This window comes from Astatotilapia calliptera, chromosome 7, assembly GCF_900246225.1.
Source record: "Astatotilapia calliptera chromosome 7, fAstCal1.2, whole genome shotgun sequence".
NCBI lineage: Eukaryota > Metazoa > Chordata > Actinopteri > Cichliformes > Cichlidae > Astatotilapia > Astatotilapia calliptera.
This window is the reverse complement of record NC_039308.1, coordinates 8,007,924-8,149,579: the sequence shown is the minus strand read 5'-3', so window position 1 is coordinate 8,149,579 and position 141,656 is coordinate 8,007,924. Positions and strand designations below refer to the sequence as shown.

At 41.0% G+C, this 141,656-nt stretch overlaps 2 protein-coding genes and 1 pseudogene across 6 annotated transcripts; 2 read left to right on the top strand and 1 right to left on the bottom strand.

Annotated features, from left to right (window-relative positions):
* Positions 1-25,498: 25,498 nt before the first annotated feature.
* Positions 25,499-127,187, top strand: sez6l (seizure related 6 homolog (mouse)-like). Of its 5 annotated transcripts, none has more exons than XM_026172826.1 (17): positions 25,499-25,814; positions 72,362-72,808; positions 76,165-76,304; positions 83,639-83,834; positions 96,215-96,400; positions 96,527-96,698; positions 97,042-97,208; positions 97,710-97,904; positions 98,501-98,639; positions 103,935-104,131; positions 114,619-114,813; positions 118,960-119,151; positions 119,774-119,968; positions 122,949-122,984; positions 123,309-123,417; positions 123,783-123,888; positions 124,047-127,187. In XM_026172826.1, exons 1-17 carry the CDS (start codon positions 25,718-25,720, stop codon positions 124,077-124,079), a joined length of 2,802 nt encoding a protein of 933 aa, XP_026028611.1. In that variant the 5' UTR covers positions 25,499-25,717; the 3' UTR covers positions 124,080-127,187. The 5 variants fall into 5 exon arrangements, with proteins under 5 accessions (XP_026028611.1, XP_026028612.1, XP_026028610.1 ...); XM_026172827.1 differs by having other exon boundaries at positions 123,303-123,417; positions 124,170-127,187; XM_026172825.1 differs by having other exon boundaries at positions 123,303-123,417.
* Positions 61,921-64,935, bottom strand: LOC113025267 (uncharacterized). The gene is made up of 2 exons (XM_026172830.1): positions 62,577-64,935; positions 61,921-62,414 (listed from the first exon to the last, which is right to left on the bottom strand). The coding sequence occupies exons 1-2, from the start codon at positions 62,988-62,990 to the stop codon at positions 62,142-62,144; spliced, it is 687 nt and encodes a 228-aa protein (XP_026028615.1). The 5' UTR covers positions 62,991-64,935; the 3' UTR covers positions 61,921-62,141.
* On the top strand, positions 73,087-73,205 carry LOC113027519 (uncharacterized; annotated as a pseudogene).
* Positions 127,188-141,656: the final 14,469 nt, after the last annotated feature.

Here is a 141,656-nt window from a genome sequence, read left to right as displayed (position 1 = left end):
TCCCCACCATCATCAAGCAATTAATCCCTCATCTCCAGTGGCACTATAGACATTCAGATTCAAGCATTCACACTGCAGTTTCTTCAGAAAATGCACTTTCTAGTATTTTATTATTTTTCCGTACGTTTTTTGAAAGCCTACTCCTTCAAAACCGTTCAACTTAGAAAAACCATTCAAACACCGTTAGATTCCTATTCTTTTGGACAACACTGCTTCTATTTTTCATATTTTTAACATTTATATTTTTAATTTTATTCAACTTTATTCAACAAAAATTTATAATGTATTTCAATGGGGAGACCCTTCAAATCCTCATTCAACTTACTCATTTTTAAACTCTTACTACTTCCACATACATTGACATAGAGCCACCATTCAAACTTTAAAACGAAGACAAGACATTCAACTATTCAACTTGTATTTATCTTTTCAATATCTATTATACTTTTTCTTCAGTTCCAGTTTAAGTTTCATGATGTTTTTTCACCCGTTTCAAAGTTTATAATGGGTGTGTATGGGACGGAATGTTGGGGCTAGAGTGAGGCAGCTCAACTGCTAGAGTGAGAGGAGCAAAAAAATTAATCTTAAAATCTTTTTTAAAACTGCTGCTGTGTCCGCAGCGTTTGCTCTACAGGTATGATTTTACCCTCAAAACGTAGCCATGGCTGTCCTCTTTCATCCAATGTGTTTACTATTGTCCTAGGTGTTATGGTTCTTTCATAAATGCCACCAATGCACAGCCTCCTCCCTCCAACTCTTCCATAGACTCTAATGTTAAAATGGCTCAGAAGGTTCGTTTGAAAATCAGAAGAGCATGTTGCCTTTCCACTGTCACCACGTCCATATAATAAGCTCCACAGGCATGAAAACTGAGAATTAGGTAGACTAGACATTGCTGTCGCTCACGGTGAAAGAATTTCGTCAATACGACTTTTACTTTTCATTTGGGAACGATTTGTTTCGGCCTGACTTTTCTGTTCATTTTAAGCAGCAAAAGTGAGGCGCATGTCTGTGTACGTGTGTATGGAGCCATTGGGTGCGGTCACTATAGCAACCAGGCTCACACCTGCCTGCTTAACGAGCTCTGCCTGCCACTGTGCCAAGATTCATCTTAAACACTTCTCTTTCAACTGCTGCTGTGTCCACAGTGTTACAGCCATCATTTTACCCTCAAATTGTCGCCATTATTGTTCTCTTTCCAACACCGTATCTTTCAAAGCTCAGGCATTTAAACTTTTTAAACTGTGTGGATCAAAGTGGAGGGATCACATTTGAGTCATTCAGTGATTCAAAGAATATGACCTTTTAATATTCATTCAGATGTTTTCTGACTCTAAATGTTCTTTTCTCATTTCTTAGGGTTTTCTAATTTACATTTAAAACATTTTCAGTTTTTTTCCAACTCCTTCTTCTGTGTAACCTTCAGCTTTTAGCAGTTCAGCACCTTTGTTTTCAGGTTAAATTAGTTTTTTTTTTGTTGTTTTTTAATCTCATTCAACATTTTTAACTTAAAATTCAGCAATTAATTAATTTCAGTGCATACATTCAGATTCAAGCATTCACACTGCAGTTTCTTCAGAAAATGCACTTTCTAGTTTATTATTATTATCTATTCCGTACGTTTTTTGAAAGCCAACTCCTTCAAAACCGTTCAACTTAGAAAAACCATTCAAACACCATTAGATTCCTATTCTTTTGGACAACATTGCTTGTATTTTTCTCATTTTTAACATTTATATTTTTAATTTTATTCAACTTTATTCAACAAAAATTTCCCATGTATTTCAATGGGGAGACCCTTCAAATTCTCATTCAACTTACTCATTTTTAAACTCTTACTACTTCAACATACGTTCACATAGAGCCACCATTCAAACTTTAAAACGAAGACAAGACATTCAACTATTCAACTTGTATTTATCTTTTCAATATCTATTATACTTTTTCTTCAGTTCCAGTTTAAGTTTCATGATGTTTTTTCACCCGTTTCAGAGTTTATAATGGGTGTGTATGGGACGGAATGTTGGGGCTAGAGTGAGGCAGCTCAACTGCTAGAGTGAGAGGAGCAAAAAAAATAATCTTAAAATCTTTTTTAAAACTGCTGCTGTGTCCGCAGCGTTTGCTCTACAGGTATGATTTTACCCTCAAAACGTAGCCATGGCTGTCCTCTTTCATCCAATGTGTTTACTATTGTACTAGGTGTTATGGTTCTTTCATAAATGTCACCAATGCACAGCCTCCTCCCTCAAACTCTTCCATAGACTCTAATGTTAAAATGGCTCAGAAGGTTCGTTTGAAAATCAGAAGAGCATGGTGTCTTTCCACTGTCACCACGTGCATATAATAAACTCCACAGACATGAAAACTGAGAATTTGGTAGACTAGACATTGCTGTCGCTCACAGTGAAAGAATTTTGTCAATACGACTTTTACTTTTCATTTGGGAACGATTTGTTTCGGCCTGACTTTTCTGTTCATTTTAAGCAGCAAAAGTGAGGTGCATGTCTGTGTGCGTGTGTATGGAGCCATTGGGTGCGGTCACTATAGCAACCAGGCTCACACCTGCCTGCTTAACGAGCTCTCTCTCTCACTCTGCCAAAATTAATCTTAAACACTTCTCTTTCAACTGCTGCTGTGTCCACAGTGTTAAAGCCATCATTTTACCCTCAAAACGTCGCCATCGTTGTTCTTTTTCCAACATCTTGTCTTTCAAAGCTCAGAGATGTAAACTTTTTAAACTGTGTGGGTCCAAGTGGAGGGATCACATTTGAGTCATTCAGTGATTCAAAGAATATGACCTTTTAATATTCTTTCAGATGTTTTCTGACTCTAAATGTTCTTTTCTCGTTTCTTAGGTTTTTCTAATTTACAATTAAAACATTTTCAGCTTTTTTCCAACTTCTTCTTCTGTGTAACCTTCAGCTTTTAGCAGTTCAGCACTTTTGTTTTCAGGTTAAATTCGGGTTGTTTTTTTTTTATCTCATTCAAAATTTTTAACTTAAATTCAGTAATTATTTCATTTCAATGCATACATTCAGATTCAAGCATTCACACTGCAGTTTCTTCAGAAAATGCACTTTCTAGTTCTATTTTATTATTATCTATTCCGTACGTTTTTTGAAAGCCTACTCCTTCAAAACCGTTCAACTTAGAAAAACCATTCAAACACCGTTAGATTCCTATTCTTTTGGACAACATTGCTTCTATTTTTCTCATTTTTAACATTTATATTTTTAATTTTATTCAACTTTTTTCAACAAAAATTTATAATGTATTTCAATGGGGAGACCCTTCAAATTCTCATTCAACTTCCTCCTCTTTAAACTGTATCTACTTCCACATACATTGACATAGAGCCACCATTCAAACTTTAAAACGAAGACAAGACATTCAACTATTCAACTTGTATTTATCTTTTCAATATCTATTATACTTTTTCTTCAGTTCCAGTTTAAGTTTCATGATGTTTTTTCACCCGTTTCAGAGTTTATAATGGGTGTGTATGGGACGGAATGTTGGGGCTAGAGTGAGGCAGCTCAACTGCTAGAGTGAGAGGAGCAAAAAAATTAATCTTAAAATCTTTTTTAAAACTGCTGCTGTGTCCGCAGCGTTTGCTCTACAGGTATGATTTTACCCTCAAAACGTAGCCATCGCTGTCCTCTTTCATCCAATGTGTTTACTATTGTCCTAGGTGTTATGGTTCTTTCGTAAATGTCACCAATGCACAGCCTCCTCCCTCCAACTCTTCCATAGACTCTAATGTTAAAATGGCTCAGAAGGTTCGTTTGAAAATCAGAAGAGCATTGGGTCTTTCCACTGTCACCACGTCCATATAATAAACTCCACAGACATGAAAACTGAGAATTAGGTAGACTAGAAGCTGCTGTCGCTCACGGTGAAAGAATTTTGTCAATACGACTTTTACTTTTCATTTGGGAACGATTTGTTTCGGCCTGACTTTTCTGTTCATTTTAAGCAGCAAAAGTGAGGCGCATGTCTGTGTACGTGTGTATGGAGCCATTGGGTGCGGTCACTATAGCAACCAGGCTCACACCTGCCTGCTTAACGAGCTCTCTCTCTCACTCTGCCAAGATTCATCTTAAGCACTTCTCTTTCAACTGCTGCTGTGTCCACAGTGTTACAGCCATCATTTTACCCTCAAATTGTCGCCATTATTGTTCTCTTTCCAACACCGTATCTTTCAAAGCTCAGGCATTTAAACTTTTTAAACTGTGTGGATCAAAGTGGAGGGATCACATTTGAGTCATTCAGTGATTCAAAGAATATGACCTTTTAATATTCATTCAGATGTTTTCTGACTCTAAATGTTCTTTTCTCATTTCTTAGGGTTTTCTAATTTACATTTAAAACATTTTCAGTTTTTTTCCAACTCCTTCTTCTGTGTAACCTTCAGCTTTTAGCAGTTCAGCACTTTTGTTTTCAGGTTAAATTCATTTTTTTTTTTTTTGTTTTTTTTTTAATCTCATTCAATATTTTTAACTCAAAATTCAGCAATTAATTCATTTCAGTGCATACATTCAGATTCAAGCATTCACACTGCAGTTTCTTCAGAAAATGCACTTTCTAGTTATATTTACATGTTTCCAGCTCCCGTTTTTCCTCGACGACAACTCGTACCTTTCCACTCGCCTTTTTCTCCCTCCTCGCGCTCACAGACACATAACGTGTATGGCAGTCCATTCTCCCTGCAACACGAACTATACTGCCCATGATGCTACATTCTTTAGAGCTATGCTTGTAGCATTCTGCCTGTTAGCTTAGCACAACAACAACAACGAAAAGGCGCTCTCTCACCCAGGAAACACACAGTCGCAGACAGAGAGAGAGAGCGTCGCCCTGTAACCATGGCAACCGTAACGCTGCCACCTGGAACAAAAGTACCGCAGTGTAATCCATTTATTTCAACAAAGTAACTGTATTCTGAATACCACCTTTTTAAACGGTAACTGTAACGGAATACAGTTACTCATATTTTGTATTCTAAATACGTAACGCCGGTACATGTATTCCGTTACTCCCCAACACTGTATATATATGTATATATATGTATATATATGTATACACATCTAAAAAAACACCCAGCACGCCCCTGCGGGCGGTTTATCCTTCAAGCTCGGGTCCTCTACCAGAGGCCTGGGAGCTTGAGGGTCCTGCGCAGTATCTTAGCTGTTCCCAGGACTGCGCTCTTCTGGACAGAGATCTCCGATGTTATTCCCGGGATATGCTGGAGCCACTCGCCTAGCTTGGGAGTCACCGCACCTAGTGCTCTGATTACCACGGGGACCACCATTACCTTCACCCTCCACATCCTCTCGAGCTCTTCTCTGAGCCCTTGGTATTTCTCCAGCTTCTCGTGTTCCTTCTTCCTGATATTGCTGTCATTCGGAACCGCTACATCGATCACTACGGCTGTCTTCTTCTGTTTGTCTACCACCACTATGTCCGGTTGGTTAGCCACCACCATTTTGTCCGTCTGTATCTGGAAGTCCCACAGGATCTTAGCTCGGTCATTCTCCACCACCCTTGGGGGCATCTCCCATTTTGACCTCGGGACTTCCAGGTTATACTCGGCACAGATGTTCCTGTACACTATGCCGGCCACTTGGTTATGGCGTTCCATGTATGCCTTGCCTGCTAGCATCTTGCACCCTGCTGTTATGTGCTGGATTGTCTCTGGGGCATCTTTACACAGCCTGCACCTGGGGTCTTGCCTGGTGTGATAGACCCCAGCCTCTATGGATCTTGTACTCAGAGCTTGTTCTTGTGCTGCCATGATTAGTGCCTCTGTGCTGTCTTTCAGTCCAGCTTTGTCCAGCCACTGGTAGGATTTCTGGATATCAGCCACCTCCTCTATCTGCCGGTGGTACATACCGTGCAGGGGCCTGTCCTTCCATGATGGTTCCTCGTCTCCCTCCTCTTTCTTGGGTTTCTGCTGCCTGAGGTATTCACTGAGCACTCGGTCAGTTGGGGCCATCTTCCCAATGTATTCTTGGATGTTCGTTGTCTCATCCTGGACTGTGGTGCTGACACTCACCAGTCCCCGGCCCCCTTCCTTCCGCTTAGCGTACAGCCTCAGGGTGCTGGACTTGGGGTGAAACCCTCCATGCATGGTAAGGAGCTTTGTTGTCTTTATGTCAGTGGCTTCTATCTCCTCCTTTGGCCAGCCTATTACCCCAGCAGGGTACCTGATCACGGGCAGGGCGTACGTGTTGATGGCCCGGATCTTGTTCTTACCATTCAGCTGACTCCTCAGGACTTGCCTGACCCTCTGCAGGTACTTGGTGGTTGCAGCCTTTCTAGCGGCCTCTTCATGGTTCCCATTTGCCTGCGGGATCCCCAGGTACTTGTAACTGTCCTCTATGTCTGCAATGTTGCCTTCTGGTAGTTCAATCCCCTCAGTTCTGACTACCTTCCCTCTCTTTGTTACCATCCGACTACACTTCTCCAGTCCGAACGACATTCCAATGTCATTGCTGTATAGCCAGGTAGTGTGGATCAGTGAATCGATGTCTCGTTCACTCTTGGCATACAGCTTGATGTCATCCATGTACAGGAGGTGGCTGACAACTGCTCCGTTCCGTAGTCGGTATCCGTAGCCAGCCTTGTTAATGATCTCACTGAGGGGGTTCAGGCCTATGCAGAACAGCAGTGGGGACAGAGCATCTCCTTGGTAGATCCCGCACTTGATGGTGACTTGTGCTATGGGCTTGGAGTTGGCCTCTAGTGTTGTACGCCACATCCCCATTGAGTTCCTGATGAAGGCTCTTAGGGTCCCATTGATCTTGTACAATTCTAGGCATTCCAGTATCCAGCTGTGGGGCATTGAGTCATAGGCCTTCTTGTAATCAATCCAGGCAGTGCACAGGTTGGTCAGTCTGGTCTTGCAGTCTCGGCTGACTGTTCTGTCTACCAGTAGCTGGTGTTTTGCGCCTCTGGTATTCTTGCCAATTCCTTTCTGTGTCCCACTCATGTATTGACCCATGTGCCTGTTCATCTTAGCCGATATGATGCCTGACAGGAGCTTCCATGTAGTACTGAGGCAGGTTATTGGTCGGTAGTTGGAGGGGACCGGTCCCTTCTTGGGGTCCTTGGGGATCAGGACCGTCCGACCTTCGGTTAGCCATTCCGGGTGTCTCTCGTTAACTAGCAGCTGATTCATTTGTGCTGCCAGACGCTCGTGGAGTGCAGTCAGCTTCTTTAGCCAGTAGGCGTGAACCATGTCGGGCCCTGGTGCTGTCCAACTCTTCATACTGGAGACCCTTTCTTGGATATCTGCCACTGTGATGGTTACTGGACCCTGTTCAGGGAGGTCGCTGTGGTCTGCCCTCAGATCCACTAGCCACTGAGCATTGCCGTTATGGGTTGCGTCCTTCTCCCATATGCTCTTCCAGTATTGCTCCGTCTCCAGCCTTGGTGGTGCTGTTCTCTTATTATTGTTCCCTTGCCACTGAGAGTACACCTTTGCTGGTTCTGTGGAGAACAGCTGGTTTATTCTCCTGCCTTCTTTCTCTCTGGTGTACCTCCTCAAGCGGCTGGCCAAGGCTGTGAGTCTTTGCTTGGCAGTTTCCAAGGCCTCAGGTATGGACAGCTTGCTGTATTTCTTATGCACCTTCTTTGTCGCACCTTTCTGCAACTCCGTTAGTTGGCTAACCTCCCTCCGTGCTACTTTGATCTTGCCCTCTAGCCTCCTTCTCCATGGAGGGTACTGCCCCTTGTGGCTGTTCAACTTGTAGCCAAGCATCTCACTGATCACTGCTGTGGTGTTTCCGCCCCCATCTATATATATATATATATATATATATATATATATATATATATATATATATATATATATAGATATATAGATATATAGATATATAGATATATCTATATATATATGGTAAGGGAATGTTTTGGGTGTTGTGGAGCAAATATGAGGGCTCATTATGTTTGCTGCAAAGCCTTGGAGTGGAAGCGCAGTGCTCAGTGTGTAACTTGTCCTGCTCAGTGACCTAAAAGATTGATTTTGTGGACAGCACATACTGTAGTCTGAGTGATGTATGAAGTATGAGCTCCACAAATAATGGGAGCATGAGGTTGTTTATCTTTTCCTTTTGTTGTTGGGTCTTGTTGTGTTTTTGTGCTTCTCAGCAGTTATTCTGCTTGTGCTTGTCAGATATGCACTGCTTCTTCAGGACCAAAGTCACCCAAGAAATTAGGGTTATACAGCAAAGATATTGGAATCAGTTATGTGTTGGTAGAGCTTGTACCTCTCTGTTGATACCCATATGGGCTCACAAGTGCTCAGAAATAATTTCAACTTTAAAATTCACTAGTAATTTTGGCGAACAGCTCCAGTGTAGGGTTCATTAAACATTATTCAAACAGGAGCTTTCAGGAGTAAGTCGGAGTTAAAGAGCTTAACAAAAAGCAAACAAACAAAAATCATTTATGTGAACATGATTAGGTACAAGAACTGGACTGACAATGAGTGAACAAGCAGCCAAATAAAAAAAATTAAAAGACCTTCAGAAAGCTTTTCAGAAAGAACTATTGTTGAATTACTTTAAAAGTCTGGCTTGGAAACAAAATATGAAGAAATAATAGGTGGCTCAAGACCTTTGCGCTGTACTAACTGAAATGTTAGAAAGCATTTCTTTACTGTCCTTTTGTTTTTTTCTTACATAGTTAGCAATTTCTAGCTACCAAGCCACCAATACATACTGACTAATTGGATTAAGGAGTTGCAACAGGACACCGACTCTTAATGGCAACCATTTAAAGACAGTAACTAGAGGCATCTTGAAAGATCCAGTTACATCACATCAGAAACCTCTATGTATAAGAAGCAGATGCTTGTGATGGATGAACGTGATGCTATCTGGAGATTTCTGCTAGAAATTGCATCTGTGTTGCAGTTATTTCATGTCTTGAATCAAACTGGCAGACACATAAGAGGACTCATGCACATAAAAGGTATTTTGCTACAGGATAATTGAAACCTGTAAAAACTAAATCTAACAATATTTTTCCTTCTTCAAAATGGGCGTCTAACATGTAGCTTAAATAATGAATCCAAGGCCCCTTACAAAACAGAAGTCTTTGCATTCTTTGTTCCTCCTGGTAACGTGATGAATAAGAATGTAAATTAAACATTAAACAAAAAGTTTAATAATCTTTGACAGTGATCTTCATGATTGTTCTTTGGTTGATGGCAAATATGCTGAATTGTGTCACATTCCTCTTTGTAGTATTTTCAGAATTTCAGACAAGTTTGCTTCCAAACAAAAAACATATTGGTCTTTTCTTCGTCATTAATGGTTATTTCCCATTGTTGATCATTGCCTGCAAATCCTGTCTCCTCCTACTTTGGAAGCACAGAGCAGATTGTCACTGCAGAGGCTTACCCCCCAGCACACCAACCCTTCAACCCAATCCCTTCAAATTTATCTGTGAAGAAAACACATAACAGCAGCATGAGAAGCAGAAGGGATCTCAGGAACGAAGAGAGATAAAAGAGATGAGATTGGGGCTAAAATGGAAAAGGAAGCAGGGATTATAGACAGAGAGAGATGGGATGAGAACGGATGACACAGCAAGCAGGCTGTCGGGGGGGGGGGGGGGGGGGGACTAGCTTTCACAGAAATAATGTTATCTCTTCTTCTTTAGAGTTTGTTGTCTAATCATTTATTGTTTGCTTATCAGAGATGGAGCAGACAGTGCTCTACCATGCTTGCACACAGCCCTACCTGCTTCAGCACACAAAAGCAAAAGATCCAGGAGTTTAATATTGTGGACACTTGTCCTATTGAGAGACTTGGGATAATAAACATGACAGAACATTATCCAAGGGTTAACACTACATACTGACATTATGGTGATGGTTTTCTGAGCACATTCTGTGGAGAGGAACTTCAAGCAACATTACAGTAAAAGTTGGATTTACTGTAACAATAAAAACATCAAGACGTTAAGTCAGATACAACAGGAATGGAGGTACTGGTGGATGAGGATTGAAAACAGGTTTGCAAATGCACAGGAACTTTGGGCTGGCTACAGCAGCTTAAATAGCATAGCCTACACAAGAAAGACAATTACATGTGTAGGAGGGTAAAAGGAATTAACCTGATGTGCCAGACCGTAACTGAGCCTGACTCTGTGGCCTGCTAGTACACCCTGTTGTAAAAGATTTGGACCTACCACATCTGATCCACTGCATGCAGAGAAAAGGGACCCTGAGCAAACTGCTATCCAACATGGACAATGACCAACACCCACTGCAACCCAGTTCAGTGGCAGACTCTTGTCACTGACATGCTCTTTGGACAGGCTAAGGAAGTCATTTGTTCTGCAACACTTAGACGCAGGGTAAGGAGAACTGATGTGTATAACTATGAACCTTCACAACTTTGCCCATACACACTCCAAGGACTGTTTTTTGATGGTCTTAAAGGTGTGGTGGTTAGATTGTCACTGAACTACATTTACTTACTTCACTGCTCCACAGCTATTTATTGTATTGTGGTTAGGGGGCTAAACTAATACTTGCACAGCTATTGCAACATATATTCCTATATCTTTTTTGTAGCTTGGTGTAGCCATTTAGATAGATAGATAGATAGATAGATAGATAGATAGATAGATAGATAGATAGATAGATAGATAGATAGATAGATAGATAGATAGATAGATAGATTGATTTCTGTTTTTTCTGTTTTCCTCAATCAGTGGTGACTAGTGACTGAAGAAGTCACTTGGATGAGAGACGAAATGTTTGTCCCACTGAAAACGCTACGTCCCGATGAACATAATCAACTTTTGGAGATTTACTTACCTGGATGATTGAGCATGCATCAAGATGTTTTAACCCACTTTGGAAAGAACTGCCTAAAGCACGTACATCAGTATGAGCAAACAGCACGTAAGATGGCGGATTACAGGAACCACCTGAGATTCGGCCTCAGATGCCGACAAAACAGGATTACTCCTAAAAGTCTGCAAATGAGCTCTTCAGTTAAAGGCTTCCAGGCAACAAAAATCCTCCAGAAGGCACAGCACCAGCTACTTAATGAATGAGTGAGGGAAACAAATTTCAACATCGACATGCTAAAATCTCAAGAGGAGCGGATCCAACAGAGACTTACGATGCTTCTAGATGAGAATTCTCTTAAAAAGGTGTTTGACTTCACTGAGAAGGCACATCTAGCACGGCACAAGAAGTCTTAGACAAGACAACAAAAGACGTTTGACTTACTTGTTGTACGTTGGAAACCACAGCAAAATACGGAGAGTGTCCTAAGTGGCCAGAAGAGAGAAGGATGCGACACCGAGGATGTGGACAAGTGGTTGAAGAATTTGTCTGACAGACAGCTCAGCCAAACAGAGAAAAACATCCTTGCTAAAGGGTTGGATATTGCTGTCACACCGAGACAAACCCCACTAGTGGAACTGATCACAGCCACAGAAACAGCAATTTGAAATACAACAATATTGCAGAAGTGGAAGCAGAGCAACTATAGACGAAAGTTTCGGCCTGTCTCAGCAATGCAAAGCCCCTAGCCCCCACTTGCTCTATGTATGAATATATGAGTATGAGTGTATGTTAGTTAAAATCACTGACAAGGCATACAGTGCTTGTGTGAATGTGTATGGGTGAATGCAGTATAGAGCGCTTTGAGTACTCCAGGAGATTAGAAAAGCTATAGATATAAGATAGATATAGATATAAGAATCAGTCCATTTACCATCTACAGGAAGAGGATAGATAGATTGTCTGAAGCAGTTAGAACAAGACAAGGCTATTGACCAGAACCGTAGGCTATACCCAGGTGATTCTACACCAAGTCTGTATGGTTTACTGAAGATACATAAACAGGGTGCATCTTTAAGACCGATTGTCTGTATGATCAACTCAGTCACCTATAACATCTCAAAGTTCTGGCTTCGATCCTCAACCCGCTGGTAGGCAGCTCTGAACACCACATCCAGAACATGTTGGATTTTGTTGAGAAGGTGAGAGATGTCATTTTCAGTTCATGTTCACTGTTTATCCTCTGTACGTTCCACTTCCTGTTTTGTGTTACGTTACTCTGTGTGCATTATGTTCTCGTTCTTATTCCATGCATCATTAGTTCAATTGTGTTCAGCTGCTCACTCACCTGTCACCTATCAGTCATTGTTCAGCCAGTGTATTTAAGTCCTCAGTTCTCTCCTGGTCAGCGTCGCGTCATTAATGTTGTCACTGCTGTCTATGCCCCATGTTTGCCTCCCAAGTTCAGATCAGTCAGCTGTTCATTCAGTTATTCAGTCAGTCAGCCAGCCATCTCCTGTTTTCGTCATTCGTCCCTCACCCTGCATCTTCACCGTGAGTCCTGCGTTTGAGTCCTTTTCTCCACATCCACTCAGCAACCCCTGACACCCATACGTGTCAGGAGTATTGGAACAGTTGAGACGCATTTTTTTCACCGTGTCTCTGTGGCTTTCAAACCTCAAAACACGCTGCACCAAAAATTGGTCCACCCCAAGAATCGGGTCCCCCAACACAAACAGAGTAACATAGTGTACGCTGTTAAGTGCCAGGAGGATTGCCAGGATTTATACATCGGGGAAACCAAACAACCTCTGGCTAAGCAGATGGCACAACACAGAAGAGCTGCCTTGCCAGGCCAGGACTCCGCAGTCTATTTACACCTACGGGCCTGTGGACACTTGTTCAATGATGAGGATGTACACATCCTGGACAGGGAGGAACGGTGGTTTGAGCGCGGAGTCAAGGAGGCCATTTACGTGAAAAGGGAAAGACCATCTCTGAATCGAGGAGGGGGCCTAAGGGTCCATCTTTCACCATCTTACAATACTGTGATTGCAGACATTCCCCAACTCTCTGTGAATGGTACTCATGGCCATTGATCTGTGGGCCTTGATCAGTGGTTGTTGATCAATGGTCATGAGAATTTGCATAATTATGATTAAGGAACTGACCTCACAGCCCTTTCTTCCTTCAGTGGGCTGGTTTCAGTCATTATGCAAATGTACTGTTTATAAGATCGGGGAAACCTGCAGTCAGCTAAGACTGAAAAAGTCACTTGGATGAGTGATGAAACGTTTCTCCCACTGAAAACGCTACGTCCAGATGAACAGAATCAACTTTTGGATATGACTAGCTCTCATTTTTGCAATGCCATTTTGCAACGCTTACAGCTTATCGACTTCAAGGCATGCAATTGTAAGTTAAAGGCTAAAGATCCAGCTATAGCACGCTAACCGAAGCCTGTAGAGTCTCAGATGTAGCTGTTGGTTTTTTTCTGTGTTGTACAACATGACTTAGGGGTTACTTTGCTGGAATATTCATCCCCTGGAAGATTGTGGCATTATGCTAACACACACCTGATTGTTTCGGTCCTCCAAACTGCAAAAACTTCAGCTTTTATAGAGGTTTTCATGTTTGCTGATGGCCAGTTAACCAAGTGCATTTGATTAACAGCAGGTATATAACAGCACGTATGTAACAATCATTCCAATTTCAAGCAGTACATCGTTTTACCAGACATTGTGGACACTGTTTTCATCTTAAACCTGCCCCTGAAGACCTGATGCAGAATTGTTGTGACAACTCAGAACTGTGACACATAATAATCAGGTGGGGAGTTTCATGAAGCTTGCTTTTATTGAAAAGCAAGTATGTGCAAGTACTCTCACAAGTATTGCTCAAGTAATCATCTCACTGGAGCTGGGTTGTACAAATAGTTCACTATCAATAACACATGAACTATCATGGAGATATCTTCTCAGCAACACAGTTGTGAGATGCGTAATGAAATAATTACCATGTAAGACCTGCAAGGTGTAAGTACCCCATAATTACAAGTCAGGTTTTTACAGGAAACAATGAAATAATTAGACTGTAAGACTTGCGACTAAGGTGTAAGTACCCTGTAATTCAGTGTAATTTTGGACATGTTGCAGAAACATAATATTAACATCAATCGAAACAGTTTAGGGTGGCCTTAGGTCTGATCTCATGTTTCTTCTTCTGCAACTTTCTGGGCATCTCCTTGGAGATGACTCAGTCCGAGAGGTTTTATACCAGTTTATAATGTTTATTATTTTGTTACCATGTGGGCTGCACGTCATCTACCTCTGTGGCATTTTATGAATTAGACATGTGCAATTACCCTCCTTTGGCACATAGACAGGTGGTATGGTCATGTTCGACACCGAAACGCGATGGTTATAATACCTCTCTTTTGCACACACGGTGGAATAGACCCTTCTTCTCTTGTCTTCAGCACGCTACCACTTATTTTAAATTTACCGGAGGTTGTGTGGTTTCTTTAGACAAACAGAACAAAGATCAACGATTAACAAAAGACATACATTTATCCCACTTTGCTGCTTTATAAAAAGTATGATATCCTAAACAACATTAAAACACATGTGGTACCACAGAATTGTCACTATGTTGTTTTGTACAGTCTTCTTTGATTAAGACAGTTTCATTACAATGAGTACTTATTATTCTTACGTCCTCAAAATTTCCCGCATGATTTCAAATACAAGGTACAGTTCATCAGATCCTGTTCCTTTTAAACACTCACAGGGCTCTTAACCCAGCATTTCAACCATTTTCTCTAAAAAATACTTTGAATTTTCAAATATTTCCCAATATTATTTAGAGATGACCCTTTTGCAGGCAACACTCCTGTTGCCGTGACAACCACCTCTTGTCCTTCAGTCAAATAAAAGTTACTTTTTTTGAGCTGAGTACTAAATCAGATAAAAAGTCTGAGAGATTAGATAGAAAGTCTAAGTAAGGCCCAAGTAGACAACAGATAACAACAAATAAAACTAGGTTTTGAATTTCCAAGTTCTCCTGCTAGGGAAAACAAGCTAAGCATCAAGCTTTCAAATGAATTAAAACTCTGTCTGGGTCTTTGGTTGGAGCTGGAATGGGATATTGCTGTCGCTCCCCCTTCTCGGCCTGTGCTTCGAGAATTCTGAGAATTAGTGTGACTGGGGCTTTTGATTAATTTAAACTAACATATTTATCCTGATGTAACTAGGTTTCTGTAAAGCAAAGTAAATCAGTTTATTGATCAATTATGAATCAATTATTATTCAATAGGTGGGAATGTGAGTGCAAGGAAGCACGGTATCTTGCACTTTCCCTAGCACTTGAATGCAGGCTACATTTGTGGATCTGCACTGAAAAAAAGGGACTGGCCATCTCTTGGATTTATGTAAGCATCTTGCATGCATTTAACACAATTGCCTCATGTTTTAAAGTTAAATGTAACTATATAGTGTAAAAACTACATGATATGCAGAAAGGGTGTATTAAATTGTTCATATCATGTTCAGGTGACGTAAGTCAATAAGATAGCAACGTTAAATCTCGTGAAACCACGCGTGATTTCATCTCGCGGGCTTTGGATCGTGGTTTAAAAAAGGCATCCATCTCAGTCAAGTCGAGCAGCCAACTCTACGTTTTTGGTATGTCTTGATTTTTTTGAATTCATTTTTACCATAATTCAGCCAAATGTAGTTAAACGTCTAGAGTGTCGCCATGTAACATGCTAAAAAAGAGCCGTTAGCTTATTTGCTGTTTTATCTGTTGTCAAAGAATTGGCGCTTTTTCATTTGAATTTGTCTTTGGCACAAGAGCCGTAATATCACATTAAACCTAATTACGAGGCACTCATAACATAATTTGGTTTTCTGTGTGAATAGATTTGTCAACTGACTCTTCAGTTACATTGTGTATTTACTGCACCGTGGTGTTAGTGAGATTTTGGACATTGAACAGCTTGAGCTAATATCATCAGCGGCATTATGCTAGCTTACATCCCTACCCCTCCTGCCCTCACCTGCTGTCCTTTTGTTTTTGTTTTTTTTGCTGCACATTGAGAGATGACCTCTATTCTGCATTTCACCAGGAGTCAGCTGATGGATTGTGGGTTCAAGGTGTTATGGTAAGAAAGTATATTCTATTTTCGTTTCTGTAACTTAATTATAATAGGTTTTTTATAATTATTAGGTGCATGCATACTCACCCTATTAATACAACTGAGAGATCCAAAATCTGCCATAGGTTTAACTTATACCTGTATGTATTGCCAGAAAGATGATTACTGGACTCACATTAATGCACACTTGAACTGAAATGAGGTTGTAACTTGTGGGTTGTTGGGTTGCAAATCAGAAACAAACATCTTTGGATTTTTTTTAATCCCATAAGATCTGGAAACACAGTTTTTATTCAACAAAACATTACTGATTAACCAAGCACAGTGCCTGCTGTTATTTCAAAATAATTTTATGTCATTTCAGATAAAATGCAGCATTCCAGTGCATCCCAACCATGCCTTTACAGTCAAGGTTTCTGACGGAGCTGAGTTTTTCTCTGACAGTCTGCTGAAAGTGTTTGCAAAGTGATCGGGGGAACAGGGCACAAAGCTAAAGGATGTAGCTGCCATAATGACAGTAAGAACTTTAAAATTCTTTAACTACAAAGTGTATATGTATTGCATTAGGTCAGTAAAAGATTTTTATGCTACATCCATTGAAACAGTCAACTATTACCTGTGAGTAATGATTCCACTAAAAGGATGCCATAATTTTCGTCATGAATTTACTGGCCCACTGAGAAAAAATTATCTTTTTTTAAAAATAAATGTTCTGGAAACTATATATCCATAAAGTTGATGTCAAACAGGAACTTTTGATATTGCTTTGTAGATGCTGGTGTTGCATGTTGACTGGTTTAAAAAGTCAAGAGTTTTTGTCTGGGATCATTTTCTTCTGTGCTACTGAAAAGTTCACAAATCTCTGTTTTCTTTGTTATAATAGTCAAGGATGACATTAATGCTCGGAGTCCCTCATCAAAGTGCTCCGCATCTGTGTGAAAGACAATTGCAACATCTTGGTGCAGGAGTTCATGGTGAGTGTTTTATGAGTAGATTGTGGCTTTGCAACATTTAAAAATGCATTTAGTTATCCACTTGATCCTCATTGGACTGGTTAGGACCAGTAGTCCTCTTTAATAATTTGAAGTTCACATGAGGCCTAGTAGTGAACTCGGCCGCCGGCCCTTGAGGCCCCATCCCCACCCCTGTATTAGGGGTCACATCAGTGTGAAAAAACTTTAAATTTGTCATTCTAATGAACAAAGGAAAATCCCACCAATATTTATATTAGCTTTTGTTTGAAAAAATGACCAACTGACCAACAGCTAACCAAATTGTGGGGCTGAAAGTCTAAATTCTAACATCTTCTGAGTGACATAACCTGGATTTCTGATGGGCCGGTGTCTTTCTAACAAAAACTAATGTAAAGCATTTGAAATTATTATGTTTTTCACCCTCTCTTAGAAACTCTGTTAGACCATGAATGGCAGCATGGCAGGCCACTCTTTGGCTATAGCTATTTACTATGTTGCTTGCATTGGTTTAAATTACTCTAACATTAGAACTGGTAGATTCAAAAGAGATGAGTTTAAAAAGGAATCTTAAAGAAATGTTTTGTGTTTAACCAGGACTTGACTGAGGCCACTGCACAGATTGAGAAAACCACAATGAACATCTGTCTCCAGAGGATGCGGCAGGCAATGACTTTTCTGATGTTGTTCTTCAAGATCTGGATAACGTGACCTTTGCAGTAGCCATGCTGTTTGGACCTTTTTTATTCCTTCAACATGAGTTACCCATCACAACTCTGCTACACTTTTGAGGTGATTCAATGGGTGGTAATGGAGTTGGATGCAACTCAGCTCTCAAGAAAAGCTCACAACTAAGACAAAACTGCTCCTGCAACGAAGCTCACTGTTATGCATGTGAGGTGACCAGCTCTAGGTGAGAGGACATTTAAATCTCACACTTGTTCTGCTGCATTTTTGAAGCTCAATTCCAGGAACGGATCGCAGGGTTCATTTTTATATACTCTGCAACTGCCATGAGGACGAGCCGTTTTTTGTTGTTTGTTTTTCCTTTTGCTCTGTACAAGTTCTGTTTGTCTGTTTGGCAGCATTTTTAAATTTCTCTTTGTATTTTTTCTTTCTTTTACTAGTGAAGAGATGTAGCGTGAACAGTTATACAGTCTAAATATCCCATATGGGTCGTGTGAAATTGTATTTTCAGTTTCATTCAGTTGAAGTAAAGAACGTTGAATATTTTTAAGTGTGCTGTTTTGAACCAAGATGTCACAGTATGATCAGTGCTGTAATTTTTGACAGTCACTGTATCAATGTTATTTTTGCGTCTCTTGAATAAAGGTTTTGACCTGCAAGTGCTAATTTCTTTAGTTATTGGGGTAAAATGGGTAGTGTTAATAGGAAGGTGTTTGCCAATTCAGTAACCTAATTTAATGTTAATGGAAACTAACATTACCTCAAATTGTTTAGTCATAATTGTTGTTTAACTGAATCTTGACGTTAGAGGCCTTAAATAGAATGTTTTGTATTGTTCTTTCCCAACATTTTTCAAAAGAAACAGTCCAATTTCTTTGCTGTGATTGATTCCAGAGAACACGGAAGAACTGACATTATTTAACTGTTGATTTATATAGATTCAGTAGAGGAGTAATGTCAGTTTAATTCTTTACCTACTGTCAATGCAGTGAAATTAGACATTTTGTTTTGAAAGGTTACTGGTGGATGCCAGCAACCATCTTGGAAGAGAACAATACAATCTGTTATAAGGCCTCCATTTGAAAATTGTGTATTTGATACTAGAATATAATAGCAAAATGTAATTTGAAGATAACATGTAGTATTTAAGTGACCAAGTAGTATTGGGTAAAAGTTATTGAATCGTGTTGGGATAACGTGAGAAAATTGTGAAGGATTAAAATATTCCAAGAGCTCAAATTACTTCATCAAAACATGTTTAAGTCACATTTTATCAACACAAATTGCACAAGTTTATTGAACATGAATAAATTGTGTTAATTTAACTCAATTGTTTAAGTTGCTGCCAAAGCAAAACATCTGTGTGCAACAAATGTCCACCATTGAATTAAGTAAATCCAACAACATATTTTTTTCAGTGTGTGCAAAGCTGACAGCATGAGGACGTTTCAAGAGCCCAAGTACTGTAGACTGCTGCAAAAGTGCAGGTTTGTTTCTTCCTGTTCACAGGAAGGAGGCACCACAGAAAACATCAATTAACTTTTGACTTTGTGGTAACTGCATCTTGAAGTGTCAGAAGCTCAAAGTAACAAGCAAAAAATCATTAGGTGCTTCTGTTAAATCTTCCATGATACTAGAAACCAACCCTGAAACTCAGATGGACACACCTGTCTGTTTGAAGGGATCATTTTAAAAGTTTTTATCACCAAATTATTACTCACATTTTCTCATGCATGACAATGTGAAAGAGGGACTGAGAGAAGATTTTGGCCTCAGTCTGTAATTATCTATAGTTAGTTATTGTGTCCCCCCCCCAGCAGACTGTCTGTCCAGCTGTGTAGCAGGCAAGGGAGGCCCAGCTCCAGGACTTTGAAACAAGAGCAAAAAAAAGAGGCAGCTTTGTTGCTGTAACTTAGAAAACTAAAAGAAAAGCTATGAACTAGGGAACTGCAAATCTTGGAAACTAGAAAACTAAAGGAAAGACTAGGAACACACGAAAGACAGGACTCACAAGAAATGCAGGAACACGGCGTGAGTGAACAACACATCCTTAAACAAAGGGACATGCAGACAATATATACACACCAGGTATTTAGGAAGCTGGGAAACACCAGGGAATGCAGCTGAATGAAATAAGACTAACAAGACAGGGAGAAGCAAAACTAGACAATACACCGATGTTGACCAAGCCTATGAGCTAAACTTGAGGGCTGAAGCTGAAAATTGAGGATGGAACTGCTCAGGAGGCAGGCAACAGGTGGAGCCCGAGGGTCCTGCTCTGCCTGCTCCTGAGTGATACTCTTCCATAATAGTGGGTCACCTAGAAGACTGCCTGAGGAGTCCGGTCTCCTTTATTGACGCATGTTGCCTGCCTTTTAAGCTGGGATATTTGCCTGAGCATTATTTAAACCAAATTAGTGATTCCTGCTCCAATGTGGAAATCTGCTTCCTGTTATGCCATGAAAGATTAGTAACTCATCTTCTCCTTGGTTCAGATGTTCTGGCTTTTCCATGCAAGACAGTCACTTGTGGTCTAAAGCTCTGGAGACATTGTTGGACTTACCTTTCCTTGGATTTTACAGAGACTTTGTATCAAGCTCTGCTTGAAGACTCTTTAAAATAGTACTACTTTTACCTGCATTGTAAATGAAACCACAGAATTAGCCCTCCAAGGCTTGCATTTGAGTCCGGCCAGACTGATTGGTCCTGACAATTGATACATTTTGTTTTTCCATAAAGATGCAAGTAGAGATGGTGAAGATGGACAAGTTTAAATACTTTGGGATAACCACCCACAGACAATGCACAAGAAAGGTGAAGAAGAGAATGCAGGCCAGGTGCAGTGGATGGAGAAGAGTGTATTTGTGACAGAAGGGTAGCAGCAAGGGCGAAAAAGGTTTACAAGATGGTAGTGAGATCTGCTATGATGCAAGTGTGACCAAGTGGTCGGTGGGGTTAGATAAAAACAACAATGTCAACTAGTGGAAATATACATTTAAGAAAAATAGATAAAAACAAATAAAAGGCCACACAGATTCAAGGATGCACACCGAGGCAGGTTGGCTCCAATATTAATACAGTTTTATTTATGCTGATAAAAATAAAACATTAAGAAAATACTGAATGTAGCGTCGTAGTTGACAGTGTCCTAAAAGTACAATAAAACAACCATGGAACCGGGACTTGACAGCAGCCGTGGACCCAAACAAAAACCGCACGAAAAGAAAATCACTACAGCCGGCACCCAGTGCTGTACAAAGTGTGAAACCACCACCTAAGGTCCCAGGGCCACTGGCATGTCCTAAAACTAAAACTTCAATCTTTAATAGCCTAATATAAACGCGCGCGCGCACACACACACCCCAACTGGTAGGCTTACACCCCACGAGTCAAGCCACAGCGTGTGCTGGTTGTAATTGTCCAAGCCTCGATCACAGGCCGGTCTGGCTCCCCACAGACTGGAATCGGCAACTGAGGTGGATTAAAGTTCTCAGCACGACACTCGGGCAGAGGATCGCTCTAGCCCGATCACAGAGGGGTGGGTGCAAGCAGCAGGTCAGAATAAAATTTAATAAAATCAGGCGAACCAAAAAAAGAAAAGAAAAAGTAAGCCCACTTAATAAAAACAGTTCCACGAAAATAAAAGACGACACCAGACAAGACAGCAGCTCCACCGAGGAGGAGCCCTCACAACAGCGGCTTCCAATTAAGGTCGGGCGGTTCGCCACGGAGAGGTCAAGGCAGCAATCAAACCCTAAAACAAAGGATAAATGTAACTTTAGCCTCCTGTAATTGTGAATGCTTATAGTTTGAGCAGCTTAACCCAGGACCGGAGGCGCTATCCTGCACTACCAGAGAACTCGGGCACCTCTCTCCGCAACGCTGGAGTGAAACAGAAACGGTGTTCTGGGAATCCATCCTACCTGACAAACCATACTACCCGTTGTTTCTGCGCATGCGCACAACACGAGATCAAGTGGCGAACCGTACTGCCTTTGTGAATATTAGCCAGAAAAATACTCTAACGGGTAAAATGAAGTGGCAAACCGTCCTGGCTTTATAATTATGAGCTACAAACATATTCTGATGGGCAAAGTTAAGTGGCAAATGGATACGCAGGTGGATTCACAGGTAGAATCACAGGTAGAGCGAGCGAGGGAGAGAGAAAAGGAGAAAGGCGAGTAGCCCATCCGGCTACATAAGGTTTAGAAACAGTGGCACTGATGAAAAGACAGGAGGCTGAGCTGGAGTGAAAGAGGCAGATGATTGGCTTGGAAAACATTGAGCGGTCTCCATAGCCAACATATGGAAAAATGAAGCTAAAAGGAGAAGTTTCCATGTATTTTCCATATTTTCCTCCTGTGTTTTCTCTGACTGCGTCTTACTATCTGTGCGAATCTGTTCAGTTCGTTCCTCTGTTAATTTGAAACTTTGGTCCTCATTGGCTGTCTTATTTTTTCTTTACTTTGTTCTTCTTCCTGTTAAGTGTTGATTGTCTTTAGTCTGCCTGTTCTCAGTGTTTTGGGGACTTGTTGTGTAAAGACTCTAAAAAGACTCTTTGAATTTAACCTATTCACTGGGAGCTTTTCTTCAACAAGCTGACTGCTGTCTGTCTGATTATCTGTTTAATTTCCCCATTCATACATTTGATAACAAAACACATACCAGAATGCTGTATACCTTGATATTGTAGAGTTATTATCAGTTTATAACAAAATGTACAGCTGAGCCTTTATAACAGTCCCCCTGTGGAAAGTAAGGGAGCTGCAAATTGTTAACTAGTTCATCTTCACTGAAATATTTATGGTACATTACAGTAGCAAAAACAGTTGAAATTAAATTAATCTGTACGTCACTTTAGACATAAAACACACTTATCAGTAAACAATCATTTATCAGTTGCACAGATCGACAAAAATGTATTTCATGTCGTGTTGAAGATGATCTAAATATCTAAAGGATGATGAGTGTTAAAAGGGAGGCAACATTTTGAAATGTGTAATACATGTTTAAAATGTAAATATTTAACCTTTACATCTTTTTCATTGCAAATCACCAAAATCAGTCTTTCTGGGTCTGACTAATATCACACGTTCCTAATTAAACCCTCTAATCACCATTAGTTTGATCCATATTATTTATCTTCAGCTGTCCGAGTTTCCTGTCTTTCAGGTCACAGCTAATTATCAGATGTTATATCATTCATTTTTTCCATTACCAGGCATTACTCTTATTACTCCAGGTCGATTGAACTAACTTTCCAATCTCAACTCAGAGTTTGTTAAATCTGTTTTCTGTACCACGTCCACTTTCCTGTTCTAGGTCTCACACGTTACTTTTTTCCCTGATGGCTCTTGGTATTGTGGATTTCTATGCTTTCTTGCTTTTACGACTTGAAACTTTCTGTATTTTATTTCAGAGCCAATGTGCTCAGAATATATTATAATATTTGATGCATATAATACCCTGAAGGACCCAACCTGGGAGTATATAAAATCAATATTATTTTCCAGCCTTCCTTCTGTCCTAGAGCTCCCTCTAAAGCGTTGGATTGCAGTGGCTACAACATTAGTGCCAACCTGAGGTGAAATGAATCCTCAGTGGGCCTTCCACCTCCATGACTCCTCCATTCACCCCACCAATTTTCCAATTCATCCAGAAAATTTGCGCTACCTGGAACAACGTTATTTTGCCTCTCTCTCTCTCTCTCTCTCTCTCCCTCCGTTATGTAAGTGTGCCCTTATCTTGCTGCAGCCTACTGTCAGCTTGACACAAATACAGACCGTCACTCTCTGAGCAAAAGTTTCATTATCATGCTGGTAGGCTTTTAGCTAAGCTTTAGCTTCAGGCAAGTGGAAGCTAAATTGGCTAGTCATTCATATGTAAATTGGGTTGTTACCTGGGAATTCTGGAGGGAGGGGAGTGGGGGTGTGTGGATGAGGGGGTGGGGGAGCTGCTAAAAGCGGTGAGCTTCCTTTTGTTTCATCTTGATGCATTCTCAATCATCCAGGGAAACAAATCTCCAAAAGTCACCAACTTGGAGTGTTTCAGTTTGCCATCTTAGGGAGAAATCAACACACATGGGTGTAGGTCCTTTGTTGCTGAGATTTATTGATAAAAACAGTACAAAAAATCAACCATTTGTACACATTTTTACAAATAATTATAAAAAGTGAGTGAGTACATTTCAACATTTTCAGCAATCACTCACAATCCTGGCACTGCCATGGTATCTGTAGTCTGCATTTACCACATGTGTATCTGTTGCAGTGAACACATCGCACAGTGGCATGATTGTTCTTGCAATTGTGTTTGACCTGACACATGGCTCTTTTTCCAGGGCTCGGTGTGGAGGGTTGTGTCAAAGGCAACTGTTCTTTTCTTGCCTTCTTCGCAGCTACATGAGAGTGAGCTAACTCCCTTGCAAGCTCCACCAGGAAGTCCACCCGTCTTTCCTTCGTCCCGGAGCATGCTTGATACAGCACATGTGCATTCAGTGCTGCCATGTCAATCATGTTATAAAACACGGCAACTGGCCAGCGCCGTGTTCCTCTGCGGACAGTGTACTCCCGAACCATCTGGTCCATCACATCCACGCCACACTTTGTTTTGTTGTAAAGGGTGACAGTGTTTGGCTTCCTTTTGGTAGTGTTATCAGTCTGAACCACGCCGTGCATGCTGCTAAGAATATAGACTGTCTTCTTCCGTTTGGCCGCATACGCCGTCAGCGTGGCAGCAGAGGTTGAAAACACCTAAGAAATAAGATAAATTGTTATTTCCATAGCACTTTTACACACAATGAAAGGGAGACAGGTCCCCACCTGTTCTTCACGCCACACTGTGCCATCTTTCGCTGTCTCAGTCCCCAAACAAGCTCTCTTTTTAGGTGGAGAAGCAGTCTCCTCATCTGCAGTGTGAACAAATTCAAATTGTGAGCAATGGGAAGGTCCAGTATCTCCTCCTTTTTCACATCGCTTTCACTTGCGCAAAAACTTCTTAGACGGAAAACCACCATCCTCGGCACAGTCAACAAGATTCGCAGGGAAATTCCTCAATCCACTAGACAGACAGATCGCAATGAATTCACCACTCAGGTATGTTGCAGGTCTTTTCTGGTTCTATGTTTATGTGTTTCATTGTGTGTAAAAGTGCTATGGAAATAACAATTTATCTTATTTCTTAGGTGTTTTCAACATCTGCTGCCACGCTGACGGCGTATGCGGCCAAACGGAAGAAGACAGTCTATATTCTTAGCAGCATGCACGGCGTGGTTCAGACTGATAACACTACCAAAAGGAAGCCAAACACTGTCACCCTTTACAACAAAACAAAGTGTGGCGTGGATGTGATGGACCAGATGGTTCGGGAGTACACTGTCCGCAGAGGAACACGGCGCTGGCCAGTTGCCGTGTTTTATAACATGATTGACATGGCAGCACTGAATGCACATGTGCTGTATCAAGCATGCTCCGGGACGAAGGAAAGACGGGTGGACTTCCTGGTGGAGCTTGCAAGGGAGTTAGCTCACTCTCATGTAGCTGCGAAGAAGGCAAGAAAAGAACAGTTGCCTTTGACACAACCCTCCACACCGAGCCCTGGAAAAAGAGCCATGTGTCAGGTCAAACACAATTGCAAGAACAATCATGCCACTGTGCGATGTGTTCACTGCAACAGATACACATGTGGTAAATGCAGACTACAGATACCATGGCAGTGCCAGGATTGTGAGTGATTGCTGAAAATGTTGAAATGTACTCACTCACTTTTTATAATTATTTGTAAAAATGTGTACAAATGGTTGATTTTTTGTACTGTTGGTCGGGCTGCGTGTGTGGAGGAGGTGGGCGGGTGAGAGGGAGAGAGAGAGGACTGAGGAGTCCGTGGAGAAGCGGCCGGGAGGGTGGAGAGGCAGATCTCAGGCAGAAAGCAGGAGGCGCTGCTTGCAGCCAGTCAGAAAGATGCTGCTCTGACATGCGGACCCCCAACGATCTTGACCGCGACACTACGCTTCTACGTGCCCGCCTGACCACAGATAAACCAGCTGACACTCTTTTCTTCTCTTGAGTCTCTCTTCTCTGCACTGGGTTTGTTGCCATGCCGCCGGCCGCCTGCTCGGTCGATTACCGACTCCGCTGCATGTTGCCCGCGGTGCTGTGGATCGGGCTGCTGTGGAGCAGCGTCTCAACAGCAGGTATGCGTTTGATTTCTCGTGCGAAACCAGAGTGATGTCTGATTCTGCGCGTTTCTGCGCTCTCTGTCCTTCTGCGTCTTGGTTCGCATCCAAGTGGAATGACAGAGGCGCCAGTTGAGTTTTTATGCACCGCAAAAACACCTCGTCTCCGGGCATCCCTCTGCTCCTCTCAGACACCTCCTCTCGCGCGACTCGCAGTAGGGCAGGGAGAGGAGCGAGTCTGAAGCAGCGTCTCGCTGTTTACTGCGCCAGCAGCTCCAACCACTTTGGCACAGCAGTACGGGCTGCACATGCAGCCTCAAATCCTCCGTGTGGACACGAGTCCATTCGTGTGCGTGGGAGCCACGATCAGGCACGAGTGGATGCAGAGACAAAGAAAAATAGAGAAATCACCAGTCAGCCAGCTCCGCAGTTAATTGGGAGAGGGGATTCCTCGAGTCTGAGCATCAGCATGCAAATTAGAAAGCAGGCTGACACTAAGTGAGGAACAAAGTTGATGTCTCAAACACTATCTATCTATCTATCTATCTATCTATCTATCTATCTATCTATCTATCTATCTATCTATCTATCTATCTATCTATCTATCTATCTATCTATCTATCTATCGAAAAGTTAGCGTTCTAATCCCTGATATTTTTTGGGACCCTTCTTTCACTTAGAAATAAGTCTTCTGTGTAGGCCACTTCTTATTTTTCACCATAGTGGTGACCTTATGAAGAAAAAAAAAATACTCAAAGAAAAGAAAATGGTGGTGAATGGATGGTTTGCCTTGGTTGAAACTAGCTGGCAGCTCATAGCTTCCCATTTTGACCTTTTAACTACCATCATTTCAGACCATTGAAATGGTGGCACCATCGGTGAAAGCCCCATGTTTAGCTAAACCTCTTATCCTGGCCTAAAGATGTTGTTGTTCCTAAAACCAACAGCATGGAAAATGCTCATGCCATGTTTCCTGCTTCTAATTTAGGTGACATTCAGTGAAATCTTTATGGACGAAGGTAACAATAGGTGGGTTGCAAGGAAAAAGAAAATTCTTAAATGAATAGGAATTACCTGAATCATTCCACTCCTTCAGTGAAATGATCCAGAACATTTGTCCCTTTGGGAAAGGGTCACTGTAAATCAAATTGTTGTGAATGATCATCTTCAGATGAGACTGTTTTCTACAGTGATGACAATAACCTGATCTGTAGAGAAGGAGAGCTTACTGAACATTTAGAGGACAAAAAAGTGAGAAACCTGTGCTATTTGCTTTACAGTCATTTCATCTTTACTTGCTGAACACCTAAAGGAGATTTTGTGTTAAACAGCATTTGTTGCAGCCTCATCAATTGCAAAGGGCACTGAAGCTGTTGTGACAGCATGTGGTTGTCTAACGTGTTTGAACATGTTTATGTTGCATTTTCCTTTCATTTTTCTGTGTATGTGGTCATTCGGGTTAAAACGGTAGCTTTTAAATGTATTCAGATTCAGCATTTATCTCTCTTTATTGTGCCCTCTGTTGCAAGTGGTGGAGTCTGTTATTCCTGCACTGGATTCAAATAAAATCAGAATGATAATCCTTTAACTGTCATTAAACATCAGACGTTCAACGAAATATAGAAGCAGCTACCTGGTAGCAGCATTTAGAATAAAAAAATAATAAAAACAAAGAAATAGCTAACAAAAACAAATCTAAAAATACCAGCTATAAAACTGTGCAAATGTACAAGGTATATACAAATGTGCAAGGTTGGTCTCAAGTATTGCACTTGTCTTGTGTGGTAGTGATGTGTATGTTTATGTGTGAGTGTGTGTTACTGTATGTGTGCATATGTGTGTGTGTGTTGTATGTGTGAGAGGTACTGATGTGTGACTTTAAGTGGGGCGTGTGTTCATGGTCCTGGTTTGGATTAACCTGTAGAATCTCCTAAAGGCCTACAGGTCGAACAGGTGGGATGCAAGATGTAGGATGGGTGGAGTCTCTCAGCTCTGTTCAGGCAGTGGGATGTGTAGATGTCTGCAACAGAGGGGAGGGCGTAGCCGATGATCTTCTGTGCAGTACTGACTACTCTCTGGAGCGTCTTCCGCTCAGCCTGGGTGCAATGTGTGAACCACACTGTGATACACTATAGCGAGTGGTAGAAGGTCAGCAGCTTCTCACAGATGTTGTTCCTTCTGAGCACTCTCGGGTAGTGCGCTTTGGGGTCTTTAGGGACTAGTAAAGCGCTATATAAATACAGGCCATTTACCATTTACCATAGTGCAGATGCTGCTGTGACTTCCTGATGATGGTGGAGGTGTTTGCATTCCAGGAGAGGTCAGCTTATGTAGCGTGGAGGCAGGTCTACTCTGTGCCTCCTACAGTCCAGGATCATCTCCTTTGGCCTTGTGTTGTTTACAGCCAGATTGTTTACTGAACACCACACAGACATATTCAGCACCTCATATCCTGTACTGTGATGGGGTTTCAGAGCCCATCACAGTCTCTGCTATGCAGATGACACACAACTTTATCTATCATGAAGCCAAATAACACACAGCAATTGGTTTAACTGCATCCAGGTCTTTATAAAGACATGAAGAACTGAATGACATCTAATTTTCTGCTTCTAAATTCAGATCAAACTGACGTTATTGTACTTGGCCCTGGAAATTTTAGAAATATACTCTGCCATCCTGATTGTTACTCTAGATTCCTACTCTGGATGGCATTACCTTGGCCTCCAGTAATACTGTGAGGAACCTTGGAGTAATTCTGATCAGGATATGTCCTTCAATGCTCATATTAAACAAATATGACTGCTTTCTTCCATTTGTGCAACATCTCTAAAGTTAGAAATATCCTGTCTCAGAGTGACGCTGAAAAACTAGTTCATACCTTTATTACTTCCAGGCTGGACTATTGTAATTCATTATTATCAGGATGTCTTAAAAACTCCCTGAAAAGCCTTCAGTTAAACCAAAATGCTGCAGCAAGAGTCCTGACAGGGACTAGAAAGAGAGAGCATATTTCTCTAATCTTGGCTTCCCTTCATCGGCTTCCTGTTAAATGCAGAATTGAATCAAAATCCTGCTCCTCACATGCAAGGTCTTGACTAATCAGGGCCCATCTTATCTTAATGACCTTGTAGTACCATATCACTCCATTAGAGCACTTTGCTCTCGAACTGCGGGCTTACTTGTTGTTCCAAGAGTATTTAAAAGTAGAATTGGAGGGAGAGCCTTCAGTTTTCAGGCCCCTCTTCTATGGAACCAGCTTCCAGTTTGGATTCGGGAGACAGACATCATCTCTACTTTTAAGATTAGGCTTAAAACTTTCCTTTTTGCTAAAGCATGTAGTTAGGGCTGGATCACGTGACCCTGAATGCCCCCTTAGTTATGCTCCAATAGGTGTAGGCTGCTGAGGGATTCCCATCCTATGATGCACTCAGTATTTTTTCTTCAGTCTCCTTTCTCACTCACTGTGTGTTAATAGACCTCTCTGCACTGAATCATACTTGTTATTAATCCCTTGCTCTCTTTCACAACATGTTTTTTATCCTGCTTCCTTCTCTCACCCCAACCAGTCGCAGCAGATGGCCGCCCCTCCCTGAGCCTGGTTCTGCCAAAGATTTCTTCCTGTTAAAAGGGAGTTTTTTCCTTCCCACTGTCGCCAAATGGCTTGCTCATAGGGGGTCATATGATTGTTGGGTTTTTCTCTGTATGTACTATTGTAGGGTCTACCTTACAATATAAAGTCCCTTGAGGCGACTGTTGTTGACATTTGGCGCTGTATACATAAAATCGAATTGAATTGAATCCCTGTATGCAGATTAGGGTTAGGGTAGTGTAGAACAGTGAGCTCAAAACACACACTTGTGGGGAGCCAGTTTTGAGTGTTCAAGTAAAGGAGAGGTGAGGAACGAGTTTGACAGTCTGTGGGCAGTTGGTGAGGAAGTTGAGGATCAAGGAGTAAGTGAGAGCCGGGACAGGTCAGACAGTTTCCTCACCAGGATGTTGGGGATGATTGTGTTAAAGGTTGAGCTGTAGCTATTTTGTCCTCACTTGACCTATTTGCTGTATAGGCAAACTGGTGGGGGTCTCCATAGGGAAGGTTATTCATGGTGGAATGGCTTTGAATGAAATGTTCCAGGTGCTTAGTGATGACAGGTGTGAGTGGAATTGAGTTCAAGTCGTTCAGGCTTAATAGCGGTGTTGATAGCTGACCAGACAGTAGAAGCTTCAGCTTTGCTAATTTGTGTCTCCCATATGGAGCGTTTGACTGTCGCTGCTTTTGGAGTATTTCAGTGATCTGAAAATCATATCACTGGCTGTGTGGTAGAGACCACCCAAGAGCTTTGTGCTTCAGCTTAAATGAGCGAAACGTTGCTATTTTATTAGTCTTAGTCTTGAGTTAGCTTATACATGTGTTTGGAGGTAGCTTGCCAACCTTTATTATTTGAACCGTTCAGTGTTCCACCCTGTGCTCTAAATAGATCACTTCTTTAGAGTCTAGATTGGGTCAGCCCTAGGGGTGGGCGATATAAACGATATACGATAGAAACTATATAAAATTGGCCAACGATAGAGATTTTGACTATACCGCTCCATCGCGATAGCGCATGTTGATGATGTCATCAAGCTGCGCCTGTTTTGGTCGAAAGCATCGCATTGGCTACAACAATTATCATCTGCAAATTATGCTGAGAGTCATAGCAAAGAGATGAAGCACTTTTGAAATATGGGGAAAGCCAAAAACTGCGGTTCCTCCACTTCCGTAACATTGATTCATTAATGTTGAATTCTCTCACAGCTGCTCTATGTTGCAGTATATTAATAACTAACCTTGTATTGTGGACGAATGATCTCAGTTGTTCTCCTGACTGAAGTTTGGCCCATGTATAGCATCCTGCTATGCGATTGCATTTGTCCCTGACCACCAGAAACCCTCACGTTAACTTTTATTGAGTGGGAAAAAAAGTTGTTGTTCATCCTCCAGCTTCACTGTGCTAATGTTATGCTAACATAGCTGTGTAGCTAGCAATCACGTAATACAACATTATATACCAGGTAGTCCAACTTCAGTGACCCTGCAAATGCCACTGCTGTTTAGTTTTCTGTCTTCATTATTTTGGAAGTGGTAGCAGAGCTGTACGTTTTAATTAGTTTCAAAAATCTCTCAGTCAGAACATGGTATGTGATGTTTAGGTGGAAACTAGCGAGCTAACTTCCTGTTAACTTCTAACTCCGTTAAATTTAATAACTTCTGTTTTCATGGATGCCTGGATGTTAAACTTAATTGTTACACCTGGTAAAGCAGCAACGCTGATGATTTTATTAAATATTAAAGAATTTAGACCGTCTTTAACTCTCAGTGTTCGTTTGACTTTGGGGATGGAGTTTTGGACCCAGATTACTCTGCGAAGCTCCTCACTACGGCAGCCGTAATGCTCTGACAATCCATCAAGCAGTGCAGCTTACCAAAGTTGTACTAAAACATTTTTTAACAGATTTCTGCACGCCAAAATCGGTTCGAGGTCAGTAAGGACAACCAAAATTCATACATAAGGCACACTCTCGATTTTTGAGAAAATTAAAGGATTTTAAGTGTGCCTTATAGTGTGGAAAATACGTTATACAGAAGAAAAGAATATATCGCAATATATATCGTTACCGCACATGCTTTAAATTATATCGTGATATGAATTTTACGCCATATCGCCCAGCCCTAGTCAGCCCCTAAGCTAATGTCGAATTCTCACACAAATAGCAACACCCATCTTTTATATACCATCTGTGGTGCAGTTCTTGAATTCACAAACATTAACATTAGAGTCTTTCTTCTTGCATGCAGAGGAGGATAGAAGCAATGTTGCTTTTAGCCCTAAACTCAGCAACCATCCATTGGAGTTGTAGAGACTGGATCCCTTATAAAAACCTGCAGGCAGATGGTTTTGACTTCTTCAGTGATTTCTCAGCACGCTTCAATCATCTTGCTAATCCTTGTCTGTCTTTTCTTCCCCTGTATTCTTGTACATTTGTTCAATTTGTGAGCGTGCCCCACCACCCCGACACACACACACACACACACACACACACACACACACACACACACACACACACACACACACACACACACACACACACACACACACACACACGTATCATGCACTGCATCATTGGTTTTTCTCACTGTTGGTGTATGTGTTTAATGAGCTTCCCCAGCAGAGATGTAGTGTTACAGAGCCGGCTCGTGATTGTGCGGTTATGTGTTAGTGTACGTACTAGTGTTTTTTAATGCGGATTGTGCCTGCAAATGAAGATAGACTGGATCATTGCGTGGTCTCATTTCTCAGGGTAAGAGTGATAATCTGCTAGAAAGAAAGCTTGACAACTGAGTAGAGATTCCAGAGCTCCAGCTGGGAAGCAAAACCAATTGCAGCTTGAATCCAGAGTGCAAAACAGAGATTTTTATTGACCCACACTGACAGTGTTTTTCTTGTAAAAATATCAATGAGGCATACCCGCTTCATTTAAAAAATATAGATCTTCTCTCCTCAAAAGAGCATCCATCTTGTAAGCCGCTTTTCTCCTCTACTCTCATCACAGCGCCTCTCCAACTTCCTTTCCCCAGTCTTCGTTCACTTGGCTTCTTTCTCTTCTTTTTTCTTTTCCCATTACTTGAGTGAAGAAGAAAAAAAATGGAACCAGGAGGCAGACAGAGGAAATTGTTTCTTCTGGTTGAATACACCCAGGCTTATTATGCAACAAGATCCTCAGGCACCAAACTTTAGAAAATATTGTGCCAAGTTAGCATCACAAAAAGAAACCAAATGAGAGGAAGTAAGGCTAAAGAGTAATGAACCAAGTTGAGAAATAAGAGCAGCAGAGAATATTAACTAGTAGAAAAGTAATATCTCGATTTCTGTATATGTCCACACCACATGTATACTTACAGACATTAAAATGGTTATTTTACACACTTACACACACCTGCGTAACCTAACATCACATTGATCCTATAAGCTGTACTTTAATTACAAATTTTTATACCACTAAACATGAGTGAAATTAGTTGGTGGGACAGAGGAGGGACAGGGACAGGGTGAGATAGAAGCAGGAGATCCACTGTGGTGACTCCTAAATGCGGCAGCTGAAAAAAGAAGAAAAGATCTCACATCAGTTTAGACCAAAAAACTGAAAACATTAATGTTATAAAACTGATTAGATTAGAATTAGGTTAGAATTCAGGATTTTGAGTAGTTTGGTTATGGTATGAGTGAAACAAAAATATTTTTCAATATTTTTTCATCTAAATACCTGAAAAAACCTGGACTAAAGAGTAAAATAATCAGCAGCTGGATTCAGAGTGGAGCAAATGCTATCAAACACTCTGAAGTGTAAAAACTGAAAAGGAGAACGTGCCAGTAAGGGGGATAATGACTTTGGAAACCTTTCATGTATAATATGAGGATTTTCAAGAGAAATGTTTTTTTTCTTTTTATCTTTAATCAAAAAATATAATAAAAGCTGTTTTTGAGACTCTGTTATCAAAGTGGCATGAAATTAAGATCATGTAACAATAATGTAACATAATATGTAACATAACAGTAATGTAATTCAGATTTGGTGACAGTGTTACGCCAGTAAAGCTTTTGTGATGATACCTGTGGAACATCAGTCACTGTTTATATTGTTGCAGTGTGAAACACTTTCATAGTTGCAGAGTTTGATGTTGGCTGTAAATATTGAGCTTTACTAATTTTAGCAGAGCTCATTTCAAGCGTTTTTGTGCTGTATTTGATTCAGAGAAGAATTACAGCATTAGTGGTGGGAAAAGCAGCTTTACAGAAAATGTTCACACTCTCAGTTTGTTTGTGTGTGTTTTTGTGTTTGTATACTTAAAAGATGGACTGTGTAGTTTATCTATAAATCTTGCAATCTTAACTTTATGTTGCAAAGAGAAACTACCAAGTCAATCATAATCAATAACAAGAAGTTATCAGGCTGTGGACTTGTCAAATTATAAGACATTGTAGAGCCTTTAGCACCACGTATTAATAGATTTAAATATATTATTTAAATATATTATTCAAAACTGTATTTTTGATTCAAAACTTGTGCACCCAATTCTTGTTTTTAAAGTCAATAAAACTGTATGCTGTACAATGTAATTTAATAATTAAAAGCCCCAAATTACCATGGCATTTTATGTATAGTTTACTTTGTGTAATATGCATTACTCAACTGTTAAAGCAGTCTTTTTCAAGGGTGCAATTTTGTCTGTCGCCAGTCTGTCGAAGGGCTAACACATGGAGACAGAAAACCATTCATGCTTACACTCACACCTATGGGCAATTTGGATTAATCAATTAACCTATCCCCACAAACTGCATGTCTTTGGACGGTGGGAGGAAGCCGGAGTACCCGGAGGGAACACACGCAAACACAGGGAGAAAATGCAAACTCCACACAGAAAGACACCAGCCTGATGGTGGAATTGAACCTTTTTAAGCCTTCTTGCTGTGCGGCAACAGTGCTAACCACCGTGCCGCAATTTTGCAATCAGTGTTTTCATAAAAGCCTTTTTTTCATGCATTTACTACTACTGGTAACAACACACACGAGGTTTAAGGCCTGGACAAGTTTAAAAGTTTTTGTCCTCCACAGTGGAAATTGCTGAAAATAAAAGTGGGTATCACTTTAGTGAGCTCCCAATTTTATAAATTCTGCACTCAGCTTTGTAGTCTCCAAAATAATTGAAATGCAGCCAGATGCTGCTCATTTCATATTTTCTCTTGTTTTTTTTACTTTTCCCTGACATCCTTGCATTTAAATCCATCTCCCGTCTCTGTGTGTACCTGGCGTGTACCACTACACTTGCTGTCTTTGAAACTTCTGTCCCCCTTCCTTTTTTCGCATAATGCTATGATCCTAGTCAGTCTTTGCATGTGTGTGCCCATCATAAAAAAGTCGCCATACACACAGCAGGTAAGAAAAAGGAGGTTCTTTTAAGACAGAGACAGGCAGGAAACAACTGCAGAACAGGCAGAGCACAGGTGGGCTTAAGGGGTTTGGCCTTTCATTTCTAGAAGAGCTCCTCAGAATATGAGTCTCTGATTCCCATGATTATACAGATCATTGTGCTGATGCTGTGTTTTCTTATGAACTACATAGCTGCAGAGGTCTGTGGTTGTCCACCCTTTTTGGGACAAAGCCAAAAAAGGTTAAGTTCTTTTAAAGTACAGTGGTCACTCGTTTATCGCGGGAGTTTCATTCTAAATAACCCACGATAGATGAAATCCGCGAAGTAGCCAGCTTTATTTTTTACAATTATTGTAGATGTTTTAAGTCTGTAAAAACCCCTCACTACATACTTTATACACATTTCTCAGACAGGCATGAACATTTTCACAATTCCCTCTCTTGTTTAAACACCCTCAAAGTTCAAACCTTTGTAGAAAAACAAGTCCAGTATTATAGAATGAAACCAAAGATCAAACCCTGTTTTCAGGTCCAGAACATGGTCACAGAGCAGCTGTGAGAGAATTCAACATTAATGAATCAATGGTACGGAAGTAGAGGAAGCAAGAAGAATGAGTTGAGTAAAGTTCGCTTAATGTGCCTAATAATTCAAAAAATACGGTAACTTCTACCTTCCTTTAGCATGTGCAGAAGTCCAACTTTTTGTGCAATGGTTAGCACCTTCCCCTGCCTCTGGGTGCTACCGCAGGAGCCTCTGACGATGCAAAACATTTCATCAACATTGTTGTGCTTGTTGGGGAGAAAACTTACAAACATACAGTAAAGCACTTTAGAGTCACACTGCCAGCGATCGAAGATTTATGTAAATTTTTCAAGCTGAACGTGTTCTGTTCTGTAAAAAAGGAAAAAAAAAATTGCAAAATTGCACAAAAAAGAAAATCAGCGAAACAGCGAGGCTGCGAAAGGTGAACCGCGTTATAGCAAGGGACCACTGTACAAATAAAATAGGTTAACACATTGATATTAGTATTAACTAACCAATCATTTTATAATAGTTTCATTTTATGGGAATTAACAGTACATATCCTGTGGCAACCCCTGTAGAGAAAATGTTGTATTTTAAGTATTATCTTTTCAGTTGGGAGTGTATCTATATCCCTGTTGGTGTTTGCTGCATCTGGAGTATAAATCCCTCACAAACTGTCTTTTCAGTGAGTCCATTTGCTCATTAGTCCCAAAGTCTCTAAAATATAGTCTGGGCTTCTGCGCAAACTTACAACATCTTATAACAACATCTTAGTGAATTATTAAGATTTGGGGGGACGTTATGTACCTCCTGTGCTGCCCTTCTGCTTCTAACCCAGGCAGTGTTCACATGTAAGGAAGATGCCCAAAGAAGTACCAGGTCTTAGCTGCAGTCATCTCTTCAGCTTGGCACATCTTCTAAGACCTTTATGACACAACTTTTATGAAGGGGTCTGAAAGTGTGTGTGTTTGCTGTTCAGTGTGATTTATTCTGTCTCAGCATCCATGATTATCCTCTCTAGGATGGCTTCAGGATTGCACAGATGCTGCTGACACATCCCTACAATAGAAGCAATTAAGCGAAGCTTAACTTTGTGTGCATCTGTTGTAATCCATGCTGTGTTTGCAGTTGAAACTGTTTTGGGTTGGTTCTGCTTGAGGCTTCTTCTTTTTAGAGCTTTCCTCTTTAAAACTGTTATGGGGTGGAAGTAGTTTTAATGTTGTATTCTGTGTGTTTTAATGGTTTGGTTTTAAGTTGTGGTTTTACGCATGTCTGTGTACAGTTTGCATGCTTTTATTTTGAAGTTTTTAATCTTAATCAAAGAAAATATCCACACCTGCTCACTCTGCATGAAAGATGGGAAATTAGGGCAGACAGGGAGCATTCACAGTACAAAAGTGGCACATGCATGAAGGCAGCAGCACTTCAGCTTGAGCAGCAGCAGGATGAATAGGCAGAATGATGCCAAGGAGATTGGCCTTGAAACTGTTTGTGGAACTGTGGTTGAATATGATGGAGGAGTTGGACCCAGTAGGAAGGCCTTTCCAAGCAAGACATAACCGGTGAAAAGAGTGATTTCTGTGATGGTTGGTGCTAGAGCATCTATTTCAAGACTGTTGCACCTGTACATATATGTATAGGATGGACTTCTAGCTTGGTTTTGTCTTAGTTTTTTTTAATGCCCTTGGTTTGTTTTATTGTAAATAAATTGTTAACTGCTACACTTGAGTTTTTTCTCCTTGGCTATCACTTCCTTTTATTTTTTTCGCTGCTCTCTACCCGATGGAAAAGGACCCCCCTCTTCCTTCTCTCCCTCTCCCTTCTCCTTTTCCCTCTTCTTTACAAAAATGTGTATTAAACTATTTATGAATGGTTGAAAGGCACACAAATGTAAACATAATGAAGTTATAGATTAGCATTTTTTAAGGAAATGTAACTGTGGTCAGGTTATTTCAGTTTGATAGTTTCCTCTCAAAGGTCAGTACTCTCAAGATGGCCAGTGTCACTTGTTCAAATGGGCACTTAAAAGTTCATAAACGTTGAATACTTTGTGGAAACACTAATCGTAGCAATAGAATTAACTGAAGTTCTGTCACAGTTATAAAAAGTAATATTTTTAAGCCTTTAATGTAGAGTCAGTTGCTGTTTGATACTTTAAGATCTAGGATAAGGCATAACTCTCGTTTATGCGTTCCTGCATTTTAATGTTGTTACTGTACCTTACACCGTGTTCTGCATTTCCCCTGTTTTCATTCATCATTAGCTGCAGAGCACTAAGAGGATAGCATGATTCATTGTTGCTTAACTCAACCCAAGCACAGAGAATACACTACGCACGCACACAGACAGGCAGGCAGAAAAAGCTCAGAATTTCTTTTTTCTTTCTGGTCAAATACAAATTGCTGTGTCCATTACTTGAATCAACAAGTTCTCCAATAAAGCACATCCACATTGGAAGGATGGTGTTGTCATAAATACACTTCCATTCAGGAGATTGGAGCGGGAATCTGACACCTTTCACATGAACCTGCAGTTAAAAGTGCTTCAGATGACAAAACAAAAAGTGTTAGTGTTAAGTAATGCTGTGAGAAAGGCACATTTAAGATTGTGGGCTCTGGATGCAAAAATGAATTACTGGCAAGAAGTAAGAACAGAATCAACAGCTTAAGGCTGCCAGGAACAAGAGCAAAAACTAAACTGAGGAAATTTGCCCAAGAGAGAAAACAACCCTGGAAAGTTAGGCTGGGGAAAACCAGAGGCCTACACTACAAAGCAGGATTTTGTATTAACCAGGTAAACAGGTAACTGTTTTTTGAACTACAAAGTTGGATCACATCTTACCAGGGTACATCACCACCACAATCCATGCGGTGAACCTAAAAATACACAAAAAACAATAAGTTATCATCCAATTTGTTTCTCATCTCTTGGTTACCTTGTTAGGCTTCCTTACACATGCAAATGTTGGTTTTAATACTTTTTGGTTAGTCGATTTCAACAAAAAAATAAAAAATAAATAAAAATAGTAAAATTAACCTCAAGAGAATCATGTTAATAAATAAAAGGTTTTTGTGTTACCTGACTATTATTGAGGGGTATGGGACACATCTCTTAAATAAATCTGTTTTATTGATTTTTTCATTTTAATATTAATAACTAAAATGACATCTATGGTGTTACAGGTCAATTTCGACAGGTAGATATTTACATCAAGAAAAGACAAAAAAAGTTTTTTTTTCAGCAGTAGACCTTTAATATATAGGACATATAGGGTACACTGACCATAGAAGCAGTGGAAGACTGAATGGCTATAACATAAAAAGAAAGGCAAGTGGTGCAAACCTGTCTCCTAAAACTCAAAAAAAGAAACCACGAAAGGAAGTAAGCCTGCTTCCCAAAAATGTCATGCTGTCCCTTTTAAGCAGAAGGCTACGCATACTCAGAGCTCCTGGTTGGATATGGTTGCTGAATTTGTTCAGAACCTTTGAGCTTCAAGATAGGAATAGAAAAGCCAATAAAGAAAAGGCAAATGACAGAATTCTTGGAAGGAAGAAAACTGTTTCCTCCCCTCACAAAATCTATATTTAACGCCTGCTACCCACAGTCGCAGTCAGAAAAGGCATTGAAAATGTTGTTCATTTTTGCTCCACAGCAAATGATGAATTGTGATCCAGAAAGAGATTTGATATGGTTGTCTGGGATTAAAGTGACATTTTGGAGTTTCAGTCTGAGTGAGTTACACCCACACAAACGCACCCTGACACTTTGCCCTGTCAAAGTCACTCCGAGCAGACTGGCAAAATCAAGTGTGTTTGCAACCAAGCCTTTAAAAAGTTAATATTCCCATTCCTATTTGCCTCAAAGCTAATAACCCATGTCACCGCTCTGCTCCCTTATCTATGTGCCTTTGATACGGGAATCCCACTGAAGAAGGTCTTTTGATGCAATCGGCAAACCTAGCCTATGTGTTATAATCCATTCTGCTGATAACTGCGCCTGTCATGCTGTCGAGTCGATGTGTTTGTCTCCACTCGAATAGCTTGGAAAGAGCTGGCTAAGTATTTTGTGATTGAGAGTATGTATGTTATTGCTGTTTGTTTTTTATTAATCCATGATATACTCCCATGTGGGCTGTAAGGTTCAATGCATCAGCTCTTCTCTGTTTTGTTGCCCCTCAAAGGACTGATTGATTGATTTATTCATGTCATGTGGTGCAGAGACTTACAGACCAGCAAACCCTTGTCTGAGCTTTTGAGAGATTTAGTCTCCAAAAAGTTAAGAATGTATTTAAAGGCTGAGAGAGACGCGCTAAGCCTTCAGCCTGGTCTAAGCAGAACTGAGCTTCCTGCAAGATGATGACTGCCCATGCAGGACAGTTGTTTTTGTTGAGCAGAAGCACAAAGAAGTCTTAACAAAAGTCTAAAAAAAATGAAAATGTGTGAAATGCTGCTGCTTGCTGCAGCGTTTTCATTCTAAAAACATTTCTGGGTGGTTCAACTTAGAAAGACAGAAAGTACAGTTTGAAAGGATTATTTTGGAAGCTTTATGGGTTTAAATTTTTTATTTAGCTTCATATATATTTAAATTAATTTCCCACCCTCGAGGCAATCATTGCTTTCCATTATTTTCTGTGTACAACACAAATCAGCTTCCAGAGCCTTGAGATTTAGTTGTAATAGCTAATCCAATCACTGTATTTTTCAAAATTTTTACAGTTACAATGACACATTGTAACTAGATGGTAATGCAGTTGAGGAGAGGGATGGTTTTAACAAAAGTCAATAGCCTCTTGTCTTAGATAAACGAATGTACTTACCAAAAATCAGGCAGAGCTAAACTCCTGTTGGCTGATTCCTTTGTTTTCAGTTTCGTGCCAGATGCAAACCCAAGGGCTGCGTTTTTCTTTTAAATTCATTGTAAATGCAGGTTGCCAAACAGTTTTTATTGGATTCAACTGATGGCTTTGTGACAATGTACATGTAATTTTGATGTCACTGGGTCATTTAGGTATAGTTCTCAAGACAGGCCTCGATGCAGCTCCACTTATAAAAACCAGCTGTTGATATTTTTAGAGCCACTGTTAATTTTCTTAATGTATACCCTGCAAAGTCTTACAGTACCTACTGTAGAAATGCACAAATACAACCTTATGGAGACACACTTAGCTTGACACAACTGTTGCTGTAAAATATAAAAGAAAATGAATTGAAAGGACCCAGAATTTTAGAGCCATGCCACTGGGGTTTATTTTAAAACCTGCTTGTGGTAAGACATCTGTGATTGGATACTGAATCGTCCTATCATGTTGCTGCTCAAAACCAATCTGCTGTTCTAAAATTTATACTCAATTTAGATGTTTTGATGTACAGCTCCTCACTAGAACCCCCTCATATAAAATAAGCTATACTAGACACTTGAGACAGAGATTCAGCTTTTTCTAATCCTCTCCAGTTAGTTCGCATTTACAGTTCTATACTGTCAAAGATCTTAGTGGTGCTCCTAGTTTGCAGTTTTTTTAGCAGCTTAGAAGTGCAATGAATGAAACGAATGAAGAAAAAAAAAATGAATTGCTGCTGTTGTTTTATATTTCTGAAAAACAACAGAGAAATAAAGAAGACATCACATGTATTGCTTTCTTTTCATTTCATTATTTATTACTAAATGCTCTCCATGTTGACATCTGGGTCATGGCCACTCAAAGTTCAAGCTTGAAGCATTTGTCTCTTCTTCTCTGGCTCTTCAGCTCTGCTCCCTGTCCCCCTCACGACTGATGTGCCTGGTGCAAACATACATGTACGTTTTCAGGGTGCGGGGTGATGTGGTGTGGTTTTTGTAATCAAGAGCAGGAAATACATTAGAACATGAATAAATATTAGAAAGAAGAAGCCTTGGTTCCCGGGTATGATAGGAGAACTCATAGTCCTGCAGATGTTCAGGGATTCTATGGATCCTGCTAGGACGGGGACTTAGTGCATCATCCCGATCTCTGGATGTAGCCATGTCATGTAGGTGCAGCACATCTGGTTCGAGGGACTACTTTGACCAGAATGGTGTACGTCAGTTCAGTGCTGGGTTGTGCTATGACAGTTATCTTGGTCAGAAGGAGAGGCTGACATCCAGGGAGTAGATTGTATGAGGTGGAGTTTATTTACATGCAGATGGATGGTACAAGGACGTATGGCATAGTGTAGGAGGATGTGTCATGTTGGCCATGTTGCATGGTTTCTGCGATCAAGAACATGAAATACATTAGAACTTGAATAAGGATTAAAGGGTAATACAGCTGCCCACGAATTCCACCACAACAAATATGCTAAGGAAATGGATCGATCTAATACCGCTCCTTAGGAGCGTTCACATTTAGTTAAGCACTATTCAAATAGGCCACAAGCTGTAACTTCAACACAAGGGATGAACTATTTATATTGAGGCAGGTGGTCAGGAGTCAACCCATCTAGTTAGCCACTACATAATACACCCATATTACGGCATTCAAAGTCACATGAATTGGTAAAAGGAACAAATAAAGCTGGAACAAGGCCAGAAACTATCAAATTACTGGGCCACACAGCTTTTGCTAATTAGCATATATGCCAAAGATAGTTAGAACCAATATGCACAAAAGTAGTAGGGTGAAGCATTGAACTCATGTTTATTCATAACAAACACAGAATGGGCTAGTTGCTTTGGTTCCCAGCAGCTCTATCCTACATCCTCAGCCCAGAAACTAAGTCAGGCTGTCCAGGTCAGGAGCTAATCCCATGACTGCACTAAGGCATCTGGGTAATGTAGTCCACCCTAACACAGACCTTTCTACAATTGGTTCAAATGACAAGGAGATGGTGTCTTTGCATCAAGTTCAACAGATTTATATAGCAAACGTTACTTACATAATTTCCTACTATGTTTATAATTTAACAGGAAACGGGACACAACCCTTTTCTCTTTTTCCTTGTCTTCATAACTTTGCTCATAACTGCTTTGATTCTTTGCTTATACCAAGGCTGCTGTGCGAATAGCGTTACCTTAAGCCAGTTTGCATTTGTTTCTTGTCCTTGTTCAGCTGGGTGTACGTGATTTAAGTGTCTGATCAGGTTTTTTCAACAAAGGCTTTGATGTTTTAGTTTGTGTCTTCGGTTACAGTTTCCGTACTATCCACATCTTAGTGAATGACTGTGAGTGTGCATGCAACTATTTGTGGTGCTGTGCATGCATGAAACAGACCAGGTTGTAATGGAACATGAGAGACTAATGGGGCATTTCTGGTCTCTGGACATTTTTTAACATAGCTGGTAACATGAAAACACAGATATGTATAGACTGGGCTAAAACATGCACGCACACTAGAGTGAACAGCATAACTTGCAAAAACAACTAAGAACATGGGAAGTCATTAATGGTCATGATTGTCTAAAGCAGTCAAAGTGTATCAAGATTTTTAGTCCGAGGAGAGTTGGAGCTGTCTCTTTTCTTTGGCATCACTCTCTTACATCCCTCTCTTTCCCTTCCTTTCCCCTCCAGCCCTCCCTACTGCTAAATGGAGGCAGGCAGGAGTGTGAGGAGAGTTTCAATGACTTGATGTCTGCAAGTGCACTCTCATTCCAATGTTTCTGCTTAGTTGAGTAGCTAACAAACATGTAGTCTTTAGCACGCACACACAGATTTGTATTGCTGTTGCATACTTGTTAGAAACTTCATTGACTGTATTCATTCCCATTCCCCCTGTGACATTTCCATTTAATCCTATCCTAATCTAAGCTTCTAAACCCAAATCTTACTCTGCAGCAGCCCTGAAAAGAAGTAAAAATTTTCTGACTGGAATATTTTCTTCTTCCTCCTTTCTTTTTGAGGACATTTAATCCTTGTGGGGATTAAATAGGAAGACGTGTAGAGTTCCAAAACTGTGGCAGCAAAGAACACACTACTTTAAAATGTTTTGACTTTTCAGCATGTTCATTTTACTGCAGCTACTTCATTTTTCACATACTGTAGCACTCCACCTCCACCTCACTGACTAGATTATTTATCAAGGGATTCTCGGCACTAGTGCTTCTAATGCCCATGCTATGAAAAACATATTTATAAAATGTAATCGCTGATGTGAAATGTGAGGCTCAGCCATCATAGAAGTCCTTGATAGTCTTCTCTTTCTCATTGATGTCCACCTGTGAGCTGTGACACAGTGCGCTATGTACAAACTGCCATGAACTTTTAAAAACGCCAAGACTGCATCATAGCAGAAACCACAAGAAGCAAAAATCTGGCTATCTGGGTTTTCAAGATTAAAGATTAATTTATGTTTCTTCTACAGCACACTGGTTTCTCTTTTTCTAGAAATTCTGGATGACTGTCACATGATGATCTGTCAGGTCCAGCATCACTTGTGACCTTGTCTGCCAAAAAAGGTCATCTCTGTAACACCAAAGAGGCACTTGTCTCTATTCAGTTTTAGTCCGTTCTTTTTAACTCTCTGTTAAAGTTTCTTCAGCCTTTCATCGTGTTGTTGTCTTGTATTTCCTCAGACGATGAGGTCATCTATGTAGACTCTGGTGCCTTCCAGCCCTTCTATTAAGGACTCCATTGCTCTGTGGAAGATCTCTGGTGCTGATTTAATGCCTAATGGGAGCCTTAAGAAACAGTAACACCGAAATGGTGTGTTGAAGGTAGTGTACCTGCTGCTTTCTGGGTCTTGCCTCAGCTGCCAAAATCCACGTGAAGCATCCAGTTTCCAAAAAAACGTAGCCCCTGTCATTTCACTCATTATTTCCTCTCTCTTAGGGATCTAATAATGCTCTCTTTTAATATTTTCATTTAGATCTTTGGGCTCAAGGCAGACTCTTAAAGTATATGTATTTTTTTTCTTGACACACGTGATAGAGTTCACCCAGTCTGTGGGCTCTTCCACTCGTTCAGTGACACCCATCTAAGTCATTCTTTCAAGCTCTTTTTTTCAAACTAGCCCTGGGTGGAGCAGGCACTCTCCTCAGGGCTGTTCGATATAACGATATATATCGGATGACGATATGAAAACGTCTATCGTTTCATATTACGCTATTGTTTGTTTGATGGTGCTGCAAAAGAAACTCTTTTTTTCATCTTTTTGATGGTCACTGTAGATTTTCTTAAAGTCCTCTCTTGCTCTTATATTTAATATAACCACACTACGGACGAACAAGTGACTGTTTTTATGCATTGTCGTTAGCAACAACGACGGTAAAACCATCCCGTGGCTCTGCCGGCCGCTGTTTGTTTTCCACATAAACCTTTCACAATAAAGCTGAAGATCCTGTTGAGATTTTTCAAAATAAACGGAATCACGTGAAAGAGTATGCAGAGTGTTTACGGACGAGAAGCAAAAAAAGAGCCGACAGGCGCTAAAAAATAAACCTTGGAACAGGCTTTTCCCCACAACACGCCCTGTAATAAATACTCGTTTCAACTTATGTAACTCTCAACTCCAGGTACACGACGCCCAGCTGAAAACAATTCACGCAAGTCGAGTTACCCGAGATTCACAGAATTTAGAGAAAATGTACAATTTTTGTGATTTATATTGTTGTCGGGATGATAAATGGCTTATATCAGGATATGAGATTTTGTTCATATCCAACAGCATGCAGCACAGGCACGGCATCATCCTTGAGCTGGATTTTGTAGGTGTAAGGCAATGTTCCATGTCCTTTGAAGACTGAAGGAAATTTATTGATAATGTCTGAACTTCTTTCATACTGTTGGTGTTCCAGTGTTTTGCCTTGTTTGACAACTTTCGTGTTGTCAGTATTACTCTGATAGATCCTCTTTACTAGTCCTAGGTCCTCAGATGTTTAATCTTCTAAAATTTACTTTGTCCATTAGGCACAATGGTGAACAAAACGTTATGCTGTTTGCCTTATGAAGCCAATTTAAGTCTGCATCCACCTTTTGTTTGTATTCGCTGGTTATTGTAAGCCCTCAGAGATGGGACTTTTTCGATAAATCTTTTAGGCTTCTCAGTCAGTGCCTTGAAATCCTTCTCACTGATCAAGTTAGCTTTGGCCCCTGTGTCAATTTTAAATGTTACAGTTGTCCCATTTACTAGCAGTGGAGCAGTCCATTTATCATCTGTGACTGAACTAACAATTTGACCAGTGTTAATTCTTGAAGACTGTGCACTGACATCTTTGCCATGTGACACCATCTTAATGAATAAAGGTTTCACTTAGTTTATTGCTGTCATCTGTATCTTCCTGCACAGTGTGTACTTCTTGTCCTTTCTTCTTGGAGAGACACATTTTTGCATAATGGTTTTGTCCTTACATTTTTTCCATATGTCTTGGTCTGTGTTTCTCACCACATCTTTTGCAAGTGAACATTTCTTTATCATACGTTTTGTTTTTGTTGTCATTGTTTTTGAATTTACTCCATGGCTTTCTTTTAATTAACACAGCATTCACTGTCTCATTTTCTTAATGCGCTGGTCGTTGAGCAGGCCCTGTAAAAGTCAGTACAGGTTGTCATGCTAGCTCACTGGCTTGACTTTCCAACGTCATTTCTGTTTCCCTAAACAGTTTCTCCCAGAGTTTTTTCTCATTAGTTCCAAACACTATTTGATCTCTTATCATGGAGTCTCTGAGATCACCAAAATTACAAGACTGAGCTTTAATCTTGAGGTCTGTGAGAAAAGTATCAAATGACTTGCCTTGGTGCTGTAAGTATGAGTGAAATACATATCTCTCGTATGTTTCATTTTTCTTTGGCAGACAGTGCTTGTCAAATTTCTTCATGACTTCATCAAACTTGTCTTTGCCCTCGAGGTGGGCAAACACAAAAGTATTGAAGACCTCTATTGCTTCTGCGCTGGCAGTGGTGAGCAGCATGGCTATTTTTCTTTTATCTGGTTGTCGATCCACTCCGACAGCCCCAATATACAGCTTGAACTGCTGTTTGAAAATCCTACGTTTCCAGTCAGTTTCAACTGACTTGGTGGTTTTATTGCATCCATCTTGTTGTGTTGTTTTTTACTCTTGACCCCACTCTTGGTGCCATGTAATGTTTTTATTCATCTAAGAATAAAACATCAAGAATTGTTCCTTGTGCTAGCTTCAGCTAGCTGTTTATTTCTAGACCTCCCTGTCTTTTTCTCTTGCCGTATCCATTCCTGGGTGCCCCCTGTGGGTAGCTTCTTTAAATGCAACTATCATTACACCCTCTTAGACTGCGAATTCCCATCAGTAATGGGGGACATTCAAAAATTGATGTGTACCATAAACCAATGCATACGAATCAATATTTAAGGCTTGACTCTCATCATCCTTTGTAACACAAACTTAGTGTCATCAGGACGCTGCAACACAGATTGAACTCTGTCCAGACAGACTCAGCGGCCAGGGAAGCAGAAGAACATCATATCAAGAAGGCCCCGAGTAAATGTGGTTATCCCAGCTGGACATTTGCCAAAGCTGGGAAGACACCTAAAGAATGCTCCAGGCGATCCAGGAGAGAAGGATAATTGCTGCGTGATGCCTTATGTATCACGAGCATCAAAATAGCTGACGCTTCTCTAAACAGCGTGTCACTGTGATTTTCAAACCCCAAAACATGCTGCACCAAAAAATTGTCCACCCCAAGAATCCAGTCCCCCCAGAACAAACAGAGTGACATAGTGTACGCTGTTAAGGGCCAGGAGGATTGCCATGATTTATACATCGGAGAAACCAAACAACCTCTGGCTAAGCGGATGGCACAACACAGAAGAGCTAACTCATCAGGGCAGGACCCCGCAGTCTATGGACACTTTCAGGCCAGTTGCCACTCCTTCAATAATGACAATGTAAACATCCTATACAGGGAGGATCACTGGTTTGTGCTTGGAGTCAAGGAGGCCATTTATGTGAAAAGGAAGAGACCATGTCTGAATCGGGGAGGAGGCCTAAGGGTACATCTTTCACCATCTTACAATGCTGTGCATGCAGGCATTCCCCAACTCTGTGAGTGGTACTCATGGCCATTGATCAGTTGTCATTGATCAATGGTCTTTGATCAGTGGCTGTTGATCAATGGTCATGACAGTTTGCATATTAACGATAAAGAAACTGACCTCACTGCCCAATGTTTATCGTCAATGGTGTTAGTGTCAGTCATTATGCAAATGTACTTGTAACACAGTATACTTAATCACTACAGAATGTGGAGAAAGTTAGGGTCTTTTCAGTTCAGGTGTGTGCAGTGTGTGTGTATAGTGTTATTATATATAATCTTCTGTGGGGTGAATCACCAGAGTCGGCGGGGCCTCATGAGAACCAGCCTCTCTAGCACCTGCGTTTGCTGCTCGGCCAGGTCCTGAAGCCTGTCCAGCTGGTCCCACTGGGCTGCCGCCTGCTTTCTGCGCATGATCGCCAAACAAACTTCTGGGCGAACTACTTTAGACTTGGCTTACTAGCTCAACTTTTTTTAATTATCCTGTCATTTTTTCAAGAACATGATCAAGAGTTCAAGGTGTTGATGTAGCCTCTCCAGATTCATATCTTATCAGGCACTCTCAGTGTGCAACTGAACCTTTTCCAAAGTTTGAGCTGAAAGCCCAAATGTCTCAAAAAGACTATAACTCAGTGTCACTCCAGAAGCTAAGCTAACAAGAAAACAAAGCCCATAATAGCTTGTGAGGTACTGTAATTTACTAACTAGTACCACATAATCTTACAAAGACATACAAAAGATGAACTTCAAGCAGTCGTTTTCACACACTCAGCTATATTAACAGACAATGTTTTTATTTTTAAGTGGTTGCACTTTAAAAATAAAAATATTTGTTAAATTTAATTTTGTATTTTTTCTTACAGGCTGTTGACATGGTCCTTGATGTCATTCAGCTGTTATTATGATGTTCTTGTAGCTTCAGTCACAGTGAAGCTATAAAAAGCACTAAATATGCCAGCACTCCTGGCATATTTAGTGTAAAAGACTTTGTCAGCATCAACTCTAATGATGTGTAAGTACTAGTTTTGGGGTTATTACTCAGGAAAAATAATGTATTTCACATTACTCATGAATTTCCTTAAAAGTAATTTTGAATGTAATTTAATTACTTGCTGGAGAAAGTAAGTTTTTCATGGTTTTACATAGGATGTGGCATATACTGGGCATACGCTAGCTGGAGTGACTAGCGCAAAATTTATGTTAGGTTGTCCATGGTGCTCTGCCTGTTCATAATTTCTTTGCACCTGCTCTACATATACTAGATTAACTGCTCCCTGCCGTTTCAAAACATGTATCTCTCATCCTTAAAGAAGAATTATTTGGCACTATACCTGTTAGTGAAGAATGTGTTGTTTTCACAACACTGCTTTCATAAAGTTGTCATAAAGTTTCGGATACAAACAGAATTAACTGTTTTTTTCCATGTTTTCGTCAACGGTGTTGTTTACCTTAGCACAGCTGTAGGTTTTGTTCCTATTGGTCATGCCGAAATATGTTACAGCACACCGCAGTCAAAGTTCCACCTGCAATATGCACGAGGACAGTATGCCAGTGCGCTTGCACTGCGCTTTTGACAGTACAATGAGAAACATTCTTTTCTACTGCAAGCAATAGAAAAAAATGGGTTTATAGTGCAGCGCAGCATCTGCCGCATTCTGTCTGAAATGGCCTTTACACTAGGCTACTCTTTACATTGCTTTCTCTGTACTCCCTAAAATGATCTGAAACACAATGCCCCAAACACTATGAAAAATGCCTATCCAAATGAAGACACACATATGATCTTACTTTTAGTTTTTATAAATGAACACAAAACTAACAGCACAAAGCAAAGATGAAAACCAGGTCAAAGAGACTTTAAAGCGATCATCACAGTGAGTCTACTGTAGAAACATGAACCAGTAGAAACACAGACTGTAGCCTGACTGTTGATCAGTTTGTTAGGTGTTGAAGACCAGGCTCTGGGCTGCTGGGCTAGGGTTGGCATGCACTCAGTTTTATCGTCATTCTCAAGTCTTCAATAGCTTTCTTTCTTTGCAGACTTTTTGCAAAGAGATGAAGTTCTGTTAGCAGTATAATGCTGCTGTTATTGTCCTAGAGGCATTTTCCACTTTACCATTGCACTCTTGACACTTTGTGCAATAAAAATAAAAGTTACGTCCATCTCTGTAGCGCTCCATCATTTAACCCCTTCTCCACACAAACTGAAATTGCACAGAAAAAAAAGTTTTTTTGAAATTGAAATTACATTTTTTTTTTTCATTATATTCACTTGATGTGTACATAACTGAAGAACCTTTGTAATGCACGTATCAGCATAATTTTATCTTATAACACTTTTATATTATAACACTACGGAAAATTGAATGTGATTACACCTCCAGGATTACCTGGAAATATCCTTAGTTTGATTTATGCAACTATCACTTGACACACACCGTGTACTTAGAAAACATATTTTTTGTCTGATATTATAACTCGACCTGCATTTTTTTTTTTTTTTTGTCCCGTTTGGATCTTTAGCCATCAGAATTGTTGTCATGAGGCCAAGAAAGATGCCAAGCGGATTTATTTTACCAAGTGGATCATCATGGCCTTGCCATATTGGTCCATTTGATTGACCTTTATTATAATTATGTATTTATTTTATTTTATTTTTGATTGCTACAAACGGGACAGACATTACTGGGGGATAGGACAGGAAGAAAGAATGAAAGAAAGAGAGGGAGAGAAAGAAAAACAGAGGGGAGAAGAGACGGTGAGAAAGGGGGGAAGAAAGAAAGAAAAACAAACAAAACACCTGGATCACCTGTATGGAGGAAAAAAACCAGAAGAGAAAACAAACAAAAAAGAGCAACATAATAAAAGCAGCACCATCACAATAAACTAGCTAGCAGTAGATAACAGTAGATACTAAATATTAAACGCTATTGTGCAGCACGCAAGATAGACAGCTCACAATGTGCTTTGAGGCAGCAGCCAAGAAAGGTGTAGTCCGCGTCTGTGAACACCCGTGTGTACACCTGTGTGCATACCTGTGTGGATCAGCATGCTTGTATTCCAAAGGTTTCTCCATGTAACGATCTGCTAGGGAGTGTGGGGAGCCATAGCCCCGTCCACCAGGGCATGACATATAGACACAGACGAACAGGCGCACGCGGACACAAACGTGCATTCCCACCCCCATATACACAACCAAATACTTGGCACTCACCCAACGTGTAGACAGACACAAATAGACACTGCACACACAGTCGCACTCCCCAAACATACTCTATATCCCAGGTCCAGGTACCCCCGCCCCCAGAGGGGCAAGCTGCACCTAGACCCTGGAGATGTAACCCTTCTCTCTGGGGTGGAGGCAAGCGGACCACCTCCTTATCTGCAGTAGCAGGGAGGCCCCGCATCCCAGACCCCAATCTGACGACCAGCACCTCCTCCCAGCCCCCCAGCCCTGACGGCTAACAGAACCGAGGTGAGTGAAGACCCCAAACATCCCTCCGCCCGCTCATATGTAGTGTTGCTGTGTGCTGTTCTAAAGTGCATTTAAAACTCAGGAGAGCATGGTTCCTGCTTCCTATCAGAGAGCGCATGGCTCCTCCCGAAAACCCCCAGTGTCTATATGCATTTAAAATTGAGGGTAGGGCACCAGCGCCAGAGGTGGGTTGGAATACACCGACCATCCTCTGGATGCTGTAAAACGTGCCCACCCCCAAGGCCCTATATGTATGTGTTATGTGAGAGTGTGAGTAATGTGGATGTCTAGGTTGCAGAATAAAATTGAGGCACAGGCGGCCAGAAGGGGACAGAGGGGGAGTGCCTCCTCTGCACCCTGGTGACATACCTGCACCCCAAGCCCTGCGTGTGTGGGTGGTTGTGGTAGAGTGGGAATAGGGAGGCAGCTGAGGATGGGGAGGGAAGAAAGGGAAGGGCAAGCGGCCCCTCCCTGGGGCCAGCTCCCCCGCTGACCCCCAGTAGGCACCCCCACACTCTGGAACCCACCAGGGCAAGGGGGCCCCGCAGCAGCAGCACTGCCCAGCCCCACAGAGTCCGGGGCAGCCCACCCGACTCCACCCCAGAGAAAACTGCACCCACCACATCATCCAATCATCTCCCAAACTACACAAGACAATAGACACCCAGGTTGAGTTCATTCTCTACCTCTCCTATATCTCTCCCCCACATGCAGAGTGAGCTCCTGTAGAGAGGAGACCACCTGCATACATATAGGATCTTGGGGGTGGGCACGCTACACGGACTCCAAAAGACCATCAGGGTGTACACCTCACCTCTGGCGTTGTTGCCCACCTCTCAATTTTAAATACACGTAGACACTGAGGGGTATCAGGAGGGGCTGTGCTGCTGCTGCTCTCTGGCAGGTAGCTCCACGCCCTCCTGGGTTTTAAATGCACCTTAGAACACACATGCATAAACACTACATATGAGTGGGCGGAGGGAGGTTTTGGAGTCTTCTCTCACCCCCATTCTCTGCGACCTGCTGGAGCGGGGGGCCGGGAGGAGGAGTTGGCCATCCGACTGGGGTCTGGAATGTGGGGCCTCCCTGCTGCTGCGGAGTCGGGGCGGTCTGCTTCTCCCCACCGCAGGGAAAAGGGTAACACCTTCGGTCACTCTGGCGCAGCTGGCTGCCGGCGGAGCTCTGGCTTCTGCTCCGCGGCTGCTGAGTGAGCCCTCATCTGGGACTCTCCTCAGCTCTTTCTGGGACAGTGGCGCAGCTGCCCCTCTGTTGGTCTTCCTTGGTCTCTTGTATTCTGGGGGCCTCTGGATGTCTGGAGTTTTGATCTCTTCCATACCTGCTTCATGCCCTGGTGGACGGGACTGTGGCTCCCCACACCCTCTAGCAGATCATTACATGAAGGAACCTTTTAAAAACAAGCGCGTCCATGCTCACAAGTGTACACACGGGTGCTCACACACACAAACTACACCCTTTTTGGCTCCTACCTCAAAGCACACTGCGCTGTCGATCTTACGTGCTGCACAATAATGTTTAATATTTATTATTTACTGTTATATTCCCATAGATCATTGTGATGTTGTGTATTGTATTGCTCTCGTTTTCTTCTGCTTGCTTTCTTTTTTCTTTCTCAACAGGTGATCCAGGTGATTGATATATGTATTTTTTTTTTGTCTGCTTATTTAGTTGGTTTTTGTTTTTTTGCCCTTTATCTCCATCCCTCTTCTTCGCTGTTTTTCCCCCTCTTCCTTTCTCCCTTTTCTTTTCCTCATTCAAGTCTGTCCCCGTATCTAGCAAGTGAAAAAAATAAATAAATAAATAAATAAACAATAAAAGGTGACTCAAATGGACCATTACGGCAAGGCTGGGATGGTCAATTTGGTAAAGTAAATCCGTTGGGCATCTTTCTTCGCCTTTAGACAACAATTCTGATGGCAAAAGAGCCAAACGGGACAGGCAAAAAAAAAAAAAAGAAGCTAAACAGAGAAAAATGACTGTGTCATATACATGATGAATAAACTTATATGAAGCTGAGACCTCTCTGCATTAAATCATACTTGTTATTAATCCGTGGCTCTCTTCCACAGCATGTCTTTTGTGTTGCCTTCATTCTCTCACCTCTGCTGGAGGTTTCTTCCTGTTAAAAGGGAGTTTTTCTTTCCCACTCTCACCAAAGTGCTGCTCATTAGGGGGTCATATGATTGTTGGGTTTTTCTCTGTATGTGTTATTGTAGGGTCTACCTTACAATATAAAGTGCCTTGAGGTAACTGTTGTTGTGATTTGGCACTGTGTAAATAAAACTGAATTGAATATGGTGAACATATTGATCAACATTGGCAACATTAACCAAAAAAACATTTTTATTTATTTACAGTGGCTTTGTGCCTACTAGATAAATCTAAAGAATAAATTGAAACTGTAAAGCTTGAGGCTGTAGAACAAAATATTACAGAGCTAGAGAGAGAGCCTGTTTCAGATAAAGGTCGATCTGAATCTAGTATTTTTCATGTAAATATATACTGATAAAGCCATAGAATACACCTAGGATGTGCATGACCTGTTCTAATATTGTTCTAAACATTTAAAAAAAATCCCGTACCCTGAGAGAACCCACCCAAACATGGGGAGAACATGCAAACTCCACAAAGAAAGATCCTGGCCTGCTGGTGGAATTGAACTCAGGACCTTCTTGCTGTGAGGCAACAGTGGGAACCGTGTTGCCTCTCAGTTAAAAATTAACAACATTACATTTAAAACAGAAAGTACTCACTGTAACACTGAGCTAAACACTCCCATCTTCAGTCTAGACAGGAAAGCACAAACATTTGTTGTTGTGATGGCCATAATGGATCAGGCTACTCAAAGACTCAAAATCAATAAAACTGTCTCTTGAAATAGATGCAGCTATCCTGATCACTCTGAGCTATAGTCAGTGTTCTCATTTTCAACTAAACTTTTGTCAAGGACCAGCAAGAGGTCCTTTTCATCTGATCATTGTGATCGAGAGGTCACCCAGGTATCACTGTACCCTGGCGAGCTCCCAAAACAACTTATGCTACAGCTATAGCCTTTGAAACATCAAAGCTTTCCCAGACAAAAGGCACACGCATGCTGCCTCATGACCTTTCATGCTATTGCACATGTGACCTTTCACAGCAGATACATTCGAGCCAGTTAATCAGTTGTAAGGAAAAATGATTGCTAACCACCAGGTTAAGAGTCAGTTTACCACTTTTGCTGCAAGTAACAACAGTATAGGTGGTGTTAGGTAGGGTTAGGTAGTTAATTATTAATATTAACAATAAAATTACTAATATCAATATCCATGAAACTTTAAGTTTACTAATATAACAGATCTGAGCTTTTATTTGATGGACATCCTAGCTCTTATCTCCTTCATAATAGTCAAAGGAGCTTGCAAAGAAAAGCTGAAGAAGAACTGAAGAAGCTTCTCGGATGAGAGGTGAAATGTCTTCAAGCAACTTAAAGAAGTCCAGACGCTTTTCTTTGCAAGCTCCTTTGACTACGATGACCTGCATGACTGAGAACCTTCACAGACTCCTTCATAATACATTGGACATAATGCTAATATGAAAAAACACATTTAACTCTAAGAGAATGACTAGGATACTGTTATTTATGAGTGTACTTGTCATGGTCCTTCAGTCCTCCTGTGCATCTCTGTCATTTCTCTTTTCCTTTCTTCATTTTGGTTTTCTCTCTCTCTCCCTCTCATCATGAATGTGTGGTGTGTTTGTGTCTAACCATGCCTTATTTTGCAGGGGAGGGATCCTTCTGGGATCTCTGCCGTCCTCCAGCGTACACCTAACGCAATCAAGCCCACTTGTTTGTCATCGGCTAATCAGCTGGCTTCTACTTATACTGACAGCAAACCTTCAGTTTTCGCCTGAGCGTAAAACAATCCTCAGATGAAGAGATGAATTGATGTTTTTCTGGTGCTGTAACACCAGCTGGAAAACAAGCTGATCGTCAAGGGTGAAAAATGTGAGTTTCACATTGACTCAGTTTCCTACCTAGGCTACATTGTAGAGAAGGGGTTGATCAGAGCTGACCCAGTGAAGATCAAGGTGGCAGAAAAGGCCCTTTCTCCTTTCGAGGATCTCATCATTTCTGCACCCATCCTCATCCAGCTCGTTACCACCCAACAGTTAATCATGGAAGTAGACGCTTCTGATTTCGCGGTTTGAAGACATCTTATTCCTCTGCAAAGAAGGCAAAATGCACCCTTGTGCCTTTTCTCTTATTACGTAATACAACTATGATGTGGTGAGCAGAAGTGCTGGCAGTCAAGATGGACTTAGAGGAGTGATGCTGCTGGCTTGAGCTGAGTGGATCCATTAATTAATTTGGACTGACCACAAAAACCTTGCATACCTGAAGCGGCCAAGTGACTGAATTCAAGACGAGCCAGGTGGGCCCTCTTCTTTGCTTGTTTGAATTTTGTAAACACTTACCAACCTGGCTCCTGGAATGTCAAACCAGATGCCTTATCCTGACAATTTTCAACTGCTGACACTACTGTGGAGGAGATTACCATTCTGCCACCGTCCTGCATCATTGGTTCTGTCCTGAGAAATCGAGTCATTGGTCCGAAATGCCCAGCGGGACGAAACCTACCCAGGTAACAGTCCTGAGTCATCCACTTGAGACATACGGTGGTTATGAACAAAATTATGCTCAGACTTCAGTTGCAAACATCCTAATAAGCCCAGTGAGCGCCAGGAGGCTCCTTCTTGGATCTGTCCTCCTCCAGCGCACACGTGAAACAATCAAGCCAACCTTTTCATGATCTGTTAATCATCTGACTTCTATTTATAGTGAGAGCAAACCTTCAGTCTTCAACTGAGCATTGAACAAACTGTGGTAGTGAAACTTCTTCTGATCTGTAAGTCTGCTTCCCTGTTGTTTCTCTGATTACTTGCCTGTCTTCTAGTCTGCACAGAAGCCCCAGCATGTATCTCTGGAGGAGAGGAAATTGTGTGCAAGAGATTTATGGAGAAGAGACTGTTCCTGCGCCAAGAGTGATCAGACACATTGGATTTTCACGATCAGACAAACTTGCTTTGTTGACCTTTGTGTAAATAGAGATTGTGGATCTTCCCTTGATCACTGTAAACATACTCACTGAATCTGATCTTCTAAGTCTTGCGTTCAAGTCTGGCCTGCACATTGGTTATGACAATACTAATCCCTCTTTTAATTTAAAAGAAAACTAGAAACCCTTCAGTGTTGGGTAAACTATTCTAATGATGTGATGAGCACACTCATGCCATTCATTTGATTATGTTTATATTATTTGCACAGAGAGCTAAAGAAATTGACTTGGATTCATCAACCATAAGAACATAAAAGGTGATGGCGGGTCAGTTGGTGTTTTGAATGCACAGTCATAGGTGCGGCCAGGTATAATATTGATTCCAAAGTATTTTAGCACAATTTACTTTATTTCTTGAGAGGACACCACCCACTCTGATTTCATTAGTGGTAAATATTGGTAAACTAGGAGATATTAGTAAAGCCAGAATCAAATACCAGCTATTGTCTTTAACTAACTTGTGAATGTGTGAAGAGCAGAGATTCTGGCAGGAACTTTGCCATCCCAGCCATGGCGGCAATCCCACCTTACTAGGTTTAAAGTGTTTAATCTGCTGAGTGGTTATTTTCTTGCCCCAGCAATGTCCTCTAACCTTTTCTGCTCAGTGTTCAGAGGGTAATGCACTGCTGCTCAGTTGCTGTTACTATTTGTTGTTGCTTTTCTAAAGATAGTATTGATACTGCAGTTCCAGCAGTTTTGGTGGAAAGCAAGCAGGGTAATTATTTCTTGCATTTTGACTGAAGGTGCTGATCACTGAAATGTGCTGCTCTAGTTGCTTGGAGTGGGATAAAAATTTGCAAACGCATTTGATAACGATTTAAATGAAATGTAAAGGTCTTAAAATAAGACCTTATTTCGATTAAATCAGTGAGTTTTAGTCTGTGCAGTGAGTAAGAAGTCTCTTGGCTGACAATCTCTTCAGACAGCTCAAGACAGCCCCATCAAATAATAGCTGTCAAATAGTAAATGTCACAGCACATTTCCCTCAAACAAACCTCAAAAAATGCTACAAGTCTGCCAGCCATCATCATGTTTACTGGGTAACAACAGTAACACAACCTGTGCTTTAATGGTCAGGTCTGGTTTTTGTTATTTGCCCAGTGACCGAATGAAATGAATTAAGTTGCAGAGTAGCTATGGAAGCTGTCGGCACATTACTTGAGAATATGACAGGAAATTAATTATATTATATCTTCAGCAGACTTTGAGTTTTAAACCAAACTCAAGGATACATGTTGAGCTTCTCATGATTCTGTTTAGGAGCGTTTCCATTTGCTCTGTCTGTAAAGGACAGTGTTGGGAAGGTTACTCTTAAAGTGTATCCCACTACAGATTACAGAATACATGCCCCAAAATGTATTTTGTAACGTATTTCGTTACGTTAGTCAATGAGAGTAACGTATTCTGAATACTTTGGATTACTTATATTATCATACTTTTTATAACTACATGAATGTACTATTGCTGTGTGATTTATTACTTTTACTGAAGGTTATTCGCCATACCAATACCAACTAGATTTTTTAATCTTAATATAAAATGAGTAACAGTAGGGTGGACATTAGGTAAGGCTGCACTTTTAGCAGCGATCTTGTATACAAAACTATTCCGCGGGTATATGAAACAGGTCTGCGGCTCAGAACCGTAAAGACATAACCGTAAAGTGACCTCTGGCTAAAACATCAGGTTCTGTGTCGGGCTTGTAGCAGAAAACTAGCTTTACTTTGTTCTCTGGGTCAACTTTGCTAGCTAGAGACAGAGAGAGGTGAGAGACAGAGAGAGGCATTGAAAGGCTGCTCCAACTGAACTTATTGTTTCGGAGGAAAACACAAACACAGTGTACAGTCGAGTCTTAATAGCTTACTTACAACTGGGCTTGTCAGGCACTCTTTTTGGTTGCAGAGGTTATTATTATATTTACATGCTTCCAGCTCCTGTTTCTTCTCGGTGACAACTCGTACTTTGTGACTCCCTCCTTTTTTCTCCCTCCCTCGCTTACAGACACATAACGGGAATGGCAGTCCATTCTCCCTGCAGCACGGACTACACTGCCCATGAGGCTACATTCTTTAGGGCTATGCCTGTAACACTCTGCCTATTGCCTTCATATCAATAAATTTTTTTGAATAATTTTTTAAAAATATTTCTTCACGTCATTAAGTAGAGGTGACATGGGCCGCGAGATTGAGACACATACATTAGAGCCTCTTAATGCGTGTTTTGTTTGGGTTTCCACCAAAAATAGAGAGAGCATAGCCTAATGGAACAGGAAAATACCACTGTGTAATCCATTCATTTCAACAAAGTAACTGTATTCTGAATACCACCTTTTTAAACGGTAACTGTAACGGAATACAGTTACTCATATTTTGTATTTTAAATACGTAACGGCGGTACATGTATTTCGTTATTCCCCAACACTGGTAAAGGAACATGTCTTTCTCATTAGAAATCATTGCTTACATAGTTCAAAGTCAGATGATGCCACTCTTCCCAGAAAGAGGGTAACTGGAATGAGTAGAACAACAAAATAAAGGTTTGAAGCATTCACTGGAGGACAGTTAAGGACAAAGCAACAGTCATCCATGGCCCAAACACTTCCTAGAAAAGTCTATCCACACTATAAAGCTAACTTAACAACACATGGTGTTCAGGTAACAAATTGCTTTACTGATATTTTACCACAATTCTGTTTTCTGCTTTTATTTTCTTTTAATCATATCATAAATGTGATTTAGAAACACACTCTCACAGACCATTATAGTGCATTTCCATTGTGATTGTATGGCAGCTCTTATTTTGCCATGCAGCCCAGTCACACCAAAAAGATCTGTTGTTAGGCTTGTTTCCTTTATTTGTCTCAGTGTGGTATTTAATCTGTTTTTCATCTCAAGCTGTGAAGACAAGTCAGACAGAAGGTACACAGTCTCTTCACTCAAAATATACATCCAGTAATTCTTACTTTCCCCACTTAGAGACTCATTTATTCTATGCTGTAACATTTCCCATTGATTCTAGTGTGTTGTTTCATATTTTGCAGGGTCAAGCGCATATCAAAGATGTTCTATGAATTCATGCCTTCTTTTTTAAGGTCTTTGTTTGAAGAACAAACCAAATGGAGTGTTCACGTTTGTTTAAGAAGGAAAGAAGGGCTGGACTTAACTTTTTTGAAGGTGTTTCTCCTTTCATTCAATAGGTTTCTGAAGAAGTATACTGTAAAATCTAATTAGTTCCCAGAACTCAAAAAAACGAAGGAAACTCATTGCCTCAAAAAAATTGAGTAAAGCTTAGCTAAAAATGACTAAATTAGGACAACTTATTTATTTTGAGTACTCTGTACAAGCCCATTTGCTCCCAGAACTCAAAAAAATTGGATCAAGTTTACTTAAGATGACCAAGTTAGGGCAACTTATTAATTTCGAGTACACCGTACAACCTCATTAGTTCCTAGAACTCAAAAAAACTAAGGAAACTCGTTGCCTCAAAAAAGCAAAGTAAGTAAGTAAAGCTTACTTAAGATGACTGTTAGGACAACTTGTTCATTGCAAGTCTGCAGTATTAAGAATAACTTGATATTTCTGACTGTACAATACTAATTGTTTACCTACTGACAAACATTTCAAGTTCAACTAAATGAAAAAACAATTTGTGGTACCATGAATGAAAGAAATCTCCATCCCGGGTTTCTCCGTGGATCGGGTTTCCTCCGAGGGGTGGGCACCTATAAGCAGAGTTTTGTCTTTACCCTATAAGATTCAAAATTATTCAAAGTAACACTCAGGTATGCCGTTCAGCAGGTTAGTTACAGCGCCGGGAGTAGCTTGGGAGAACAAGGAAACACAGACTGCTTCAGGTTGCTTTCCCAAAATCAACTCAAAGGTTTATTCATCATACAACAGTTTATATAGAGGAAAAAGGTTCGTGTGTCAGCAGATTCTCAGTTCAAACCGGTACAGACCAAATAAGGAAGCGTCTTCCTGCCCTCTGAGCAAAGAAGTATCCTTTGTGTAGTTTATCAGTTCAGCTACAATTTATGATTATCCCAGCAAAATACACTCCTAGACATAGAATACAGAGTTCTTTCATTAGTGAATTCTGAAACAAACCACCTGGCCTTTAACAAGCTCTTTTCTAGGAGATAAAGACGGGAGGATGGGAATAAGGAAGTGATCTCTGTGGTATTTTCGACCTTGGTACCAGCCTGTGATTCTTACACATTAATTCTTGGGTCACAGAGAAAGAGAAAAACAACTAGTAAATGGGCCTTATTGAGTAACAGTTTTCCTGTATAATATCACTATAAAACAATATCCTGTAAATGCTACCATGGTATCAAAATATCACAACAATGAATATGATAAAAAATAATTAACAACACTTTTTGTAATGATGTTAAAATCAGCCCAACTTTTATTTTCAAATGCAAAAAAGTATAACAGCCAACATACTGGACACTGTTCTCTTGAACAACAAACAAACTCGCGAGTTGAGAGCGAAGAGAGGTGAAACCATCTCATTTGTGCCTTCATATTGTATGAAGTATGAAGGATCAGACTGAACTGTTGTGTTGTTCAATCATTTGTCAGACTGTGTTGTTCAGTTCAGTCATCTTATGATTTTAATATATTACCACTAAATTTATTAACTGATCATTGGTTGGTATAGCACCACTCTATTAAAAAGCTAATTCTCCAGGCTGCAGGACAACAGGTTAACTGGTGTCTGTCAGCAGTGGATGAACTCAGAATTTTGTAGCCAGTGTCAAGTTTTCCAGTTTTAACAGTAATGAGAGATGTGGGCATGTTTGTGAGTGTAAGCTGGTCTTCATTGTGTGTGTGTGTGTGTGTGTGTGTTAGTAGGCGGGTAATGCATTCTGTTTTATTTTCATCTTTTTTCACTTTTGTTGCGATGCTTAGGTACCTTTCTCAACCTCCGCTTCAAGTCAGTCGGCCTCAGGTTTTCGTTTTTCCTTAACCCGATTTTCATGCGTCCCCACACTAAAAACAGTTTCATTGATCCTCCATGTTCTCTTCTCCCTCCTTGTTATATTGTTCCTCCTTCCCACCACTGCTGTCTGTCTCTCCCACATCCTGCAGCAGTTCATAGTTGTGTGCATTATCAGCAGTCATATGGGCAGTTTTTCTTCAACTTTGTCTTGTTTTTCTCAGTTCCTTCCATTGAAACTTTTACTCCATGTGTGGCAAATCTAAAATTCCAGCTCCATTCACACACAGTGATATTGCGGGTGAACCTTCCAATTCCCATCTTGTGATTGGGAGAGCATGTCACCATCCATGATGGTGTTTGTATATGCTGCTGGTCTCCCAACCCTTTATTGACTAAGTATCATACAGGCCGCCTGGACCTATTTGGTAATTTTGTCTGTAAAAGGGCCAGAAATTAAGTGAATGTTTTTGCCTGTTTTTTTCAGAATAACCTCAGCTTTCAATATCATTTTACATTATTGTATTGTTAATACAATGGAACAATAGTCTAAAGTAAAAAAAACAAACAAAAAATTGACTTGTAGTTAAGATTTATAGTTAAGTGGAAGCTGATATTCAACATGAACAAAATGTAACACAACATCAACTTGCTCTGGAACTGTATTTTGTCATTAGAGAGAGGTTAGTTGTCCTTGAAGCTTGTTTTTCAGGATAAGACGTACATGGAGGTGAAGCTGTGAAATATTCTGTCAGGGTAGGTGTGGAAAACAGCACGGCTCCTTTTGGAGAAGGCAGTGGATTTATTTACAGTGTGGTAAAGGTGCAACAGTTCAACATATATGTATATAAAGTGATGGGTGCCCAGGTGTGGTCTCCTCCTTCTCCTCTTAGCAGTGCTCGTGACCGTGAAGTGAAAACACACGTAGTGACTCCTTCCAAAACAGTAATCCCAAGTGGCTGTCCAGCTCCTGTGATCTCTCTCCGTTTCCCTGCTAGTGGCAAACACACGCAGAGTAATTAAACAATCCTCAGCTCAACGTAAACTGCCACAAAAAAACGTCTGCGCTGCTCTACCGTGCTTCACACAATGATCCAGTGCTGACTGAAGCTTGATCGCCCTGTTAAGAAGGCAGCGCTGGAGATTGCGGATAATTGGCTACAGCTGGCCGGCTCCGATCTGCAACAGGTGCGGCCAGCCTCAGTGTGGGAACACTCTCGGGAATGCTCGTCACCGCTCGGAGGTAAACAATCCCTTTACGAGAGAGAGAGTGGAAGAGAGGGGGAGGGAGCAACACGCACACAATAACACACGGGCAGGCAGCCTGGCGAGGGCTGTCGGACCATGACAGTACCCTCCCTTTAACGGGAGCCTCCCGGCGACTGACCAAACTTGTCTGGGTGCTTCCTGCGGAATTCTCTCACCATATTGTCATCAAGAATAGCGGATCGCGGCACCCAGCAACGCTCTTCCAGACCATACCCCTCCCAGTCCACCAAATATTGGAAGTCCCTACCGCGTCGCCTAGGGTCCATAATCAGTGTTATGGAATATGCAGGTGCGCCGTCAATAATCCGGGCAGGTGGTGGGGACCCAGCAGGTGGGCACAACGGGCTGGTCTGGACTGGTTTCACCTGAGAAACACGAAACACATTATGAATCCGCATATTGCGGGGCAGAGACAACTTCAACATCACTGGATTGAGGACCGAATGAACAGGGAAAGGCCCAATGAAGTGGGGGCCCAGCTTTTTGGACTCAGTCCGAAGGGGAATGTACCTGGTTGAGAGCCATACCTTCTGGCCAACCCGGTAAGCGGGCGCTGGGGTGCGGCGACGGTCTGCCAAGCTCTTGTTCCGTTCCGCCGTCCTAAGCAAGGCCGCCCTAGTTGCCTTCCAGGCGCGCCGACATCGACGAATATGATGTTGGACAGATGGTATGGCAAGCTCACCCTCCATGATGGACAGGAGCGGAGGTAGGTAACCTAGGGAGGCTTCAAAAGGTGACACACCCGTTGCAGTCGACGTACTGGCGTTGTGGGCATATTCAATCCAGGCCAACTGCTCGCTCCAAGTGGACTGGTTAGATGAGACGACACAGGCATGGCCTCCAGTTCTTGATTCGCCCTCTCTGCTTGGCCATTCGTCTGATGATGAAAGCCAGAAGACAAACTGACCCGGGCCCCCAGTACAGCACAAAACTCCTTCCATACCCAGGAAGTGAACTGGGGCCCTCGGTCCGACACAATGTCCTGGGGAATGCCATGTAAACGGAAAACATGCTGGGCGAGGAGTTTAGTAGTTTCCAAGGCAGATGGGAGTTTAGCCAGGGCCACAAAATGGGCTGCCTTGGAAAAGCAGTCAACAATGGTAAGTATAACAGTATTACCTGAAGATGGTGGAAACCCGGTGACAAAGTCCACCGGTAGAGACCATGGACGGCTGGCGACAGCAACTGGCCGTAACTGACCCGAGAGTGGAGAGCTATGAACTTTGTTCTGAGCGCAGATGGTACACGCAGTGACATACTCTTGGACGTCTTTCACCAGAGCAGGCCACCAGAACAAGCATCGTAAGAACTTGATGGTACGGTTCTTATCTGGGTGGCAGGAGAACTTAGCTGTGTGTACCCAATGAGTGACCTTGCCACGGACAGCTGTGGGAACATACTGTCGGCCCACTGGGCCCGAACTGGGACCAGGTTCCAGTTTCCTCCCTGATCAACTTCTCAATCTCCTACGTCACCGCACCCACCACACAGCTGGCCGGGATGATAGTCCTCACCTCCTCCTCCTCCCCCTCCCCAATGGGAGCAAACTGGCGCGAGAGGGCATCTGGCTTGGTGTTACGCGACCCTGGCCTGTAAGTGATGACAAGATCAAAACGAGTAAAAAACAAGGCCCACCTGGCTTGCTGGGCGTTGAGGCGTTTGGCTGTCTGCAGGTACGACAGATTCTTATTGTCCGTCCAGACCAGCACCGGATGCACACTCCCCTCCAGCCAGTGGCGCCATTCTTCCAAGGCCAACATGTAAAGGAATATGCAGGGAAACAAGCGGGACCCCCAATCTCCTGGCTAAAGTCTCATCCATAAAGCTTTGTTCCGCGCCTAAATCCACTAGTGCATTGCAGGAATGAGTTATGGACTGAAAGATAAGTTTGGCGGGGCAGCTGAGGTGGGGTAACACATCTCCCGTCGCACCCATCAGTAACCCCACCGCTACTGACGGGCCAAGTCATACAGTTTTATTAGTATTATTTATTCAGCCTGGCAGTTTCTTCTTTCTTTCCAGACATAGTAAACCTCTAAATATAAACGTGAACATTAACATGAACCCGAGAAAACCAAGACTTGAGAAAACATTGATTCCAGGAACATGATGCGAGGAAGACAGACGACCCGACAATGAATAAAGGGAGAAAGAGGACTTAAATATACAGAAGGGTAATGAGGGAAGTAGAAACACATGGGGAACACAGCTGACACAAATGAACATGATGCCGCTCAGGAAGCAAAACTAATCACACTGAACATTGAACACAAGACTGTCAAAATAAAACAGGAAACGTTGAGGGACGTAAGATGGGACACGCAAGCTTGACAGAAGGGTCGAGGGAAAGCAGATATGAGAGACAGAGAGAGGGAGCAAGGGAGAACGAGAGGGAGGAAGCACGAGAGAGAGAAAGAGGAGGAAGCATGAGAGAGAGATTTACAAAAAGACAATAAACTTAAAGCTGGTTCAAATGACACAGAACCATGGCACAATAAACAAAAGTGTTTCTTCCCATGTTTAAAAATTAATTATTAGCTACATTTTTGTGACAGATATAGTAGATAAATCTTTAATATATTTTTTTTATATTTATTGAATGGTAAACTAAAAAGTACCTTGAAACAATTCTTTCAGCCATTATTGTTCATGTGTGAGTGTGTGGCCCCTAAAGTTAATGATAGCTGAGAGAGAATTACTGAAGTTTTGTTTCATGAAATGCACTCTGTTTTATGAAATGCACTCTCTTCATAAACAACTCAGCAGATCAAGTTGATGCCAAAGAGCTCAATTTTGGTTTCGTCTGACCACAGCACAGAATCATTTAGATATTCACTGGCAAACTTGAGATGGGCCTGTACATAGGGATGGGTATCGTTTAGGTTTTATCCGATACCGGTGCCAAACCGGTACTTTTGAAACGGTGCCGGTGCTTAAACGGTGCTCAAACCGGTGCTTAAAGAATGGAGAACACAAAATTGGTCCAAAAACCTCTCATGTTCAGCTGTTTTTTTGTAAAAGGAAAACAATGTTAGCCTTTTCTGCAGCTATGGGGCATATATGGTATCACTCTTGGCTGGAAGCAGTGCTTAAACAATGGAAAAAACACAAACTTTGTCCAAAAACCTCTCATGTTTAACTGTTTTCCACTTTTTCTTTGGTCATTTTAGCCTTTTTGGCCAGGGTGAAGGGAGTATCTGCCATCAAACAAGAAGACAGCCGCATGTAGCTACGACGGTGTTTGCTAGTTCACCTTACATGCATTAATGTAATAACGTGGTTAGCCTACTCAACGTGAATTACACACGAACAACATTAAGCTACTCACGCAGAGAATAACGGCGGCTGCTGCCATCATCATCCGTCATCATTTCTGCTACACTGGCAGGGCTAGGGGCCAGGACTCTATTCTTTGGGTTTTTGGGGGATGTTGCTCCGGGTCCGATAATTGGCAACCCACCCGCAGTAGATGTGCACGGTGTGAGGTATCGCAGCAAGCTATCAAATACGGCGCATTTCTCGGCTTTAAAAAAAAAACCGCTATGCGTCGCCAGGTGTTTCATCGGATTTGAGGTGTTACCTCCTTTGACAATATCACAGTATCAGCTTAAAGCACTTGTTGCTGCTGAGTTTGCATCTTTTGCTGTGAAGTACAGCCAGACTTTTGACTGCTTCGCCTTGGGCATTTTTAATCTGTAGCTCTGCTCTAAAAGAACGTACGTACCTGGACCCGCCTACTATCCTCGGAAACGTAAAATGATTGGCTAGAATCTAAAGTGTATCACAGCTCAGGAAAAAAAAAGCACCGAAATAAAGCACTGAAATGTGCGCTGCTTTTCGGCCTGGTTACTACTGTTTATGTCAGAACCGGTGCCATCGTGGCACCGGATACCGGTACCCATCCCTACCTGTACATTTGTCTTCTTGAGCAGGGGACTTTATAGACAGTGTGTTACCAATTGTATTCCCTTATCGTAAGAGGACTGGTAGCTCCCCTTACGATAAGGGTTCAGATCGCGCGAACAGGTGTGAAATGTGTGTGTTTAGTTAGTTAGTTTGTTTGCTTGTTTTAATCAATTTTAAATCATGCTTTTTATTTGTTTTTGTTTCTAATGTCTCTGTAAAGCACTTTGAATCACCTTGTTGTTGAATTGTGCTATACAAATAAATTTGCCTTGCCTTGCCTTGTGGCTGTGGTCCCATCTGCCTTCAGGTCATTAACAGGTTCCTCCCATGTAGTTTTATTTTGATATACCGATGTCTTCATGACCAGTTACACCATATCACGAAAAATCTTGCATGGAGCTCTGGACCAAGAACAGTTGATGTTCATTTTACATTTCTTCTATTTCCAAATGATTCCGCCAACAGTTGTCACCTTTTCACCATGCTTATTACTGATGGTCTTATAACCCATTCTAGTCTTGTGCTGTCTCTTGTCTCCAATGTCCTTTGACATCTTTGACCTTTGATCTCCCCTTTGGTCTTATCCATGGTGATAGAAAACATGGAATGGAAAAATTATTCTATGGACAGGTGTCCTTTATGCACATAATCAGTTGAATTCAGGAGTATCTGAAATGTATTAATTGGCTATAATATGTGTGCCACATGGGCACACCGCCAATCTGTGGGAACCACAATTTTGGCTGTGTTGAAGTAGATCAAATATGTATCTTAATCTATCATTTTTTCTGTATCTTTGATCTCTCTCCATTAAAATAAAATTATCATAAAATTAGAGACTATTAATTTCTCTGTAATGAGCAAACTTACAAATGCAGTGGAAGATCAAATAATTACTTCCTGCACAGTAAACACACCCTGCAGACCATCCACTAAACTGGAGTAGAACCACCAGAAATCTAGTGCATGATAGACCCAGCAGGAAGGTCAAAATGAGCTGCCGAAATGGCAGTCATGTCCAAATGATAGAACCAAAAGAAAGTGTGTAGTGATGAACAATCAGGTGCAAGTAAAATATCAATCAGAGAATTCAGATCTGCTGCTGTAATCTAGTGAGATTCCAATTCCATTATTGATATAACTTACATATTCGATTCCTTATTGATTCCCTTATTGATTCTCAATGGCTCCACTTTGAGAGTCATCTCTAAACAGCATATCAAACATATTACATTCATGCAAAATAATTACATGCTTAGTGGTCAAATGTTTCTGCATGTTGGAGGTATTTCCCCTCTTTGTTATGATCAGTGGCATAACTCCAAAAAACTAAAGTAAAAAAGTTATTACACATATTACACAAAAAAATTCTTAAAATTAATGCAGTACATTACTTAATTACATCCAGGAGAAAGACAATTATTATACTACTCATTACGTTATTTGCATGTTACTGATTATCTGATACACACTGCCTCATAATTACCAATTAACAATATAAACCTACAGGCTACAGCCCTACACACCAACACAAATCCCTATCCTAGTGAGGACACAAGTGATCTTTCTCTTAGTATTTGGGTCTGAACACGAAGCTGAAAACACAAATCAAAGATGAAAACCAGCACAAAGAGACTTTAAAGTGATCACCAAAACGATTCTACTTTAGAAATATGAACAGGTAGAAACGGAGGCTGCAACCTGACTGTTCATCAGTTTGTTACCTGTTGAGCTGGAGCAGCGGGTGGCTTCACCACAAATGATGGCTTACTTTATTACAGTGCTGGACTACACACCACTATTTTCCTCCTCTGACACACAAACTGAAATCAGTTGATCATAGCGAGAGGGTAAGAACCAGTAAGTGAGATCGATAGGCAGGCAGACTAACGATTCCAAGGTATTGGACTACTGGGATTCTCATCCCTATTGAGGACATAGATCAACTGGTAAATCGAGAGCTTTGCTTTTACACTCAGCTCCCTTCACCAAAACGGGCTGGTGCAGGGTCCACATTACTCCAGCAACAACACCAATCTGTCTGCCTATCTCCCTCTCCCTTCACTCGTGAATGAGACCAAGAGATACTTAAATTCCTCCACTTGAGGCAGTAAATTCCTCCCACTTGGACGAAATGAGGAGGCTGAGGAGTGTGATCCCTCTATAGTTGGAGCACACCCTGCAGTCTCCACTCCAGTGTGCCAATCAATGAGGTATTGCCCCTGATCGCCACTCAACATTGCAGAGGCATGTCAACCAAGACAGTCCTAAAACATCCAGAGCCTTCAGAAACTCAGGGTGAACCTCATCCACCCCAGGGGCCCTGCCACCAAGGAATTGTTTCACTGCCTCACCCCCAGGTATAGACCCCAGTCCCCAGACTCTGCTTCCTCTATAGAACATGTGTCAGTGGGTGGGATTAAGGAGGTCCTCAAAGTATTTGTTCAGTTGAAGTCAGCAGCACTCCACTCACACTATACACAGTGCATGTAGAGCACCGCTTTCCCCTCCTGACTCACATGATGGTTTGCCAGAATCTCTTCGAGGCAGTCCTAAAGTCTTTTTCCACGGCCTCTCCGAACTCCTACCACACCTGAGTTTTTGCATTAGCCACTGCTCCAGCCGCATTCCCTTTGGCCTGTCATTACCTATCAGCTACCTCTGGAGTCCCGCAGGCTAATCAAGCCCAACAGGAGACCATCTTTAACCTAATGGTTCTAACTTAACCTTCACCTCTGGGATCTACCATCTAGTTCGGGGGTTACCACCACGACAGGCATCAACCATCTCTCTGCCCCAGTTCAGTGCAGCATGAAAACTGCAGCGGAAGTGCTGAACATGTTCCATTTGGACCTATAAGATGACAGAGTCCCCAGGTGGAGCCCCTTTAAGCACCCCGAGAAGACTAGGTACTCTGAACTGATGTTTGGCACTTAGGCGCAGACAACAGTCAGGACCTGTTCTCTGACCCAAAGGCACAGGGGAAAACCCTCTCGTCCACCGAGGAAAACCCCAATGCACAGACAGCAATCTGAGGGGATACTAAAATACCCACTTCAACCTGCCGTCTGTCACTGAGGGCAGTCACCAGACTTAGACAGAGCCCAGCCCCTCTCCAGGAAACTAGTTCCAGAACCCAAGCCGCCCAACTGTATCTAGCTGGTACCTCTTGACCTCATGCACTACCTCAGGCTCCTTCCCCACCAGAGAGGTGACGTTCCATGTCCCAGTCACTAGTAGTGATGGGTCGTTCGCGAACGAAATGGCTCTTAGAGCCGACTCTTTGACGTGAACGACGCGAGCCGGCTCCTTATCGCGAGCCGTCACGTGTTTTGGGTTTTTTTTGGGGTTTTTTTCTCTCACTCTCTCTCTCTCTCTCGCACTTTTTTTCCGCTTCACTTCGCACCTGAGCCTCGTGCTTTACGCTGGGCAGAGGAGGGAGGGGCGGTAGTTACACTCAGTAGCACAGGAACAGAGCCAGAGGGAGAGAAAGAGAGGCAGGGACAACAGCGTCACATTAGAAAGGTATAGTAATCATCCACAACTATTTTCGGTTGCAGATGATAAAGGATTCAGAAAGTTTATTCATGCGGGTCCATATGACAGAGAATGTGCATCTTCTTTTTGTTTTCATATTATAATTTATATTTAATTGTGTTGTGGTTTGCAGTGTTTTGTGTTGTTTTCACTTTAAATTTGTAAAAGGAAACAGATGAAAATTTAAATAGTTAAAAGTTGAAATGTGAATAGTTGATTTTTGTATTATATGATTTATTTATTACATTTTATGTGGAGTGAAAAAATAAAAGTATATTTACAGTGGCCCCTACAGACAAAGCACATACAAACTTCAAATCACGTACGAACTCTGAAGCATGTAAAACTCCAAAACACGTAAAAACACGTACAAACTCCAAAACACGTAAAAACTCCAAAACACGTACAAAAGACAACAGAAGTGCTCCAGGATGCTGGGCGCAGTGTTGAGCCTTTGTTATCTTGTGGCTACACAAGCCAGCAAGTACCAACAACCAGATTTGGTGTGTGGTAGTAACAGGTAAATGAACTTTTTTTTTAAATTATTTGAATATATATGAGTGCCTGTGTATAAATACACAAACAATACACACATGCTTTCAATTGTGTAATTTAAGTGATCTAGTAGCTCTGCTTTGGAAGTTCAGTTCATGCTAGAAATGTGTTTTGGAGTTTGTACGTGTTTTGTCTCTAGGGGCCACCGCATATATTTATATATAAACATATACAAATAAAACCACTTTTTTTACGTTAGTAATTCCTTTTGTGCATAATTTTACATTATTGTTAATAATAAATTAATTAAAGCAACAAAACAACCTAAAGCGCCGGTTCGGAGCCGAAAGAGCCGGCTCTTTTTAGTGAGTCGAACCGAAAGAGCCGGATCTCTAAAAAGAGCCGGAAATCCCATCACTAGTCACTAGTGTTGGTAGCGGGGATTGGGCCACCAGGCTCTCCACCCCTGGCAGCCGCCCAGCACACACTGCACCCGTCCCCAACGGCGCCTCCTCCTCCCCAATTAATAGGAAAAGATTGAACCTATTTCTATGGGTCTGTGGTGTTTAAAAACTGCTGGATGAAGCTTGTTATTTTTTGTCACTGCATCATTAAGTGAATTACAGCTTCTGATGGGACTTGACAGGTTGAGCTCCTGTGGTGGTTCAAAATTATATCTAATAAATATGTCTATATTCTTCCTACAGGGATCCTGCAGTTGGTGAAAAGATGCATCTCTGGACATAATGATGATATTGATTATAAATTCTGAGATTATAAAGTGACAATACTTTGTCACTAACTAACTATAAGATTGTGAAAGGATGCAGAAAACCTAAGAAGGGATAGGTTAAAATTTAGGGGGTAACAGGTAATTTCCACTAATTTTTGACAACCCAGGTGACCCAGATCCAGGTATATACAGCAGTCTAATATGACTTAATCCAGAACGAAGTGATACTATTTTTGTATATGTTTGGCTTCTGGATCAGTATAATAAGCATAATTTTGTCTAAAAATATCACTTAAAGAACTTGAAAAAAACAAAACAAAAGCACACTAATACAGCAGATCTGTATCAGGAGCAAAAGTTTTCAGCATCTTTAGAAAACTAATGTTGCCTGCAAAGAATTCAGCTAAATGTCTGTGTACATGTTTACACATCTTTGTGAGGACAGAAAATTGGCATGCTACTATACTTGTGGGGATTAACAGTCACCTATGGGTACAAAATGCCCGTCCCCGCAAATTTCAAGGCATTTTTGAGGCTAAAAATGTGGTTTTAGTGTCAGGGTTACAATTAGGTTATGGTGAGGTTTAGGATAAAGGCATTCATTTTTGATGACGGCTAGAGAAAGCATTAAATCAGTAAGATGTCCTCAGTAAGATATGAATACGAGGTTGTGTGTGTGTGTATGAGTGCTTGTATTGACAACTACTGCTGTGTAGCTGCCTAAGTAATCACAAGCTGTGAAAGTTTAAATGAATTTCTTGATGATGGTGTGACAAGTTGAGCATAATGCAGGTACATCTAGAAAAAAAATTTTCTCTTACAAAAAGACTATTTATTTTCTGTCTCAAGATGGAAAACGGCAAAATGAGAAGAAAGCTCTCAGAGTGTTGACAACACAGAGAGGATATTTTCACTGATTTATTTCCTTGTGATAAAAATGAGAGCAGCTGTGCTCTCTTAGTTCTTCTCCTGCTTGAGGAGTATGTAAATGACTATAAATTATTAAATCATGTTGAGGCTGCATCATGAGCACTTTTTAGGCCGGACTGTATGGCTGCTTATTGAGGGTGACTGCAGAGTGTTAGTGGCAGGAGCTGGAGGATGTAGGTGTAAATGCTGGTGTTTGCTGTTTTTGAACTAAGCTGCTGGAGATGGTATTTTAATCCTTCTCTCCTGTCATGCTTAACTGCCTTGTCTACTACAATGTATACATGTGTGTGTACTTGTTTAAACATCTTTGTGAGGACCCAAAATTGACATGCCTCTATACTACTCTAGGCTCAAAATATGGTTGTGGTTAGATTAGGGGTAAGGGTTAGGATGAGGCATTAATTTCTAATGGTTGGGATTAGGATAAGTGGCTAAGAAAAGCCTTATGTGAATTTGATGTCATCACTGAGATGTGAAAATGAGAGAGAGAGAGAGAGAGTGTACATGTGTGTATGTGTGCATGCTCATTATGTTGTGAATGCAACAGCTTAACTGGGACTAGCTGTGCCGACCAGATAACTCCACTCCTGATAAGACCAGCAGAACAGTGACAGAACCACCAAGAACCATACTCCCAACACTTTATAAAAAAATTTTCTCAACTGCTTTGCCAGTTCAAATGATTAATCCCCTATTTTCCATGCTTTTCAGATAAAGAAGTCTCCACAATAATGCCGTCTGCCAGGTCTCCAGTATTGCCATCAAGGAGCACAAAGCAAGGCAGCCCCAAAGAAAAAAACTCTAGTGCCGTGACTGGTGGTTTGCAACAATCAGTGCTGGCTCAAAAAGGACAACTGGTTTCCCAGAAAGGGGGCATCCTCCCTTCTGCTCTGCCACAGAACCTGCTCCCTCTTTTGGGCAGAGGACTTTCCATCAATCATACCCCGGAGCATCAAAGCAGAGGATTACCGAGGCGGGTAAAGTCCCCCGCATCAACTGCAGCATCAGGGCAAGGCAGCAGTCCAACTCAGCCAATTCCTACAGACGCACATTCTCGGATGCCTCATACAGAGAGGCACACCCCTGAGCAGGAGGCTGAGATCACCACTGTGAGCATGAGGCCAGACCTTGACGCAGAGATAGAATCAACTTCAGCAGGTATTTAAAAATAGTTACAACTTTGTTTAACTAAACGAAATATTTGTTAGGCTAGTTTTTTTTTTCAATAAAAAAAGACAGCGAGACACCAGATTTACTTTGCTGTAGTTATTCTTCCCGCTGTATCCTGGAAATTCCAAAAGCACCTCTAATGCATGAGCAAATCAGTTACAGGAAAGTACTTTTTGTCATGGTCCTGGGTCTGTAACCCAGTGTTTATTTGTACATTTTGATTCTGGTTTAAGTAATATTCTAAGATTTAGTGTTTATTAGACACAGCTTACGGCCATACCACCCTGAGCATGTCCGATCTCGTCTGATCTTGAAAGCTAAGCAAAATCGGGCATGGATAGTACTTGGATGGGAGATCGCCTGGGAATACCAGGTGCTGTAAGATTGGGGTGGCTGTGGCTCAGCTGGGAAAACAGGTCACAAAATAATTGGAAGGTTGGTTATTCAATCCCCTTCTGCTTCAGTCTGCATGCCAAGTACCCTTTGGACAAGATAATAACCCCATGTTGCGTGTGAATGTTAGAGAGAAAGAGCACAGAAATAAAGTGCTTGTGCAAATGGGTGAATTAGGCAAGTTGTCTAAAGCACTTAGAGTGCTCAGATAGAGTAGAAAAGCACTATATAATTCACTATTTGTTCTGGTTCTTTTCGTTGTTTTCTGCTTTGTGTTATATAATTTCTTGTCTTTCAGTTCTGTTTCCATGCCTCCCTTACTTTACTTTACTTTACTTGATTTATATAGCACTCTTCACATGATAAAAACCACAAAGTGCTTCACAATAACATAAAACAGATAAACATAAAACAGTACAATCAAACATACAGCACAAATCTAATTAAAAGCTAGTCTAAATAAATGAGTCTTAAGATGATGTTTAAATGAATAAATAAAATCCAGGCAATGTAGAGATGGAGGGAGAGAATCCCACTACCTGTGGGCCACCTCTCTAAAAGATCTATCACCTCTGGTTTTAAAACGTGTTCGGGGAGCTACCAACAGCCTTTGATTAGACGATCTCAGGCTGCAAGAGGGAGTGTGACGTTCTAAGAGATCAGAAATATAGGCAGGAGCGTCATGATTCAAAGCTTTAAAAGTCAGTACTAAGATCCCCTCCCCTATGTTCCACGTTCCATGTTTTTCAGCCTTGTCTTCATATTTGTTTAACTCTTGTCTCCGTGTTCAGTGTTCCCTTTTTGTCTCCCCAGTCAGTTATGTTCCCATGTCTGCTTCTTCCCAGTCTCAGTATCAAGCCCATGTGTCTTAGTCTTGGTCTCCTTGGTTTTCGTACTTCCTGTTTAATTTTGACATTCTCTCATTCTGTGTTCAGTTTTGCTTCTCCTGTCTGATCTGTTTCTCCTGTGTTCCCAACTGTTGCCCATCCTCTTGTTATCCTGTGTGTGTATTTAAGTACTCAGTCTTTCACTGCTCGTTGTCATGTTGTTCCGATTTGATGAGTATTTCCTTGTGTGCCATGTTTCCCTAATTTCCCATAACTTCCTGGTTAATTCCTAGTTGTTTGTAACTTAGTTCCCAGTTCCCAGTTTCTAGATTCTGCATTCTTGTTTTTTTGCGTATTTTTGTTACAGCTAATAAAGCTGCCTACCTTAGTTTATCCGTTTCATGTCTGAGTCCTGCATTTGGGTCCTACCTCTGCCTGCAACACAGTGTACATGACAACTTTATCAAAGGCTTTAGTATGCTGCCATAATTAAGTCAAACAAATAGCAATCAAATGTTTTCATGTAAAATTTCTTTTTTTTTATGTTCCCCCAGGAAGTATCTTTTCGTGGTTCTCTACTTTGGACTAATCCAGCCTAGTATTAGCTCAAAAAGCAGCATACAGCAATGGTCAGAGGTTTATATCTACTAATCATATCATGAATATCATGATAATTTGGGGCATTTAATAAGTTGTTTGAAAGATTCTTTCTCTATACCAGAATAATTGTTCAACACACACATTAAATTACTTAAAAAACAAGATTCCGCTACACAAGTTTGAATTTAGTTTTTATTTTCTCTAATCTACACAGGGTCAAAAGTTTATACATACAGGTTCAAATATATAAATACATTGACTTAAATCATTGAGTTGGGGTCTAAAATGTATTTCACCTTGACAAAGCCAGGACTATTACCCTTTTTGCCAAGGTCTGGAAGAAACTGGTTAGGATATTAAGGAACAACCCAGGAACCACCAAGGCTCAAGCCTGCCATGAACTGGAAACTGCTGGAATACCAATGTCAATGTAGAGAGTGAAATGAGTTTTAAATTGCCACACACTAAGAGTGTGATGACCAGGAATGAAGCTCCTGCTTCAAAATCAATAACTTCAAGCTCACCTGATCCAGCACTAACTATATGCTTTAGCAAGAAGGAAAGTTTTAAGCCTAAACTTTAAAGTAGAGACAGTATCTGTCTGGCGAATCCAAATTAGAAGCTGGTTATACAGAAGAGGGGCTTGAAGCTGAAGGCTCTGTCTCCCATTCTACTTTTAAATACTCTAGGAACAACACGCTTTAGTCTGTCAGCAGCTACTGTTCATCTCCACTCTGCAAAAAATTTCTACCTCACATATTGTTGGTTTAACCAGTTTCATTTCTTTTAATTATAGCTGCCATATCAAAATTTTAAATAAAGAACTTGTATTTTAATACCTCAAGAATGTTTTGCTAAAACTACCTTTTCATAACCATTCATATTTTTCATGCGATGAAATATAACAACTTCTGAATTGGGCCTGTCATCAGATCAGAATTAATTCACCTGTGAAATTTAAAAAATGAGTTTGTGAAAAAAATCACCATTTGTATTCCAATCAGCTTCCGTACCCTGCTAACAAGTAGCAGGGTACTGATAAACTCAACTGAGATTTCTGCGCATATGCGCTTGTTTCTAAAGTGAATGTACAAAGATTATTATAAGCTTTTATTTTGATGTTAATTCAGCTTCATACAATTTATATTGTTGGTATTTTAATAACTGTCGATGTTTTTCTGTAAATATTATTCTGCAAAATAACAAAATTGTAGTTAATCAGTTAATTAGTCACATTATGCCTTTTAAACCAGGATATTTAATCAGTAACACCACAGGCCTTTTAAAATCTTTAGAGGAATAGAGAACATGATTATTTATATCAAGTCACAGCTTAAGAGTCTTCACTGCCCACTTTTTCTTCAGTGTAGCAGTTTAGATCCTTGTAACTTCCATCATTAATTATATGCAGTAGGGCTTCCAGTGACTTTCCAATCAGGCTCACAATAAACGGATTACAGGGCAGGATAGAACAAAAAATAAATAAAGGCCAATGCAATATAAATTCCTGTGTTTTCCCTCCAGCTGCATCCAGCTGCATGGTGATTTTTACTGATCCAGAAGGATACATTGACTCCTCTGATGACCCTCCTCTTCCAGACGGTACCTTCCTACGCTGTACCTACACTGTGACTGTGTACACTGGCTATGGAGTCGAGCTGCAGGTACACATCAGCAACATGTCAATGACATCACACACAGCCCAACTGCATTTATAGCATAATGACTCTTTGCTGGGTTGCTGGTTATCTTACTGAACAGTATTTTGTAAAGGCATGCTGCTGTGTTTTGTAGTTGTGGCTTAACCCAAGTTAAACTCTGCCTCCTTGTAACAGCTAATGGTAATGCTGTTCATTTCTGTATGATCCTCAAATATTTTTATGCTTTTAAATGTGTTAAATGTTTTCTTTATATATTATGTCACTTCTTTAGTCCAGAACTCAAAGATGCTTTATGTTAGTATGCACAAAAGTTAGTGTCAGAGGCAGATAGGCAAAGACCCAGGGGACCCCAACCAAACACTGCATCCAAAAGAGCTGAAAATCTGAGGCCATATGTCCCAATGGCAACCATGCCCTGGGGGACGAGGGAGGCCCTGGACGGAGCTCCAACAGCCAATGGTGGGGGAGTCGAGGGACCAGAGGCAGTGGCCAACCGACCCTGCCGGTGACAGACCACAGACCCTGAGAACCACCCGTACCCTGGCGGAACCCCCACGACATGATGTAGAAGCCCAAGCCAGCCCAGACCGCAACTCCCAAGAGAGCAGGCCAGCAAGCACACAAAAAATGCCCACTCAGGCACTCCAGAAAGACCAGGCGCTGAGGGGGTTGGGGCTGGGGTGAGGGGAGCTTGGAAAGCCCCAGAGGCTCAAACCAGATATCCCAATGTGGTGAGGGGAGGAAGACAGGACAAAAGACATGCTGTGGGAGAGAGTCACAGATTAATAATAAATAATGATTCAAGGCAGAGAGGTGTAAAAACACATACTGAGTGAGAAAGGTGACTGAAGAAGAAGTACATCATGGGAATCCCCCAGCAGCCTAGACCTATTGCAACATAACTAAGGGAGGATTCACTGCTAACTATATGCTTTGCAAGAAGGACAGTTTTAAGCCTAAAGTTAAAAGTAGATACCTGTAGAGATCTGTCTCCCAAATCCACCCCTGGATCCAGCCTCTCATCTTAATATAAGATGGGGCCTGATTGTTCAAGACCTTGTATGTGAGGAGCAGGATTTTGAATTCAATTTTGGATTTAACGGGGAGCCAATGAAGGAAACCCAATATAGAAGAAATATGTTCTCTTTATAGTCTATGTCAGTACTCTTGCTGCAGCATTTTGGACTGGCTGGCTATTTGTCACACGGTTTTTAGGGAAACGCCTTTTCAGGAGTTTTTAGGACATCCTGATAATATCGAATTACAGTAGTCCAGCCTAAAAGTAATAAATGCTTGAACTAGTTTTTCAGTGTCACTCTGACACTTTTCCAACTTTATCTTCAAGGATGGATAAAGTTGGGTGTCATCTGCATAACACTGAAAATGTATGCTATGCCTTCTGTTGAGACTGCCTAACGGAAGCAAGTATAATGTAAACATAACTGGTCCAAACATGGAACCCTGTAGAACTCCATAATTAACCTTAGTGTGTGAAGAGGACTCTGCATTTACATGAGTCTATTAGATAGATATGATTCAAAGCACTGCAGTGCAGTACCTGTAATACCTACAGCATGCTGTAATTGCTCTAATAGAATATTATGGCCAACAGTATTGAACTCTGCACTGACGTCTCACAGGACAAGCACAGAGATGAGTCTAATGCAGGGGTCGGCAACCTTTTTGATGATGAGTGCCGTCTAAAATTTCCTCAGAAGTCAATGTGCCATATGATTGCATTAGCAATAAATTTAATAACGCTCTATATGAACAGTTACACACTATATAGAAGAACTTTACAGAATTATATTTGTTCGCAGATGTTGGCAGCTATCAGCGAATAGTTATCAGCTATTTTGAAACAAAAAAAGACACTTTTTATCCATAACAGCAAATGAACTGTACAACAAAAATGCAAATGCTATTTATGGTCTCCTCACAACAATGAAAACAAACGCTGTTGTGACAGTGATGTACACTGTCTTGTTGGTATATGTATGATTTCTATACATTTTACATCAGATGAAAACTTTGGTTGTACGATTCAGATATTTATTAAAAGCTAGACATTTTAAATGAGAATAAGAAAGAAAAGTATATCTTTGTGTCCCCCTTTCCCTGTTAATGCCCTACCTGGCCCCCTGGCAAAACTTTGCCAGACCCGCCCCTGCACAGTTACCAGCTGTCAGCTACAAAGGATCCTGGGGTTATTTGTCTCTCAGAAACAGTTCATAACTTCCCTTCAACTCATTCATGTCACCTAAAAGGTAAACCTGTTTCTCCATCACCTGTTCAGCTCTGATGATTCAGTAATGATTCGTTTCATCTTCATGTTTCCCTCTCACCACATAACCAAACCGATATCATGACCAGCAGCTTTTACGACTGTGGCTCCAGCAAACATCAGCTGATACTAGAACTTAATATTAAATAAATTCTAACAACAGCTGATCAGTCTTAAATATATTGCTGTTGTTTAGCGTGACATCCACTGGTTTCCTCTTTCTGGCGGAAAGTGAGCAATAAACAAGCAAGAGAGAAAAGCCGATCAGCTGATCATTGATCAGTTTCATGATTAAAGTAGCAACAGGAGAGGGAGCGGGAGAGAGAATGAGAGAAGAGGCAGCTGACAGCGTAAAGACACAGAATAAATCCAGCTTGTGTCTTTTTCCATTGTAGATGAAGTCCGGGACAAACTGCGTTCCTTTTCAGCTCAATATCAGTCTGCTATCAGTCTGCCCCAGGACAGCTGTGGCTACAACTGTAGCTTGCCTCCACCAGTGTGTAAATGTGAGAGTGAATGAATAGTGGAATTGTAAAGCTCTTTGAGGGTCTCGAAAAGCGCTATATAAATGCAATCCATTATCATTATTATTATTAATATGAAACGCGTAATATTTTCTCTGAATACGAGACGATTACGTTTTTTACGGGACGGTTGGCAACTAAGCTTACTAACTAACCTTATGAATAAAATAAAGTTCACTATCAGTAACATCATAGCACCCACCCAGCTGTTTAGAAACTCCGTCATGCTAGCTAGTACGCCTCATCCACCTGCTGGCCTCTGTGGAAGCTCCGAAATAGCCACCACCAAACAACTGAGTTATTTTTACACATCGGCCAGCATCTGGCCAATCCACCACCTCTCATTGTTTATACCATTACAAAAACAACAACAACAGCAACAAAAACCATTGGCCGGTAAAAACAAAAAATCACCATAGCTGGACGACCATAGCCAGTCCAGCTATGGGCGTGCCATCAGTTAACCCTTCACATGCCACAGCTGGCACGAGTGCCCAGGGTTGCCGACCGCTGGTCTAATGTCAGAGGCCATAAGATCATTTGTAACCTTCACCAAAGCTGCTTCTGTACTGTGATGAACTCTAAAACCTGACTGATACTCTTCAAATAAGCCCTTCCTCTGCAGATAATCGGTTAGCTGTTTGACAATGCTTTCAACTTTTTTTGAGATGAAAGGAAGGTTGGAGATTGGCCTATAATTAGCTAGGACAATTGGGCAAGAGATGGTAAGTAACAGTTTAACTACTGCCAGGTTGAAGTCAGATACGCAGCCAATTATTAGAGATTGGTTGATCATATTTAACGTTGACTTCTTTGAGGAGTCTTATAGGGATGGGGTCTAAAAGACACATTGATGGTTTGTAGGAAGTAAAATGTTGGGTTTCAGAAAGCAGGACCCAAACACAGGAACTTTAGAGTTGGCGACAGTGTGTTTATTTACATTTACAAAACAAATAAACAAATAAAAACCATGTATTGCAAACAATCCATAGTGTGTGATTTCTTCCGTGATGACCTCCCAGTTCCCATGTACTGAATCCTTCCTGTGGTCGGTGGCAACAAACACAAACTCATCTCAGTTCAATTTACAAAAAGAGCTCAGCTCTCTTGGGTTTCCTAACAAAACATGACACAAAGGTAAGTACACTTATCGTATACAATGACTGACAAAGACGGATTCACCTGGTGAGCTAGAGTTAATGGAGTCACTTTTCAGGACCCGGGCTTTTATGTGATAGTCGGATTAAATCGTATGAAAAACAGAACCCACCTGACCTCGCAAGAGTTTAGGCTCTTGGCTGCGTGCAGGTACGTCAGGTTCTTGTGGTCGGTCCAAACGACCAATGGATGTTCCATCCAGCCAGTGTAATGCGTTTGTTGACTAGCAGTTCACGGTCACCCAAGTCAGAGTTTCTTTCAATCTGAAAGAGGCACTGAGAAAAGAATGCACAGGGACGAAGCTTACCCTCAGAGGTCTGGAATAACAGCCCCAACCCCTGAATCCAAAGCATCCACTCCTACCATGAAAGACTTTGAGAGATTAGGCTGAACCAAAGGCTGAAGGCTGGAGAGAGACTGTATAACGGACTAGTGGGAAGTGGAACACCTGGGAGCAAATCTATCCCGCAGTTGTAAGGATGATGAGGTGGGATAAAGAGAGCTAAATCCTTGCTAAAAATTTTTGCCAAATCATGGTAGACCGTAGGAACAAAGGTTAAATCAGGGGTGTTGAACTCCAGGCCTCAAGGGCCGGTGTCCTTCAGGTTTTCGATATCACCCTGGGTCAACACACCTGAATCAAATGATTAGTTCATTACCAGGCCTCTGGAGAACTTCAAAACAATGTTGAGGAGGTTTTTAACCATTTAAATCAGCTGTGTTGGATCAAGGACACATCTAAAACCTGCAGGACACCGGCCCTCGAGGCCTGGAGTTTGACACCTGTGGTCTAAATGGTAAATGGACTGATTCTTATATAGTCTTTTTCTACTCTTCCGGACTACTCAAAGTGCGCTATACAACATGCCACATTCACCCAATCACACCCATTCACACAAAAACTTTCTGCTAAGCTTTTTAGTGCTTCCTAACTAACATTCAAACACATTAATACTCAGATGGATGCATCGGAGAGCGAATGGGGTTAATATCTTGCCTAAGTATATGCATCTACTCTTGATTAAACCTGTTTGATCAGGATGTATTATGAATAGGGTGATTTTTTTCTAATCCCTACATTTATGACTGCGATTGGGTGGTATCTGGATGGGAGTATGGGATCCTTGGTTTAAGAAATGGACTAATGATGGCAGTGTTATTGTTTGGAGATGATCTGTAAACATTCTGGATTTGAGTTACCATTCTGAAAAAAGTGGTTGCTAGCATAGACCACCATCTAGCCCTAGGGCTTTATTGTTTGAGAGATGTTGTAGGGTTTTGTGAAATTCAGATATTGAAAGAGATGAATCAAGAGACAATCTGTTTGTCCTTTAGTTTTGATAGATTTAGATTTAGATACATTTAGATTTAGATCAACTCTTCAATGTCTTCAATATGGATTAATCTGTGACGAGTATAAAGCTTTGTAAAAGTATTTGAAAGATTTATTTATTTGTTGTGGATCATGAATAATGTTCCCAGTTGAATCCTTTATAGAATAAATTGTTGTTTTTTCTTTATTTAGTTTTAACTGTGGTTAGCAAGGAATTTTCGAATTTATTGCTATGTTCAAAGTTAGTTAAACAACTAGTAGCTCAGTGTTTCAACATTCGGAAGAAGGGATTCCACTCATGTGTAGAGATTGACGAGGTACAACACATATCCAACCACTCTGACCTGTCATCCTGGTTGAAGATATAACACCCCCACCTGAGATAGGTTACCAAGCCCCAAGTGTGATGAAAGAAGGGTCGATGAGTGCGAGAAGAACTGACCTGAAAGATATATAGCCGGATACCAAGACTACGTGAAGTACCCTCAGTGATCAGTACAGAAAGGTTCAGTGATGAAGGTGCCTAAGAAGTATAACAAGCTGTCCATACCTGAGGTCTTGGAAACTGCCAAGCAAACACTCACAGCCTTGGACAGCCGCTTGAAGAGATACACCAGAGAGATAAAAGGCAGGAAATAAGCCAGCTGTTCTCCAAAGAACCAGCAAACGTGTACTCTCAGTGGCAGGGGAACAATATGAGCACAACACCACCAAGGTTGGAGACGGAGCAATACTGGAAGAGCGTGTGGCAGAAGGACGCAATCCATAACAGCAATGCTGGGTCTAAGAACAGACCACAGCAACCTCCCTGAACAGGTCCATTTTAAATAGCAGTGGGAGACATCCAAGAAAGGGTCTCCAGTATGAAGAGTTGGAGAGCACCAGGCCCCGACATGATTCATGCCTACTGGCTGAAGAAGCTGAATGTATTCCACGAGCATCTGGCAGCACAAACAAACCCGCTGCTAGTTGATGAGAGACACCCAGAATGGCTGGAGTGTCCTAATCCCCAAGGACCCCCATAAGGGACCAGTCCCATCCAACTACCGGCCAAACACCTGCCTCAGTACCACATGGAAGCTCCTCTCAGCCATCATAGTGGCCAAGATGAACAGGCACATGGCTCAATACATGAGCAGGGCACATAACGGAATAGGCAAGAATACCAGAGGTGCAAAACACCAGCTACTCGGCTGACTGCTCTGTCTCAGACTGCAAGACTAGATGCTAGCAGGCAAGGCACACATGGAACGCTACAACAAAGTGTCTGGCATAGTATACAGAAACATCTGTGCTGAGTATGGACTGGAAGTCCTAAGGTCAAAATGGGAGATGTCCCCAGGGTGGTCGAGAATGACTGAGGTAAGATCCTGTGGGATTTCCAGATTCAGACTGACAAAATGGAGGTGGCTAACAAACCGGACATAGTAGTGGTAGACAAGCAGAGGAAGATGACTGTGGTAGACGTAGCAATACTGAACCACAGCAACATCTAGAAGAAGGAACAGGAGAAGCTAGAGAAGTACCAAGGGCTCAGAGAAGACCTTGAGAAGATGTGGAGGGTGAAGGTAACGATGGTCCCAGTGGTGCACTTGGTGCAGTGAGTCCCAAGCTAGGCAAGTGGCTCCAGCAGGAACAACATCTGACATCTCTGTGCAGTATCTTCTCCTCAAGCTCCCAGGCCTCTGGTAGAGGACCTGAGCTTGAAGGATAGAAGTAGTCAGATACAAGTAGTCATTTGAATCCTTAATTCTCTCCCTTCCTAATAACATCCCGCCATCTCTCTTTATTATCACATTAATTACACATTCCTCTTTCTCTTGCTGTGGGACTGCTGTCTATCTTGATGCACTCCTTCACTGCTGGTGTTAGAAAAAACAGTTTCCTCAGACTGTGAGAGACTTGAAGGGAGCTCTGTTTTACTTCAGATGACCAAGTACTTCCTGATGGAGTGCAATCTAAACATTAATACTGTATGTATTCAAGTTTTCCTACAAGATGTGTTAAACATGCATTTTTTTAATGTGTTTGTTTCCAGGTGAAGAGCGTGAACCTTTCAGATGGAGAACAACTGTCTATCACAGGTGTTGATGAACACGGTTCTTTGCTGGTCTTGGCCAACCATACACTGCTTGTTGAAGGTCAGGTGATCCGCAGTCCCACTAACACTCTCTCTGTCTACTACTGCTCTGGACTGGAGGGAAGCATGGGTATCTTCCAGCTGCACTATCAAAGTAAGTCTACACACCACTCATTTACACACTTACTGAAAAGAGTGTACAAAACTCAGTTTATGCCATGACTAAAACATGAATATTCATTTATATTAACAGGTTATAGAAATTCAATAAATAGTACTTTCATTAGGGCCTAAGGGGCTGTTTACACTTTATACACATGCTAATTACAGAATCATAAACCATCTCACCTAATCAGTTTGCATGGTGATTGAATCTGTCATGTTAATTCGCTGATTAGAGCCCTGATTAATTGGCTCTCATCTCGTTATGACACTATATGGGATATGGGAGTTTGTATAAAGAGTCCCCTTGTTGTGTATGTTTCTGTGTGTATATGTGTGCTGTGTCATCCATTAATAAATATGGTAATTATTCCAAAGGAAGAAGCATCCAAGTACTACGATCCACTTTCTCCATTAATTACAGCCATTTACTCTTTTTATATTACCGCTAGACAGAAGAATAGTGCTGAAGTGTTATCAAGGTTAAAAAAACACACACACAACATAAAGAGACAAGGAATATTGTCTCACACAGCTTACATGGCTTGTTATAATTAGGATTTTTCAAATGCCCATGACTACTTGATTTCTTAAGTCATTGGGTTCTCAGTATGAGAAACTATGTTGCACCCTTGGATGTTTTAATTAGCTGGTTCTTGGCACCATCTGTTATGGCTCTGCAGCTAGATATGTGAATGTCATGCACCATTTACATACATCTGTACTGATAAGTTACACTATGTACTGTAGTCTAGCCCTACATTTTATAACACTGTTCAGTATTTCCCATAATCTTTTAATATTATCCATCTAATTGCCTCTTATAGTATTTCTTTTTACTATATCTTAGTATATTGATTAACTTATTTTAATATCTTTTATCTTATCTTTCTAATTTCAGCATCTTCATTTCTCTTTTTTTAAGAAATCTCTGTATAGTGCATTCTTCTTTCTCCATGCATGTTGCAGACCTTTTGTTATCCATGGACAGTATATAATTTATGTTTCCTACCATATTGCTTTATTGGACAGTTTTATACAATAACAATTATTATACAATAATGTAAATATTCTAAGGAATTCATCATACGCACCATTAACGTCTTGTTTCTGATATATTTCACCCTGTTTCATTAAAGCTTTTTTAAATGCATTTATTCTTTCTTCTGTTCTTACTCGTCTGTACTCTTTTTATCTGTCCACTTTATGAATCTTGTAATTCCTATCGTGGACTGTAAAAATTGGAAGATGATCACCGTCTTATTTTCAATGTCATTTGTTAAAATGTTTCCTATCAGAGTTGCATAATGTGATGTGATCCTGGTAGGTCTAGTAATTTTGGGGAATAGGTTCATATAGGACATCGTGTTAATAAATTCCTCTGTGATTTTGTTTATTTGGGTTTAGCAAATCAATATTGAGATCTCCACAAATGAAAAGTTTATTGTGAGCTATTTCGGTAGATGTTTCTTCTATCAAGTCTTTAAAGGTCTCAATACTACTACCTGGAGCTCTGTATATACAGCTAATGATTACATTTTTTCTTTTTTCTTTAAAAATTTCAACTGTTATACAATCCACCACATTAAATTTCAAGGATTTTCCCACATACAAGGCCTCTTCTCCCCCACCTTTGTTTCACAGAGTTATAAATGTGACTTCATAACCTTCCAGTTCAAAGTCTTTTCCGTTTTCCATGTTAATCCAAGTTTCCGATCAGGCAATGACACTGAATGCATGGGCAAACTGGTTAAGATATTCTTTGATATGATTAAAATTAGCATATAGACTTCTACAGTTAATGTGGATAATTGTTAATTTATTCTCAGTTTTAATCCTCGGATTATACTCTTCATTTGTATAGTAGCAGCAGTTGTTATTGATAGACGAGAAGAGGATGTTGTCTGGATTTATTTAATATTCCAAGTCCTGTGTATTTTGATCCACATAGTTAAATGTTTTCAGTTCCAGTTGACTGATGCAGCTGCTTTTTACAGATGCAGCTGAGCTGTTCCTTTCAGTGTGTCACACACTGTGTTTGTTACCTTAAGGTTTGAGGTTGTTTGTTACCTTGTTTATAGTCCAGATCATGTTGCTCACTGATATTTTTCTGCATCAGCAGAATCCTTCTCTTCATTCAGTAGAGAAACACTGGGATATGAGTTATATTATAAACTACAACCTGAGATTCATGGGTGGTGCTGTTATTTGGTGTTTGCTGTCGCTGCAGTAGAGTATTATTTCCTGTTTCTGTTCCAGCACACAGTGGTTTTTATGTGTAGCTTGTCGGTATAGCCACTTTAATTAAAAACGTATATATAACCTCTTATTTTATAACCTAATGTATATGTGCTTCATCAAAAGCACACTCTGTTGATTCGCTCTCTAATTATATTTACAGTATTCCGTCACTGTGTCTTTAGGGATTCGCTAGCTTAGCTTATAGCTGACTTGCTACCAGCATGGATTCTTCACCTGTCCCTCCTGAACTTTCCTGCTCATTGTGTCAGATGTTTAATTAATCCTCAGCCTTCTTTAGCAATAATGTTACTGGTAATAAATGTAGCCTATTGGCAGCTTTGGAGGCTAGGATCACTAAATTGGAGACCCGGCTTTGCATTCATAAATACTCGTAGCTTGCCAGCCCACTGTAACCGGTGCAGTTTTTCCCCACTCTGCAACACACCCACCAGGGATCAAACTCTGGTTACTAGTGATTCTGTTCTGAGACATGAAGCTAAAGACACCAGAAACTATCGTCTAATGCACATTTCTAATTTAATTATATGAATTAGACATGTGCAATTACCCTCCTTTGGCAGGAGCAGAGGGGAAAAATTATTCTCAGAATTAACATGAAAATCCTTGAAGTGAATAGTGCCTGTGGAAATAGTCATATGCAAAGTAATCATACAGTGTACCTTTTGATTCTTTAAACATTAAATTTTCTCTCAGCAAGACTGCAATAGCAACTGTTAGTGATGTTCAGTAATAGTTTTCAAGTATCAGTTAGACAGTCATGTTACTATAATGCGCAAAACCAGAGTTATGAATGATTAAGGCAAGACCATTAGAACAAGATCTGACCTAAAATTTATTGTCATCACGATATCAGCCTGTGCGATGGGCCCATCGCAAAAGATGGTGTAAACTGCGATAATTGGGTACCTTAAAATGTTTACACACGCGCTTTAAAGAATTTACCAATCAAAGAAACCCCTTTACACGTTTGACCAGTCGAATAGAGCCCTTCACGGCATTAACCAATCAAATGGATTAGAGGCCCGCCTCCTACGTAGGTGGTGAGCGAACAACGCTGCAGCAACGAGTCAGAGTTGTAACGGCTGAGAGCGAGACGCATGACGAGAATGCTACTATGAACTTGTGGCTAAAAAAAAAAAAAATAGTACCTCGCTTGTTTGGAGGTACTTTGGATTTGATAAAGACGACGTTCTCCAAACACAGGTACTCTGCAAAACTTGCCGAACACTCGTGGCAACCACCAGAGGAAACACGACTAATCTCCACCATCATCTTCAATACAACCACAGAGAACTGTTTGAAGAGTTCCAGAAAGATAGGGCTAGCCAAACAAAGGTTGCTAATGTTAAGACAAAGAGCGCAGCAGTCCAATAGCTGTCTCTGTATCAGAGTTTTTCAAGTGGAACTGCTTATGAGAAAACGTCGAAGCGGTACAAGGAAATAACAGAGGCCATTACACATTTTTTGGCTAAAGACATGATGCCTGTAAATACGGTTAGCAGAGAGGGCTTCACCAGTTTGATACATAAAGTGGACCGTGTCACGGTCCGCTGTGACAGACCGTGCGGTGGTGTGTATGGTGAACCCAGGTGCGAACACAGGTGAGCAGACGGGAGTGAACTTTAAACAAAAGCGAGCCTTTTATTGTGGCTGATGACAAGGTATACAAATACAGCAGGGATAGCGTGGCTAAACAGAAACCTAAACTGGGAATAACTAAGGTAAAGCTATGACTAAGAATGCAATAGACCGGGCATGGAAACATAGAGGGTGGAAACACAGACGACGCGACACAGACTACATGAAACACAGAGACTAAATACACAAGAGGGATGATCAGGGGAAGTGGCCACACATGGGAACACAGCTGACACAGATAAACATAACAAGACATGGCAGGAGTAAACAACACTGACGGGAGACTGTCAAAGTAAAACAGGAAGTACACAGAGGTGCAAACAGGAGGAGAGAGAGAGCACGGGCATAGTGGGCTGGGGAAACATGGAAATGAAACACGAGGGGAGATGAGGGCTCACAGATACATAGAGGGGCACACAGGGGATAAGAGTCACAAGGGGAAGTCAAATAAGGAACAACATAACAGGACAACTCAGGAAACATGACCTAAATAAGGAACGAAATACAAAAATACAAGGAACTGAGAATACTGGGCCCACATGGCCCAGGACCATGACAGACCGGAGATCCCCTCACGAAACTACTTTTCCCATGTCGCCATTCTACAAATGTACGAAACATGGCGCAAGACCGTCATGTTTGAACTGAGCCAAGCTGAAAACTACGCAAGCACTACAGACCTATGGTCAAGTCGTACAACGGAACCATATATGAGTTTCACAGTGCACTTCCTCACCGAAGACTTTGAACTGAAAGTCTTCAGTCTAGAGACTGTATTTTCACACTAGTGAAAATATAGCCCATGTATTACGTGAGGTGCTAGCCAACTGGTATCTTAAAGAAGACCGACAAGTGTGTTATGTTTATTTAAAACTAACTATAGAGACTGGGAAGGATGTCTTTCAGAATTCAAGCCTCAGAAATTTTTTTTATTTTATTTTATTTTTTTAATGGGGGCAATGTTTCAATGTTAAAGTGCACTCTGTTCAATGACATGACGCCACAGGGGAAGTGAAACTAAACACACTGAACATGGACCACAAGACTGTCAAAATAAAATAGGAAATAGGCAGACTAAGACACATGGACTTGACATGGTGATAGGGAACTAGAGATGAGACATGGACATAACTAAACAACAAATACAGAGAACATGATGGCTAGGAAGAACACACATGACAGAATGACACAAGAGGAAATGTAAAGAAGAGGAGGAGATGAGACACAGAAGGAAAGAAAGGGAGCGAGAGCAAGATGGACACAAAAGGAGACAAAGACATCACTGAGACACACAAAGGGCGAGGGAGACTCTAACACAGGGGACCTGACAGACTCACACACTAAAGACATGATACCATAACCAACATAGTGGGGGAGACAGACTTGGGAGGAACCTAAACAGACAAGAACTAAATAGGGAAACAGAGAACTCAAACAGAACTAACTGAGGCTTAAACTATAAAAATTAGAATATAATAATACAAAAGGCATAAAACTCAAAATGCTGGGTCAAGAGACCCAGAGCCATGGCATATGTGAATGTAGAAGCAAGAAATTACAGGCCATTCATGTCTTTATGGCTGTGTCCAAATTCAGGGGCTGCATCCTTCAAAGGATTGGACTACAGACCATAGGCCTATAGACTGGCCTACATTGGAAGGTCTAGCCTACGACATGCGGTTTCTGTTGCCTAGCAATCACACCATGAGCAGCTACGGCTATGATTTGACAGCATGTTTGACAGAAATACAGAAAATTTGTATTTAATGTTATTTAACTTTTATCAGAGAAAAATGCGTTGTTTCATTTGGGTGCAATGTATTTGTGAAAACACCACAGCCATGAGTCCCTTTAGCCAACAATGATGCTAAGTTTTGCTAGCTAGTTTGCTACTGTAGCTCATGAGACTAATCTCATTTCATTTTGATGGCACAAACGTAGCAGGATTTACATAGTTGATATTTTACTATATATGCTTTCCACCAACACGGTGGCACGGTGGTTAGCACTGTTGCCTCACAGCAAGAAGGTCCTGAGTTCAATTCCACCATCAGGCCGGGGTCTTTCTGTGTGGAGTTTGCATGTTCTCCCCGTGTTTGCGTGGGTTCTCTCCGGGTACTCCGGCTTCCTCCCACCGTCCAAAGACATGCAGCTTGTGGGGTTAGGTTAATTGGATAATCCAAATTGCCACTAGGTGTGAATGTGAGTGTGAATGATTGTCTGTCCCTGTGTGTTAGCCCTGCGACAGACTGGCGACCTGTCCAGGGTGTACCCCGCCTTTCGCCCTATGACAGCTGGGATAGGCTCCAGCGCCCCGCTGGAGCCTATCCCAGCTGTGGTCTGCTCCGCGACCCTGAAAAGGATAAGCGGAAGCGAATGGATGGATGGATGTTTCAGATAAAATGGAAAAATTTTACTGATGCAGTAAATATTCCTTTATTGAATGAGAAAACTGTGCAGTATAATTTACTTAACATGTTGAAGATATCAGAGGACTAAACGGGCTGATGTTAGGTTAAGTGAGTCTAACAGGAAAGAAATGATACAGAAACATGACATCCTTATAAAATACTTTACACACGTTATGAATATATAACTTTTCTTAGTTCTTCAAACCTTTTATTTAAATAAGCTGCATTATTAAAGTTGTCCATGGTTCCATTTATTTTTCTGCCTTTACCCGTTAGGTCGTGTCCTGCAGAACATCAGTGAGTGGTTCCCTGTATGCAGCTGTTTTGTAGTATATGTTGGAGATACCTCTGCAAATACAGGAAACAAATATCTAGAAATTGTTTTAAATGTTTTCACCAGTCCCTCAATTATAGAGAACAGCTGTTTATTCCCCCAGTTATCAAGTCAGTGTCTTTCAACCTCACACACTACCTCAGGCTCCTTCCACACCAGAGGCGATGTCTATATCCTAATAAGTCAGCCTCAGTAGCCGGGGATTTGACTGCCAGGGCCCGTACCCTGGATCACCATAATATGCCACAAGAAACATAATACACCTGATCCCTAGGGTGCCTCCTCTGGGTGGTGGGCCTTCAGGCGGGACTCCCAGTCTACATGTAGTGTATTAGTGGCTGGTCACCTTGAAGTGGACTATACTCTACCACTGGGACTTCAGCGATCCCTCCCACTGTTCAAGCTGACGGGCCCCTTTCTCTATGTTCTCTATGGCATAGACTGCCGGCTTCTGTGACCTTCCTAATCTTTAAGGTTCATTCATTGAAAGCTAGAGGTGGAAACCACCAGCAAGACCCCAGCATAGAACAAGTGACAACAGATTGGTTCAGATGAAGTCAGAAACATCATAAAAGGAGGAGCTGTGGGTCAGGTGGGTTTCAAAGTATTTTGTAGATGTGCAGCTACTGGGAGGAGCATAAAGGCACCTAAATGGCACTTCTTGTATGAGATTTGACAATGTGATGTTTAGAAGGATATCAGCCGATCATATGCTGATTCAAGCTGGCATTGAGGTCAGCTGATTTGATGGGATTGCATTGACCGTCGAAGGCTGCGATGACTGGAAGTGAGGACCTGGTAAATTGGATGGTGGAGTCTGTAGCGCTGCTTCTGTAGCCTAGCAACCATGATAGTAGCCGTGTAGGACAGCATGTATGAAGAAAATATTTATTTAATTTTATTCGTTTTACTTTTTCCTGGTAAAAATTGAGATGTTATCAGTCTGGGATGTATGAGAGGCTGAAAAAATACTGTGGCCACCTTTAGCAAACAGTAATGTTCACTTAAGCTAGTCAACGAGTTTGCTTGCTGTGTCTTTTGAATTTAAGAGATTTTCATATACTGGTTTTGTTTTCTGTGTACTGGATTTGTTCTCTGTATTCATTAGTCTTACGTTTTGTATTTTCTAGTGCATCTGAGCTTCCTTGTCCTAGTTTCTGGTTCTTGCTTTGTTACGTTTGTTCACTCCCATGCCTGTCTTTTCTCTCTGTGTTCCGTCTTCATGGCTGTCTGTGCTTGTAGTCCTGTCCCTGTGTTTTCTCCCTTCATGTTCCTATGTTCATCTCCTATCTCCTTTGTCTTCCTTGTCTGTCATGTCTCTATGTCTGTTTCTCCCCAGTACAAGTGTCAAGCGTTTTATTTTGATAGGCTCCTGTGTTATGTGTATTATGTTTGATTTTGCTTCCACTGTCTCCTCAGTCAGACTGTGTTCAGCTGTGTCACCGAAGTGTTTCTAAGCAACCCTAATCTCCTGTGTATATCTTATCTGTGTCTCCCTGTGTTCTCTTTAATGTCGTCATTGTTTCCTCTCTAGCAATGTTTTCTTTTCAAGGCTTCGAAACAATCTAACATCCATCTCCACAGTGATATCTTCTGGCCAATTTGGCTATCACCACATCTTGATAATGCTCTTCTGTGAAACAATGATCCAGAAGAGCCATGCACAGTTCCAAACAAAGCTAGTTATTATACCGGACTGTCAGTAATTGTAATCAGCAGATGTTTTGAAGAAATCCTCTCACAAACAAGGAAAGAAAAATAATGAGACTGTAAAAGACAGTAGTGATCAGTGAGTGTGCTTCAACAAAATTCTACATCTGGTAATATTTGTGTTGGTCACAATCAATCAATTTCTAAAGTAAAATATATGCAAAGAAAAGATTGCAGGGTTTACTATAATAACCACACTGATTTGCAGCTGGGGTTTTTCTGGCTGTTTTTGCTCGCAGCCTTGAAACTCTGGAGGTGTTTGGATGGCTTTTAAATTTTTTGGGCATTCATGTCATGAAAATACTAAAAGCTGGCATAGTATTAGGTTTGATTTTAAATTGACTGAAAAACATATATTTAAATAGATTCTTATATAACACTTTTCTACTCCCCCAGAGCACTCAAAGCGCTTTATACAGCATGCCACACGTGGCTATTCACACAAGCACTTTGTTCTATGCTTTTCACTGCTTCCTAGTTAACATTCACACTCTGGTGGCTGCATCAGAGAGCAACTTGGGGTTAGTATCTTGCCCAAGGATACTTGGCATGCAGACTAGGGGAGCCAGGAATTGAACCACTAACCTTCCAATCAGTAGATGACCTGACGTGCACATCTTTAAATCATCCTCTGCTGAGGAGCCTCTGAACTATGGCAAAACTTTCCTGAATTTTTATCTTGTAACACTGGCATGGCGTTTTACTGTGGTGATGTGGTCATAGTGAACCTGCATAACTCCTGTTGTTGTTTAGATATTCACAAGAGGAGTGTCAGTGGGAATAAAAATAGGAAAGGAAAAATACATCTGTCATTAAAATTGTTAAGAAATAGATTGCCTGTGATTAATGAATGTGTTTTCATGGTATTAATGTATTCTTTATGGCAACCCAGTATGCGAGTAATGGATTGAATTGAGGATTAAGTCACGAAATGCTGCAAATTACATTCTCTGTTGAAAGTAAAAAAAAAATTTTTTAAAAACAGACGATGTCAGAACTGAAAACTCCTGCTTGTTTTATTTTCTCCTTGAAAGCAGAGGTGGTGTTTTATTGAGATATTTAAATGATTTTACAGCACAGTGACCTGCTCTCTCTCTGCTGATAGGAGTGATTGGAGCTCACCCACCAGTCTCTGTTTCTTGCTTTTTCTCCATTAATAATTCAAATAAGATATTTATATATTATTTATATATCTATATTATGTTTATTTGATTATACTTTGGATTCCAGTGTTTAAGTGATTGCATAGTGTAGTCCAGGGGTTCTTAACCTTTTTTACCTCTGGGCCCAACTTTTCCGCTACAAAAAAAACCCAGGGCCCATTCAGATATTAACAATGTATTGAAAAGATTAAAGTTTCTTTTTGTTTGATTTATATTTAATAACTAAATCAAATCTGAACCTGCAGATACAACAAAATGCCAAAAAGGTTAACTATTCATGGAACAAATCAAACTGCAAGTAGAAATTGAAAGGCTCAAGTCAGGCTTAATAACACAAAAATGATTAATAATTCAATTTTACTACAGCAAAAGAGACAAGAAAAAAGGGAAAAATTGGATAAATAATGTGGTGATAAAATAAATATACTCAAAATATTTTCTAAATAATAAATGAATAAGCTTATAAAATTTAAATAAACTACAAATGAAAATATAGCCTTATAATCTGTGAGTGAATATGAAAGTTGCTTCAGCAGTAAACTTTTTTTCATTGGCAGAACCAGAAGTTAGTCTTTATATTTGAGACAAATGAACAACAACAGTCACAACATTTTTTTGGTAAACTGCAACTCCCCTTTTATGTTCACCTCTTAATGAGACACTTGAGCCTACCTCTGAGACACAAATCCAGGTCCAGTCTGGGTGGAATGGGGGAAAGGCTCATTCTCAGAGTCGGGCTATGGTCTTGGTTGAGGCCACGATGGAAAATCCTGATTCACACAGATATGTTGTTGTGAATGGGAGAAAGAGTTTCAGAGCTCTCAGTGCCAGACATGGGTACTCCTTTTGAGACAGCAATTCAGAAGAAGCCCAGGTCCAGTTTGCCCCAACTTTAAAGTGCTGTCGGTGGAAACTTCCAGAAGCTGGGACTGCAGATGTGAGGGCAATGCAACATCATTTTCAGCGGGATCCGCAGAAAATGGGTCCAAAATCCACATGTGTCCTTCTCTGGGATCCTCAGGGAAATATTCATCGAATATCTCTGTCAGTTGTGAAAGGTGCTGACAGACAGGGTCACAAAAGTGGAAACATGTCCTTCTCTTTTCCTGTTTCCTCTTGTAAAGCTTCAACTTTGTCTGCAACAAAAAACATGTTGCTGTTTCTCTCTTCAAGTGAGATGTTCAACTCGTTCAGCAGTGAAAAAAATGTGACAGAGATAAGCAAGTTTAGCTTAATGATGTGCAAGAGGAGATTTTTTTCCCCGTGAGAAAAGAAGAGACCTTATTCCTCAGTTCAAACAAACACTTCCTCTTGAAAGCCATCTCTCCTCACTGTGGTAGCAGCAGATGGACATGATCTGCTTCCATGTCCTCACAAAGCTTGGCAAAACATCTGGAGTTATTTTTAATGAAATCGATAGTTTTTAGACTTACATCCATCACCTCGTGGAACTCTGGTGACATCTTTTTTGCTGCAAGGCTTTCACTGTGGAGAAAACAGTGGGTCCATTTAGCTTCTGGTGCACTATCAAAGATCTGCCTAATGATGCCTGCCAGTCATTGAAGCTGCACCATCAATGCACACCCCAACACATTTCTGCCAGTCCAGGTCGTTCTCAGTGAAATAGTTGTCAATGCAGTGGAAACATTCCTGAGCCATGGCTCGTGCTGGTAGCTCTCCACAAAACCGCATGTCTTCATGCAAACTGCTGTCCCAGCGATAACGAACAAAAATCTGCAGCAATGCACCATTCGTGACATCAGTGGACTCGTCTAGTTGCAAAGAGAAAAATGGACTACTTTTTATTCTTTCCAGAAGCTGATGCCGTATCTAAGTCTATGTCTGTGATACGGTGGCTCATAGTGTCGTTTGAGAGTAGGAGGGTCAGTAGCTTCTTTGCAGCAGCCTCTCTGATCATGTCATGGCACATATGTACAGCGGCAGGCAAAATCAACTCCTCCGCTATAGTGAAAGAATTTTTACTCTGTGCCACAAGTCTGGATACGAGGTAGCTTTTAAAACACAATTAGAGTTACCAGTCAGTGACACAACACACCGTTTCTGCATTAGCAGCTCCTTTTAATATTTCTTGCGAGTGTGGGATGTTTGGTTTCGAGATGGCATTTTAATTTCAAAGGCTTCAGTGCTTCGTTGGATAGCATTAGTCCACACTCCACACATTGGGTCTGCCTCGTTTCCTCCATTCACAAACCCATACTTCAGGAAGTCAGAGTTATACTTGTACAAACATTTTGCCTTTTGGGAGGTGGGCTTGCCACTTTCATCTTCATTTTTGCATTTTAAGAGCTTCTCCATATCTTTTGCTAACTGCAAACGGGGTCTTCTTCTGCTTGCTTATTTAGGCTGATTAAACAACTCCCATCAAGCGATGGGAAGCTGTATTGTAACTGAGATTTTCATGGATAACAGTAGTCCCTGGTGTCTTCAATTAATAACTTATGATGTCCCACGGCCCGCAGGTACAAAACAAAATTTTTTTTGCTGCCCTCAAGCTGTGACTCGCTAACAAAGACTAACACTGAGCAGTGCTGATTTTCTAACACTGGAATATTTCTAACATTTTGAGTTATTTTCCAGCGTTACAAAATCAGCACTGCTCAGTGTTAGCCATTGTTAATCTTCAAAGCTGACTAGGTTACTTTTAAACATATAACACTGTCAAAAGTGTTAATTTAACACTCAACAGTGTTGTATTTAACACTCAGAGGAGTGGACCCATATAGACACTCTAGTGTTAATTTAACACTGGAGATTTTGCTGTGTACTGGTCTAAACTAACCTAATGTTATTGTAATAGTACTCACTTACTTCACATTCCTCTATCCTTGTGTAGTCTTCAGGCTGAGTTGCTCCCTGCCAAAGAGACCTCATTTCGGAGATGTATCTGTACTGGACCTGCTCCCTGGAGGGAATGCGCGCTTTCACTGCCACATGGGTTACCACTTGCGTGGGGAACCAGTGCTTACCTGCCTTAATGCCTCCTTGCCAGTTTGGAGTGATAAGGAACCTGTGTGCAGGGGTGAGTGTGTATAGAACGGTTTCTTTACAGTTTTTCTTAAAATTCTGTAGCAAAAAGGATACTTCATTTCACTTTTTGTGAAAGATACTCCACTAACAAATTCAAATTGAGTGTTCTGCTCTTCAGCTCTTTGTGGGGGAACAGTGAAGAATGCTACAGTGGGACGAGTGCTCTCCCCATCTCCCCACCATGGCCCTAATGCCACCTTGGATCGCTCCTGCTCCTGGTCCCTTGAAGCACCCAAAGACCAGAGGCTGCATCTCCACCTGGAGAGACTGGCCTTGGGACCAACTGACAGGTAAAAGCAACCATATTGTATGGATGAATATCTGAATAGGCATATCAGGTACAGCTCCAAAGGCCCTAAGGGTCAGATGCAAAATGACTAAAACCAGAAAAGACCGCACAGAGTTGCAGAAAGATCTCAAACTAAACAATTACCGCTGGTAATTATCAGTAATTACCACAAAAGATACAAAGAGACACACAGGGAATTACTTTAAAGAGATGTACAACAATAAAAATGATCAGATACCTGTTCTTGATATCAGCAGTACTGGCACTGTATTCAATTGGTACTAAATTTTGTATTATCACACACCACTAATCCATTCATTAACACCATCTCTGTGTCGCCTTAGGTTGGTGTTGTGGAGTGGGCTGGACGCTGGCTCTGTGGTGCTGTTTGATTCAGGTCGGGGGGGTCAGATACCCTTTGAAGGAGTGATCAGCGAAGGTCCAGCTGTAAGAATCCAATTCATCACGGATCAGCCCAACCACAACACAGGATTCAATATCCGCTATGAAGGTGCAGAAGCCACTGTAGATCTAGTTGGGCACAAAAATTAAACATGAACTACATTCTTGGAGAGCAGTTCAAACAATTATATTTGTAATTAATGCATAATTATGTAAGCAAACAGAAGACCACTGGTAAAAAGACCAGTGTTTATTTTTGCAGATGGACTGTTAATCAGATTTTTAATAGATTGCCAGGAAGCAAGCAGGTTCTTAATCATTATATTAGCCAGCATGTTAGTTGTTTTTGGCAGTCTCAAATAGCCAGAGGATGGAAAAAATACCCTTCAAAATGTTTGTCAGTATCAATGAAGAGAAGAAAACAACCAAAGAATAATCTCTATACAATTTATTATAAATGTGTGGTTTAACAGATAATAAATGCAAAAACTATACATCATTTGACATTTAGTTATTGTAAATTGGAGGCGATGTGTTAGGAAAAATCACATTCAAAAAAGCATAAACATTTTGATATTCATTTTACAGAGCTTTCTATTTTCTCTTTCAGCTTTTGAACGCGGCCACTGTTACGAGCCATATCTTCAGAATGGAAACTTCACCACCTCCGACCCTCTGTATGGAGTTGGAACAGTGGTTCAGTTTACTTGTGATCCAGGCCACTCCTTAGAGCAAGGTCCCCCTGTGATTGAATGCATCAGTGCCAGAGATCCGTACTGGAATGACACTGAGCCTCTGTGCAAAGGTAAAAATGAAGGCAGAAAGTGAAGAGAGGAGGCTTCATGACAGATTAGGATAAGACCATAAATGTTCTATTTTTGAGGGTTCTGTCAAAATACCTTTCACGTCAGATTCAACAGAATTCCTTAACTACATAACCTTATTTCGACCTGTTTTATCCACCTATTCATGAGTAGGTGTAAAAATAATAAATTTGTTATTCGGATATTATTACAATAACTAGAGGTGGTATTTTTTATCCATTTGACTTGTAACCCAGGCTAACACACTTTGTTTTCTGCCACATATGATTTCAATTCTTGAATCAAAATCTGCTTTGACCACTTACTGCACTGAACCTAATTACAAAAGAAAACATTAAAATAATGAGCTTAGTCTCGGAGCAGATCATGAAAAACTTATAAAATGTAATCTTTAGATTTTAAGCAATTTTAATTGTGTGTGTGTGTGTGTGTGTGTGTGTGTGTTCATTCCTGGACGTGAATTATATATGACTAAAAAATACATAGACAGAAAAGACAGTTGTTTAGTAATTCTAGTTCTCAAAACAGGAACTCTCACATTTTCTTCTGCCATATGTCCTCCACCTATCCTCTGCAGCACAGTGTGGAGGTGATTTGTCGGGTCCAGGAGGGTTAATTTTGTCTCCAAACTGGCCAGAATGGTATGGAGAAGGAGAGGACTGCAGCTGGAGGATACATGTTGGCGAGGACAAGCGGGTGTTGCTTGATGTACAACTGTGAGGAAAAACACCAACACACATACATACACACTCATGCACATTACAACTTCTGCTCTCTTCGTCTTGATACATGCTCAATCATCCAGGTAAGTAAATCCCCAAAAGTTGATTCTGTTCATCTGGACGTAGCGTTTTGTGCATACAGTACATGTGCATAATGACTGAAACCAGCCCACTGAAGGAACAATGGGCTGGGAGGTCAGTTCCTTAATCTTAATAATGCAAATGTACTGTTTATAAGGATGGGGAAAACTGCAGTCAGCTGAGACTGAAGAAGTCACTTGGATGAGTGACGAAATGTTACTCCCACAAAACGCTACGTCCAGATGAACAGAATCAACTTTTGGAGTTCTGCTCTCTTCCAAAGTTTGACGCAACCAAACCTAACTTTTGTCTTTAACTTTTTTGGAGGCAGAGAGGGTGGAGGTTATGTGTATGCATGGGGACATCCACGAATATCTGCTGCAAATTAAATACAGGGGAAATTTTCTCCAGGCCCAGGAATGTTAGGAGCATCTGTACAACAGAGGGGACAAACTCAGGCATCTTTCACCAGGAGATAAAGTACTTGTATTGCTCCCTTCTTCTATATCAAAGTTAATTACTTCTTGTGGAGAAGAAAAATTGGTTCTCAAGTCAAGTCAAGTGGCTTTATTGTCATTTTAAACATGTGCAGTGGTACAGTACACAGTGAAACAAGACAGCGTTCCTCCAAGACCATGGTGCTACATATAACAGACAATCAATACAGGACTACTCTGTACAGTTCTGTGCCGACTACTGAAAGGTAAATGAGGTGTCACAGGATGATGCCTAACCAATGCCCCAGGTCGATGAGCTCCTCGACCATGAACAGTGGAGTGAGCACTAGGTTTAACCAAGGGCTTCTGGCAGATACCCTTGTCTGCAGAGTTCAAAGAAAAAATGGCCTTCTCCACTCTGTACGGTTTTTACCACTTCTGTTTGGCTTGTTCCCAGCCACATTCCAGGGCAGGGCTCATGGCCAACACGAAGAAGTGTGTGGTTGGACAAAGGGAGGTACAGTATTTGAGGTTTTCTTTGGATGAAGGCAGGTGCATCCACAGATGGATGAAACAGCAGCTGTCGATTTCTGTCCCAAGACCATAAAAGGGGTGAGGGGGTCCTTGGGGCTGGCTGGTTACTACCTCCAGTTCATGCCAGGCTTGGCGGGCCTGACCAACCCTTGACTGATCTCACCTGAAAGGGTGCAGGTAAAGAAAGCTGTCTGTGGGGAACCCCTGCTCTACACTCCTAACTTCTCCCTACCTTTTATTCTGCAGACGGACACTTTGAACAGAGGGCCGGGGGCCATTTTGTCCCAGCAGGTAAAGGGGTGTCAACTGTCCAGCTGTATACATCAGTAGGAAATTGTCACAGTGGGAAGCCAGGTACGGTATGGTGAAGAGAGGTCACCTCTGCTGCTGAGCATAAATTTATCTGCGTCATCACCCCAGAAAAGGCAAGTTAACAGCACCTCAGATTAGAGCCCAGATAAATGCAACAGGGAGTTCCAGCAGCAGACAGATCTCTACATCAACTGTTCAGAGGAGACTGTGTAAAACAGCCTTTTTGGTCAAACAGCTGCTAAGAAACTACTACTAAGGAAAAGCAAAAAGCAGAAGAGATATATGTGCTCATAGAAACACAAAGAATGGACATTAGAAGAGTCTAATGAGTCCAGATTTGAGATCTTTGGTTCCACCCGTGATGTCTTTGTGCAGTGCAGAAAAGGTGAATGGATTGTCTCTATGTGCATGGTTCCCACTGTGAAGCATGGAGAAGGATTTATTCAAAATTGAAGGCACACTGAAACAGGATGTCTACCACAGCATCCTGCAGCAACATGCCATCCCATCTGGTTTGCATTTAGTTGGAACGTCATTTAATTTTAACAAGACAGTGACCCAAAATACACCTCCAGGCAGTGTAAGGGCTAACTGACCAAGAAGGACAGTGATTGCGTCAGATGGCCTGGCCTCCACAGTCACCTGACCTAAACCCAATCGAGATGGTTTAGGACGAGATGGACCACAGAGTGAAGGCAAAGGGGCCAGTAAGTGCTCAGCACTATTTCAAGACTGTTGACTTTTGAAAAATGATTTCAGGTGAATACCTCATGCGGGCCATCGAGAGAATGCCAAGAGTGTACAAAGCAGCAATCAAAGCAAAGGGTGGCTATTTTGAAGAATCTAAAATATAAAACAGGTTTTGAATTATCCATCCATCTTCATCCGCTTTATCCGGGGCCTGGTCGCGGGGGCAGCAGCCTAAGCAGAGAAGCCCAGACCTCCCTCTCCCCAGCCACCTCCTCCAGCTTATCCGGGGGAACACCAAGGCGTTCCCAGGCCAGCCGAGAGATATAATCTCTCCAGCGTGTCCTGGGTCTGCCCCGGGGCCTCCTCCCAGTGGGACATGCCTGGAACACCAACCCCAGGAGGCGCCCAGGAGGCATCCTTGTCAGATGCCCGAACCACCTCAGCTGGCTCCTTTCGATGTGGAGCAGCAGCTGCTCTACTCTGAGCCCTTAGCCTATCTCTAAGGGAGAGGCCAGCCACCCTTCGGAGGAAGCTCATTTCTGCCGCTTGTATCCGCGATCTCGTTCTTTCGGTCACTACCCACAGCTCGTGGCCATAGGTGAGGGTAGGGACGTAGATCGACCGGTAAATCGAGAGCTTCGCTTTGACACTCAGCTCTCTCTTCACCACGACGGACCAGTGCAGCGTTCGCATCACTGTGGCCGCAGCACCAATCTGTCTGTCGATCTCTGGCTCCCTTCTCCCATCACTCACTAACAAAACCCCGAGGTACTTGAACTCCTCCACTTGGGGCAGGAACTCATCCCCGACCCGGAGTGGGCACTCCACCCTTTTCCGGCTGAGAACCATGGCCTCAGATTTGGAGGTGCTGATCCTCATTCCCGCTGCTTCACACTCGGCTGCGAACTGTTCCAGTGCGAGCTGGAGGCCCTCACCCGATGAAGCCAACAGAACCACATCATCTGCAAAAATCAGAGATGAGATTCTGAGGCCACTGAAGTGAAAGCCCTTATGAACAGAATCGGTGGCAAAGGGCAGCCCTGGCGGAGCCCATCACCCACCGGGAACGAGTCCGACTTATTCCCGCAATGCGAACCAAGCTCTTGCAACGGTTGTATAGGGATCGAATGGCCTGTAGAAATGGGCCAGACACCCCATACTCCCGCAGCACCTCCCACAGGACACCCCGAGGGACACGGTCGAATGCCTTCTCCAAGTCCACAAAACACATGTAGACTGGTTGGGCAAACTCCCATGCACCCTCAAGTATCCTGGAGCTGGTCCAGTGTTCCGCGACCAGGACGAAAACCGCATTGTTCCTCCTGTATCCGAGGTTCGGCTAGCGGACGAACTCTTTTTTCCAGCACCCTGGCATAGACTTCCCAGGGAGGCGGAATTATTTCACAGTTTTTTGTTCACTACAAAGTTTCATATGTTCATTAAAGTTTCAATGCCTTCAGTAAGAATCTACAATGTAACTAGTCATGAAAATAAAGAAAAAACATTTTAAATCCAAAATCCTGCTTCGTAGTATAGACCCTCTGCCACACCGAATTCTGTCAACTTCAGGGAAGCAGAAAGCAAGCTTTAAACTTTCTGACTTTCTATTTTCTGCAAAAATAGGTCAAATATGGACAGTGGTAAGAACAGCTAGTCTTTTCTGCCAAATCCAGCCCCATGACATCTACCCAGAAAAGTAATCTGTTAACAGTCTAACTGTGCAGCAACTGTTAACTAAGTAATTTAGTAACAGCAAGTTAACTTTAACAAACATTAAATGCTGTCAGCTTCACTGAGAAACAAATTTAAACACACTGATTACAAGTTTTTTTTTTTAACTGTTTCAAAAGAGAACATGATCCTCCAAAATGGTAATAATCCTGCTCTCTGATGCTGTTAAGCCAGTGGTTTAGATTTGAAGTGAGCTACTGGGCATACTTGTACCCAAGTGGAAACTCTTCTTTTTGGCAGACCAATCACAGTTTAGTGTACTGCTTCCTCCTACTCGTGAATTAATGTAAATGTTTTCTTTGTTGTTACTTGATTGCTTTAAGTTAACTTCACTTAAAACAGAGAGTAAACTGTTATTTATACTGCCTATTCAACAAAGCATTTCTTTTTTTTTCATGAAGTCAGCAAAGTGAACCAAAACAAATTTGTTGTTTGTGTGCACAAGCTTGGCCAAATTAAGATTTTTCCTACAGCTAACAATAACTTGGGAAAAACAAGTAAAAAAGTATATATTGTACATGATTTTACAGTGTAAGGTGAAACTGTGTGCACATTGGAAGTGATTTGCAGCGATGTGTTAACCACAGGCCGCACAAAGTAGCATTCAGTGATTTCAAGCGACTACAGGCAAAATAACTGCTGGCAACATGAGGTGGGAGAGACCCAAGCTAACTTTTCTCAACTTCGAAGATTCCCTCTATGAGAGGGAAGAATAATGTTGATTGACATATGACCTAGTAGTAAATACACTAGTGAATCACCTAGGCAACTAAAGCCTGGATGCAAGTGAGCAGCCATCAACATCAAAGTGCTGTGCAGTGAGTGAACTGTTTCCAGGGTGGATGCAGCTTAAGATAATCAATGTTTAGTTTTCACTTCATGTTCTAACACACAGAAATGTGAGCGGTTTCAGTTTGGTCATGTAACTGTTGACAAAAAAACATCCACTCAAAAACCAGAAACTACTCCTTTTAATTTGTATATAAGTATTGATATTAACAATGAGTTGATACCTGCTCGAATAAAAGGAATATCTGTAACTCACCAACAGTCCAAAAGCACTATTGTGAAATTAATTTTAAAGTAAATAACTCACCTTAAGTAAGGCTTTACTATTGTTTTATTTAAATTAAGTTATTATACAATTTTCAATTATATAAAAAGGGAATGGACAAGTTTAATTAAACTCTCTGGCAGCTTTGTTCCAGCTACACTTGTTTTGGTATGCCATATAATATTTTCAGATATTTCAGTATTCAAAATCTTGCAAACTACATCTTTTCAAAGCCACTGTGGTGTGATCAATCAAACGTGTCTTGGGCAAAAACATTGCAGTCATGCTTACATACTCCTGTGAATGAATGCAGCATTTAGACTTTGATGTCATTTTGTCTCCCACACAGTCAGCTGTTTATACAAATGTGTTCTGAATCATTATAACTCATCTTGAACTGATATCATTAGCTGTACTGCAGTATTTCTTTCCCTTCCTCCTTGTCTGCAGACTCAACATCAGTGACAGTGACATGCTGACGATCACCGATGGAGATGAGGTCACAACTCGTATTCTGGGACGCTATGTTGGAGGCAGCAGCCCCTTCAAGCTTTCCTCAACGACCCCTGATCTGACTGTGACCTTCCATTCTGACCCGGCGGGGCTTGTCTTCGGCAAGGGGGAAGGCTTTATTATCAACTATATAGGTGACAATAACCGTTAAAGGTCTATTTTTGCTTTAAGTGTTAAAAAAAGAGTATAAGCTGTGAAAAAGAATCTTAAAATCTACTTATCCATCCATCCATCCATCCATCCATTCTCTTCTGCATTTGGGTCTTCTATTTTAGTTAGAAGACCCAAATGCCATGTTGCAATACTATACTGCTATGGTAGCCAACGTTTCAAATGCAGATTTTGACAGGTTTGTGAGTGTACACTTTATCCAAATCTAGTGAGGGTTTACTCACCTTTGCCAGTGGGTGGCTGTAGCTCAGGCGGTAGAGCAGAATGTGTATGAATGTAGTTAGGAAGCACTCAGCTAAGAGAAAGTGTGTGATTTGTTGAATGTGGCATGATGTATAAAGCAGCGGTCCCCCGGGCCTCGGACCAGTACCGGGCCGCACGAGTTGAGGTTCAGGTGTAAAATGTATGGTTTTTATTGGTTTTCAGTGTTATTTTGTTATAGTTTGATCGTTAACTCTGTTTTCCTGGGTCTTTTCACGTGCGTTATGAATACATCTTCCTTTTTTCGGTACCGGTACGAGTTTTATTTTGTTGTATTTATCCGCAACACCTTAAAGGCCGGTCCGTGAAAATATTGTCGGGCATAAACCGGTCCGTGGCACAAAAAAGGTTGGGGACCGCTGGTATGAAGCACTTTGAGTAATCTGGGAGAGTTGAAAAACGCTATATACAGTAAGAATCAGTCCATTCACTGGCTGAACAGAGTTTGGTCATGTTCCTTTTGTACTACTATGCACATGTTATTATTACATGGTTTAATTAAGGTACACATTAGGCTGACATCTGGGGCCAGAGCTGAAACTGTTCTGGGCCAGCATTGTGTCTGCAACTGGCCCGTGGCTGCACACGACTTATACATGGCCCACATACCGGAAAGAATGACGGCCCTTTGATGGCCCAGACCAGGTTTGCCAGAGGTAATCCACACATGGGCCAGCAAAGGACCACCAGTGTGTCTGCAACTGGCCTTGTGCTGGCCAATGTGTGGGCCACCTTTGGCAAACCAGATCTGGGCCACCAAGGGGCCGTCATTCTTTCTGGTATGTGGGCCATGTGTAAGCACACTGTGTGGGCCAGATCTGGGCCATACCAATTTTGCTATGTGGGTTCAGTCTCAGCTGACTGCAGGTTTCTCCAACCTTTAAAACAGTACATTTGCACAATGACTTGAACTAGTACTTCCGGTGAACAATGGGCTGTGAGGTCAGTTCCTTCATTAATATGCAAATTGTTATGGCCACTGATCAACAACCAGTACTCAAATATCATTAATCAATGACAATGATCAATGGCCATGAATACCAGAGGTCCAGGATCAGTAAGGGTTTTCGCTTAGGCTGTCATGGTCCTGGGTCTGGTGACCCAGAGTTCATGTGTATTTGAGTTTTTGTTAATATTCAATGTCATTCATGGTTTTTGTTCTCTTTATGGGTTTTGTGCTTATCTATAGTTTATAGTCTTTAGGGTTCTGTCTCGATGTCTTCCCTGTGTCTCCGTGTTTCATGTTCCCTCTCGTCTCTCCAGTTAGAATGTCCCCCTGTTTGTTTCTCTCCCCTGTATAGGAATTTCTTTTATTTATGTATTAATGACATTATTTTATTGTATAATGCCTTGGTGCCACTGGATTTTAGCATGTCTCACACTCATACAGTTAGACAGATGGTGGAGGTCTGGTAAGGAAGTTGGGGGATGCAGACAACTCCACAGGAAGAATCTTTTGTCTCTTTGAGGACTCTGGGAGGTAGCAAGGGAGCGTGAACCTTAAGGTGTGAAACAGCTGTGTACTGCCTTTTGTTCCTGAAGAAGATATTTAACTGAGAGCCATGCTAGGCTCAGGGTGAGACTCTGCTGACCGTCTGCCCCATGATCAGAATCAGAATCAGAATACTTTATTGATCCCTGGGGGAAATTATTTTTTGTTACAGTGCTCCATTTTAAACCAACATTAAGACAAGACAGACAATACGCTAACTAAGAATAGTACAATATATACATATATATACATATATACATACATAAGTCACTTATAAATAAATATTTGGAAAAGAAACATGTGTAGTTGTAGCAGCAAACAGTGTGTTAAGTGGATGCGTTGTACAGGGAGATGGCCACAGGCAGGAATGATTTCCTGTGTCGTTCAGTGGTGCTTTTCGGTAATCTCAGTCTCTCACTGAACGAGCTCCTGTGACTGACCAACATGTCATGGAGTGGGTGGGAGGTGTTATCCAACATTGTCTTTATCTTGGACAGCATCCGCCTCTCCGACACCACCTTGAGGGAGTCCAGCTCCATCCCCACAACATTGCTGGCCTTACGGATCAGTTTATTAAGTCTGTTGGCATCTGCGACCCTCAGCCTGCTCCCCCAGCATGCAACAGCATAGAGGATCGCACTGGCCACCACAGACTCATAGAAAATCCTCAGCATTTTCTGGCAGATGTTGAAGGACCTCAGTCGCCTCAAAAAATAGAGACGACTCTGGCCCTTCCTGTAAAGTGCTGTGGTGTTTTTAGCCCAGTCCAGTTTATTGTCAATGTGTACTCCAAGGTATTTATAGTCCTCCACAATGTCAACACTGACCCCCTGAATTGAAACAGGGGTCAAGTGTTTCCTGGTCTTCCTGAAGTCCACGATCAGTTCCTTGGTCTTTGCCACGTTGAGCTGCAGATGATTCTGCTCACACCACGTGACAAAGGAGTCGACCACAGCCCGGTACTCTGTCTCATCATCCCTGCTGATGCATCCAACCACCGCAGAGTCATCAGAAAACTTCTGAAGATGGCAGGTCTCTGTGCAGTGGCTGAAGTCTGTGGTGTAGAGGGTGAAGAGGAAGGGGGAGAGGACAGTCCCCTGTGGTGCCCCTGTGTTGCTGATCACCTTGTCAGACACACACTGTGGGAGACGTACATATTGTGGTCTTCCTGTCAGGTAATCAACAATCCAGGACACCAGAGAAGCATCCACCTGCATCGCTGCTAACTTATCACCCAGGAGGGTCGGCCTGATGGTGTTGAAAGCACTGGAAAAGTCAAAAAACATGACCCTCACAGTGCTCGCCGGCTGGTCCAGATGGGTGTAGACACGATTGAGCAGGTAGATGATGGCGTCCTCTGTTCCGAGACGAGGCTGATAAGCGAACTGAAGGGGATCCAGATGTGGTCTTACTATGGGTCGCAGCTGGTCCAGGATGAGCCTTTCCAGGGTCTTCATGATGTGGGAGGATCATGCAGGCTCTCCACCAAGCTTGGTTTTCTGTTCTTTGTTTGTGATTAAAGAATGTTAGCTACCGCTCACCACTTGTCTGCATGCTCTATTTAATGGAAAACTTCCACAACACCCCATTCTTGGAGTTAAGCTTGTGTGTCTTTGTCTGCTTTTTCATATTTGTCGTGCTTCCAGTTTTATTTTGACGGTCCTTGTTCTGCGTAAAACGTATTCAGTTTTGCTTCCCCATTGTCTGTGTATTTAATCCCTCAGTCTACCTCTATTTGTTGTCGCATTTTCCACGTTAGTGGTATGTCCAGTCATTAGTGGCCAGTCAGGAGTGTCTTAGTTCTAGTTTATGTTTGTTTTTTTTCTTTAGTATTCATGTTTTTTGTTTTTTAGTTAATTTTTCCTAGCAAATAAAGCTGCTGCTTTGAGTTAAGTTTTCCATCTGAGAGTCCTGCGTTTGGGTCCTAACTTAGCCTGCCACACAGCTTACCACACAGTTCACCACATAGGTAGCAATTGTCCTTCTTCTCTGCTGGATTGCCTGGAGCTTTCTTTAGGCACCTTCTCAGCTTTGATTAATGCCCAGTTTGAATAACCACATTTACTCAGGGCCTTCTTAATATGATGTTCTTCTGCTTCCCTGGCCGCTGTATCTGTGGGGATCGTGTTCGCTCTCTGCTGTAGTGTCCTGATGACACCCAGTTTGTGTTCCACTGGATGATGAGAGTTAAACCTTAAATAGTGATTCATATGTGTTGTCGTTTTTCATATCCTCCCTGGTGAACTTGATGTGTTGGTCCACTCAGTTAATGTGATCAGTGAATTGTGGTATGTCCGGAGAGTTGATTCTTACCCATGTGTCATCCACATACCTGAGCCAATGACTTGGTGGTGTTCCACGGCAAGGATAACAGAGCCTTCTTTTCCACTTCTTCCATGTACAAGTTGGCCACAATGGGTAAAACTGGGAAACGCATGGCATACCTATGTTTTTGCCTGTAGTACTGACTCTTGGATGTGAAATATGGGGAATGAAAACAGTTTAAAGAGCAAACACCTTTGGTCAGTGCTGAGAGTTCAAGGTTCTTTATTTGCCATTTGTCCATAAAACCAGCAGTCAAGGCAGATTGGAATTCTTGTGCAGAGGTCTCTTAGTCATAGTGAGCATGTTAGAAAAATAAACAAGACAATACAATGCTAATATTAATTTTAAATTCTAAATTATACCCCCTTTACAAGAGGGGTGGAAGTATATTCCCAAGAGTCTAATTATATATATATATATATATATATATATATATATATATAAAAGCAGCTGGATAGCGTAGTGGTTAAACTACACGCCTTTGGAACAGAGGATCGCAAGTTCGATTCCTGCCTGGGGCGTCTGTATCCAGTAAGGGTCCTAAGGCTAGACCCCCTATGCTAAGCAAGCCTACCGCAGACATGAGCGAGACAGATAAATATGAAGGCATGCCGGCTCGGACGTCGCCCGGATCAACAAGGTCCGCGTCAGGTGTTGAGGAACCAGGGCACCCTGACGAAAAGTGGGCTACTGGAACAAGAAGGCATCGGTGGGCAAGGGACGAAAACAGGGCGTTGTTGGAATGCTACTACGCAAGTAACCCCGGTGGAAGGGGCTACATGAATAGGATGAGGGACCTATGGATTCTTCGATACCCAACATCCACAATGACGGCGAAACAACTAGTAGCTCAGTGTTCCAACATTCGAAGGAAGAAGGAACACGAGAAGCTGGAGAAATACCAAGGGCTCAGAGAAGAGCTCGAGAGGATGTGGAGGGTGAAGGTAACGGTGGTCCCCGTGGTAATCGGAGCACTAGGTGCGGTGACTCCCAAGCTAGGCGAGTGGCTCCAGCAGATCCCGGGAATAACATCGGAGATCTCTGTCCAGAAGAGCGCAGTCCTGGGAACAGCTAAGATACTGCGCAGGACCCTCAAGCTCCCAGGCCTCTGGTAGAGGACCCGAGCTTGAAGGATAAACCGCCCGCAGGGGCGTGCTGGGTGTTTTTTTTTTTATATATATATATATATATATATATATAATTATATATATATACATATGTATATATGTATATATACACACACATGGAAGTTTGGAAGTATGGAAGTTTTGTTGTGTTGCTGAGATTGGGGTTCATCCTGCAATCTCTTACGAACTTTCATCTGCCTCCATAATGACATCTCTCACCTTCTCAACAAAATCCAAGGTGTTCTGGATGTGGTGTTCAGAGCTGCCTATCAATGGGTTGAGGATCAAAGCCAGAAACTTTGAGATATTATAGGTGACTGAGCTGATCATACAGACAATTGGTCTTAAATGTACACCCTGTTTATGTATCTTAGGTAAACCATACAGACTTGGTGTAGCTTCCCCTGGGTTTCATTTTAAGTATTTTTGTCACAGAGCTGTGTGAAATTGTCTCACGATAGTCTTTCTGGTTTAGCAAAACAACTACCCTTGTCTGCTGGAAGGATGATAATGTTTTTCTTTTTCTCTGTTTGGGTGAATTGCCTGTCAGACAAATTTTACACCCACTTGTCCTCATCCTCGGAGTGGCATTTCTTCTAGCTACTGAGGGCACTCTCCATGTTTTTGTTTGGTTTCTGACGCACAAAAAATAAGTCAAACTCAGTTTTTTTTCATGGTCTTAGACTTTTCATGCTGTGCTAGACGAGCCTTTTCAGTTAATTTAAACACCTTTCGAAGAATACTCTCTAGAAGCATTGTAAGACACTATCAGATCCGCTTCTCTTTAGATTTCACATCGATGGTAAAAATGTATTTGTCTCAGCTATTCATTGAGGATCTGGTTCTGTGCCTTCTGGAGAATTTTTGCTGCCCAGAGGCCCGATCAATGGTCATTGATCAATGATCTCTGATCACTGATCACTGGCTGTTGATCATTGTTCATGACAATTTGCATATTAATGAAGAAACTGACCTCACAGCCCATTATTCGCCAGCAGTGCTACTTTCAGTCATTGTGCAACTTTCAGTCATTGTGCAAATTTACTGTTTAAAAGGTCGGGGAAACCTGCAGTTAGCTGAGACGGAAGAAGTCACTTGGATGAGTGATGAAACGTTTCTCCCACTGAAAATGCTACGTCCAGATGAATGGAATCAACTTTTTTGGATTTCCTCACCTGGATGATCGAGGATACATCAAGATATCTCTATCAATCACCAACAATTTGCCGCTTGGAGATTATAAAGATATTGATAATTTTATTTGTCAGGGTTTGTTATTATGGCTCTGGGCAGAGAATAAACTAGGCATGAATGATAACAAACATGTATCCGATATTATATCTGTCAACAAGGTGCACTGAAGGGTATCAGTTGACGGAACAGCTGATATGGACTGGTTTTCTGATCTGCAGGGATTGAATTTGTAGAGTTTACACTGTGCATAATTTATTGTCTGTTATTCTTTTAAAAGTTTAAAGGTTGTGGCAGAAAACACTGGGTTGTCAGCTTAAGCCCACAGAAGGGAAGTCAGAAGCATTAAGCGCTAAGGCATACTTGTTTTAAATTTTGGTTATCACTGACAATCAGAACACAAAATAAAAAGACACTGGAATTATCATTTAAATAGTTTTTAACTTTAATTTACTTTTCTAATTAATTTCCGTTCTGTCCATTCTCAAGCTGCCCACTTTATTTTTCATCTTCTATTTTCTGTCCTCTCATCTTTACTTGTTTTTTTTTTACTTAAGGCAGATCTGCCCAAGACTTAACATAGCAGGAAGGTTTGAACTGCACACTTTAATGCTGGAAAGATCAGATGATCCAATCCAAGATCAAATCAATTTGTTTAAAAAAAACAAAAACTACTCAATGATGATGAATGCATTGATCTTGCTGAATCTCATTCTGTGTAATTAATTCATGATGTCTGAGGGCTTCTCACCATGTTACAGATGTGCCATAGCCAAATTTTCAATGCAGCCTCTTTAAAGCTACACTAATCACTATTTTTTATATGAGCAGTTTTTCAAATGACTTAAACAATTCAAATCAATTATGTTTTATTGATTGTTTTTGATTTATTGAGTTGAGCAGAGACTTGCAAATGGGGCAAGGGATGACTGAGACAATATATACAAAGAGTGGTGACAAGGAAAATGGGAGCACAGCAGGAACAAATTAAAAATAACAAAACAGGGAAAGCAAACTGAGCACAAAGGACATGATACAAGTGACCATCAAAATAAAACAGGAACTGGCACACAGACTGAGATCCAGACAAGGACACTTACAGTTGACAAAAGAACAGAGGAAAGACAGACAGGAAAACATATGACACACTGGAGAGACAATGGATGAACCACGAGGAGGGGAACATGGAACAAGTAAGGGAGATGAAAGCAGACACGACTAAGGCATGGATTGAGAGGGCGAGGGACTCAGGGAAAGAGAGAAACACAGAAGGAGGGAACGAGAAACATGGAGGAGTGCGAGGGACATGGACGGAAAAAGATTTAAACACCAATGACTTGACAGTCACATACAGGCAACACAGGGGAGAGACCAAGACACAAGAGTAACCTAACAAGAAACTAAACTGTGAATACAAGGGAACTCAAGAACTTGGAAAGAATAAACTCACGATTGACTAGTGAGACTTGAATATCATCGTCAAAATAAAAACAATCAACAAAACACAGGAAACTCAAAATACTGGTATGACGATCCAGAACAATGATAGTATATTAAGTGGTAATAAGTAGGAGTAACAGTTGGTATCAGTGCTATATACTGTCAACAATCAGCAATGACCTGGAAAATACTCTAATACTAAAATAATTTTAAAAAATTGTAAACATTTAAAAAAAATGCCTAGAAAAGGTTCTAGTGTATTGTCTTTCTTATTCCAAATGAAGGTAAAATTTATTAAATGAACATCACATTCTTTATGGGATGATGTGAAACATCGGCTAAGAACGTGAACTCACAAAACACAGATCGTCAGTCAGATCATAGACTTCTATAGAATCAGTCATAGACATAGTCTAGACATAATCCAAGTTTAAGGTATATTCATTTCTTTTCCACATATAAGATTATATTAACAGATATTAATAAATATATTTAATTTTCAGTATAGTGTTGAAAAAGTACTTCAAAAAAAGTGTTTGGTGGTGTTGTCATAGGGAACATGCAATGCGTAAAAAGACATAAGTGCAATATCCTTCTTTGACAAGTGCAATATCCTTTCATTGTGTTTCGTAGAACTGTATTTGTGTGTATTTATACTTTTACATTACTATTTTATTTTATTATACTCTCAATTTTATTATATTGTTATTTTATTCTGTGGAATGCTGAGTGAAAGCATGTAAGAATGTATGCATGCTAGCTCTGCTCCAATTTCGCTGTACAATGCCTAATATAGTGATAATATGTGTGTGAATGCGAGAGTGAATGAATAGTGGCATTGTAAAGTGCTTTGGGTGCCTTGAAAAGCGCTATATAAATCCAATCCATTATTATCATTATTATTATAATAAAGGAATTTAATTTTTATAAGCAGGAAGAGGTGCTAGGCTAAAACTAAACCCTTGTTCTAGTGTTAATCCTACACACACTCAATACTTCCCAAGGGCTTCATGGTTTGCACTTGGTCAGCAACTATCCTTTAACACCGCTGTCACAAGCTCACTGACCTAATAAATCAAAAATATGATATTTCTATGGATTTTTCTTCTTCTTCTTCTTCATGTCCTTCAATGAGGGAAGACTAAGTACTACTTTGGCTCATTACCCTACCTTCAGGTGGAAAAAAAGGGTGAAGGCCCACCTGAGTAACTTCATTAGATGTCTATACGTAACACATATGTTTGGATTTTCTTAACATAGTGTGATAGTATTTAATTATTAACGATTTTGTTAAGAATTTTAGTATTTTTTGATTGATTAAAGTAAAAATCTTATATAGGAAAGTAAAAATATTAGGAGAAAATTAGTTACTGTAATGTATGAATTTGAAAGCAGTGAAATATTGTGAGACAGCAAAACAGTGGCATACCCTGAGACCAAAAAAACAACATCAATGAGAAGTGCCAATTGATAGAAGTTCTTGCATTTTATTACTTTGATGATATGTTGTATCTGCACTGTTTTTGAACGCAACTTGGTAATCAATCTTGCTAGCATCAGATAACAACATAACAAATACCTAAATACCCTAAATGTGTTTGCTTCTTCACCAAAAAAAACAAAAGTGAGAGTCATTGCAAAATAGTTTGAACAGCTTTTTTTTGGGGGGGGGGGGGGGGGGGCAGGCAAAGTGGTCCGGGAATAAACTTTACTTAAACTTTGTGCTGTCAGTGTTAATCTCGTTAAAATGATGTTAACACAATAACTGCATTAATGCAGCAAATCTCCATTAGCGAGTAAGCGCGGATGCTAATGCAAAGTGCTAACATTGAGGCTTCACGATGTGTTGTCTAAGCTGGCTATGTTCGTCTTTTATGCACAGTGTTGTATTTGTTTTTTGTTTCATTAGAGCTCTTTGAGGGAGCACAAAGTCAGCCATTTGTATTGTTTTAACTCAAAGGTATGACTTTAAGTGTCCAGAATCTGCTGGAGTAAGCCAGCAGCAGAGATTCACATGAGAATGTGTTAATTTAAATGCATTCTGTTACTTTGAAGCAGCCCCCCAAAATTATGACTGATGGTACATCAACACAGCCAAGACAATTACCTGAGAGCTTTTAATAATTTTGTTGAGGACCCCTTCAGTGGAAATCTGAATTTAAACTCTGTCTTTTCATCAGCAGCTTTAGTAGCAAGGTGTCTGTGCCAGAGTGAATGTACTGGAGAGTTGATATTTGAAGACAGTCCATCACTGAGGAAATCCATACTTCCATCACATTCTATCATATTGGGGTGGCTGTAGCTCAGGAGGTAGAGCAGATCATCTACTGATCGGAAGGTTGGTGGTTTGATCTCTGGCTCCCTCTAGTCTGCATGCCAAATATCCTTGGGCAAGATATTAGTCGCTCTCCAATGCATCCATCAGAGTACGAATGTGTGTTATTTTAGATAGTAATACAAAAATATTCACTATTTACATGGAAATCAGCTGTGCTGTTGTCTTGACTTGTTTTTTTTGACTTGCAGCTACCTGAACTAAGCCTGAACAATATATATTGGCATCGTAATAATGAAGCCATTAATCAGAATGTCTTTTCTTTCATACTCTTGTCAGAGGTGTCTCGAAACGACTCTTGTCCAGATCTGCCTGAGATCCATAATGGCTGGAAGACAACATCCCATGTTGCACTTGTGCGAGGGGCTTGTATAACCTACCAGTGCGATCCTGGTTATGACCTGGTGGGGCGAGAGACTCTCACCTGTCTTCTGGATCTTTCCTGGAGCTCACAACCCCCATTCTGTGAAAAAAGTGAGTTCTGCTTGTTTTATTTGTTTGTACAATAACCTTTATCTGTTCTTCATGGAATTAATTAATTTTAGGTATTTCCTTGGTCCCTACAGGAGGAATTTTTAATATAGTTGTTGACAAATTGGCCATTCATCTACTGCCATGGGCCTCATTTATCAGTGTGATTCATCAATATTATCATGTGCATGCGCATGAAATTGTCCAAAATGTCTTGGTAAGCTGGAACTAAAGGGCTGAGCCCAACTACTTAAAAACAACTCCACACTATGGTCCCCCTCTACCAAACTATACACTTTGCACAGTGTAGCCAGAGAAGTACCCCTCTCCTGGCAACTGCCAAACCCATACTCATCCATCAGATTGCCAGATGAAGAAGTGTAAGTTGTTGCTCCAGAGAAGGCCTTTCCACTGCTCTAGGGTCCAGTAGCGGTGTGCCTTACACCACTGCAACTGACACTTTGCATTCCATTTGCATGTAGAACTCAACAATCGTCTATCTGCATGGGTGTTGGACTTCCTCAATGAGATCTCATGCGGTGAGACAGGGTAGGTGTGTCTCTGACAGCATCACCACCATCTCGCCGCTGCTGTATTCCCTCTATACTTCTGACTGTGTGGCCACTCATGGCTCCAATACCATTGTGAAGTTCGCTGATGACGCAGTGGTGTTGTGCCTCATCTCCAACAACGATGAGGTGGCCTACATGGACAAGGTGACGAACCTGGCGTTGTGGTGTCAGGACAGCCACCTTCTTGTCTTGCAAACCAAGGAGCTGGTGGTGGACTTAGGAAGGAGTAAACACCGAGTCTACAGGCCCCTTATCATTAACGGTGCTCCTCAGACCCGACATGGTCTGCTCACGTTAAGGTCCAGTCCAAAAAGGCTAGGCAGTGCCTGTACCATTTCCAACAACTGAGGAAGTCGGGGTCTCTCCAGTGATCCTCAGGACTTTCTATTCAGGCACTGTGGAGAGCATCCTCACATAGAACATCACATCCTGGTATAGGAATAGCTGTGTTCAGGACTGAAAAGCTCTTCAGAGAGTGATTGGTGCAGCAGAACACTGCTGCAGGTCTATTCTCCCTCCCTACAGGACATTTACACCAGGAGATGTTGGTCCAGAGCAGCAGATATTAAAGGACTCGTCCCATCCCAGTAACAAACTGTTTCAACTTCTGCAATCAGGCAGAAGTTTCCGCACAATCGGGGCAACAGAGAGACTCAAGAGGAGCTTCTATCCTCAGGTCGTCCAAGTCCTAAATCTGAACATGCCCCCACTACCCTTATGGCATCCCTAAGTGAATGAAACAGGACCATACATCATGTTCTTGTCCCATGCCAGAATTTTCACGGTCATATTTCATATCACATCTGATTCATTATTACATCACAGGCTTCTACACTGATCATGCTCGTCACTCTGTTGAATTACTCTGTTTATATTACTTCGGCCACTTGTTTACTCTACGTGCTATCAATACATTGCTGTGCTAATATGGCACAAAACACTTTGTACATGCACATTCCGTTGCATGTACATTTTAAGATTTTTAATTTAAAATTTCCAGATATTTTTATTTATTTAATTTACTTATTGTCTATAATGTCTTGCACAGTCAAATGAGGAGTTCAGGACACATTTCACTGTGTGTTGTACTCATATGACTATGCATGTGACAAATAAAGAATCTTGAATCTTGAATCCACTTGATGTAAGGCTTGGATGCAGCTGCTTGACCATGACCATTCAGTGAAGCTCTCTGAGCACTGTTCTTGACCTTATCTGAAGACCACATGAAGTTTGGAGGTCTGTAGATGTTGAATCTGCAGAAAATTGGTTACCTCTGCACACTATGCACTTCAGCATCCACTTACCGCACTGTAATTTTATGTGACCTACCACTTCATGGTTGAGTTGTTGTAATTCCTAACTGCTTACACTTTGCTATAATACCGCCAACACCATTGGGGTGGCTGTAGCTCAGGTGGTAGAGCAGGTCAGCTACTAACTAACCTTGTTGCTCTCTGTTGCATCCATCGGAGTGTGAATGTGCTTGAATGTTAGACAGTAAGCACTTAACAGTTAGAAAAAGTGCTTCTGTGAATGGGTACAATTGACTGTGGAATATTTAGTAGCATTAAATTTCACGACCGCACTCATTTCACAGCTGAAATCCTGTCATGGTACCACACTGGAATTCACTGAGCTCATGAGAGGGACCCAGTCTTTCACAAATGTTTGTCGAAGCAGTCTGTTTGTCTAGATGCCTCATTTTATACACCTGTGGCAATGGAAGTTACTGGAAGACCTGTGTTCAATGATTTGGAGGGCTGAGTGAATACATTTGGTAACATAGTGTGTATTATAGTACAAATAAATTTGTACTATAATTTGCCAGACGGGCCTCCAGCTCGCACTGGAACGGTTCGCAGCCGAGTGTGAAGCAGCGGGAATGAGGATCAGCACCTCCAAATCTGAGGCCATGGTTCTCAGCCGGAAAAGGGTGGAGTGCCCACTCCGGGTCGGGGATGAGTTCCTGCCCCAAGTGGAGGAGTTCAAGTATCTCGGGGTCTTGTTCGCGAGTGATCGGAGAAGGGAGCCGGAGATCGACAGACGGATTGGGGCTGCAGCTGCAGTAATGCGGACGCTGCACCGGTCCGTCGTGGTGAAGAGGGAGCTGAGTGTAAAAGCGAAGCTCTCAATTTACCGGTCGATCTACGTCCCTACCCTCACCTATGGCCACGAGCTGTGGGTAGTGACCGAAAGAACGAGATTGGGGATACAAGCGGCAGAAATGAGCTTCCTCCGAAGGGTGGCTGGCCTCTCCCTTAGAGATAGGGTGAGAAGTTCGGCCATCCGGGAGGGGCTCAGAGTAGAGCAGCTGCTGCTCCACATCGAAAGGAGCCAGCTGTGGTGGTTCGGGCATCTGACAAGGATGCCCCCTGGGCGCCTCCTGGGTGAGGTGTTCCAGGCATGTCCCACCGGGAGGAGGCCCCGGGGCAGACCCAGGACACGCTGGAGAGATTATATCTTTCGGCTGGCCTGGGAACGCCTTGGTATTCCCCCGGATAAGCTGGAGGAGGTGGCTGGGGAGAGGGAGGTCTGGGCCTCTTTGCTTAGGCTGCTGCCCCCGCGACCCGGCCTCGGATAAAGCGGATGAAGATGGATGGATGGATGGAATTTGCCAGACTGATTTTATAAGTCAAATTGTCTTGTGGTGGGATGGGACCAGAAGTTGTTATAGTACTAATTTCTGCAAAGAACCCAAGGTTTAATCAACATGATTCACCCTCTCCGCAACATCTATAGTGGAAGGCTCTGCAATTGCGACACAGGACCTGATGCACTAGCACAATGTGATGCGTTTCTTGGCACTGCTGCCTCACAGCAAGAACGTCCTGTGTTTGAATCAACTGACCATACAAATAAAGGGCCCAGTAGTGTCAAACATCTATGACATTGGCCCTTCTGTTTTTCAGCTTTTGCCTATACCAGGAGCTCTAGCTCTAACAGGACATTTTAAACAGTATAAAATTTGGGGAATTTGGAATTCAGTGACACAGTATGGAATTTGGGGGGGGGGGGGGGGGGAACATTTACTGGATACCCTTAGTTCATTCTTAATCTTACAAATGAGCTGGTATTTGTAAAGGACCTTTTTAATTTTACTGACCATCAAAGCTTTATGTAGCTCACACAGTAAGAACAAGCTTCACACACTTCTTGTTGTGCTGCAACTATGGTGACCTCTGCATTGCTGTGCTGATATACAAGACGGATAGACTTATCAGAATTTTTGCCATCCTTTCAGCAAAACCTGAGATTTTAAGAGTAAAATTAATATTTTCCATTCTTTACGAATTTGTTTTTGATTCAGGCTTGAACATATACACCCTAAGAGTGATAAAACCTCACTTTAAATATGTAACTTTTACTGCTTGGAACTATATTTGTGCATTTTGGATCTCAAACAAGTTACCTTGAATTAAAAAAAGCAAGTACATTCATGTAGATTGTACCTGCTCTTGGGCATATAATAGTGTCCATCTCTGGGCTTATTTTATTTTTTATCAAAATGTATTATTGTTTTTATAAAATTATATCTCTTATCATTCATCACAGTCTCTGCTGTCTTTTTTCTCAGTCATGTACTGTTCAGATCCTGGCCATGTTGAGCATGCTACCAGAACCCTGTCTGACCCGAAACTCCTAGTGGGGACAACCATTCAGTATAGCTGCAACACAGGCTTCATCCTACAGGGCGGCGCCACTATCACATGCTATGGACGTGAGCCAGGAACGCCTGTGTGGACGTCTCATCTGCCTCACTGTGTCTGTGGGTATTTGAAAGAATGTTTCCAGACATAAAAGAAGACATGGGAGGTTAGTCAGTTCTCAACTGGCAATTGCTGATATGTATTTTAGCAAACTGGTGAGCTGAAGGGTCCCGTAGTTTACTAGTAGTATGTTAGCATCAGAATTTCACAAGCCTATCATCTGGATAGGGAGTCACATATGACACTTAACTGAAGATAAGAGGCTCTTTTCCTTTTTTTTTTTTAGTCCAAAATGAGTGGGTTTGTGTGATTTCTTGCAAAAAAGGCCTGGCTCTCTCTTTTCTCTGCTGACAAAGATCACAGCGTCTCTGCATGCCAGAGACGATGCTTCATCACTCACATTTTATCTCAGCAGTCATGATATTTGCGTGTGTGTGTGTGTGTTTTCAGGGTTATTAATGTTTGGGTGAAGTGTTTGATATGTAAATGTGATGCTAATGCACCATAGCAATCAACCCTCAGCCACCTGGAGGTGGAGGCGGAGATTATCCGTGAGTCATGTCACCTCAGCCAGGGTTTGTCAAAACCTGTCAGTCGAGCTATGACGCAGAAACCTCTGATTTGTGCTGAGAAACTCAATGAGTTCCATGCAGTTTCTTTTTCTTTCTTCTTTTTATCTAGCTGAGGATTCTGTTTCCTGTGAAAACCCCGGTCTCCCTGACAACGGCTACCAGATCCTGTCCAAGAGACTTTACCTGCCTGGCGAGTCCCTAACCTTTGTCTGTTACCAAGGTTACGAGCTCATAGGAGAGGTTGCAATTAAATGCATCCTTGGAAATCCTTCTTTTTGGAGCGGCCCACTTCCACTCTGCAGGGGTGAGATTTTTGAAGGACATTTTATTTTAATATACGTTATTATAGAAATTTTTTAGAGGCTTTGGATTATTCTGATTCACAAGAACACTAACTCCTGTAAAGTTGCAATCAGACGTTTATATCCACCCATCATGCACATGAATGTAATGGAAATATGGGGTTTCTAATGATGTCTTTGAACTCTCAGAAGTCAGAAGTATACATACAAGCTTAAATAAAATAAAAAAAAATAAAAAATATATATATATATATGTATATACACATCCACTCTGGATATATATAATAAATAATTCCCCTCTCGCCCCTGTGGGCGGTCTATCCTTCAAGTTCGGGTCCTTTACCAGAGGCCTGGGAGCTTGAGGGTCCTGCGCAGTATCTTAGCTGTTCCAAGGACTGCGCTCTTCTGGACCGAGATCTCTGATGTTGTTCCTGGGTTCTGATGGAGCCACTCGCCTAGCTTGGGAGTCACCACACCTAGTGTTCCGATTACCACTGGGACCACCTTCACCTTCACCCTCCACATCTTCTTGAGCTCTTCTCTGAGCCCTTGGTACTTCTCCAGCTTCTCATGTCATTCAGAATCGCTACATCTATCACTGCGGCCATCTTTCTCTGCTTGTCTACCACCAGTATGTCTGGTTGGTTAGCCATCACCATTTTATCCGTCTGTTTCTGGAAGTCTCCTATTTTAACGTCGGAACCTGTTTCTGTATATTATGCTGGCCACTTGGTTATGGTGTTGTCCTGCATAGCATTCCACGTATGCCCTGCCAGCTAGCATCTTGCAGCCTACTGTTATGATCTGGATTGTCTCAAGGGCATCTTTACACAGCCTGCACATGGGGTGTTGTCTGGTATGATAGACTGCAGCCTCTATGGATCTTGTACTCAAAGCTTGTTCCTGTGCTACCATGAGTAGTGCCTCTGTGCTGTCTTTCAGTCCGGCTTTGTTCAGCCACTGGTAGGATTTCTGTCAGCTACCTCCTCTATCTGCTGGTGGTACATACCATACAGGGGCCTGTCCTGCCATGATGGTTCCTCCACTTCCTCGGGTTTATTGCTGCCTGAGGTATTCACTCAGCACGTGGTCGATTGGGGCTATCTTCCTGATGTATTCCTGATTTCCCCTGGCTCCTTCCTTCCGCTTAGCATACAGGTTAAGGGTGCTGGACTTGGGGTGAAACCCTCAATCCATGGTCAGGAGCTTCCTGGTCTTGATGTCAGTGGCTTCTATCTCCTCCTCTGGCCAGCTTATTATCCCAACAGAGTACCTGATCATGGGCAGGGCGTAGGTGTTGATAGCCCAGATCTTGTTCTTACCTTTCAGCTGACTCCTCAGGACTTCCCTGATCCTCTGCAGGTACTTGGTGGTTGCAGCTTTCCTAGCGGCCTCTTCATGGTTCCCATTTGCCTGTGGGATCCCAAGGTACTTGTAGCTGTCCTCTATGTCTGCAATGTTGCCTTCTGGTAGTTCGATCTCCTCAGTTCTGACTACCTTCCTTCTCTTTGTTATCATCCGACTACACTTCTCCAGTCCGGACGTCATTCCGATGTCATTGCTTTATTTCCTGGTGGTATGGATCAGTGAATTTATGTCTTCTTCACTCTTGGCATACAGCTTGATGTCATCCATGTGGAGGAGGCGGCTGACAATTGCTCCATTCTGTAGTCAGTATTCATAGCCAGTCTTGTTAAAGATCTCACTGAGGGGGTTCAGGCCTATGCAGAACAGCAGTGGGGCCAGTATGTCCTTGGTAGATCCTGCACTTGATGGTGACTTGTGCTATGGGCTTGAAGTTGGCATCTAGTGTTGTACCCCACATTCCCATCCCCGTTCTTGATGAAGACTCTTAGGGTATCTATGTGTATAGCCTATATACTATTATTAATTCATTATGTAAATCTCCAATAATCTAGGAAAATGAAGGCCATGTCAAAGTTTTTGCGTGTCTTTTCCATGCTGTTATCCTTGTATAGTTTTTGCTGTTGTGCTGAAAACTCAAGGAGATGAGTGTCAGGGTCAGGGTGCTGTCTCACTGCAGGGAATTTTCAGGCTGAATCCTCCTGAAGGTTCCCAAGCTCAGAGAGAGAGTTAGGAGAGAGAAAAAGGCTTGGACAGGTAAATGCAGGAGATAATGTGTGTGTGTGTTTTTTTTATTACCCAGATTATTTTAGAGTAATGAATTAGTTGTCCATGTTAAACAAAGTGTCACTAGTCACTATGAATTTGTGCAGTTAATATGTACTAATACAGTGATTAATTTGATTAGTGTGATATTTAGTTTAATTCATAATTTATTTTTGATTCTTTTACTGTATATGGTCAATTTTTCAAAGCTGGAGGCATATTTAAAACGTCTTTTGGGTCTTTCACCTTCCCTCTGCTTTTACCATCACCTGAGCTGCCACATAATATAAATGGTAACATTCCATAAAATTGCAAAGCCTAAAAACAAATCTTTAATATGCTCTGTGAATTTTTATTTATAGACATTTATGACAAAAATAGCTGGCTGTGTCACTGAATATTGTGCAAGTATCATTTTGTTATACCATATTCACAATGGACCAGCATTATGGTTTGGCTGGGGCGTATTGCTAAATTCTGGAAATTACTGAGGCTCCATGAGTCACCTTTTCTGAAAAAAAAAAAAACAAGCATCTCTTACTTGCTTAATAGCTCTGTTTAACCCAAACCTCAATCTTTTGCTAAACTGAAACAAAAATAATCCCATGGAATTAATTTTGATGGATTAAATAAAACTGATCAATTAAATATTACATAGTCTCCTATTTCACAAATTGCTGTGAGACAGGGTTGAATTGGAATACATAAGAAAAGAAAGCTTGACCGATTTTAACAATAGGAAGAGTGGGCATTAGCAAACATACAATTCAAGAGAACGTTATGTAAACAAATTCAACATAAAAAGTTATGTCAATTTTCATATGCACTGACTGACAGAATGATGTCTTGCAGCCAACCAAGACTGCTTTGGCAACCATGCTTTGGAAGGTGAGTGTCTGTGTACAGTATGTGCTGTGGGCTAAAACCCTACACAGTCTGTTTTATAGAATTACAAAAAAAAATCCTAAAACAAACCACCTCACAGGCAACAAAGCTTTACCTGTCTGTGTGCTCTCCCTGCATTTGCATCAACTTCATTCCCATGTTTTGTTTCTACCTCCAGCTGTGTTTATCCATGTGATTTCACAGAGCATCCACCTATGTTTGCTAAACCACCTCTAATGAAACCTTTAGAAGATTTATGTATTCTCTGGATAATGATCTGCGGTTAAATAAACCTTGTTTTATTCATGTTTTGTCTGTCAGTTGCAGAAGCGACTGCAGGTTCCCCTTTGGATGGAGGAAACATAGCACTGGCCATTTTCATCCTCATTCTGTTGCTGTCTGTGCTGCTGGGAGGAGTGTACGTCTATGTCACTCGGTAAGATCCTAGACCATGAGATTTATATACAAGGGTGAGACCTTAATTGTTTCTGACTGTTATTGTCTTGATAACATTTGTTTGATTAGCACAGTCTGGGCCACAGCTCATACTATGCAGGCTCTTGGTCAGAACCCCATTGGTGTCACCTTTTAACTCACTTACTGCTATAACTGTAGCAAAAAGTTAGGGGTCTTTCACATAATCTAGACCTCAAAAGTAATGCAACATATTTGTTTCTTAGAAAACTAGAAGCAAAGTCTTTGGCAGTCGCACACTGGCGCTGAGCCATTGTGAAGGAACAGGTACTAAAACTCTGAATTTGTGTTTTTTTGTGTCTGTTTTTTCCTCATTATGTATATTAGGTGCAGATATAACTCCAACTTAAGGCTGCCTCTTATCTACCCTCACCCTTACCGACAAATCACTGTGGAGACAGAGTTTGACAACCCGCTCTATGAAACAGGAGGAGTAAGTTCTATTCAGTTAAGTTCAAATGAATTGAATTGAATTTTATTTAGATACTGCCAAAATTGCAACAACAAATACCTCAAGTGTGGGGTAAAAGCTGCAGGAGTACATTCAATGTGTCCATTCCTTTGATTTAATAATTCTCATTTCAATTACAGCAGGACACTCGAGAGTATGAAGTATCGATATGAGAATCTTCTCAAAAGATATTTGTGAAGCGTGACAAGACTGACCGCCCTGACCTAACTCTTCACACTCTCCTCTCTCGCTTCTCCACCCAGGAGGAGGCGATGTAAATACAAATAATGATGTCCAGCCCCTTCTGCATTGATGGATCCTGTTCTCTCCTTCTCTGATGTGACAGCTTTTGTAGACATTATGGGAATTATGAGAGGTTACTTGAACCAAAAAGAAGAAAGACAATTGATAGTCAGCAACTGACCAGTCTACCAGTCTGGGAGAGGTTGAATGATAGAGGAAATGGGGAAAAGGCCCAAATAACATCTGAGAACATCAAACATGGGTCATTTTCACACATGTACTGCAGTTCCTAACTTTTCTAGATAATATCTAACTGAGGTCCGAGAATTGGATTGAACATTAGGCAGCCATTAACTTGCCAGCTGCCTAGTCTGTGTGATAGCAGGGCTAGTGCACCCACTAGTGCAAGTAATTGCATGAGTGTGTGTCATATGTGCTGCCTAATGCACACTCTATACAAGCAACTTTCTCACCTAAAACACATGAATCATTTTCCAGAAAAACAAATTCCTCTGAAGTATTTCTTGTTGTGTATTACATATAAGGAAAATATGGAAAATATTCCAGTTAGGTTCTTGTGAAATTGTCTGAAGTTCATGTGAGAAAATGGCTATTGTGGGAAATGAAGGAGGGAGGGATAGGAAATGAGAGAAATGTGGGTATCAAAGCACTTTTTAGTATATTTTTCTTGACTGTAAAAGTCTTAAGAGGTGAAGTTATAATTCTTAAGATTTAACAGATTTTTGAAACTATTTATCATGATTTTCTTTTCTGCAGTAGTCTTTGAATAGTCTCAAATTCTGTAATCTCTATAAATTAATTACCAGTTCCAGGCAGCACTCAAATTGTCTTTACACAAAGAAGATATTCACAGAAATCAAGATTCACAAGTATGCACAGCAGAGTGCTGTATCATTAATCAAATATCCACTTAAATGTTGAGAAATTTCCAGAAATTCTGCAAAGGATCCACCTTGTTATGTAAATATAAAGAGCTGGTTTATAGAGGTTAGCAGTTTTGTTCTGTGTTCCTCTCACTGCAGAAGAACAGTTAATGTGAAAAACATCTCTAATGTATTTATAAGTTCCTTTTCTGTACCAGATTAAGCTTAATGTTTATACTCTGAAACACTGTTGAGCTAGTTTCAGTTTGAAGACTCCAGTTTTAAAAACTGAGACTTGTGACTGTGAAACAATGAAGCACATATGGCTGCCACCTAGAGACTACTTATATATTTGAAATCACACAAGTATGTCTTTCATTCTTCTTCTGTTGGTACTCTTTTCCCATTGCCATGCTTCCTCAGGATATGGATAATTCTAACATTACCATTGCATTTACTTTACGATTAATTCCTATCTGTGTTTAAGCAACTTTGACTGATTAGCACTTGTGTGCTATTTTCAGTAAAAATTTACCTCAGCGCACGTATGATCAGTGTACATGAATGGTCATTGTGATATGCAGGTTTGTTTGTATAGACACGGGCCGTTTCAGAAACTGGATAAAAACAGCATTTCAAAAAACTTTTTTTTTTTAACCTGTTGTGTAGTTGTAAGCTAGCTTTCTAGTAAGTTCCTGTTAAATTCAGCCTTTGACTGAATTCTGCAGAAACTCCAAGAAGCATTTTTTATGTTATTTCCATAAAGTCTCTCTGCTTTTTTCTTTTCATCTTTGTATGTTTATGATTCAGGACTTCGTATACAGTGGTCTCCAAAAGTATGCTAACAGTACGGTAAAATTTCACTTTACTTTAGCATCCATTTTTATCACATCATGCTAGCACACCAGCTTAATGGATACAGAACTTCTGCAGAATAAGAAACAATAATATGAACATTTTCAAACAGAATTTATAGTGACAACCTGTTTCAGATGTACCTCAAATGTTGGTGCCCAGTGCCCAATGGAGCTGTATGGTACAGCTCATCTGATAAGTGTGGATATTTTCAGTAAGGTTATACTATATAATCAGTCTATCACTTAACGCTAGTTAGCTGATATTTGTGTCTTTGTGTTGTACATATACACTTTAGGAAAACAACATGCTAAGGATGCTCACTAGCATTAAAAATTATTTTATGGCAACACTGATCTTACTTAATACATCTATGGTCTGGTAAAAGCGCCATTTGTTATTACTATGGTAAACACAAGTGTTCTTACCCAGGACTGAAATCTTAAGGATTACAACTTCTAAAATGTCATATAGAATGCTAAAGGTGGGTTTATTTCACATATCCATTTCATATTCACATTCATGAGTCATGAAAAGTCCTGTCTTTTCGTAAACTGGAAATCAATATTTAGAAAAAAGTAAAGGTCAGTGCTTTCTTTTATTTGTTACCCAGTCTGACACAGGATTTGCAGTACTGTTGTTATATTTCTCTCACATGTAGTTCAATTGATGGACTGTAACAGACTGGCCTCAGTATTGCTGGGTCTGGACTAGCAGCGTAAATAGTGTAGCTGTAGTTAACTTATTGGTCTTCTGGTACAAGCTCAGCAAACCAACCAGATGATGTATTTATTTTGATGTACTGTACATGTGATGTTTTATGCAGATAGATAAATGTACATTTTCATTATGAGAATACAAATGTTAACAGTTTCCCTAAATAAATGGTAAAACCTTAAAAACTTCAAAGGATTCTTTTCAAACACTGAGGTATTTTGTTTTGTCTTATTTTGCTAAAGGAAACCAATGGAAAAATGATTACACCTTTTTTTTTAATCCAATGTCTAGCCAGACAAGACATCTGATACTCCCAAAAAGTTGATTTTGTTCATCTGGACGTAGCGATTTCAGTGGAAGAAACATTTCATCACTCATCCAAGTTACTTCATAAGTCAGCGTCCCTCCTTGTACAGGATGTGACTTCCTTATCATTGAAAGAGTGGTTACTGGCCTGTAGGTGTGAATAGACTGCGGAGTCCTGGCCTGACGAGTTAGCTCTTTTGTGCTATCCACTTAGCCGGAGGTTGCTTGGTTTTCCTGATGTATAAATCATGGCTATCCTCCTGGCACTTAACAGCATACACCACATTAGTGTGGGCAATCGTGGCTCAAGAGTTGGGCATTCCTCTTGTAATCGGAAGGTTGCCGGTTCAAGCCCCGGCTCCGACAGTCTCAGTCGTTGTGTCCTTGGGCAAGACACTTCACCCGTTGCCTACTGGTGGTGGTCAGAGGGCCCGGTGGCGCCAGTGTCAGGCAGCCTCGCCTCTGTCAGTGCGCCCCAGGGTGGCTGTGGCTACAATGTAGCTTGCCATCACCAGTGTGTGAATGTGTGGATGATTGTGTATAGTGTAAAGCGCTTTAGGGTCCTTACGACCAAGTAAAGCGCTATACAAATACAGACCATTTACTCAGTTTGTGCCAGTTAGGGGGGACATTTAAGAGGTATACTGTAAATCAACACATACGTATTGACTCTTACTCTGTTTGTGCCAGGGAATGGATCCTTGGAGTGGACCAATTTTTGGCGCAGTGTATTTTAGAGCTTGAAAGCCACAGAGACACGGTCGGCTGGCTGTTGCTCAGGTGGTACCGCAGGTCACCTACTAACCCGGAAGGTTGGTGGTGCGGTCTCAGTGTGCTCCAGTCTGCATGTCAAGTATCCTTGGGCAAGATACTAACCCCATGTTACTCTCTGATGCATCCATCAGAGTGTGAATGTTAGATAGGAAGCACTTAGAAACAGCATTAAAAAATGCTTTGTGAATGCACAAGTTGTGTGAAGCCCTTTGAATGCTCAGAGTAGAAAAGTGCTATACAAGAACCAGTCCATTTACCATTTTGGGAGAAAATGTATCTCAGCTGTTCCAATAATCCTGACACATAAGGGATCACTGAGGGTTTTTGCTTAGGCAGCAGTTGTCCTTCTTCTCTCCTGGATTGTCTGGGGCATTCTTTAGGTGCAGGTTTGACAAATGTCCGGCTTGGATAACCATATTCACTTAGGGCCTTCTTGATGTGATGTTCTTCTGCTTCCCTGGCAGCTGTTTCTGTGGGAATGGTGTTCTACCCTCTTTTAGAGTTGGATGTCTCGAGACCGGTCTTCTCGAGGCCACTTTTACGTGATCTTGGTCTTGTCTTGGTGTCGACGGACTTACATGTGTGTTTATTTCATATTTTCAGTTGTTACCCTCCACGGCTAAATAAAGCACTCTAAATCAGTTTCAGTTATGTAGTGATGAACACAACAATGGACATAAGGGGCTTCTTTCAAAGAAATAACTCAGGTAGATGTTATTTTATATATTATGCTTTGTATGTTGTTCAGTATATTTCTATGCAAAACAACAGGAATTTCAATACACAGCAGTACAGTTGAAACCAGATATTTACATACACTTTAGGGAAAAAACATTAAAAAAATTTTTTTTACTGTTAAACATCAATTTAGAGTAAATTTTTTTTTTGTTTTAGATAAATAAATATTCAAATATCTTTTGAATTAGTTAAATGTCAGAATAAAGAGAGACAGAGCTGTCTATTTTTTTATCACTTTCATCAAATTTAGGAGTACATATACACTAAGTTTACTGTTAATTAATAAGAAAACTCCAGACGATTCCATTCCAGCTGAAGAAGCTTCTGATAGGTTAGTAGAGTCCATTTGAGTAAACTGGTGGCACAGCTGTGGATGCATATAAGGCAAAACACAGAGCCTGTTTCTTTGAAATGGGAAAATCAAGAGATATCAACCAAAACACCAGGAAAAGAATTGTGGACCTCCATAATTGTGGCTCAATTTTGAATACAATTTGGTGCCATTTGCAATTAAGAAATACATAAAATTTCTCTCTTTACTCTTAAATTTAACAAATACGTTTTTAATATTTAGCAATCTAAAAAAATAAACATTTAGTCTGATTTGATGTTACAATTAAAAAAGTGTTTTTATCTGAAGAGTATGTAAATATCTGGTTTCAACTGTATATATGATGATGTTGGTGTTTGGATTGATTGTCAGCACAGAGAGGGAGATGGAGAATGAGGACAGAACAGAGATGGAACAGGAGCCAGGTGAGATAGACATGTTAGTCAAATGGTTGTTTGCCAAAACTCATCAGAACATGTATCTAGTACCTAGTGTATCTTTTTAGATACCATTTGTTACTTTTCAAATTCTATATTTGTTAAGTTATGCAGGCTTGTTTGCACAACAAGGCTAAATAATTATATAAACTTTTCTGAATCTAAATAGTCTACTTTGGTAGAATTAAAAAATAAGTGTAGTGCAGGTCTATGATGATTTTTAGTGCTACTATCATCTAGTTCTGATTTTGGTTCTCTCTTGGTTAAATCCCAAGTAGTCCTGATTTTGAACTGTTGTAGTCCTGTTTTAATTCTGGATCAGTTCTGGGTCTGGTTGAATTGGGGTTTAGTCCCTGTGTCTTGATACAGCCCTCATTTTGTTCTGCATTAAAAAAGTAGTTTAAGGTATTCTGCATATGTGATATATATTTTTTTCCTATATGAAGTCATTCTTTTTTTTACAAAACTCAAAACACAGCCTAATAAATCTTTCAGCCCCCCTGGGTAGTACATGCATACTACCCTTTAGGGCTAAGCCCTGGGTGTATAAAATGTCTAGCTCCGCCTCTGGAGTCAACAGTATCCATGACACACAACGTAACGTTCGATGATGTGTCATGCGCAAAAGCATCAGCTCTAAGAGCCGTGCTTAGAGAGTGCTTTGTAGTGAATCAGAAGAGTCGACTCCCATTGAGCGAGAGCCGGCTCCTCACTTAATTTCCTTTTGCTGCTCAGCTCTCACACAGTGGCTCAGCTATGCTCCAATCGCTCCATATTGTGGTCAATCACATGCGAGGATATAGGATAATATCATTATGTAAAAAACAGAGAGGGTGAGAGACGCGACAGTCAAGTGGAGCGTGCGTCTGTCCTCTCTGTAAGTGAGTGAGACAGTAGACAGCATTGAGGAGGACTGTGCGAGTGCATCGCAAAAACACATAAATATGCCTGACACCCATAAACGAAGCAGCGGTATACGGTATACACCTTATGATGTCCCACCTCTAATGGGTGTCCCCCAGGGCACCCATTAGAGGTGAGGTATGACTACCTACCTCTAAGTCAGGGGTAAGGAACTCCAGGCCTCGAGAGCCGGTGTCCTGCAGGTTTTAGAGGTGTCCTTGATCCAACACAGCTGATTTATATGGTTCTGATTTAAAGTTCCCTAGAGGCCTGGTAATGAACTAATCATTTGATTCAGGTGTGTTGATCCAGGGTGAGATCTAAAACCTGCAGGACACCGGCTCTCGAGGCCTGGAGTTCCCTAACCCTGCTCTAAGTGTATTAACATTAACAACCTCAATTAAATGTAGGTAAATTATGCTTAATATATTATAAAACACACACCACACAAGAGTTTTCCATTAATTAGGGGAGACCGGGGATAGTTGTAACATTTTTGACATTTCTGTCTGTAAATTGAAGCTCTTTTAAGGTAGTGGATTCAAAATGTAATGCAAAGTATTTTCATGTCTCTGCTATTAAATAGTGCAGCTATTTTCTCTGCAGCACAATTACCCATTGCATGGTATGGTCTCAAACACGAAGAGTGAAATGTTACAATTAACCCCATAGTCTGGGTTAGTTGTAACATATCCTGGGGTAAAATGTAACACAATGAAATAAGGGTACTAACAAAACATTAACATGTAATCTTTGTTTATTCAACACATGAATGCACTTAGAGCCATTTGTGTAGCTGTGTGTGTGTGTGACAGAATGCAGAAATCTAGCTTTTGAACATATTCCAACCCCCCAAAAAAGACAAATTATGGAAATTTCTGCAACTGAATATTTCGTTCATTTTGGTTGGTCTTCCTTGAGTTTGGCCTCATTGGCTCAGTGGGCATTATAACCTACAACTCTTGCACCAATTTTGAACATAACAATGAAGCTGAAAAAATGTAGTTGTTCACCAGCATCGCAATTCCATTACTTTTTATCATGGCTTACCTTGGTGTGGTTTGCAAAGTGCTTCAGAAAGATGAGGAAATCTGTTTCTTGCACCCATCCTGATTTATTTCCACTACCAGTACTTCCTACTGGTCCATCTCTGACACAGAGGTCTGCATAATGTATGTGTGGGAACACAAACAGTGGAGGAATTGTGTTGCCAATGGCATTAACCGCATATACAAAAGCGACCAGTGAACCTCTCTCTGCTGATGTCGTTGCCCCAACTTGTTTAATATAAGTTAAAGTAATAGTGTGGTAAGTTGTAACATCTGCATTATTGTTACAACTAACCCAGCCTGTTGCTGTTACAACTGACCCAGACTCCTATAGCCATGAACTAGCTAACATTACAGCCAACGGCTAAAACATTAGCACTAAAGACCTACACAGAATATATCCCCATAGACATACAAATAACATAATTTAAGTTTGATGAGTTTAACTGCAAAGCAGATAATGCTATTAAACATTGAAATAAAGTAGAAAAACTTACTTTTTGGCATACAAATTACTTTTTTTCGTGTTAAATTGTCTGTGTTTGACAAAATGTGCTGATTTTTCACATGTGATAGCGGAACTGAATTGGGCATGCACAGGATGAGTCACATCATTTGAAACTTAGCCCTGATTGGAGAAATTGGAAGTGTTACAACTGACCCACGTTACAACTATCCCCGGTCTCCCCTACTTCTCATTTATTTTGTAACAATTGTAACAAGCAATTGTTATTATTTGAAGAGTTTCAGTCAGGTTTCAGAGCTGTTCACAGTACAGAAACTCCTTCAGTGAGGGTTTAAAATGATCTTCTTATGGCGTCTGACGGTGGACTGTCATCTTGTCAGCTTGTCTTGCTGGACCTTAGAGCAGCATTCAATACTGCTAACCATAATATTTTATTACAATGACTAGAGCATCTTGTAGGTCTTAAAGGTACTGCGCTACAATAGATTGCATCATGTCTATCTAATAAACTCTCATTTATTCATGAAAATGGGGAAGCTAAGCATCGTTGGCCTGATTCAGTGTTGCCAACTTAACGACTTTGTCGCTATATTTAGCGAGTTTTCAGACCCCTTAGCGACTTTTTTTCCTAAAAAAAGTCGCTAAAAAAAGACGTGAAAGCGCGTATCGCTTTTACTCTCAACAAGCAGCGGGTGCTGTAACGCAGTCAGTTCTTCTTTTACTCTTATGCTGTTTTGTGGATCACAAGGTTTAAAACTACTTATAAACACACACACAAAGTAACTCCACCAGAGTGCTTATTTCGGGTCACTTTTGCCAGTCCAAGCCCGGGTAAAGGAGCAGGGTTGGAATTGTGACATTAAAAAAAACAATAATTGCTAAAAGAAATTTAATTTGTAGTTCTAAATGAACTCTACATGCATTTAGGACGTTTTTTACTCACTTTATGTCTCTTCCACGATGTTATTTCTCTCTCCAACAACGTAGGTTACAATTAGATTAGCATGACCAATTATGCAAATTAGGCGATGACGTCATTTAGCGACTTCTAGCGACTTTTAGGACAGCCAATAGCGATTTTCCTTACTGAGGAGTTGGCAACACTGGCCTGATTAGCACTTGGATTGGAGACTGCCTGGGAATACCACGTGCTCTAAGCTTGAGAAAGACACCCTCCTGTTAAAAGGAAGTTTTTCCTTCTCACTCTCACCAAAGTACTTGCTCAGAGTGTGTCATATGATTGTTGGGGGTTTCTCTGTTTTCTTTGTATTATTGTATGGTCTTGTTTCACCAAGGCAGTATGAAGGCATAGCAGGCAATTTTATTGCTATGCAGATGATATCATGGATAGATAACTTTATCTATCCATGAAGCCAGGTAGCACACACCAAGTAGTTTAACTACAGGACCGAATGACCTCTAATTTCCTGCTGAGGTTTTTGCACTTGGCTGTTTGTAATTTTAAGATATTTCTACAATTTGTGCAATAGCTTAAAATTACAAATATCCTGTCCCACAGTGATGCTGAAATACTAGTTCATGCATTTATCTCTTCTAGACTGGACTGCTAGAATTCATTATATCAGGATATTCTGAAACCCCCCTGAAACCCCCCCTGAAAAACCTTCAGTTCATCCAAAAGGCTGAAGCAAAAGTACTCAAAGGGACTAGACTTTAATGACTACTCTTCATTGAACCCTTGAATTCAAAGTCCTTCTCCCACCCATACAAATTCTTGAATATTCAGACCCATGTTATTTTACAGACCTCACAGTACCATATCACCCCAGTAGAGCACGCCACTCACAGACTGTTGGGTTACTTGTGGTTCCTAGGTCATTTGAAAGTAGAACGGGGGGCAGAGCCTTCTGTCAGCCTGCAAGTTTATATCTGTTAATCAAGTGCAGCAGCGGATCATCATTCTTCGCCAGATCGTCTGCTGATCAACCCCGGTAAATTGGCTTCATAACTTCCTAACTTTATTTTCTCCAGTGATTTCTTTGTGTAATCTTGTAATCTCATCTATTCAGTGATCAGCACCTTTGGGTCACTCTTCACTCCATCTCCATACCTACCTGGACCATCTCTGTTACCGGCCCCTTTTCATGTGCTGCTGCCCTAACTCTTGGACTTCACACCCGTGACTCTTTCTAAGGAAAAGAATGGAACTCACCTGCCTGCCCTCCAGTTGACTGCTGCTGTCTGCTGCACCTCTGGAAGACTCACCAGATTACTCCTCTCCGCTGACTGCCTGCCCACTGACTCCCACAGAGCTTTCCTTCACCTCCACTGCTTCACACACCTGGAACCCAAGTAACACAAACCTCTATCTACGAATACACATACCTTATCATAAGATAAGTACAGCGACTATCTCTGTTCTCTTCCGTTACAGAATAACCTTCCCCTGGCAAACTCTCCTAGTGTCTGGTTTTGCCTGTCTGACAAAAAAATCAGTTAAGGACTTTGAAAATTTGACTTTTGTGTCTGCTTTTGGGTCTATTCTTGCACCGCTCACGACACCTTCAGCTTTCAAACCCCTCTTCTGTGGAACCAGCTTCCAGTTTGAATTTGGGAGACAGCCATCTCTTTTAAGGTTAACCTTGAGGCAACTGTTGTTGTGAATTGGTGCTATATAAATACAGCTGAACTGAACTGAACTGAATTTGGAACGAAATTCCCAAAGACACAGACTGTTTTAGAGCAAAGCGAAATTCTAACCTTGCGAACTTAACCATTTGCATGTAACAGGTCACTTCTGAGAAGTATGATGAGGGTTAGGTCAGATTTGCTTAAAAAAATAGCTTCAGAAGAATGAAATGAAAATGCAATCTCATTACATGCATGTTGGCATCACAGTTCTTCTAAGATTTCTATTTGGGTGTCAGAAACAGAAAACAAATCCATAAAAAGTGTGGATGTGAACCTAACTCTTACACATCTGCTAACACACAGTAGTAACCTGGTGGATGTTATAACCTGGTGGGAAAGTGAGATATAAACTCACTTCCCCTACTCCATACAGTTTTGACTAGCTTTCTATTTGACAAGGAACATTTCTTTGAACAGATAGCTGTTGTCCTGCAAATATACACCAAAGGGTTGGAGACAAATCCTGCCTTGCAGCATTTTCCCAGCCTCCAACACAGTTTTATGTCTCAATTATTTCATCGATTTTATCTATGAATGGTAAAATAAGAGGATAATTCTTGGCATAATAACAATTTCCACAGGCCTTCCTGCTGAGTGTAATTCTACTGATGAGAAGGTTTTAACCAGATGCTTGACAACTGCAGATGCTCTGAATAAACCAAGTGCTAGGAACACAAGTTTAATGATGCAAAAGACATTCACAGAGAGTGAAGTAAATTACTTTAATGTGCAATTTTAAGGGATTTAGTTGGCCTCATTATGCAGAGAAACTCATAATGAGACCAGTAATAGAATGAAATGATTATTATTACAACCAGCTAACAGCATGGGTCAGTTCACCGAGGCAGAAAATGGAACAAACACTGTGTTCAAGTAAAACTTGTGAATTCCATCAAATATATAGAATACTTGAGATACATTTAAATATATGTGTGTTTATATGTGAGAATTGCAAGTCCTTAACCTTTTTCTATAGTTAGTTTTTTGTCCTGCTTGTTATTTTTGGTCTTTCTATGTTCCTCTTCCCCCTCCTCACCAACCTGGTTATGGCAGATGACCAGCCCTTCCTGACCAACTGGAAGAAGTGGTGAAAGTCAGCTGTTGTTGTGAACTGACTATAGAAATCTAATTCAGTTTAATCCAATTCAGTTTCATTTATATAACTCAAACAGTTGCCCCAAGGTGCTTTATATTGTAGGGTAGACCCTACAATAGTATATAAAAAACCCCAATAATCAAACAAATCTCTTTGATCAAACGCTTGGTGACAGTTAGAAAAAAGCTTCCCTTTTAACAGAAAGAAACCTCTGGAAGAACCAGGGAGGAAACTGGTTGGGGGTGAAAGAAGGGAAAAAATAAATAAATAAATAAAATTGAACTGAATAATTTGCATCTCTTTTGATTACCATTAGTGTTGTTTCTCTCTGCACCATATTAAATCTAGTAGCATTTCTTTTTATTCTCTTTACAATCCTATTTAAATTTCTTTGGAGTAATTTTGCCACATGCTTGGTGTTACATTCATTTATGTGGTTGTGTTCCATCCATTTTTTAGTCACTGTTTTGTTACTGTTTGCTTGACTTTCCAATAAGCAAGCAGTTAGAAAACAGTTATGTCAAACTGAAGCTCTAGATAAGAAGGTTCCAAATGCAGAGGGTCATTTCCAAATGACCCCCTGTCTCCCATGTAGTCCCATTGTTTAACTACTCTTATGAATGGGGTGGCTGTAGCTCAGGTAGTAAAGCAGGTCAGCTACTAACCGGAATGTTGGTGGTTCGATCCAAATATCCTTGGGCACGATACTAAACCCATGTTGCTCTCCGATGCATCCATCGGAGTGTGAATGTGTATGAATGTTAGATAGTAAGAAAAAAAATGTGCTTGTGTGATTGGGTGAATGAATTAGTTGTATAAAGCGCTTTGAGTGCTCAGATAGAGTAGAAAAGAGCTATATAAGAGCCTGTCCATTTACCATGAAGTTTTCGATGTGTATCTGTTGTTGTGTATAATATGAATACAAAATGTGACTCTTTAGGGCTCAACTTAAAGCTCGCAATTAGGTTTTTTTCTTTGGCAGCTTATTTTCACAAATCCTGAGCTCGAGGCAGTAGATGTGTCATGGTCCTGGGCCATGTTGGCCCAGTATTCTTAGTTTTCGTGTGTTTTGTATTTTGTTCTTTAATTATGCCGTGGTTCCTAGGTTCTGTTAAGATGTTCCTTATTTGATTACCCTCTGTGTATCTGTGAGCCCTCGTTTCCCCTCCTTGTGTTTTATTCCATGTTTTCCCCAGTCCGTTATGTCTGTGTTCTCCCCGTGCGCTCTCTCCTCCTGTCTGAACCTCTGTGTACTTCCTGTTTTACTTTGACAGTCTCTCGTCAGTGTTGTGTTACTCCTGCCGTGTCTTGTCATGATTATCAGTGTCACATGTGTTCCCCGTGTGTTCCCACTTCCCTCGTTAACCCTCTGTGTATTTATGTCTGCGTCTCCCTCAGTTCTGTGTCGCGTTCTCCCTCATTCATGGCTGTGTGTTTCTCCGTGCAATATGTTATAGTTTCCAGTTTAGTTTGTATGGTTTTTCTGTCCAGCAATAAAGCTGTGTTTTGAGTTCAATCCTGCCTCTGCGAGCTTGCGTTTGGGTCCTCATCCTGCCGGCCTGCATGACAAGATGAACTTGAGACAAAATCTTGTGTTAGTGATTGTCTGAAATCAGAATGTAATTAGAAGCCATTGTGCATGTAATACAATGTACCCTTCTCCCAGAGCCTAATCATATGTAGTTAGTCAGTAGTCTTTCAAAAGGTGCTATATTCCCTAATAGCTGAGTAGTAATGAAGAGTAACCTAAAATAAAAAGTGTCCCTCCTGTAGGGAACAAAATGCATAAACACTGAGTCAGGGCATGACTAATAACTCGGGGGAGTTTGCTAACTATTAATTCATTATGTCCTTACCTCCAAACATGAACTCTGCTATCATTAACCTACTTCTTATACCAGCCAAAGATCCCACACTCCAATCCACTTACTACCCAATCACACTCTTAAACGTAGACCTGCAAAGCCCTTACCAGAAGTTTAGAAAAAAAAATCACTCATTCAAGATACATCCTGATCAGACAGGTTTTATCAAAGGCAGACACTCAAATAATAAAATGTGCAGACTAATTAATGTAATATATTATTGCTCCATCAAAAATTTTGAAACCACAGTTGTCTCTTTAGATACAGAAAAAGCATTTGACCTGGTAAACTGGAAATTCTTATTAGCAGTTCTGCACAAAATTGGATTTGGGGTATTCCTCATAAATTGGATCAAAACACTATACATCTTTCCAAATACATGTCTTAGGACAAATGACCTTACTCCCCAAGGCTTAAATCTAAAGAGGGAACCAGACACGGCTACCTGCTTTCCCTTTTGCTTTTTGTTATTTTTATTGAGCCACTAGCAACAGAATTCCGACAAAAGGTTGTAAGATAAGACTATATGCTGACAATGTATTACTTTTCCTTTGGAACACATAAACCTCTCTTACGTAGATATATAGATAAGTTCTCATCCATCCGAACTACTCTGCGAACTGGAGTAAATCAACAGCTCTGGCCCTGAATTGTAAATTTCAAAAAACTTCCACCACTCCACTGCAGTCTGGTAGCATTAGCTAGATAGCTTAGGGTATACATTTTTCCACCAAGCTCTCAGACTTGGCTCAATTCAATCATATTCCTCTACTATCAATGGTAGAAGATGATCTCACACATTGGAATACTTTACCTGTATCACTCAAGGGTTGAGTCACCACAATTAAAATGATGTTTCCATCTAAAATAAACTAAAAAGTCTCATGCATCTTGAATTTTTTTTATGGAAAAACAAATCATCATGAACACAATGGTGGTCTAGAACTACCAAAATGTTATTATTATTTCTTCTCCAATAGATTGCTATATGTTTCAAAATGCATCAAACCAAGCTCACTATAGAGCCCAAGGGTAGACCAAGCATTCTGTGATAAAGTAAAAATCTTGAATCTGCCTTTCATAAGCTTCAACGTTCAGCATCATAACTGCTTTAAAAACCTTAACATAAATACTTTCCTGACAGTCTTGTGGGAGACTCAAATAACTAAATCTCAATTTGCTCAGTGTAAACTAATGCATATTTGGAACAATCCAGATATCTGCCAAGAAAAAAACAATTACTATATTTTCCATCATGGCAACAAAAGGGAATGAAAAAATCATGAAAATGTTATTCAAGATGGAAACTTTATTTCATTTCAGGAACTCATATCAAAAATATGGAATCAACAGCAATAGGTGTCTGGAATATCAACAGCTATAATCCATAACACACAAGAAATTTTATCTCAGTGAATTTAAATTACAAATACCTACTTGTGTAGCAGAGTTTTCATATTTCAGCACCCATAAATTGTTATCAAAAACATAACCCCTCAATGTTCCACACTTTTTTTTTGTTACTGCACTCTGTTAACACCTACATTGCTCACTTGTTCTTGGGGGTGACCTACACTCTTTGGAATAAATGAAGAAATAGACAGGCTTAGTACAGCGCAATTGGCAGTACACAAATATAGTTAAACAGTACATGAGCCATTTCGGACTTTGCAATGCATGGCGCTCTCTTCACCCCATTCGTAGGGAATATACTTTCTACTCACATGTGCATCACTCTTACTCTCATCTGGATTATTTCCTAGTCAGCAGCTCACTGTTGAGAGATATTTTATACACTGAGATACACCCTACAGCTGTCAGCGATCATGCTCCTGTATCTTTAATTCTAATATGTAAGAAGAACATTCTGCCAAGTAAAAATTGGAGATTTAATACACCATTGCTTAAAGATATTTATTAAAAATTTAAAAAAGAGTGAGTTTTATATTTAGACTACAATGACCTGTCTGGAACATTAGCATCTGTTCTTTGAGAAGCAGGGAAAGCTGTGATAAGAGGTAAAAAAAAAAATTAATTCTCATCACATAAAAACAAAAGAGAAAATAAATATATTCAGGAGTTAGAAGAAATCAATCAATCAATCAATCAAATCTTTAGATGAATGTGTCCTCCCTGGAACAGAAAATGCTGAACAAAATATGTAAAGCAAAACTAGAAATAAATGAAATTATTAATAAAAAATCTTCAATTCTTATTACAAAGACCTGCTTGCAATATTTTGAACATGGTAACAAATCAGGTCGATTTCTACCTAACTTGTTGAAAATGAATAAAAAAAATGACTATATGTGCCGCTAAAGACGGCTGGGAACATAGGACATGACCCTGCAAGAGTAAACAGCAAAACTTTTTATTCACCAGAGCTAAACCCATCTAATGTTCAAATATACAGTAATTGAACATTACTTTAGTCATGCCCTTAACTTCTACTAAACCACTTTACCAAATAATGCAAGGCAGGTAGGCAATGTGACTGAAGTTAATGCAGGTCTTACTTTTTGCAGGGCCTCTTGCAGTCACATTATAAAATGCTAGTAAAATAATTTCTGAGTAGAAATGTGTATTTGTTTTTTACGGGTCAAGACAAGCTTGCATTTCAAATTAATAATGCAGATTTCGGTTTCATCATTGACTACATTCTTGATAATATTTTTTTTATCTTTCCTGAAAACTGTCTGGCAGTTTCCTCACCGACTAATTTCTTTCACGAAACTGTATTTCTTTTTCCAAAACTGCATTAAAAACTGCAAACCGTGTAAATGCACTCAAAATTGCAGTTTTGTGGTTTTAATGGTTTTGGTTAAAGTGATTTTGATAAAATGTAAAATAATCAGTGTAGAAAGGACAGACTGAGAGCAAGTTTGAGTGTTATCAGTGAAAAAGATGCAGATCTTTGTAAAGACTGGCAAAACAGTCACCCTGGAATGTTGAGAACTTGAAGGCTAAGATCCTGACCAGCACAGCATCATCTTTGCATTCCTGAACCCTTTCTGACTACAACATGCAGAAGGAGTCCAGCCTCTACCTAGAGAAAGAGATGTGTGCCTATTCCAGTGTCCAAAGTAGAAATGGACCGATCCGATATTACGTATTGGTATCGGTCTGATACTGATGTAAATTACTGGATCGGATATCGGAGAGAAATAAAACATGTAATCCGATCCATTAAATATCAAAAAAGCACCTCAGAAAGAGGAAACCAACTGCTGAATAACAGCAGCACGTTTAAGCTTGATAAGCTGTTAGAATTTATATTAATATTACTCTCTACACCAGGATCTTTTTCTACGTAGCTGACGGCTGGTAACTGTGCAGGGGCGGATCTAGCAAAGTTTAGCCAGGGCATTAACTTAATTAATTAATTAGATAGGGCATTAACAGGGAAAAGGGGGCACAAAGACATACTTTTCTTTCTTATTCTCATTTAAAATGTCTAGCTTTTAATAAATAATTATCTGAATCTTACAAAGTTTTAATCTGATGTAAAATGTATAGAAGTCCATTACTGTATATAGTAACTGCTAACCCTTTAAAGCCGGTCAGACTGGGCACGCTCTGTTTTGCGTAACTATTTTTAAATCCCTGTAGAACCGGAACCACATAAGCTAGCGCAATATTTTTTTTTGCATATGAAACCGGAGGAGTTGTACTTACATCTTATGCCATCAGCTTGTCCTATGTCACGGTTTCCTTCCACATAAAGCTTTGCAAAAATTGCATAAAAAGCGCTTGCAGGAACAAAAACATAATATTCCAGAAACAGGCTTTGCCCGAAACCGGAAGTGACGTCATTTTCGCGGAAAATGTAGTTTTTTATTTGTAGGCCTTAAAAGCCTATACTGGTGTTTTTATAAGTTATATGTTTGACTTTATGTTTTTCTGAATAGTTGCTGGGATGCTTAGAACTCAAATTGCACTGCTTAAAATGGTTTATTTTGATGCACATGCTGTTTTCAATCATAGGATTGTTTTTCGTTTTTCCTGCAGTATATAAAAAATTGGTGTATCTCAAAAATAAAACTATGAAGACACTCAAAATAAATTTCCTGTTGTTGTAAACTATTTTTTGCAACTTTTTTGTATTTTAAGTTTTGAGGGATAAACCTCTTAAATTTCTCCAAGTAGAAATATATGCAAAAAAAACCAAAAACGATTTTTTTTTTTTGTAGTTTATTGCACTGTTTTGCAATTAATGTATTTACAATGGACTTAATGCATACATATTATTAAAATATGGGCTATAACAGTTGTATTGATGTATAGCAACTTGAAATGCTCCCAAAAATGGCACTCCAGCATGTAAAAATATAAAGTAAGCTCTGGCGGACGGTTCTATGGTAGGTCTTAAAGGGTTAAGTCTAATATACCCTAATAAGCTATAGTACTTTTTCCTTTGGGAAGGTACCATCTGTG

Bases quoted from the DNA above. Each gene is read 5' to 3' on its own strand.
- LOC113025267 (XM_026172830.1), bottom strand. From the start codon at position 62,990: ATGGAAGGAGTTTTGTGCTGTACTGGGGGCCCGGGTCAGTTTGTCTTC. The intron at 62,415-62,576 runs GTATGGCTCTCA...CGTGTTTCTCAG, and splicing joins CTTACCGGGTTGGCCAGAAG to GTGAAACCAGTCCAGACCAG.
- sez6l (XM_026172825.1), top strand. From the start codon at position 25,718: ATGCCGCCGGCCGCCTGCTCGGTCGATTACCGACTCCGCTGCATGTTG. The intron at 96,699-97,041 runs GTAAAAGCAACC...GTGTCGCCTTAG, and splicing joins GCCTTGGGACCAACTGACAG to GTTGGTGTTGTGGAGTGGGC. The intron at 123,889-124,046 runs GTAAGTTCTATT...TTTCAATTACAG, and splicing joins CGCTCTATGAAACAGGAGGA to CAGGACACTCGAGAGTATGA.